The 144,179-nt window shown below is 42.0% G+C and overlaps 5 protein-coding genes across 22 annotated transcripts; 1 reads left to right on the top strand and 4 right to left on the bottom strand.

Moving 5' to 3' along the window:
* Nucleotides 1–188: 188 nt before the first annotated feature.
* LOC110533692 (olfactory receptor 5J3-like) lies at nucleotides 189–2,808 on the bottom strand. The gene is given in 4 exon segments (XM_021618147.3): nucleotides 189–851; nucleotides 853–968; nucleotides 1,659–2,321; nucleotides 2,633–2,808. Coding segments are annotated over 4 exon segments (969 nt in total). The 5' UTR covers nucleotides 2,777–2,808; the 3' UTR covers nucleotides 189–805.
* Nucleotides 2,809–34,696: 31,888 nt separating this feature from the next.
* Nucleotides 34,697–55,556, bottom strand: LOC110533691 (neuronal acetylcholine receptor subunit alpha-10-like). The gene is made up of 6 exons (XM_021618146.3): nucleotides 55,318–55,556; nucleotides 42,809–42,954; nucleotides 42,538–42,692; nucleotides 40,820–41,066; nucleotides 37,268–37,553; nucleotides 34,697–36,366 (listed from the first exon to the last, which is right to left on the bottom strand). Exons 1-6 carry the CDS (start codon nucleotides 55,376–55,378, stop codon nucleotides 35,477–35,479), a joined length of 1,785 nt encoding a protein of 594 aa, XP_021473821.3. The 5' UTR covers nucleotides 55,379–55,556; the 3' UTR covers nucleotides 34,697–35,476.
* A 1,860-nt stretch (nucleotides 55,557–57,416) lies between these two features.
* Nucleotides 57,417–88,055, bottom strand: LOC110533689 (nuclear pore complex protein Nup98-Nup96). 12 transcript variants are annotated; one of them, XR_016483665.1, is made up of 33 exons: nucleotides 87,573–88,038; nucleotides 86,410–86,516; nucleotides 86,134–86,232; nucleotides 83,504–83,551; nucleotides 81,402–81,587; nucleotides 80,660–80,802; nucleotides 78,256–78,363; nucleotides 77,929–78,115; nucleotides 77,655–77,824; nucleotides 77,434–77,577; nucleotides 77,203–77,338; nucleotides 71,950–72,042; nucleotides 71,566–71,700; nucleotides 70,952–71,273; nucleotides 70,556–70,675; nucleotides 70,304–70,460; nucleotides 69,948–70,137; nucleotides 69,720–69,858; nucleotides 69,289–69,466; nucleotides 69,050–69,205; nucleotides 65,792–66,013; nucleotides 65,561–65,690; nucleotides 65,106–65,356; nucleotides 64,516–64,697; nucleotides 63,638–63,870; nucleotides 63,178–63,438; nucleotides 62,832–62,989; nucleotides 62,392–62,675; nucleotides 61,925–62,169; nucleotides 59,714–59,955; nucleotides 59,468–59,622; nucleotides 58,797–58,908; nucleotides 57,417–58,719 (listed from the first exon to the last, which is right to left on the bottom strand). XR_016483665.1 is itself a non-coding variant. In XM_021618138.3 (33 exons), the coding sequence occupies exons 2-33, from the start codon at nucleotides 86,486–86,488 to the stop codon at nucleotides 58,532–58,534; spliced, it is 5,433 nt and encodes a 1,810-aa protein (XP_021473813.3). In that variant the 5' UTR covers nucleotides 86,489–86,516; nucleotides 87,573–88,055; the 3' UTR covers nucleotides 57,417–58,531. The 12 variants fall into 12 exon arrangements, 10 of the variants coding, with proteins under 10 accessions (XP_021473813.3, XP_021473814.3, XP_090042528.1 ...); XR_016483664.1 differs by having other exon boundaries at nucleotides 71,566–71,703; nucleotides 87,573–88,024; XM_021618138.3 differs by having other exon boundaries at nucleotides 61,948–62,169; nucleotides 71,566–71,703; nucleotides 87,573–88,055.
* A 39,959-nt stretch (nucleotides 88,056–128,014) lies between these two features.
* LOC110533688 (uncharacterized) lies at nucleotides 128,015–131,380 on the bottom strand. Its single transcript, XM_021618137.3, has 6 exons — nucleotides 131,056–131,380; nucleotides 129,715–129,741; nucleotides 129,496–129,525; nucleotides 129,371–129,406; nucleotides 129,168–129,272; nucleotides 128,015–128,996 (listed from the first exon to the last, which is right to left on the bottom strand). Exons 1-6 carry the CDS (start codon nucleotides 131,071–131,073, stop codon nucleotides 128,949–128,951), a joined length of 264 nt encoding a protein of 87 aa, XP_021473812.1. The 5' UTR covers nucleotides 131,074–131,380; the 3' UTR covers nucleotides 128,015–128,948.
* Nucleotides 130,158–140,920, top strand: LOC149980000 (uncharacterized). 7 transcript variants are annotated; one of them, XM_090186399.1, is made up of 6 exons: nucleotides 131,736–131,813; nucleotides 132,078–132,126; nucleotides 133,540–133,718; nucleotides 135,725–135,763; nucleotides 136,005–136,120; nucleotides 140,589–140,920. In XM_090186399.1, the coding sequence occupies exons 3-6, from the start codon at nucleotides 133,542–133,544 to the stop codon at nucleotides 140,623–140,625; spliced, it is 369 nt and encodes a 122-aa protein (XP_090042525.1). In that variant the 5' UTR covers nucleotides 131,736–131,813; nucleotides 132,078–132,126; nucleotides 133,540–133,541; the 3' UTR covers nucleotides 140,626–140,920. The 7 variants fall into 7 exon arrangements, 3 of the variants coding, with proteins under 3 accessions (XP_090042524.1, XP_090042525.1, XP_090042526.1); XR_016483661.1 differs by lacking the exon at nucleotides 133,540–133,718 and having other exon boundaries at nucleotides 131,719–131,813; XM_090186398.1 differs by lacking the exon at nucleotides 132,078–132,126 and having other exon boundaries at nucleotides 131,728–131,813.
* The last annotated feature ends 3,259 nt before the right edge of the window (nucleotides 140,921–144,179 follow it).

Here is a 144,179-nt window from a genome sequence, read left to right as displayed (position 1 = left end):
TCTGTTGAATTGGACGCTAACATAAGTTGAGAGCCATTATTTAATTGATGGTATGCATATTCAAAGCATGTTCTAACAATTAAAACATACAGCTGCCCCGGATTTGGCTAGTACTGATGGAAAAAAATCCTAATGCATAATGCAAATCTACTCTAAAATACATAACTAGGAAGAACACTACTACTATGTTTTCAAACTGACATTTATTTTAGGTGGTGCAAAGTTTTGGGTGGTGTTCCATGAATAATTTCTTGATTTAATTTCCAAATGCAAACCATCATAGAATATTTTATTGTGCAAAGTTTTATTTTAATTTGTGACGCTTACAGAGAAGGCAGAGGCACAAAACCAAAATTTGTTGGTACACTTTATTTGACAGGGTGCTATTTCTCTGATATTTAGGAATAATATTGCGAGATTGTAATTACACAATAATCTCCTAACAATTACTGTTGTTTCTTTGGTATTGATTAAAAACAAGTATAATCACATACCATTTAGTACTGTATCTGGTAGTTTGTACAATGCAATTGAACAGGACTTTACAGTTGTTATTTCGTTTTTATCAATAAACTTAAAACTATTAAATCAGATGTATACAGTTGTGCAACCCACACAATAAACCAAATGGTAAACACAAATATTGTTCGGTTTCGTTTATAAGTGCATGATAATGAAACATTTAGCTGTTCTGCTTTCCAAACAACAAACAATAATTGGAATAATTTTGGAATCTTTGAAAATTATCACACTTTGTAGCCCATACTAAACTATTTTAAAGGAGCTTGAATTGAATGTTTTGCTGTCAGGACAGTGTGTTGAGTGTTTTGCGGCTCTGCGGTGAGACGTCTGTGTCGGCAGAAGGCCCTCTTGATGGCCACTCTCAGCTCCTTGTTCCTCAGGCTGTAGATCATCGGGTTCAGGAAAGGAGTCAGAGCCGAGTACAGCACCGACACGATGATACGCACCTACATAAATAACACAACATGAATACAACATTAAGACAACCGCAATGCAACAATGATGCCCACAACCACAATATACTAAACAAAAGGTTACACATTATTAAACAACAATGATACGCACTTACAACATCAACACAATGTTATCTAACCTTATCACAACGTTATTAACAGCATGGCCTTGATCATATTCAACCATAAACATATACATAGCATTATTAGGTGATGGTTGGATTCCATTTAAATTCCAATCAATTCAGGAAGTACTCTGAAATTCCAATTATCCTCAACGCTTTTCAATTAGGAAAATGAAATTACAATTGGAATTTCGTATACTTTCTTAATTGACTGGAATTTAAATGAAATTGACTCCAACCCTGTTATTGGGATTTTCACAGCACTGACAACATGAAACAAATGTACAGTGACTGAAGAGCATCAGTATGTTACACTAAAATAATACAACAGTGCCATCTCCTGGTGATAATGCCTTTTGCGTACCATTAGACATCAACAGTGAATGACAAATCAGAGAGGACATGGGTAACCAGAGTAATGGCACAAATATCAGTCAAACTCTTCAACTGGTGAATGTAAGATCACAGTGTTGACTAAAGGTTATCTGATGGTAGAGTTAAACAGTCATTAGAACAGGGAAAGGAGGAGGGGGAGAAAGAGGATGAAGAGGAGGGTCACCTCTGGAGAGAAGTTTCCCACACGGTAGGAGATATAGACAAATGAGGCAGAGCTGTAAGAAATGGACACAACCGTCAGGTGGGCGGCACAGGTGCTAAACGCCTTCAGTCGCTCTGCGGCGCCCATTTTAGCTATCTTCACACCGATGAGTATGTAGGAAGTGAGGATGAGCACACCCGTGGTGAGCAGCGCTATGAGGGCAAAAGACAGTGACACGATGCTGTCCACCTGAGTGTCCCCACACACCAGCAGCCTCACTGAGGACGGGTCACACCAGCAGTGGCGCACCACGTTGGGTCCACAGTATGAACGCTGTACTGCCATGCTAGTGTTTGGGAAGGTGCAGATGGCACCGAAGGTCCATGCCCCAATGATGAGTAGCAGGCAGACGGGGCGGGTCATCACAGCGGCATAGCGGAGAGGATTACAGATGGCCACATAGCGGTCGTAGGCCATAGCGGTCAGCAGGGCGCGGCCGGTAACAGACATGTGGATGAAACAGTACATCTGGAGGAAGCAGCCGGGGACGGACACAGTCTTGACCTCAGTCAGGAAGCCTGACAACATGTTGGGGATGGTGACCGTTGTGTAAATCATGTCCACGATAGACAGGTTGTGGAGGAAGAAGTACATGGGGGAGCCCAGCTTCGGGTCGGTCCGGACCTTTAGGACGAGATAAAGAAAGCGGTTAGACAGTGATGTCATAGATAGGCCCAGCGGAGAGTTTTTCCTGACAACATGACTCGACCAGGGGAAACTCTGGGCCCAAGCCATAATTCTCAAGAGTTCTAAACTCCTGACTCCTGAGGAGTATAGTGTAGTCTACGGGCCCTTAGAGCAAATTCTAAGTGAGAGGACCTGAACAAAACCCTTTGATTACTTACACTAACTACAACTCATGGTCTCTTATGACATCATCTCTATCTAATGTTATTGTGATCTGGTTCTGGCTGTGCGTGTACAATGTACAGTACCAGGTAGATGATCATGATGTTTCCACCTAGGATGACGGTGTAGGCCAGCAGGAAGATGATAAACAGGACCATCTTCTTCTCCCCCAGACTGGCCAGGCCCTGGATGATGAAGAAGGCGACAGGGCTGGACTGGGTGCTGTTCATACCTCTGGGCCAATGGGCCTGATAGGATCTCAGACAAACCTGGTGCAGACAGAGAGATACATTGATACCTTGTAGACTACAGATAGAAGAAGCTCATTCTTAACAAACATGGCTTAGTACAGTTATCTTCTTGTTCCGAAAGTATCTACAATAGTATATGGTGTAACTATAATTTCTATGAAAAGTGTTGCCTGTAGAAGCAAAAAATATAACTCTTATTATTTCAGATTCTCAACCTTGGTGGTGTCAGAGTGGGGAAATCTATGATATATTCGATGTGATATAACACAAACATGTATACTAATTAATTGGAAGTGGTTCTCAATTATGTTCAGTTACAGGCCCAATGCAGTCAAAATTCTGTTTTCCGGTGTTTTGTATCATATTGTACAACAGCTGATAAAATGCAGACTGTAAACGTGTGAAGAAATTTGATGAGTATTATTTCCTGATAGTTGCTAGTTGAAAATACAATCTACACAGGACCTTCTAATCGGGAGGTTTTGCATGGGTGGAGTTTTGTATGGATCGAGGCAGTATAATGCAGACTGGGAATCATTGTTTTGAAGAGTTATTGTTTTGAAGAGTTAAACTGTCATTTTTCTAGCCCTCCGACTTTGCCACCTGGAGGTCACTGACATCATGATTTTACTTTGTTTTTTTCCAAGTTCTTAGTTGTCCAGAAAGTAACATTATTAATGGTCAGCTTTAATATTGCAGATAGATTGTAACATCCATCAATGTAATTGTCTGCATAATTTATAATCCCCCACATATATTTTTTGTAAATAGTAAATATATATATATATATATATATATATATATATATATATATATATATATATATATATATATACACATACATAGCCACATATGCACAAATATACATACATATACACATTTGTTAATATAGACCACTAAAACATTTCCAAACCTTTTTGCCAAGAACAGATTACTGTTCAGATGACATTTTCATCCCCCTCCCCACTCAGACCACTCCCAGACAGTCCTAGAATTATTTTTGCTTGAGAAATAGTTTTTTGCTGAAAGGCTATTTTTGTTTCTTTTTGACAATTTGTATGGAAAAATATTACAGTAAGGTACTTATTTGTTAGCCAGAAATGATTTGATATTGAAATAAAAATGCCTGCATTCGGCCTTTAACAAATCCAGCCAAAAGATTGAAAGCTGATTTCAAAATGTGTTAGTGAATGCAAATATTGTGCACTAATCTGTTGAAATCTGATTACTATAACATAAAAGTTTGTAGACAAAACACACATTTACACATAACGCTCATTTCCAAATAATATCTCTATGAGTTATCTATACAAATTCACATAGTGTTTCCTACGGAAGTATTTTCAGACAAATCCACAAATCCTACTGTTAAAAAACAAAATCTGTATGATAGTTTTGCAGTATTGGATTGTTAACCTCTTACCTGAGTGAGTGCATATCACACTCAGTGATCTTGAAGCTGAGCAGCTTCTTAAATACAATTATTTTACCAGCATCCCATAGTCCCTGTTTTTCCACAGGATGATGTGAGAGGCCGAAGGGACTTGTTATTTATCTAATTTGTACGTCTACACTACATTCATTAAGAACTTTCCCTGGAATAATTAAACAAGAGAACTCCAATGCAACGTATGTTTACATTAAACTCTAGGTAAATTGCATCATTACAGAATATTAATCATAAAAAGTAATTGAGCTACTGTATTTAACTCTAATTGGTGGTGTTTGTGTGTATACTTCTCTTGTGAGTAATTAGGTATGGCCTCATTAGCTGCAAACAGATGTTAAATTGGAATTTTGTTACTGGTGGAACTGTAAAATCATGTTTAACAACTCTTACTGTGCACTGTCTTCTATTCCTACGGTGGATGAACAAAGTCCAGAATTCAACTGTAACACATGGCATTGTACTTATGACTCTGAGAACATACATTTTTTACTTAGGGAACAGAAACAAATAACTAAACAACTGGACATAAGCAGAAGAAAAAGAGGCCTCAAGGCAAATTGCAAATGACGTCCTCCACATTCAGTGTACACGTTTTGGGCCTCATTTGTTCTCTTGTCAAAAGTTTAAAAAAATAAGGGCTCATTTGAGACACAGACCTTCAGATAAATCAGGTTTTACTCTCCCACAACCTTGTACAATATCAACATTAGAATACCCTGCTGTAAGGTCCTCTTCCTTTATGTTCTCTGGTTTAAATGTACAGTGCCTTTAGAAGGTATTCACCCCCTTGGCATTTTTCCCAGTTTGTTGCCTTACAACCTGGAATTAAAACAGATTTTGGGGGGGTTTGTATCATTTGATTCACACAACATGCCTACCACTTTGGAGATGGAAAATATTTTGAAACAAACAAGAAATAAGACAAAATTATTCACCCCCCGTAAAGTCAATACTTTGTAGAGCCACCGTTTGCAGCAGTTACAGCCGCAAGTCTCTTGGGATATGCCGCTATAAGCTTGGCACATCTAACCACTGATTTTTGCCCATTCTTCAAGGCAAAACTGTTCCAGCTCCTTCAAGTTGGATGGGTTCCTGCTGGTGTACAGCAATCTTTAAGTCATACCACAGACTCTCAATTGGATTGAGGTCTGGGCTTTAACTAGGCCATTCCAAGACATTTAAATGTTTCCCTTAAACCACTCAAGTGTTACTTTAGCAGTATGTTCAAGGTCATTGTCCTAACGGAAGGTGAACCTCCATCCCAGTCTCAAATCTCTGGAAGACTGAAACAGATTTCCCTCAAGATTTTTGATTGTCTTACTACGATTTCCTTACTTCAAATTAGATTTTTGGCTGAGAGCCTTTATACAACAAAACGTGACTTTAAAGAGCGGGACTGTGGGTTTAGGTTTAAGACCACACTCTCACAGACATACTGTGCGAAGAGAACATGTTCTATTTAGGCTTGTACCTCGTTTGGGGAGGTATTGTCTGGGATGGGGGGAGGGGGTGGAGGGGCAGGTTGAATTGTTCAGTTCTAATGTTTGTCATTCTGTCTTTAGTTTTTTTTCTGTTTTTTTTTTCTGTACTTTTTCCAAACATTTACCACCGTACATTATTACTCTGAGACAAGTTATTCTGGGGGTTTTGGGCGCTCATTGCTTTTCCATTCTATGCTCTAATGACAGGGTTGAATAACGGGAATGCCCAGAGGGGCCGAAATAATACGATCAAGTACATTTCTTGGAACACCAAAGGGGTTAACAACCCGGTAAAGCGTAAGAGGGTGTTGACACACTTAAAGGGTTTGAATGCAAATATTGCATTTCTACAAGAGACTCACTTGAGGACTGGTGAGCATTTTAGGATGCGTGAGGACTGGTGAGCATTTTAGGATGCGTAAGGACTGGGTTGGTCAAGTGTTCCATTCGAACTTTCATAGTAAATCAAGAGGTGCTGCTATTCTGGTTGATAAAGCTACTCCCTTTGTAGCTTCTGAGGTTATTGCTGATCCTAAGGGATGATACGTCATAGTAACCGGTGAACTGTTTTCTACCCCTCTTGTTTTGGCTAGTGTTTATGCTCCCAATTGGGATGACACAAGTTTCATTTCTTCCTTTCTGTCTGCTATTCCCAATTTAGATTCTCATTTGATTTTAGGGGGGGATTTCAACTGTAAAATGTCCCCAGTTGTTGACAAGTCCTCACAAACAAATACAGGCCCATCTAAATGTGCCCTACTTATTCAATCCTTTATTCAGAAATATGCTATGTTTGAGGCCTGGCGTTTCCTACATCCTACAGATAGACAGTATTCCTTTTATTCTCATGTTCATCAAACATACTCCCGGATTGATTACTTCTTTTTGGACAAAAAACTTCTGCCTAACCTTCGGCAGTGTACTTACGAGAGTATTGTTATCTCTGACCATTCACCATTAGTGCTTGAACTAGAGTTTCCCCAGCGACCTCCTATGTGTTATCAATGGCGTCTCAACCCCATTTTACTCTCAGATAAGGAGTTTGTCAATTTCATTTCTTATGAAATCACCTTATTCCTAGAAACTAATTCAACACCAGGTATGTCCTGCTCTACCATATGGGAGTCTCTCAAAGCATACCTACTTGGCCAAATTATTTCTTATACAGCCAACCAAAACAGAGTTCGCTCCCAGCGACTTCGGGACCTGAGCGAGTCCATAGCCACATTGGATAAGAAGTATAATACGGATCCTTCCTCTGATCTGCATAAAGAGCGCCAACTACTCCAATCTGAATTTGATGAGCTTTCTACCAGGCAAGCTGAACAGTTACTCTTGCGAGCTCGATACAAAGTCTATGAACAAGGCGACAAGGCCAGTAAACTCCTTGCGCATCAGATCCGTAAATCTGAGGCCTCACGTTTAATCCCACAAATAAGGACCCCGTCTGGTGCCACCACAGTTATACATAAAAAGATCAATGATCAATTTAAAAATTTTACTCTGCGCTATACACCTCTGAATCCCCTCAAGACCCCTTGCTGATTGACTCCTTCTTTAATGGCTTGAATATGCCTTCAATTGATACAGACTCCCATGACTGTCTAGAAGAAGAATTTACGCTTGAGGTGATTGCAACAGCAGTGTCCGCAATGAAAAGGGGTAAATCACCGGGTCCGGACGGTTTTCCAACCGAATTTTACAGGACGTTTTCTGGTCTGCTTTTCCCATTCTTGTCTCGACTATTTGCAGAGTGCCTCAATACTTCAAAGCTACCGCACTGGTCTTTATCAGGCTTCAATTGAATTACTACTAAAGAAAAACAAAGACCCCCTGGAATGTGGATCCTATCGCCCAATCTCGCTTTTAAACTGTGATTACAAAATCCTAGCTAAGCTTTTAGCCATCGTATGGAAGGCTTGCTGCACCAAGTAATACACTCTGACCAGACTGGCTTTGTGAGAAATAGGCATTTATTTTTCAATATTAGGCGCCTTATGAATATACTGTACTCCCCAGCGTCGGAGGACCCGGAGGTGGTGGTCTCACTTGATGCCGAAAAAGCGTTTGACCGCGTTGAGTGGGATTACCTAACAGCTGCCCTTTATAGATTTGGCTTTGGCCCCAAATTCATTGCGTGGATAAAGATTCTTTATTTTTCCCCCATGGCTTCGGTACGGACTAATAACTTGTCCTCTGACTATTTTCCCTTGCACCGCGGATCCAGACAGGGTTGCCCACTCTCCCCCTTGTTGTTTGCTTTGGCAATCGAGCCTCTCGCCATTGCACTACGCTCTAATGATGCCATTCAAGGCATAATCAGGGCGGGCTGGGAGCAGAAAGTCTCGCTATATGCTGACGACCTCCTTTTGTTTATCTCCAACCCCGATACCTCATTGCCACGTGCCCTATCTGTTCTTAAAAAGTTTGGATCAATCTCAGGGTACAAGCTGAATCTAGGCAAGAGTGAGCTTTTTCCGGTAAACAAGCCTGCTTTAAAGTGCTCTTTTACAAGTTCTCAGTTTAGGATTGTCCGGGATCAATTCACTTACTTGGGAGTAAAAGTGACAAGGAAATACTCAAATTTGTTTCAGGAAAACTTTGTTGCTCTAGCAGACAGATTGAAACAATTGTTTACTTTTTGGAATTCGCTACCCCTTTCTCTTATCGGAAGGATTAATGTCATTAAAATGAATGTGTTGCCCAAATTTTTATATTTATTTCAATGTTTACCCATTTTTATTCCAAAATCTTTTTTTTATTTCACTGGATCAAACATTCATGCATTTTATTTGGGATGGCAAGGTACCACGGATTGGTAGAAAACATTTACAGAAGCCTAGGTCATTGGGGGGTTTAGCTCTACCAAATTTTCAGACATACTACTGGGCTGCAAATTTCAGAGCCGTTCTGTACTGGCTGCAGACTGATCCTACTGGCCCTAGACCACTCTGGGTCCAGATGGAGTCTGAATCGTGTAAACCTGCAGCACTTTCCTCTATGCTGTGCTCGTCTCTCCCAGTGTCCCTAGGCAAAAGGTGTGTCAACCCAATTGTAAAGCAGTCTCTTAAAATTTGGAATCAGTTCCGTTTAGCCTTTAGCCTCCGAGGCTTTTCTCTATCAGGCCCAATCAATCAGAACATTTTATTTCCTCCATCTTTGAATGATGGGGCTTTTGGCATTTGACACTCACTAGGCCTCTCCTCGCTAGCCCAATTATTATTTGATGATACATTTGCCTCTTTTTCTCAGCTGCAGGAAAAGTTCAATCTCCCCCAATCCCACTTTTTCCGCTATCTCCAGACTAGAAACTTTGTCAGGGCTAACACACCTGGATTTCCCAATAGGCCTGCGAATACAGCTATAGAGAGCATCTTGGAGCTGAACAAGCTTCCTAGGGGCGCAATTTCAGATGTATATGCAATCATTCATGACTTACAGAACCCTTCTTTGGTGCCTTTAAAGACTCGATGGGAAAAGGATTTGGGGGAGGAACTTGGGGAAGACGCCTGGGAATCTGTGCTGCACAGGGTGCACTCGTCCTCTTTTAGCACTAGACACAGCCTCATTCAATTCAAGGTATCCACTGGTCGGGGGCCAAACTTGGAAGAATATTCTCTGATTTTGATCCTACCTGTGTCAGATGTAAAGTGGAACCAGCCACACTGTTGCATATGTTTTGGGGCTGTCATAAACTGTCAGGTTTCTGGGAATTAAATGTTTTTTTCTGATATATATGATACTGTTATAGATCCGTCTCCCCTTACAGCCCTTTTTGGAGCACTGCCCATGGGTACCCCCTATCAAGAATCCAGCCGGACACTGTTGCTTATACAACTCTTTTAGCTAGACGGCTAATACTACAGAACTGGAAGATGGCAGCTCCCCCATCTTATAAATATTGGGTGAGGGATGTGTTGTGCTCTCTGAAACTAGAAAAAAATCAATTCAATTCACGTGGGAACCCCAAACTGTTTGATGAGGCTTGGGCTCCATTCCGGTCTTACTTTAAACAGTCATCCTCTGATGGCATTCCAATTCATACTAAAATAAGTCTGTGACTTAAGGGTTGGAGGAGCTTCTCTCTGTGTTTTTGCTGGGGGGGGGGGGGCATTAAGGTCCATGTGCTTATTGATTGTGATCCGCAGATGCCTTGTTCATCTTGCCCAGGCAGAGACTGAAGTGTGAGCTTGTTTTTCCCAGTTATTTTTACATTTTGTTCACGCCTACATGAATAATCATTTTATTTTTTTATTTTAAAGCATTGTAAACTTTTTTTTTGTCCAGTGGATGGTCGGTCTGTGGCCATGACTCTCTGTGAGTGGTTGCATTTCTCCACCCTTATCCCTTGACTGTTTACAGGAACAATGGTGAGGTGTTTGCTCTGTCCCTGTACTATAGATTGCCCTTTAACCTCTGTAGCCTTCTGCCCAGTGTGTTTAACTTGTCTAAAGTATGGTATCTTTAAAGCTATTTTTTTATTTGTATTTTTATTTGTATTTTTTTTCTAGTTGAGTATATTATTTATATTGCTTTGTCTTGTCTCTGTGTGTGTGTGTGTGTGTGTGTGTGTGTGTGTGTGTGTGTGTGTGTGTGTGTGTGTGTGTGTGTGTGTGTGTGTGTGTGTGTGTGTGTGTGTAAAACTTAATAAACAGAGTTAAAAAAAAAATAATTGAAGGAATGATGGATGGCACTAAATACAGGGAAATTCTTGAGGGAAACCTGTTTCAGTCTTCCAGAGATTTGAGACTGGGACGGAGGTTCACCTTCCAGCAGGACAATGACCCTAAGTATTCTGCTAAAGTAACACTCAAGTGGTTTAAGGGGAAACATTTAAATGTCTTGGCCTAGTGGCCTAGTCAAAGCCCAGACCTCAATCCAATTGAGAATCTGTGGTATGACTTAAAGAATGCTGAACACCAGTGAAACCCATCCAACTTGAAGGAGCTGGAGCAGTTTTGCCTTGAAGAATGTGCAAAAATCCCAGTGGCTAGATGTGCCAAGCTTAGAGGCATACCCCAAGACACTTGCAACTGTAATTCCTGTTAAAAAAGGTGTCTCTACACAGTATTGACTTTGGGGGTTGTGAATAGTTATGCACAATTTTTTTCCCCTTTTTTTCTTATTTTCTTTATTGAAAATTTTAAACATACAATATACCTGCAGTGAAGCCGCTCAATAACTACGTCATACCAGTCATCCAACAGATTCCCATTCAGAGCGACACACAGAAGCATCCAGGGTCAATGCCCTGCTCAAGGGCATGTTGACCGATCTACCACCAGGCCAAAAAGCGTGAACCCGAACCCTCCAAGACCCCACCACAGTTCCCCAATAGCTGTCCCTGAACGATTCGAGACCCCTCCCACAGTTCCCCCCTAGGAAGAAAAAAAAAGTAAAAGTACAATTAATTCCATTCCCCACCCCCAAGAACCCCCCCAATGCACCAACAACCAAGAGAATGAACTAAAGAGAAAAAAGGAAAAGACAGAAGAAAACAGCAAACAGTCCAAAAATAAATAAATATTAATAATAATAAAAAATATATATATTTTAAAACAAAGGACATCAAGGACAACTAAAATCATAACAGCAATGCCAACTGTATACGTGTGTGTGCATGTCTGGCACTATTACATGTACAATGGGGAGAACAAGTATTTGATAATCTGCTAAATTGGCCGTGTTTCCTACTTACAAAGCATGTAGAGGTCTGTAATTTGTATCATATGTACACTTCAACTGTGAGAGACGGAATCTAAAATAAAAATCCAGAAAATCACATTGTATGATTAAGTAAATAATTTGCATTTTATTGCATGACATAAGTATTTGATACATCAGAAAAGCAGAACTTAATATTTGGTACAGAAACCTTTGTTTGCAATTACAGAGATCATGCGTTTCCTGTAGTTCTTGACCAGGTTTGCACACACTGCAGCAGGGATTTTGGTCCACTCCTCCATAGAGACCGTCTCCAGATTCTTACGGAGCCACTCCTTAGTTGCCCTGGCTGTGTGTTTCGGGTCGTTGTCATGCTGGAAGACCCAGCCACTACCCATCTTCAATGCTCTTACTGAGGGAAGGAGGTTGTTGGCCAAGATCTTGCGATACATGTCCCCATCCATCCTACCCTCAATACGGTGCAGAATGATGTTTCCACCTCCATGCTTCACGGTTGGGATGGTGTTCTTGGGGTTGTACTCATCCTTCTTCTTCCTCGAAGCACGGAGAGTGGAGTTTAGACCAAAAAGCTCTATTTTTGTCTCATCAGACCACATGACCTTCTCCCATTCCTCCTCTGGATCATCCAGATGGTCATTGGCAAACTTCAGACAGGCCTGGACATGTGCTGGCTTGAGCAGGGGGACCTTGCGTGCACTGCAGGATTTTAATCCATGACGGCGTAGTGTGTTACTAATGGTTTTCTTTGAGACTGTGGTTCCAGCTCTCTTCAGGTCATTGACCAGGTCCTGCCATGTAGTTCTGGGCTGATCCCTCACCTTCCTCATGATCATTGATGCCCCACGAGGTGAGATCTTGCATGGAGCCCCAGACCAAGGGTGATTGACCGTCATCTTGAACTTCTTCCATTTTCTAATAATTGCGCCAACAGTTGTTGCCTTCTCACCGACCTGCTTGCCTATTGTCCTGTAGCCCATACCAGCCTTGTGCAGGTCTACAATTTAACCCTGATGTCCGTACACAGCTCTCTGGTCTTGGCCATTGTGGAGAGGTTGGAGTCTGTTTTATTGAGTGTGTGGACAGGTGTCTTTTATACAGGTTACGAGTTCAAACAGGTGCAGTTAATACAGGTAATGAGTGGAGAACAGAAGGGCTTCTTAAAGAACAACTAACAGGTCTGTGAGAGCTGGAATTCTTACTGGTTGGTAGGTGATCGAATACTTATGTCATGCAATAAAATGCAAATTAATTACTTAAAAATCATACAATGTGATTTTCTGGATTTTTGTTTTAGATTCCGTCTCTCACAGTTGAAGTGTACCTATGATAAAAAATGACAGACCTCTACATGCTTTGTAAGTAGGAAAACCTGCAAAATCGTCAGCGTATCGAATACTTGTTCTCCCCACTGTATGTGTGTGTTCTTGTATGTGTTTATTTGAATGAGAGTGTGTGTATATGCATGTGTACTAACAACTGCATGGCATCAGCCTCAGGCAAACCGGCATTAGTTGTAAAAACACTTCAACTTAGTGTCATTCAAATGTACTTTTTATTATGTTTTATTTTGACATTTTATTTGATGTTTTTGTTACTTTTATCTTTGACCATCAATATCTCTCACACAGTAACTCCACTCTCCAATTCCACATCCCAACCCTCAGCTTCCCTCAGCCCATCCTATCTATCTCTTCTACGCAATACATATCTTTCAACTATAACGTACAATTTCAATCTATCTCATAGAATCCACAGATTGCGAGCTGAAGATAAATACTTTTACTAAGAGTATTAGTAATTGACTGACCCAGTCTCACCAGATCTCCTAACAGTGCTATTTCTAGGGTCAATTTTAGATCAATGCTATGCATTTTCAGCCATTCCTGATCCTGAGACAGGCTATCTGAAGGCAATACCAAAATAAATGGTCTATTGATTCTGTATCCTCACAACAAAATCTGCAGAGCTTCGATGATTTTATGCCCCAAATATTCAACATTTTGTTGGTGACAAGAATTCCACATAATAATTTTAGCTGAAAAGCAAGTCTTGAATCTTGCGTTGTTTTATACATCAACTCATACACCCTGTACCATGGAATCGGTACATCAAAAATATCTTCCCAACTATTTTGCAATCTGTATGGCATAGTTATCAACATTCTGGTCCTCAAATTAAACTGGTATTTCCTATTTCTGCTATTTTTATTCCTCCGCCAGTTTTGATCCTTTATATTGGACAGACCAGTTCCCTACCTCCTCCCGCTGCCACCCGCCTCCTCCATTTTTAGTGCAATGCTGTAATCAATTGGTTGTACTCTTGGATTGAGCAGACCTTCCCGTATAATTCTGATAACTCCATGAAGGACATAACTGTACCATTCCAATTTACAATATTTTCAGAACAAAATACCCTTTTCAAACATCTTTCCCATGAATACAGGTATTGTAACTGTGGGTGAGTGATGGGTGTGGAGTCAGACACAGAGAGCAAAAGTAAACGGGAAAAAACGCTTTAATGTCCTCTACAAAGTAACAGGTCCAAACATGGGTGAAGCCCTAAACACAGGTGCAAACAAACCCAAAACCTTAGTTACAAAACCCGGACAGCGAAAACCCAACAGACAACGATACACCACAAACGTAACAATAACAACAAGCCCGCACAAACACCAGCGGGCAAAACAAACTAAATAACACCCATCCCAAAACCCCAACAAGCAACAGGTGAAAACAATTAGACAAAAACAAACGAAAAGGAAAAAGGGATCGGTGGCAGCTAGTAGACCGGCGACGACGAATGGACATGGGAAGACGTTTTGGACGGCAAGGGTTGTTACACTTGGGAGGAAATAGTGGCTGAAAGAGATCGCCTCCCATGGGAACAGGTGGAGGCACTTAGGAGAGCAGAGGCAGTCAGAGAGAGGAGCCGGCGATACGAGGGAACACGGTTGGCAAGGAAGCCCGAGAGTCAGCCCCAAAAATGTATTGCGGGAGGCACACAGGGAGTATGGCAAAGCCAGGTAGGAGACCTGCGCCAACTTCCTGTGCTTACCAGGGGGCAAGAGAGACCAGGCAGGCACCGTGTTATGCTGTAGAGCGCACGGTGTCTCCAGTGCGGGTGCATAGCCCAGTGCGGTACATACCAGCTCCGCGTATCGGCCGGGCTAGAGTAAGCATAGAGCCAAGTGTCATGAAGCCGGCTCTACGCATATGGTTTCCAGTGCGTCTCCTTGGGCCGGCTTACATGGCACCAGCCTTGCGGACGGTGTCTCCGGTTCGCCTGCATAGCCCAGTGCGGGCTATTCCACCTCGCCGCACTGGCAGGGCGACCGGGAGCATTCAACCAGGTAAGGTTGGGCAGGCTCTGTGCTCAAGAGCTCCAGTGCGCCTGCACTTGTCCGGTCTATCCAGTACCTCCTCCACGCACCAGCCCTCCGGTGGCAGCTCCCCGCACCAGGCTTCTTGTGCGTGTCCTCGGCCCAGTATCACCAGTGCCAGCACCACGCATCAGGCCTACAGTGCGCCTCGCCTCTCCAGCGCTGCCGGAGTCTCCCGCCTGTTCAGCGCAGCCAGAGCCTTCCTCCTCTCCAGCGCTGCCAGTGCTGCCAGTCTGCAAGGAGCCGCCAGAGCCGCCAGTCTGCAAGGAGCCGCCAGAGCCGCCAGTCTGCATGGAGCCGCCGGAGCCGCCAGTCAGCATGGAGCTCTGCAATGCTTGTTTGAAAAAGAGAGATACTTTGAAAAAAGTATCATTTTCAATTAATCAAAAATGAGACATGGCAATCTGCACAAAGGCAAAAATACTATTTTTAAACAATAGATGAGCTTTTCTTAGTAAACTACTTGAGAACCATTTAGGGTTCAAATAAAACACTTTTGAATGAGGGAAGCTTTTAGAGAAAGGTTTAGTGCTTTTATATTTAATAATCTCAACCCACCTAATTCATATTCATTATATAGACAGGCACGTTTTATTTTTTCTGGTTTAGCTTCCCAGGTAATCCAAAATATTTTTTGCTCATATGATTTTAAAAACGAATCATCGGGAGTAGGCAGCGCCATAAGTGAGTAAACTGAGATATGACTAAGGAGTTAATCAGTGCAATTTTTCCATAAATATACAGGTATTTACCTCTCCATGGTTGTGGATCTGTCTTATTTCTTGTTTGTTTCACAATAAAAACATATTTAGCATCTTCAAAGTAGTAGGCATGTTGTGTAAATATAATGATACAACTCCCCAATAAATATATTTTAATTCCAGGTTGTAAGGCAAAAAAATTGGAAAATACCAAGGGGGGTGATTACTTTCGCAAGCCACTGAATATCATACATAAACACCTTCCTAACATTGAGTTGCACCAAATCTTTTGCCCTCAGAACAACTTCAATTTGTTTCGGCATGGACTCTACAAGGTGTTGAAAGCATTCCACAGGGATGCTGGCCCATGTTGACTCCAGTGTGTCCCGCAACTGTGTCAAAGTGGCTGGATGTCCTTTTTGTGGTGGACCATTCTTGATACACACAGGAAACTGTTGAGCGTAAAAACCCAGCAGCGTTGCAGTTCTTGACACACTCAAATTGGTGCGCCTGGCACCTACTACCATACCCTGTTCAAATGCACTTAAATATTTTGTCTTGCCCATTCACCCACCCTCTGAATGGCACACATACACAATCCATGTCTCAATTGTCTTAAGGTTTAAAAATCCTTGGAATACTGTTAGTGCTGTAATGACAAAGGGTCCTCTTGAATCTTTATGTCATTACAGCACTCTCTGATTACTTTACAGGTAATAAAGACAATGTAAAGCATGGCTGTTTTTCCTCCTCTGGCACCCTCTGCTATGACTGAATCTTAGCAGAGTTATTAAGGAGTAAGCAATAACTGCTGAGAACCATCTCAGGGTCGAAATCCCTCTTCACAGAGTGGCAGTATGATTTTAAACACCGATTCAATAGAACCATTGAGAGCTAGACAACCTACAGGAGCACTGACCTTCTCAACACAATGACTGACGGATTTAACAAGGTTTATCATTAGAGAGATATAGATTTAAAGATCTTACTGAGGCAGTGACCTGTATCGGAGCTATATGATGAAATGATTTAGAAGGGTTGGTCTTGTTCTGGAAACACTTAGTGAATGGTAAAACCTGTAGACTTCCATTTGGACATGGTGGGGGAATGAACCTGAAGGGAAGTTCACTTGTAGGTACAGATGTAGGATCTTAATATGATCACTCTTTTGTTGCTGAGAATTTTCCTGTGAAACAGGAAATGCAAACTTCTAAAGATTGTCATTTCCACTCTCAAATTTCAGACCTAATTTGCCATAAAGAAAAATGTATCAACCCCTAAATAAAAGTTCCATTAATTATAATCCACATAATAATTCACATTTCCTGTTGCTGCAGTATTATTTTCCTGCTCTAGCAAACTGCCTGAAATTAAGCTCCTACATCTGTAACTATAGCTCTGTACCGAATATTGTATCTGCCTTTGGGAGGGCCAGACACATCAACAGCAGTGGGAACACTCACTGCACACAAAGCACAAGTCGTGTTGTCGTCATGTCCTGATCTATTTCACTTGTCTTGTGATCACCCCTCCAGGTGTCGCTTATTTTCCCCGGTGTATTTATCCCTGTGTTTTCTGTCTCTCTGTGCCAGTTTGTCTTGTCAAGTCAAGTCAACCATCGTGTTTTTTCCGTGCCTCTGCTTTTTTTTTAATCTCTTTTGTTTGTCCTCCCGGTTTTGACCCTTGCCTGCCCTGACTCTGAACCCGCCTGGCTGACTATACTGCCTGCCCTGACCTCGAGCCTGCCTGCCACTCTGTACCTCCTGGACTCTGACCTCTTTTTGCCTGTCCACGACCATTCTCTTGCCTGCCCCTTGGATACTAATAAATATCAGAGACTCAAACCATCTGCCTCCCATGTCTGCATCTGGGTCTCACCCTGTGCCCTTATAGTTTTAGTCAGTTTGTTATATACTGGAATTATAAACTTAAGGCTTAATTTGCATTATTTTCCAAAGAGACAGGTTTAGTGAACAAGAGAAGGAGATACAGAGAGAGGGGAGTTTGCCATTCCCCAATTAACCTGTGGCAGCATGCAAGTGTGTGCGTTCATGTGTTTGCTTTGTGTATGTGATAGTGAGGTCATAAGGGTCCATGATAGTTAGTGGGATTTTAATTAGTAGGTAAAGTGTGTTTATGTTGACACTGCCCTATTAGTCTTCACTTCAGAGAATGTTCAATGCAGACACCTGGGGCCATCACCTCTCTTAATGAGCTATTACATCAAACAGACTCACGCACGTACACACACACACACACGTACACCCTAAGGACTCCACACGCTACATGCGGCCCCAGGTTAACTCTCAAACACTTGTGTAACACTTAAGCTTGATTCCTCTCTGACCTTTGACAGCCACATCAAACAGCTGTGTAAAGTGCCATTCAATAACTGAAGAACATTGCCAAACATCGTCCCACTCTCACTCAGTCTGACTCAGAGGAGCTTGTCCATGCTTTTATCTCCTCAAGGCTGGACTATTGCCTATTCCCGAAAGATTGGAAAGCTGCCTCGGTCATCCCCCTCTTCAAAGGGGGAGACCGTCTAGACCCAAACTGTTATTGACCTATATCTATCCTACCCTGCCTTTCTAAAGTCTTCGAAAGCCAAGTTAACAAAGAGATCACCGACCATTTCGAATCCCACCATACCTTCTCCGCTATGCAATCTGGTTTCCGAGTGGGTCATGGGTGCACCTCAGCCACGCTCAAGGTCCTAAAAGATATCATAACCGCCATCGATAAAAGACAGTACTGTGCAGCCGTCTTCATCGACCTGGCCAATGCTTTCGACTCTGTCAATCACAGCATTCTTATCGGCAGACTCAACAGCCCTGGTTTATCAAATGACTGCATTGCCTGGTTCACCAACTACTTCTTAGGGTGTCTGGATCTCTGGCAGTCTCTATGGTGGTGCCACAGGATTCAATTCTCGGGCCGACTCTTTTCTCTGTATACAACAATGATGTCACTTTTGCTGCTGGTGATTCTCTTGATCCACCTCTACGCAGATGACACCATTCTGTATGCTTCTGGTCCTTCTCTGGACACCATGTTAACAAACCTCCAGACAAGCTTCAATGCCATACAACACTCCTTCCGTGGCCTTCAACTGCTCTTCAATGCAAGTAAAACTAAATGCATGCTCTTCAACTGATCACTGCCCGCACCCGCCTGCCCTTCTAGCATCACTACTCTGGACGGTTCTGACTTAGAATATGAGGACAACTACAAATTCCTAGGTGTCTGGTTAGACTGTAAACTCTCCTTCCAGACTCACATTAACCTCTTATGCAAGGGGGCAGTATTTTCACATCCGGATGAAAAGCGTAACCCAAAGTAAACTGCCTGTTACTCATAACCAGAAGCTAGAATATGCATATAAATAGTAGATTTGGATAGAAAACTCTAAAGTTTCCAAAACTGTTAAGATAATATCTGTGAGTATAACAGAACTCATATGGCAGGCAAAAACTTAAAATTTTAACCAGGAAGTGGGAAATCTGAGGTTTGTAGTTTTTCAAGTGATTTCCTATCCAATATACAGTGTAAATTGGGTCAGATTGCACTTCCTAAGGCTTCCATTAGAAGTCACCAGTCTTTGAACGTTGTTTCAGGCTTCTATTGTGAAAGGGGAGCAAATAAGAGCTGTTTCAACCAGGGGTCTGGCAGAGAGCCTTTAGTTTAGTTACGCACGCGGCCGTGAGCACAAGCTCCGTTCCCTTCAATTTCTAATGACAAAGGAATTGTCCGGTTGGAATATTATTGAAGATTTATGATAAAAACATCCTAAAGATTGATTATATACACATCGTTTGACATGTTTCTACGAACTGTAATGGAATTCTTTTGACTTTTTGTCTGGACTTAGTGCCCGCGCCTTGTGCATTTGGATTACTGGACTAAACGCGCGAACAAAAAGAAGGTATTTGGACATAAATTATGGACATTATGGAACAAAACAAACATTTATTGTGGAAGTGGGATTCCTGGGAGTACATTACGATCATAAAAGATCATAAAAGGTAAATGCATATTTATAATGCTTTTTCTGACTTTTGTATGGCTTGCTTTGGTGGCTGAGCGCTGTACTCAGATTATCGCATGGTGTTTTTCGGCGTAAAGCTTTTTTTAAATCTGACACAGCGGTTGCATTAAGGAGAAGTTTATCTTTAAAAGTATGTTTAACACTTGTATTTTCATCAACATTTATGAGTATTTCTGTAAATTTATGTGGCTCTCTGCAAAATCACCGGATGTTTTGGAGGCAAAACATTACTGAACATAATGCGCTAATGTAAACTGAGATTTTTGTATATAAATATGAACGATATCGAACAAAACATACATGTATTGTGTAACATGAAGTCCTATGAGTGCCATCTGATGAAGATCATCAAAGGTTAGTGATTCATTTTATCTCTATTTCTGCTTTTTGTGACTCCTCTCTTTGGCTGGAAAATGGCTGTGTTTTTCTGTGACTCGGAGCTGACTTAACAATCGCATGGTATGCTTTCGTCGTAAAGCCTTCTTGAAATCGGACACTGTGGTTGGATTAACAACATGTTTATCTTTAAAATTGTTTATAATACTTGTATGTTTGAGGAATTTTAATTATGAGATTTCTGTTGTTTGAATTTCGTGCTCTGCACTTTCACTGGCTGTTGTCAAATCGATCCCATTAACGGGATTTGAGCCATAAGAAGTTTTAAGCATCTCCAATCCAAAATTAAATCTAGAATCGGCTTCCTATTTCACAACAAAGCATCCTTCACTCACGCTGCCAAACATACCCTCGTAAAACTGACCATCCTACCAATCCTCGACTTCGGCAATGTCATTTGCAAAGTAGCCTCCAACACTCTACTCAGCAAGTTGGATGTAGTCTATCACAGTGCCATCCGTTTTGTCACCAAAGCCCCATATACTATCCACCACTGAAACCTGTATGCTCTGGTTGGCTGGCCCTCGCTTCATATTCGTTGCCAAACCCACTGGCTCCAGGTCATCTATAAGTCTTATCTCAGCTCACTGGTCACCATAGCAGCACCCACCCATAGCACGCGCTCCAGCAAGTATATTTCACTGGTCATCCCCAAAGCCAACTCCTTCTTTGGTCGCCTTTCCTTCCAGTTCTCTGCTGCCAATGACTGGAATGAATTGCAAAAATCACTGAACCTCACTAACTTTAAGCATCAGCTGTCAAAGCAGCTTACCGATCATTCCACCTGCACACAGCCCATCTGTAAATAGCCCACCCAACTACCTCATCCCCATATTGTTATTTAAGTGTTTTGCTCGTTTGCACCCCTGGATCTCTACTTGCACATTAATCTTCTGCCCATCTATCACTCCAGTGTTTAATTGCCAAGTTATAAATATTTTGCCACTATGGCCTATTTATCACCCTACCTACCTAATATTACTACATTTGCGCGCTGTTTCGTCTTCCGCCGAAGTCGGTCCCTCTCCTTGTTCGAGCGGCGTTCGACGTCACCGGCTTTCTAGTTACTGCCGATCCACTTTTCATTTTCCATTTGTTTTGTCTTTGTTTCACACACACCTGTTGTCAATCCCACAATCACTTGTTCATTATTTAAGCCTCTGTTCCCCACATGGTTTTTGTGAGTGATTGTTTATCGTATTTCGGTCCGTCTGTGTGTGCTCAAGATGTTCCATTGTATCATTGTCTTTTTTGAGTAAAGCACGTTTATTTACTCGTATCTGCTGTCCTGCGCCTGACTCTCTCACCAGCTACACACAGGACTCTTTACACACACAGGACTCTTTACACACGCAGTGCCATTGACTGTAGGTTTGTTTATTCCATGTGTAACTGTGTTGTTTTTGTCGCACTGCTTTGCTTTATCTTGGCCATGTCGGAGTTGTAAATGAGAACGTGTTCTCAACTGGTCTACCTGGTTAAATAAAGGTGAAATACAAAAATTTAAAATAATAAAATTGCAACTCACTCTTCCTAGGGATCCCTGGCAGGAGTCTCCAGAATCTCCAATACATCCAGAAGAGCCTTGCCAGGATCTTGATGAGAGTGTGGAAACACCATCACATCTCCCCCACCCTGGCATCTCTGCACTGTCTCCCCATCTCATTCATTGCAATGCCCTTCCTTATCTTAAAATAACTGCTCTCCCTCCATAACACCACCCTCAGATCAAGCGATAGCCTGCTCCTCCACGCCTCCCAGGACCAAATGCCTCTCTTTGGGGTATCGACTGCCCCCAGCCTCTGGAATGCCCTCCCAGACCACCTGAAGGCACCACAAACTGTGGGCTCTTTTAAAAACGTCATAAAGACATTTCTCTTTAGGAAGATTTTCTGTTGATAGCTGTGCTCCTTGGTGTGCTTGTACTTTGGGTTGGGTTCTTTGTTTCAGTTGCCCTGTCTGTCTAGTTGTGTCCCCAAATAAAATAAAATGCACTTTTGAGATGATTCTGTACAATGAAAAGTGCTTTACGAATGTAATAAATCATTATAATTCACAGTACATCCACCGACACGAAGACTAACTGTACTTTGAAATAGGCAAACAAACACAACCATGATGTTATTCTGTAATTCCCTGCTACAGAAGAGTGTGTTGTTGGTAACAAGGTTATAATGACTTGATATGAGCTTGGAGGTTATGAGACACCCACAGGACTCATTAGGACCCTATCTGGAGGAGGGAGGGGTGTCAGGAGGGGGCAGTGTGTGTGTGTGGGGGGGGGGAGGGGGGTCATTAAAAAGCGATTGCCCCTATCAACCAACTAATCCCTTTGTGCGACTGCCCCTATAAACCAACTAATCCCTTCGGGGCATTTATATGAGTCAGAAACGTTTATTCTTGTGAAAATTGCCTACAAAGTGTAAATAGGATAATTTGGGTCATAAAGTCAGTCTCATCTAAAATGGAGTTTGGAACCTCAGTGCTTTACAACAAGTAAATGAAGGTTGGGTTTTGGATTACAATTATGTCTACAAATCAAGCCCTCTTTTGCCATCTCTGGCAAAAGTTGTTTCCTACCAATTATTTGCCTACTTTAGTAATGTCAACGTATTTCCATGCCACTCTAAGTTAGTGTAATTCAGAACTAAACGGTCCACAGCCTCTGAGGTTAAACCCATGTCTAGGGCACAAATACAGAAGGTAACCCACTTCATTCATTTGATAACCCAGTTGTGAAACATAATTTATGTAAACTGACATTATTTGATGCTTATTTTCTATTTCCAGGGCGTAAACTAGCCTGGTGGATTCAGCCTGATCGCTGTGTTCACCATTGCAAATAGCCTATTCAATAGACTCCATAAAGATAATTTAAACATACAAGCAAGCATTTGGAAACTAGTGACGTTGACTAGAAAATAATTGGTCTGAGAATTGGCTATATAAAAAGCTAAATATTTAATTAACATTGTGCACAAACAAGACATACAGCTTACGTTACAAGCATTAAAATACATTATTCTGAGAATATAGATCCTAAGGTTAACTTACAGGACAAAGCATGAACAAAGAGCTGCTTACTAGGCCAGAGGCCTATAAGCATAGGTAATGAGAATTGATAATACAACCTTCCTCAATGGACTGGATACAGGATAAGAGGGAGAACAAAGGCAGTTAATTATAACATCTGAAGGTGTAACCTTTCAACCCAAAACCAACAGCCATTGTCCAATCAAACAATACCAAGTTTACAGTGTAATCTGACCACCAAGGCCCACTCTCCACATGGTGTCACAGCATCAAAGAACTTGTGATGGGGATGACACCAATGTAAATAAGACAGAATTCATGAGAAGATAATAAAACCCCTTTCCATAATGTAATTCAGAGTTCACCCTGTACAGATACAAGTAACCACGGAGATCATATATCCACATAGATAGCATCAGAGTTATCCTCAGTGAACAACTTCAGATAGAATAATGCTATATTATCCATGTTTGGTATCTATAACTCATTCAATAGTTAGTCCTCTGAATACTGTAACAGAGATATTTTTGACCCCTCAGAGGGGAAGGGCTTACTAGTCCTTGTGTTCCTGGACCATTTTCCATGCAACTCCAGGTGGCAGAGCACATAAATTAGAGTCTACTGTTTGTCTGTGACCAACCAGTATCTTTGATGAGGGGCCGGGAGCTGAACTATGCCCATCAATGGGGCTCTGGCAAAGACCTCACCTCCAGCCTCACCACTTGTCTGCTCATCAACGATTGTCGATGGGGAGAACAGAACTAGGTAGGTTTAGTCTGACCTGTTCAAACTTCAACATTGTACCTGTTTGTGTGTCAGATATTAACTATCCTAACTGCTATTGGTATAGATCAGTGACTATGTGTGTACGTGTTCATAGAAACATGTATGGAGACTTGCAAGATGATGTGATGAAGTCCAGACTGACAGACAGGCTTGATAGTGATGTCTCTGAATGGAGAGAAACCCGGCATTCGGCATTACAATTTTACTAGACAACTTTTACTTGAAATGTATTTTTTGAATGGTATCAGTCAATATGGGGAGGGAGAAACCCTGTGTATTCTGCACCAGCATCAGGGTATTCCAAACATTACACTGAGTATACATAAATATTAGGAAGGTCTTCCTAATTTATGTTGCACCCCCCCCCCCCCCTTTGCCCTCAGAACAGCCTCAATTTGTCAAGGCGTGGACTCTACGAGGTGCCGTAAGCATTCCACAGTGAAGCTGGATCCATGTTGACTCGAATGCTTCCCACATGTGTCATGTTGTCTGTCTGTCCTTTCGGTGGTGGACCATTGTTGATGCACACGAGAAACTGTTGAGCGTGAAAAACTCAGCAGTGTTGCAGTTATTTACACAAACTGGTGCGCATTGGCACCTACTACCATACCCCGTTCAAAGGCTTTTAAATATTTTGTCTTGACCATTCACCCTCTGAATGGCACACCTACACAATCCATGTCTCAGTTGTCTCAAGGCAATATGCATATCTTATCTTCTGGGGATGAGTAGCAGGCAGTTGAATTTGGGCATGCATTTCATCCGGACGTGAAAATACTGCCCCCTGTCACCAAGAAGTTAAGGAGTTACTATCTCTCGACTTAAACTCTAAAGATATTTATATCTCTTACATCAGTCAGTCAATTATTAATCATTACTTCATCAATCTCATTCTGAAAGTCACAAAATCCTTGGATATCTGCACAAACCCTAACCTAATGTATGAATCAGCAATACACATATTGGCTTAATTATTTATTTACTAACTAACTAAACAATCACACAAAAATACATAAATACACACAGTATAGGTTGAATTGATTACTAACATAATGCAATTAAAAGTCCCTAGTGGACTAACCCGATATGATGACTTGTTACACAATGGAAAGGGGTGGGGAAAGAAAGAACGGGAGAGACAGAGGGGACCCATTGTACATACAGTTGGAAAACTATGCTTGTGGGAATGTGAATACTTTGCACATGAACCACCGCTCATTCAAAAATAATTGCAATGTACATTTTTAAGCTTGGAGGTCTTTGTTGTCTCTCTCTATTGAAATTGCCTGGTCGAGTTTACTAAACTAAAGTACTTAAACAGCTGCAGACTGAATGTTCCGATGTAGTCTTTATCTTCTTCACTCGAGAGCTTCAGAGTCTTACCATTTTCTAGTCTGGTAGTTTTAATTGCAACCATTTCAACGTCTGAATTGTCCTCACATTCTCTGGTCTCAATGATTGATTATTCAGGGTATAGCTAGGACCACTTTACACACCAGCAGCAACCCAGCATGTTTTGGTCTCTAGAGATTTTCTTCTTCACTCGTATTAAGAGTTTCTAACCATTTCATAACATTCAGCTCACGCTGTCGGTCACGCTGGTTTGTAGATATTTAACCATTTGTAACATGTTCAGCTCGCACTGCAAGTGTACAGATCTAATGTAAATTTAGTTAGCAGTCCTTTTATGCACTCAATCTTGGAGGGCGGTTCCATCACGTTGCCACAATGTGCTCACGTGGACGTGGATACTGACTTGGAGTTTATATGAAAAACAATTCTCATTTAGAAGGCTAAAATCACATTTCATCTTCTCACAAATAGTTTCATATTTAATCATATATGTTTTACAACATTTAAATCTGATAACTTGGACATACATTTGTAGAGTTACAGTTATCTTGTTATACCAGCCTTAACTTCTTCGATATAGGGGGCGCTCTTTTAATTTTTGGATGAAAAACGTTCCCGTTTTAAACAAGACATTTTGTCACAAAAAGATGCTCGACTATGCATATAATTGACAGCTTTGGAAAGAAAACACTCTGACGTTTCCAAAACTGCAAAGATATTGTATGTGAGTGCCACAGAACTGATGTTACAGGCGAAACCCAGATAAAAATCCAATCAGGAAGTGCCGCATTTTTTGAAACCGCCTCATTCCAATGACTCCTTATATGGCTGTGGAGGAGCTAGGAGTCAGATTACGTTTTCCCCAAGGTGTCTACAGCATTGTGACGTATTTGTAAGCATATCATTGGAAGATTGACCATAAGAGACTACATCTACCAGGTGGTCGCTTGGTGTCCTCCGTTGCAATTATTGCGTAATCTCCAGCTGCAGTATTTTTTCATTTGTTTCTGATAAGAAGCCAGCTGCCAGCACTGATAGATTATCGAATAGATATGTGAAAAACACCTTGAGGATTGATTCTAAACAACGTTTGTCATGTTTCTGTCGATATTATGGAGCTAATTTGGAAAAAAGTTTGGCGTTGTAAGTGACTGCATTTTCCGGTATTTTTCTTAGCCAAACGTGATGAACAAAACGGAGCTATTTCGTCTACACAAATAATATTTTTGGAAAAAATGAACATTTGCTATCTAACTAAGAGTTTCGTCATTGAAAACATCCGAAGTTCTTCAAAGGTAAATTATTTTATTTGAATGCTTTTCTTGTTTTTGTGAAAATGTTGGCTAAACTTGTGTTTCAATATATTTATTTCATTTCATTTGCGATTTTCATGAATAGGAAACGTTGCGTTATGGTAATGACCTTGAGGCTATGATTACGCTCCCGGATACGGGATTGCTCGTCGCTAGAGATTAATGACCTCACAAAGGAATACACTTTTGATCATTGTTTGGATCCCCACCAAACATTTTCCACATTCTAAATGTTAAAAATATTGTTTCATTATCCACTTTTGGATGTTGGAGTTTTGGCGGCAGATTCTCTCTCTACACACATTAGATTCCTTTGTTAAATACTGCCGATCCAGAGAGAGAAAGTTTACGACCGGACGTTAAAGTCACAATCCCCCCACTTCCTCTCTGGTGGGAGAGAGGGGAGGGGGCTCTCTTTGATCCTCACACAAGAGTGAAAGTCATGACAAGTTATTAAAACACTTAGATATTCTAAACTATCTACATCTAACAATTGCATTCTTCTCATATTACTCTGTAGGCTACTGACCTATTCAAAGCTTCTTCTGGCATCTCACCATACATCTGCTTGTATTTATTGAACTCAACCTGCAGGAGGCTTGTTTGTTGTGATTGAGTGGGCGGGAACAGCTGCAGGTAAGGTTCTGACAGATGGGTGTTGCTTGGTGGTGGCAAGGACACACCCAAGAAACACCCACATCAAATCACAACCCCAAGTCAACTCATGTTTGGCTTCTGTCGTGGCCGCCAGCATTTGAGGAGCAAGCTAAAAAATGAGGCCAAATCAGCAGGTGCAGTTCCCCTTTAAAATAGTTCCGTCTCGGTGAGAATGGATGGGTAAAGGTGGTAAAATAGTTGCGTAGGGCTGGTTCATGATATACCACTATCTCCATTGGCCATGGCGTTTCTCTGTGCTCTGTAAACAACTGTTCCCTCTTAAATAACATATCACTGTAGTAAGTAACTCAAAGTGCTTTTAAAGGCTATGGCCATAAAACTCACTAATCCGATGGATGTCACGCAGGCACGAACGCACACACACACGTCACTATTTGGGATTTTTTTGTGTGGAAGGGATACAAAGGTCACTGCTTTTACATGGATTCAGTTTTAAGGGAATTTTAAAGCTGGCAAAACATCCACTCTCATTATTGTCCCAATGGGTATTTGACATCATCAGCTCAAATACCAGCAGAATTATTCAGGAGTTCAAAATGTCGAGGATACATACAGGTAACTGCCAAAATAATGAAAACACTTGAGTGACTGAAGGATACAAAGTATATTGAAAGCAGGTGCTTCTAAACAGGTGTGGTTTCAGAGTTAATTAAGCAATTAACATCCCATCATGTTTAAGCTCAAATATAAAAATGCTGGGCAGGGCTGTTATTTTGGAAACCATGGCTATGCCCCTATAGAATAACAATGCCCCCATCCACAGGGCATGAGCGGTCACTGAATGGTTTGATGACTATGAAAATGATGTTAACCATATGCCATGGCCATCTCAGTCACCAGATCTAAACCCAATTGAACACTTACGGGAGATTCTGGAATGGTGCCAGCGTTTTCCACCACGATCAACAAAACACAAAATTATGACATTTCTTGTGGAACAATGGTGTTTCATTCCTCCAATAGAGTTTCAGACACTTGTAGAATCTACGCCAAGGTGCATTGAAGCTGTTCTGGCTCATGGTGACCCAAAGCCCTATTGAGACACTTTATGTTCCTCTCTCTATATTCCTCTCTCCCAAGATGGCATAGCAGTTCAGACGTATTTTTAACCTCGTCCTGTCGTGTCCCGTATATATATATATATATATAATTACAACTTTTTTTTTCACATACATTTTTTATTTTCCAAAAACTCATCTTCAGAACACTCTCCTGCAATCCGTTTCACCAATTTATATTTATATAAAAAAAGTATTATTTACCTCAGATCTGTGATCCTCCGACAGGCTAGTCAGAAATTAGCCAGAAGCTATCCGGGAGCTAGCCAGAAGCTGGTCCAGAAGCTACTCTGAAGCTGGTTCAGGGGCTAGTTCAGAAGCTAGTTAGCTTATTTACTGGCTAATCGATGGTACTCAGCTGACCGCAGCTAGCTAGCTGCTATCCGTGTGACTATCGGCTTTCGTCGATTCCGGAGCTAACATCAATTGTTCCGGAGCTAGCCAGCTGAAGAGTTCCATCAATCACTCCTGGGCTGCAGTCACCTATCCGGACCCGTTTTGCTGCCTACGCGGAGCCCCACCGGGCCTTCACGGCTAGACTGCCGACGTTGTCTACCCGAGGGAACTGTCCGGCTGGCTCCTCCGGCGCAACGTTGCCTGGGCGCTCATCTGCGGCCTGCTAGCCGTTGGCTATCTTATCGGCTGCTATCTGAATAGACAATCGGACAATTTTTATTTTATTTTTATTTATTGATTTATTTTTCTTCTTGGGCCTCTATAACTATTTCTATTGTTTTTATTTTTGTTGTTGTTGTGTGATTTGGATTCATCCCCTCTACCACACGGAAACCCACTAATCTACTGACGGAACGCAAGAGTTGGCTAATAACAGACCTCCATCTTATGCTAGCTTGCTCCTATGCTAGCTTGCTACCGATTTAGCTGTCTAAATCGCCGTGACCCCCAACCAACCTCTCCACTCACTGGACCCTTTTGATCACTCGACTGAGCATGCCTCTCCTTCATGTCAATATGCCTTGTCCATTGCTGTTCTGGTTAGTGTTTATTGGCTTATTTCACTGTAGAGCCTCTAGTCCTGCTCATTATACCTTATCCAACCTATTAGTTCCACCACCCACACATGCAATGACATCTCCTGGTTTCAATGATGTTTCTAGAGACAATATCTCTCTCTTCATCACTCAATACCTAGGTTTACCTCCACTGTATTCACATCCTACCTTACCTTTGTCTGTACATTATACCTTGATGCTATTTTATCGCCCCCAGAAACCTCCTTTTACTCTCTGTTCCAGACGTTCCAAACAACCAATTCTTATTGCTTTTAGCCGCACCCTTATTCTACTACTACTCTGTTCATCTGGCGATGTAGAGGTGAATCCAGGCCCTGCAGTGCCTAGCTCCACTCCTATTCCCCAGGCGCTCTCTTTTGACGACTTCTGTAACCGTAATAGCCTTGGTTTCATGCATGTTAACATTAGAAGCCTCCTCCCTAAGTTTGTTCTATTCACTGCTTTAGCACACTCTGCCAACCCGGATGTTCTAGCTGTGTCTGAATCCTGGCTTAGGAATACCACCAAAAATTCAGACATTTTAATTCCAAACTACAACATTTTCAGACAAGATAGAACTGCCAAAGGGGGCGGTGTTGCAATCTACTGCAAAGATAGCCTGCAGAGTTCTGTCCTACTATCCAGGTCTGTACCCAAACAATTTGAACTTTTACTTTTAAAAATCCACCTCTCTAAAAACAAGTCTCTCACCGTTGCCGCCTGCTATAGACCACCCTCTGCCCCCAGCTGTGCTCTGGACACCATATGTGAACTGATTGCCCCCCATCTATCTTCAGAGCTTGTGCTGCTAGGCAACCTAAATTGGAACATGCTTAACACCCCAGCCATCCTACAATCTAAACTTGATGCCCTCAACCTCACACAAATCAATGAACCTACCAGGTACCTCCCCAAAGCCTTAAACACGGGCACCCTCATAGATATCATCCTAACCAACTTGCCCTCTAAATACACCTCTGCTGTTTTCAACCAAGATCTCAGCGATCACTGCCTCATTGCCTGCATCCGTAATGGGTCAGCGGTCAAACGACCTCCACTCATCACTGTAAAACGCTCCCTGAAACACTTCAGCGAGCAGGCCTTTCTAATCTCATCCCGTCAGTAGAGGATGCCTGGATATTTTTTTTAAATGCCTTCCTAACCATCTTAAAAAAACATGCCCCATTCAAGAAATTTAGAACCAGGAATAGATATAGCCCTTGGTTCTCCCCAGACCTGACTGCCCTTAACCAACAAAAAAACATCCTATGGCGTTCTGCATTAGCATCGAACAGCCCCCGTGATATGCAGCTGTTCAGGGAAGCTAGAAACCATTATACACAGGCAGTTAGAAAAGCCAAGGCTAGCTTTTTCAAGCAGAAATTTGTTTCCTGCAACACTAACTCAAAAAAGTTCTGGGACACTGTAAAATCCATGGAGAATAAGAACCCCTCCTCCCAGCTGCCCACTGCACTGAAGATAGGAAACACTGTCACCACTGATAAATCCACTATAATTGAGAATTTCAATAAGCATTTTTCTACGGCTGGCCATGCTTTCCACCTGGCTACTCCTACCCCGGTCAACAGCACTGCACCCCCCACAACAACTCGCCCAAGCCTTCCCCATTTCTCCTTCTCCCAAATCTGCTCAGCTGATGTTCTGAATGAGCTGCAAAATCTGGACCCCTACAAATCAGCCGGGCTAGACAATCTGGACCCTTTCTTTCTAAAATTATCTGCCAAAATTGTTGCCACCCCTATTACTAGCCCGTTCAACCTCTCTTTCGTGTCGTCTGAGATTCCCAAAGATTGGAAAGCAGCTGCGGTCATCCCTCTCTTCAAAGGGGGTGACACTCTTGACCCAAACTGCTACAGACCTATATCTATCCTACCATGCCTTTCTAAGGTCTTCGAAAGCCAAGTCAACAAACAGATTACCGACCATTTCGAATCTCACCATACCTTCTCTGCTATGCAATCTGGTTTCAGAGCTGGTCATGGGTGCACCTCAGCCATGCTCAAGGTCCTAAACGATATCTTAACCGCCATCGATAAGAAACATTACTGTGCAGCCGTATTCATTGATCTGGCCAAGGCTTTCGACTCTGTCAATCACCACATCCTCATCGGCAGACTCGACAGCCTTGGTTTCTCAAATGATTGCCTCGCTTGGTTCACCAACTACTTCTCTGATAGAGTTCAGTGTGTCAAATCGGAGGGTATGCTGTCCGGACCTCTGGCAGTCTCTATGGGGGTGCCACAGGGTTCAATTCTTGGACCGACTCTCTTCTCTGTATACATCAATGAGGTCGCTCTTGCTGCTGGTGAGTCTCTGATCCACCTCTATGCAGACGACACCATTCTGTATACTTCTGGCCCTTCTTTGGATACTGTGTTAACAACCCTCCAGGCAAGCTTCAATGCCATACAACTCTCCTTCCGTGGCCTCCAATTGCTCTTAAATACAAGTAAAACTAAATGCATGCTCTTCAACCGATCGCTACCTGTACCTACCCGCCTGTCCAACATTACTACTCTGGACGGCTCCGACTTAGAATACGTGGACAACTACAAATACTTAGGTGTCTGGTTAGACTGTAAACTCTCCTTCCAGACCCATATCAAACATCTCCAATCCAAAGTTAAATCTAGAATTGGCTTCCTATTTCGCAACAAAGCATCCTTCACTCATGCTGCCAAACATACCCTTGTAAAACTGACCATCCTACCAATCCTCAACTTTGGCGATGTCATTTACAAAATAGCCTCCAATACCCTACTCAACAAATTGGATGCAGTCTATCACAGTGCAATCCGTTTTGTCACCAAAGCCCCATATACTACCCACCATTGCGACCTGTACGCTCTCGTTGGCTGGCCCTCGCTTCATACTCGTCGCCAAACCCACTGGCTCCATGTCATCTACAAGACCCTGCTAGGTAAAGTCCCCCCTTATCTCAGCTCGCTGGTCACCATTGCATCTCCCACCTGTAGCACACGCTCCAGCAGGTATATCTCTCTAGTCACCCCCAAAACCAATTATTTCTTTGGCCGCCTCTCCTTCCAGTTCTCTGCTGCCAATGACTGGAACGAACTACAAAAATCTCTGAAACTGGAAACACTTATCTCCCTCACTAGCTTTAAGCACCAACTGTCAGAGCAGCTCACAGATTACTGCACCTGTACATAGCCCACCTATAATTTAGCCCAAACAACTACCTCTTTCCCTACTGTATTTTATTTATTTATTTATTTTGCTCCTTTGCACCCCCATTATTTGTATTTCTACTTTGCACATTCTCCCATTGCAAATCTACCATTCCAGTGTTTTACTTGCTATATTGTCTCTACTTTGCCACCATGGCCTTTTTGCCTTTACCTCCCTTATCTCACCTCATTTGCTCACATCGTATATAGACTTGTTTATACTGTATTATTGACTGTATGTTTGTTTTACTCCATGTGTAACTCTGTGTCGTTGTATGTGTCGAACTGCTTTGCTTTATCTTGGCCAGGTCGCAATTGTAAATGAGAACTTGTTCTCAACTTGCCTACCTGGTTAAATAAAGGTGAAATAAATAAAATAAAAAATGTTGGTGTTTCCTTTATTTTGGCAGTTACAGTGAGCTCCAAAATGGTTGAGACAGTAACGTATACACCGGGAGTCAGGTGCAGAAGGTGAGTCAAATCAAATGTTATTGGTCACATACGCATGGTTAGCAGATGTTAATGTGAGTGTACCGAAATGCTTGTGCTTCTAGTTCCGACCATGCAGTAATATCTAACAAGTAATCTAACAATTTTACAACAACTACCTTATACACACAAGTGAAAAGGAATGAATAAGAATATGTACATATAAATATATGGATGAGCGATGGCCAAACGGTATAGGCAGGATGCAGTAGATGGTATAGAGTACAGTATATACATATGAGATGAGTAATGTAGGGTATGTAAACATTATATAAAGTGGCATTGTTTATTAAAGTGACTAGTGATACATTTATTACATACCATTTTTAATGATTAAAGTGGCTAGAGATTTAAGTCAGTATGTTGGCAGCTGCCACTCAATGTTAGTGATGGCTGTTTAACAGTCTGATGGCCTTGAGATAGAAGCGGTTTTCAGTCTCTCGCTCCTTGCTTTGATGCACCTGTACTGACCTCGCCTTCTGGATGATAACGGGGTGAACAGGCAGTGACTCGGGTGGTTGTTGTCCTTGATGATCTTTTTGGCCTTCCTGTGACATCGGGTGGTGTAGGTGTCTTGGAGGGCAGGTTGTTTGACCCCGGTGATGCGTTGTGCAGACCTCACTCTCCGATAAACTGAACAAACATGAGCGATGGGCGAACTCAACACTACCTAATGACTGACACTACTGAGGGCTAAATAAAGGAAGAGTAATCAGGGTGATGATGAAGTCCAGGTGTACGTAACGATGGGGAGCAGGTATGAGCAATGATGGTTGCCAGGTGTGTGTAATGTGGGTTGCCAGGACTGGTGTCATCGTGAGCAGGACCGTTGATGTTGAGCACCGGTAGGAAGGAGCAGGAGTAGGTGTGACAGACAGTGACATTTACTTTTGTTTTTTTGACTCTGTACTCCAGCACTTTGGATTTAAAATTATACAATGACTATGAGGTTAAACTGCAGACCGTCAGCTTTAATTTGAGAGTATTTTCATCGATATTAGGTGAAACGTTTAGAAATTATAACACTTTTTGTACATAGTCCCACCAAATGTATTGGGACAAATTCATTTGTGCATTAAAATAGTAATAAGTTTAGTATTTGGTCCCATATTGCTAGCACGCAATGATTGCATCAAGCTTCTACAAACTTAGATGTATTTGCTGTTTGGGTTGTTTCAGATTATTTTGTGCCCAATAGGAATGAATGGTACATTTTTATAATTTAATATAATAATATTAATAATTTAATATAATTATATAATGTAATTTTTTTCTAAGCACTGCTACATTAATGTGGATGCTACCGTGATTACAGATAGTCCTGAATGAATCGTGAATAATGATCAGTGTCTCATGAAGTCCACAATCAGCTCCTTCATTTTTTTTTACGTTGAGGGAGAGGTTATTTTCCTGGCACCACTCCACTAAGCAAGTTTAAGCGGTCCGGTTCAAAGCCTATGAAAATCCTGTTATCTACAGTGTGTGTAGTTTGGGAGTGTATATGAATGGTTGTCATCGTGAGCAGAATTAGTGTCTGGCAGTGGATGAGGGAGATTACCCTTGTACCGTCACAACAGAACTCTCCAATGGGTTTTAAAGTTAAGGTTAAATGGCTTTTCTAATTCATTCACAAAGCTCTAATGATGTTAAAGGGTTATTGGATTACATTACTACATGTCCTATTGTACCGTCCCCCTCATTCTCTTCCATGTATCCTGTCCTATTCCTCACAACTGGAATGGATGAGTGTATAACAGTATTCCTTTCCCTTTCCTGACTCACTCTGAAATGTTTTCCTGGGGTTACAAAGTGAAAAAGTCAGAGGGATTTGGATATTATGAAATATTTAATACATTTAATGGCGTACTTGTACATATGTAATATTGTTTATGGTACAAGACAAGTGATAAGCATTGGATACATTAGTCTTCTTAAGCATGGACCACTACTATTATTTTAGCATTGTCATTCTATACTATATCTACACATCAAATCTTCAACAGCGTCAAGTGCACTCAAAGAAAGTGTGCACTTCTCAGGTGTGCACTCATAAAGTACTGTCGTTCTCATATAGTGACAGGCAGGCCTGAGAAGTACACTTAAAAATACAATTGTCTAATGGATTATTCACATACAGTAAATCAGTAAAAGGATGAAGAGCGTTAAAAGTTATAGTAATATAAAAATGTGGACTTGTTAAACTGTGTGTTTATAATAGTCGCCAGGTGGCAGAAGAATTACTTTGGCTCCATTTCACAGATGAAGTTTGTTCCTGTCTCCCCTACAAACACTTTAGACTCACAGAAAACTACTTCTGTATGAAATGAGATCAATTAAGTCTACCTCACATTGCTGAATATTAACAGCTAGTATACAGTACGTACAAAACCCCACACACAGTATCTCCAGTGGTAAACACTGAATGGTTTAGTTGGCCTAATGCCCCTCGGAGTAGGATAAAGTTACCATTAGACACTGATCTAAGGTCAGTTTGGGATCCTCCTTAATGGTTAAGGTCAGCATTTGGGAAGGGTAGGATCTGATCTTAGATCTGTGCCTGAGGGTCACTTGTACCTGGAGTCTTCTCCCTCTGCTCTCTGCACGTGCTCAGACGGCCTTGCCCATAATGAGGAGGCTCATGAGGAAGACCATGATAAAGAAGAGCCACATGAAGAGTCGGTCCATGACCTTGGCCACCTTCCTCCACTCACCCGTACGTCTCTGAGTGGAACGCTGGTCATGATAGCAGCTGGCGATGTACTCTATGTTCCTGCGGAGCGCCTGGTGCTGACACACACACTGGACGCTCACCACCACCTCCCTCCTACCCCTATCCTCTGCACCTCCTAATGATCCTTTCCTTCTTTCACCTCCTCCTTCCACACAGCCTCTCTCTCCTCCTCCTCTTGCACCTCCTCTCTCTCCTCCTCCTCCACCTTTGCCTTTTTTTTCCTCTGCCCCTCCCATGCACCCAATTTTTCCTCTGAAACAATTCTCTCTTTCTGCCTCTCCTCCTTCTCCCTTCTCCCTTCCTGCTGCTCCCTCCTCCTCCTCTTCTGCATCTATACTTACAAACAGGTCGTCTTTCCACCTACTGGGCTCAAACATTTGGTATGACCCTTTCTTCACATCCAGTCTATTCCCCTCCTCTTTCTCTTCCGGAGTCTTTATGCCCACCCCTCCCACTTCCTCTTCACCCCTCCCTTCCATGCCCCCCCAGGCCTGCCCGTTCACATCCCAGTTAGTACCTCTAGTTAGGGGGTTGATATTGTGGTCGGGTGGGGGCTCAGGCGGGGCCTGTTTCTTGGGGGTTCCAGTGAAGCAGTTCTCTCCCACCTCGAAGACGAAGCAGATCCGTGCCAGGTAGTGCAGGATGAAGCGGCGGGCCCATTCAGGGACGGGACGCGCCTCCGGACCACAGTGATGGATATTCATGATGAAGATAGTCAGGGCGGTCGATGCGGTGATCATCGTCATGGTAGCAATGTAGTACTTCCCTGTGGAGAAATAGTGATCAGCAATACAGTCTATTTCATGTATAACAACTCAAATATTCAAACATAATCATTCAATGTAATGGTGTACATTGGCTAACATAACATCACTGCCTTGCAGGATTCTGGACCGTGTTAAATAGACAGACAAGTACAATTGCTCCAGAGAGAGAAGGCAGGGTATAGGTTATCAAGCTGTGGTTGCAGCACATTAAATGATCTGGACAGCCAATATCGACTTGCCTGGCCTCTGTACCATTGCATCAACATTATCCTACATACACCAACACAATTTAGTACAGCAGCTCTCTAAGCCAAGCACACACAAATACTACAACTCACACACAAATACTACAACTCAAATCATGGCTATATTGAAATACAAATGCAAAAATGCCTACACTCTTGTTTAACTCTGCATGCATTTCAAAGTTGATTCAAAAGTGCTTTTTGCTCATCCCAATACTATCACAATAAAATATGGAATAGTATAGTGAATGTACATAGAAAATATGCTTATTCAGTATTCATAAAGGTCTCCCTGCTGTGTATCACATATCTACTATTCCAGGCAGTTAAATGGAGCAGCAGAGAGAGGCTGTATGAGGACATTGTGCTGAGCAAGACCCCTTCAATATTCACTAAACATTTCTGCCCGAGTTTATGGGAGAAGAAGATCTATAAACGTCTCTGAGGCAAGCTGGTCAGTCTCTGTTAGTGTTGGAGAAGGAGATAAAATGACCTCAAAAGCCCAGAGAAAAGCATATATTCTAATGTGTCTCTTTCTCTCTGATTGCTGTACTCATGGCAAGCTGTTTCTCTCTCCCTTTCTCATTCTCTTTTTCTCCCTCCCTCCTCCATATCTCTCCCCCCTCTCTCTTTCTAACACCCCCAAGCCCCTCACCTATGAGTGGTACGTTCTCCGAGGGTGGCATGCTCTCTGCCACCAGCAGCTGGAACACGGTCAGGGCCAGCAGCACAGTGACCCCCAGGGACACTTTCTCCCCAGAGTCAGCCGGCAGGTAGAAGCCCAGCGGGGCCAGGAAGGAGATCATCATGCAGGGGATGAGTAGGTTGAAGATGTAGAAGGAGGCCCTGCGTTTCAGGTGCAGGGTGTAGGTGATGTCTGGGTAGGGGTCTGAGCAACAGCCATACAGGATCACGTTCTTCTTGGCTGGCATACCCAGAACCTGTTGTTAGGATAGCATGGAAAATAATATAAATGTGTGGCCTGGGGTAGTCTAGTGGTATAAGAACACACGTACACTGTATACACCAAAGTATGTGGATTCAGCTACTTCAGAAACACCCATTGCTGACATGTATATAAAATCGAGCACATGCGATCTCCATAGACAAACAATGGCAGTCCTTACTGATAGCTCAGTTACAGTGCCTTGCGAAAGTATTCGGCCCCCTTGAACTTTGCGACCTTTTGCCACATTTCAGGCTTCAAACATAAAGATATAAAACTGTATTTTTTTGTGAAGAATCAACAACAAGTGGGACAATCATGAAGTGGAACGACATTTATTGGATATTTCAAACTTTTTTAACAAATCAAAAACTGAAAAATTGGGCGTGCAAAATTATTCAGCCCCTTTACTTTCAGTGCAGCAAACTCTCTCCAGAAGTTCAGCGAGGATCTCTGAATGATCCAATGTTGACCTAAATGACTAATGATGATAAATACAATCCACCTGTGTGTAATCAAGTCTCCGTATAAATGCACCTGCACTGTGAGTGTCTCAGAGGTCCGTTAAAAGCGCAGAGAGCATCATGAAGAACAAGGAACACACCAGGCAGGTCCGAGATACTGTTGTGAAGAAGTTTAAAGCCGGATTTGGATACAAAAAGATTTCCCAAGCTTTAAACATGCCAAGGAGCACTGTGCAAGCGATAATATTGAAATGGAAGGAGTATCAGACCACTGCAAATCTACCAAGACCTGGCCGTCCCTCTAAACTTTCAGCTCATACAAGGAGAAGACTGATCAGAGATGCAGCCAAGAGGCCCATGATCACTCTGGATGAACTGCAGAGATCTACAGCTGAGGTGGGAGACTATGTCCATAGGACAACAATCAGTCGTATATTGCACAAATCTGGCCTTTATGGAAGAGTGGCAAGAAGAAAGCCATTTCTTAAAGATATCCATAAAAAGGTTTGTTTAAAGTTTGCCACAAGCCACCTGGGAGACACACCAAACATGTGGAAGAAGGTGCTCTGGTCAGATGAAACCAAAATTGAACTTTTTGGCAACAATGCAAAACGTTATGTTTGGCGTAAAAGCAACACAGCTGAACACACCATCCCCACTGTCAAACATGGTGGTGGCAGCATCATGGTTTGGGCCTGCTTTTCTTCAGCAGGGACAGGGAAGATGGTTAAAATTGATGGGAAGATGGATGGAGCCAAATACAGGACCATTCTGGAGGAAAACCTGATGGAGTCTGCAAAAGACCTGAGACTGGGACGGAGATTTGTCTTCCAACAAGACAATGATCCAAAACATAAAGCAAAATCTACAATGGAATGGTTCAAAAATAAACATATCCAGGTGTTAGAATGGCCAAGTCAAAGTCCAGACCTGAATCCAATCCAGAATCTGTGGAAAGAACTGAAAACTGCTGTTCACAAATGCTCTCCATCCAACCTCACTGAGCTCGAGCTGTTTTGCAAGGAGGAATGGGAAAAAATGTCTGTCTCTCGATGTGCAAAACTGATAGAGACATACCCCAAGCGACTTACAGCTGTAATCGCAGCAAAAGATGGCGCTACAAAGTATTAACTTAAGGGGGCTGAATAATTTTGCACGCCCAATTTTTCAGTTTTTGATTTGTTAAAAAAGTTTGAAATATCCAATAAATGTCGTTCCACTTCATGATTGTGTCCCACTTGTTGTTGATTCTTCACAAATAAATACAGTTTTATATCTTTATGTTTGAAGCCTGAAATGGGGCAAAAGGTCGCAAAGTTCAAGGGGGCCGAATACTTTCGCAAGGCACTGTACTTTCAACATGGCAGACCTTTCCAACAAGTCAGTTTGTCACATTTCTGCTTTGCTGGAGCTGCCCCAGTCAACTGTAAGTGCTGTTATTGGGAAGTGGAAAGGTCTAGGAGAAACAGTGGTAGGCAACACAAGCTCACAGAACGGGACTGCCGAGTGCTAAAGCGTGTAGCTCATAATAAAAACATTTCTGGCCTCGGTTGCAACACTCACTACCAAGTTCCAAACTGCTTCTGGAAACTGTTTGTCGGGAGCTTCATGAAATTAGTTTCCATGGCTAAGCAGCCACATACAAGCCCAAGATCACCATGCGCAATGCCAAGCGTCTGCTGGAGTGGTGTAAAGTTCACCACCATTGGACTTTGGAGCAGTGGAAACACTGGAGTTATGAATCACGCTTCAACATCTGGCAGTCCGGTGAATGAATCTGGGTTTGGCGCCAACTGTAAAGTTCAGTGGAGGAGGAATAATGGTCTGGTGCTGTTTTTCATGGTATAGGCTCCTTAGCTCCAGTGAAGGGAAATCTTGACACTACAGCATAAAATTACATTTTAGACCATTCTTTTCTTCCAGCTTTGTGGTAACAGTTTGGTGAAGGCCCTTTCCTGTTTCAGCATGACAATGCCACCGTGTACAAAGCTAGGTCCATACAAAAAATGGTTTGCTGAGGACGTTGTGGAATAACTTGACTGGCATCTACATACTCTTGGATCTCGTCACGGTATCTCTGTGCATTCAAATTGCTATCAATAAAATGCAATTGTGTTCATTGTCCGTAGCTTATGCCTGCCACTATGGGACACTCTGTTCACAATGTTGATGTCAGAAAACCGCTCGCCCATATGACGCCATACACATGGTCTATGTTTGTGAGGCCGGTTGGACGTACTGCCACATAGTCTAAAATGACATTGGAGGCGGCTTATGGTAGAGAAATTAACATTAAATACTCTGGCAACAGCTCTGGTGGACATTCCTGCAGTCAGCATGGCAATTGTATGATCCCTAAAAACTTGAGACATCTGTGGCATTGTGTTGTGTGACAAAATGTTTTAGAGCGGCCTTTTATTGTCCCCAGGACAAGGTGCACATGTGTAATGATCATTACATTTAATCTGCTTCTTGATATGCCACACCTGTCAGGTGGATGGATTATCTTGGCAAAGAATACATGCTTACTAACAGGGATGTAAACAAATTTGTGCACAAAATTAAACATAATTAGTGCAGAGATAAAAGCTTTTTGTATGCATGGAAAATGTTTTATTTCAGCTCATGAAACCTGGGACCAACACTTTACATGTTGCAATTATAGTTTTGTAAATGACATCAAGATAAGACAGTCTTACAAATGCAAAAGTGTTTTCAATCAATAAAGTGCAAAAAGGGAATAAAGATCAGGCTTAGCCTGTATAGAAAAGTGGCAAAATAAACAAATCAATCTGACCTCCCACTCTACGTTGGCCACAAAGTCGGCCAGGTCAGCGCTGTCTAGGGCGTTGACCAGGTCCATCTGGTTGCCGTTGTGTGTCCAGGAGCCGAAGGTTAGGCGACACTGCTGGGCATCAAATGGGAAGAAGGACACATCCACGGAGCACGAGCTCTTACTGATGGCCGGCTGGTCCCACATGATCTGTCCGTCGTTACGGATCACCACGTTGGTCTCCATAGAGCTGGAGAACTGGTCATCAGCACTGGGGGGGGGGGGGGGTGCGAGGAAGGGAGAGTGTACGGGTAAGAGGTGAGAGGGAGGGGAGGGTGAAGGGGGAGTAGGGAGTTTGGAAAGAGGGGGGAGTGTATGGGGGAGAAATAGCAAAAGGATGATGGGAGGAGGAGAGACGGAGGGAGGGAGAAGAGCCAGGGGAATGAGTATGTGAGGAATTAATTCGCGAACAAAGAAGGCAATTAAAACCATTTTTTTTTTTTCTTATCTACAATTGATATTAAAGAAAAAGAGAAAAGATATACTTACTGTCAATAGACTAAAGACTCTTTAGAGGTGTGACTGGGAAAAGACAGAGGGCAGAAATGTAGGGAAGGACGATGGGCATGGAGTGTCTAATACCTTAATGACAGACAGACAGACAGACAGACAGACAGACAGACAGACTTAAAGACAGACAGAAAGACTTAAAGACAGACAGACAGACTTAAAGACAGATGGAGTGGTTGAAGAGGCAGATGAGAGGGTTAATGACAGTTAACGACAGGAAACCTGAATGACTCACAGAGAGATAAAGGATGTCATGATGGTCAGGCAGGATGACAGGATGGTCGAGGCACAAAGAGATTGGGGAGGGCAGGAGTGGAGCCCTCCTCTCATAGCCAACTCCTACACTCAGCACTCTCACTACATTTCTGACCTTGATCACGGGGACTGGACTGAACATAGAACTTTAATAGTCACCACCCTCAAATGAATCTTTTCAGAAGCCATATTTTAGGAACTTAATCTGCATTCTGTGGCATCCCCCTGCTACGAACCATCCTCCAACAGGGATTCAGGAAGGGGATTATTTTGAGTTTCATGTAACACACATCCCTCACACCTGTCAAGATATAATCTCTGGAAAAAACGATATAGAACATGTTCAAGTCAAGCCCATCCTAAAGGGTTTACTGATTCAGTTGTGTGTTGTAATTACAACAAATAGAGATTAAAACATAACAAAATAAAGGGAGAAAAAGATACTGTGAAATAATAAATAGAAGGACTATTCCACTTATACTGTATTTCCCAATAGAAAACCCAGTGCATAGCAGTACGTCAAGATCCAGGTGCTAGTTTTGGCAAGAACAACTAGTATCCAAAAACAAGCGTAAAAACCGCATACTGGAAAAGACAGGCGACCAACCTTGTCTTTAGTTCTATTTACTTTTCATTTCAGGTTGACATTGCCATAGATTATAACTAGTGCCAGGAAACCGTTCTGTCTACGTAACCTAACCAGGAAGAACCCCTGACACTAGTGAAAAAACTACTGCTCCAATACACTGTGATGAGCATCAGAAGCACACCTGTGGCCTTGACACTCCCTGAGTGATAGCATCTAGGGTGTCCAGGTTGTGTCCATAGCAGAGGAGGGTGAGGAAAATGAATGTGAGGAAGAGGATAACAAACCCCTGCAGGAAGAACCGATGTGTCTCAATACCAGCCAGACCTACTTGTTATATAGGACAATATCAGGCCTCCATACATAACTACTAGGTATGCGGATGGTATCGAGACCATCGTAGTCCTCCTTCTTCCAAGTGAGGTAGGCGTCCGTCCACACCATCCGGATCCACAGGTACGTGGTCAGGATCTGGTTCCGCTCATCCTGCAGGGAAAACAGTATCAGATGAGGCCTATACAGAGGATAAGTAGTGCATGTGGGGTCATTGTGGTGACCTTGTGTATGTATGCATTTGTGTATATGTTTTTGTGTGTGTTTACCATGTCAATTATCTGTGAGAGGGTGATCTGCAGTGTGACGTTGATGATGTGGTCTGTGTCCTCTACCGGTCTCAGAGCGTTGGTGTAGTTAGCGAACAAATCAGTCAACAACTTCTGAGCATATCTCCCATGAGCACCCAGACACACTGCCAGAGAGAGAGAGAGTGAGTGAGTTGTAAGCACAGTAAGTAAAGCCTAGCAGAGCTTAAGGAATCACGTTAAATCCACATCACTCACAACCTTCATTATTATTCTAATTCAAGCCTCAGTTCCTCAAAGGAATGGGGCAAATTGACTCAACAGCATCCCAGCTTGATTAACCTAAGTCGTACCTTGTAATCCACTAAATGACTCCAAAGCTAGCCTACATGTATGTCTGGTCCTCCGTGCATGACTCACTACAACCATTACATTTGATAATGTTACAGTAACTTTGGTTAGCCTCCTTCCAATACTGAACAAGACATTTTCCATACACTCAAAAAGCTTACTTCTCTCAAATGTTGTGCACAAATTTGTTTACATCCCTGTTAGTGAACATTTCTCCTTTGCCAGCATGTTCCATCCAGCTGACAGGCGTGGCATACCAACAAGCTTATTAAACAGCATGGTCATTACACAGGTGCACCTTGTGCTGGGGACAATAAAAGGCCACTCTAAAATGTGCAGGTCTGTCACACAACAGAATGCCACAGATGTCAAGAATTTTGAGGGAGTGTGCAAGGAACTGCAGGAATGTCCACCAGAGCTGTTGCAAGATAATTGAATGTTAATTTCTCTACCATAAGCCACCTCCAACGTCATTTTAGAGAATTTGTCAGTACGTTCAACCGGCCTCACAACCGCAGACCCCACCCCTACCTTTTGTTAAGGTATATGTGACCAACAGATGCATATCTGTATTCCCAGTCATGTGAAATCCATTGATTAGGCCCTAATGAATTTATTTTAATTGACTGATTTCCTTATATGAACTGTAACTCAGTAAAATCTTTGAAATCGTTTCATGTTGCATTGATATTTTTGTTCAGTGTATATGTAGGAACGTTAATTATTAATTCATTGATGAAGTGGTGGGAGAATCCTGCAGTCTCTCAAGCCTTTGTTGGAAGAGTTGCTGTTGGGTTTGGGACAGCTTATTGAGGCCCAGTTATATTTGGAATTGGTTTGGCAACAAACAAACAAATAAACAATACAATTCCAATCTCATGTGAATTTAATTAGAAATACAATTTGACAGACAGACACAGAGACAGACAGGCAGAGAGAGAGCGATAGAATGAGAAAGAAAGAGACAGAGACAGACAGACAAACAGAGGATGAGAGAGAGAGTATTGAGGGAGATGAATGGAAACAGAAATGGGAAATATTGGAGTGATAAACATGGAGTAGTAAATTAGGAGTGACTTTAGGGTAAGATGAGGAAAGACAGAGAGAAAGGTATGGAGGGAAGGAGGTAATTACTGAACGCTCTGGACAGAAATGATGGAGAGACGTTAGAGAACGGAGAAGGGAGGAGAGGGGAGGAGATAAGCAGGTAGGTAATTATAAACAGTAAATGAGATAACGTGTCCATCTAGAGCTGCTAAATGCCTGTCCATTCACTTCCTACTGCAGACAGCAAAGTGCAGCACAGCCACGCTCTATCTGGCACTACACCACCGATAGCAAAACATTTGACACACTCATTGTCTCTACACAACGGGGAACCCAGCCAAGATCTGCCCAGTGACATGGGCCTACCAGACGAGCTAAATGCCTTCTATGCCCGCTTCAAGGCAAGCAACACTGAACCATGTGTGAGAGCACCAGCTGTTCCAGACGACTGTGTGATCACGCTCTCTGTAGCCGATGTGAGTAAGATCTTTAAACAGGTTAGCATTCACAAGGCCACAGGGCCAGATGGATTACCAGGACGTGTACTCAGAGCATGCGCTGACCAGCTGGCAAGTGTCTTCACTGACATTTTCAACCTCTCTCTGACCAAGTCTGTAATACCTACATATTTCAAGCAAACCACCATAGTCCCTGTGCCTAAGAACAACAAGGTAACCTGTCTAAATGACTACCGCCCCGTAGCACTCACATTTGTAGCCATGAGATGCCTTGAAAGGCTGGTCATGGCTCACATCAACACCATCATCCCAAAAATACTGGACCCACTCCAATTCGCGTACTGCCCTAACATATCCACAGATGACGCAATCTCTATTGCACTCCGCACTGCCCTTTCCCACCTGGACAAAAGGAACACCTACGCGAGAATGCTGTTCATTGACAAACGCTCAGCATTCAACACCATAGTGCCCTCCAAGCTCATCACTAAGCCAAGGAACCTGGGACTGAACACCTCCCTCTGCAAATAGATCCTGGATGTCCTGATGGACCGCCGCCAGGTGGTGAGGGTAGACAACAACACATCCGCCACGCTGACCCTCAACAGGGGGGCCCCTCAGGGGTACATGCTCAGTCCCATCCTGTACTCGCTGTTCACCCACGACTGCGTGGCCGCTCACAACTCCAACACCATCCTTACGTTTGCCGATGACACACAGACACACTTTACGTATGCTGCTGCTACTCCATTTATATATTCTGACTGCCTTGTCACTTTTACCCCTACCCACATACTGCATTACCTCAACTACCTCGTACCCCTGCCCATTGACTTGGTACTGGTACTCCTTGTATATAGCCTCATTGTTTTTGTGTTAATATTTTCTTTATCAAATTTGTCTTACTTTTTAACCTTGCACTGTTGGGAATGGGCTCGTAAGTTAGCATTTCACTGTTGTATTCGGCGAATGTAACCAATAATATTTTATTTGAGACACCTACTACTGCCAAAGATTGTACAGGCACTAATTCTCAAACAACGCATGCATGTGTTTGTGTGGGAGAGAGAAATTCGAAAAACAGGCAAATCCCAGCTAGCACATAACATTGAGAACTATGTTTCTTGGTACTTGGTGAGTGTGGTTGTCCTATGGTTATTTTGCATACAACCCTCCCACAATTGTATGGGAATGGTGCTGGATAGCTGCTTGACTTTGGAACAGTATCCGCACATAAGGAACTTGGAAGAAAAAAAAAAAGATCTTGGTATTTCATCACTTTACATTGACTTGAGTAGTTCAGAGAACGTTAGTAACATTCCCCTGTGGGAATTTTAATACCTCAGCATAACATTTCCTAATGGTTCTATTTAAAGTTATGTTCTCAAACTGGTCAGAGAACGGTAAGAAAACTTTTCATAAAATCTTTAGTAACGTTCAGAGACCATTAAGAAGTGTGTAACGTGTACTTAAGAATCGGGAAGCAAGTACAGGGAGTGAATTTAATAAATTAACAAACAGAACAAGAAACACGTAGCATACAGACATGAAACAAACAATCAATAACGCCTCGGGAAAGAACCAAAGGGAGTGACAGATACAGTATAGGGGGAGGTAATAAGGAAGGTGATGGAGTCCAGGTGGATATCATGGCAACAACGAGTGCCAGAGAGGAGGAGCGAGAGTAGACGAGACAGTACCCTGTCCCTGATGCGCAGCTCCAGCCACCGACCAAAGGGACAGTCCCGAGAACCAAGAACCTGCAGAGCCAGCTGAGGCGCGGGAACCTGCAGAGCCAACTGAGGCGCGGGAACCCCAGTAGCGTCTGCAATGGAAGCCTGACAAGCCAACCGAGGTTTGTGAACCTATCAAGCCAGCTGAGGCATGGAAGCTTGACTAGCCAGCTGGAGCATCCCCGGTTGTGTTGGCAGCCGCCCTTGGACCCGACGTCACCAGTTGAATTGTATTTATTTTTCAAATATGAAAAAAAAAGCCCTGTTGCTTCCCTTTGGGGGAGACGTTATTCTGTAATATGTACACTAATAATCAAGAAGCAAGTACAGGGATTGAATTTGATAAATAAACAAAACAAGAAACACGAGTAGTGAACAGGCATGAAACAGAGTCAATAACACCTGGGGAAAGAATCAAAGGGAGTGACAGATAAACGGGAGGTAATCAGGAAGGTGATAGAGTCCAGATGAGTCTCATGAAGCGCATGTGCGCTTAACGATGGTGGCAGGTGTGCATAATAATGAGTAAACTGGCGACAATGAGCGCCAGAGGAGGAGCGGGAGTTTGTTGGCAGCAACCGGCTGTGATTGGGAGTACCATAGGGTGACGCACAATTGGTCCGGGTTTGGCCGGTGTAGGAAAAGCAATGTTGTAACTAATAATTTTTCTTCACTGACTTGCCTAGTTGCCTAGTTAAATAAAAATAGAAATGGCAGCTATAAAGATCAACAAAAATTGTATCTGTTAGTCGGGGGTAGATTTTTCTTTTGTCAAACTTTCTTTATTGATGGAAACAGTGTTTTTCGATTAAATTATGATTGCAGAGTAATTTTGAAGGTACCTCAGGGAACGTGATGTCATTGTGTAATATTAACGCTCCACTCCACAATTCTAAACGCCTTGGCTAAATAAATAAAAAATACTGTTTCTTTACAGGAAAAGGATTGTGCTGACTTTAAAGAATGCCTGAAATGCTTCGCCTTGCTTTTCTGGTTGGCTGGATGCAAGTTTCACCATCCAATTATTACAGATCTACAGGAGTGCATGTTTTACCATGGCACGATTAATTATGGCTTGAATCCCGCTAACGGGATCGATATGACTACAGTCAGTGAAAGTGCAGGGTGCCAAATTCAAAACAACAGAAATCTCATAATTAAAATTCCTCAAATATATAATTATTTTACACCATTTTAAAGATACACTTGTTGTTAATCCCACCACAGGGTCTGATTTCAAAAAGGCTTTACAGCGAAAGCACAACATATGATTATGTTAGGTCAGAGCCTAGTCACAAAAACACACACAGCCATTTTCCAGCCAAAGAGAGGAGTCACAAAAAGCAGAAATAGAGATAAAATGAATCACTAACCTTAGATGATCTTCATCAGATGACACTCATAGGACTTCATGTTACACAATACATGTATGTTTTGTTCGATAAAATTCATATTTATACACAAAAATCTGAGTTTACATTGGCGCGTTATGTTCAGTAGTTCCAAAATATCCGGTGATTTTGCAGAGAGCCACATTAATTTACAAAAATACTCATAATAAACATTGATAAAAGATACTATTATTCATGGAATTATAGATACACTTCTCCTTAATGCAACCGCTGTGTCAGATTTCAAAAAAGCTTTACCAAAAAAGCACACCATGCAATAATCTGAGTACAGCTCTTAGACAACAAATCAAGCCATACAGATATCCGCCATGTTGTGGAGTCAACAGAAGTCAGAAATAATGTTATAAATATTCACTTACCTTTGATGATCTTCATCAGAATGCAGTCCCAGGAATCCCAGTTCCACAATAAATGTTTGATTTGTTCGATAAAGTCCATAATTTTTGTCCAAATACCTCCTTTTTGTTTGCGCGTTTAGCCCAATAATCCACCTTCATGACGCGCAAGCAGACGAAAAGTCAAAAAGTTCCATTACAGTCCGTAGAAACATGTCAAACGAAGTATAGAATCAATCTTTAGGATGTTTTTTTATCATAAATCTTCAATAATGTTCCAACCGGAGAATCCTTTGTCTTCAGGAACTCAAGCTAACTCTTACATGAACGCGCGTGGTCAGCTCATGCCACTCTGCCAGACCACTGACTCATTCAGCTCCCATTGCCCCCTCCTTCACAGTAGAAGCATCAAACAAGGTTCTAAAGACTGTTGACATCTAGTGGAAGCCTTAGGAAGTGCAATTTGACCCCATAGATACTGTATATTCCATAAGCAAAGAGTTGAAAAACTACAAACATCAGATTTCCCACTTCCTGGATTGTTTCTCAGGTTTTTGCCTGCCATGTGAGTTCTGTTATACTCACAGACATCATTCAAACCGTTTTAGAAACTTCAGAGTGTTTTCTATCCAAATCTACTAATATTCTAGCTTTTGGGCCTGAGTAGCAGGCAGTTTACTCTGGGCATCTTATTCATGCAAGATACTCAATACTGCCCCCAGCCATAAGACGTTAAAGCATCAAACAATCTCACTGCATATGTAGTTGATTTTATTCTAACACATATGGTGGTCTGTCTATATATGGAAAAATAGGTTTAAACATTTTGATATACTAATAATATGCATATATTAGCAACTGGGCCTGAGTAGCAGGCAGTTTACTCTGGGCACCTTATTCATCCAAGCTACTCAATACTGCCCCCAGCCATAAGAAGTTAATCCTGCTCATGCCCTCCACTCAACTCGCTCTCCTCTAGCAACTGGACACACACACACACACACTCACACAGAGACACAAACACATGCACACACACACACAAGAACTTTGGGATCAACTCTAATGGTCGTTTCAGAAGCCAGGACCTCATTTACTATGGCTCTGGGTCATCACTATCTGGACATAATTAGCAAGCTTTCTAATCACAAATCATTTTTTATATCACTATCACTAACCATACATTTAAATGTTACCCCTAACCATAGTATGTAACATACACTATATGACCTAAAGTATGTGGAAACCTGCTCATTGAACATCTCATTCCAAAATCATGGGCATTAATATGGAGATGGTCCCCCATTTGCTGCTATAACAGCCTCCACTCTTCTGGGAAGGCTTTCCACTAGATGTTGAAACATTGCTGTGAGGACTTGCTTACATTCAACCACAAGAACATCAGTGAGGTCGGGCACTGGTGTTGGGCGATTAGGCCTGGCTCGCAGTCGGCGTTCCAATTCATCCCAAAGGTGTCCGATGGAGTTGAGGTCAGGGCTCTGTGCAGGCCAGTCAAGTTCTTTCACACTGATCTAGACAAACCATTTATGTATGGACCTTGCTTTGTACACAGGGGCATTGTCATGCTGAGACAGCAAAGGGCCTTCCCCAAACTGTTGCCACAAAGTTGGAAGCACAGAAATGTCTAGAATGTCATTGTATGCTGTAGCATTAAGCTTTCCCTTCACTGGAACTAAGGGGCCTAGCCCGAACCATGAAAAATAGCCTCAGCCCAATATTCTTCCTCCACCAAACTTTACAGTTGGCACAGTGTATTGGGGCAAGCAGTGTTCCCTTGGAATTGCACATGGTGATCTTAGGCGTGTGAGCGACTGCTTGGCAATGGAAACCTAACAAACAGTTATTGGGCTGACGTTGCTTCCAGTGTCCGTTTGGAACTCGGTAGTGAGTTTTGCAACCGAGGGCAGGCAATTTCTTTATGAGCTACACGCTTCAGCACTCAGCGGTCCCGTTCTGTGAGCTTGTGTTGCCTACCACTTCATGACTGAGCCGTTGCTGCTCCTAGATGTTTCCACTTCACAATAACAGCACTAACAGTTGACCAGGGCAACCCTAGCAGGGCAGAAATTTGATGAACTGACTTGTTGGAAAGGTAGCATCCTATTTCAGTGCCACGTTGAAAGTCACTGAGCTCTTCAGTAAGGCCATTCTAATGCCAATGTATATGAAGATTGCTTGGCTGTGTGCTCCATTTTAAACACCTGGCAGCAACGAGTGTGGCTGAAATAGCCGAATCCACTAATTTTAAGGGGTGTCCACATACTTTTGTACATACAGTGGATTTGGAAAGTCATCATGCCCCTTGACTTTTTCCACTTTGTTACGTTACAGCCTTAATCTAAAATTGATGAGGAAAAAAAATATTTAATCAATCTACACACAATACCTCATGGGGATGTTTTTCAGCGGCAGGAACTTGGAGACTAGTCCGGATCGAGAAAAAGATGAACGGAGCAAAGTACAGAGAGATCCTTGATGAAAACCTACTCCTGAGCACTCAGCACCTCAGACCGGGCTGGAGGTTCACATTCCAACAGGACAATGACCCTAAGCACACAGCCAAGGTAACGCAGGAGTGGCTTCGGGACAAGTCTCTGAATGTCCTTGAGTGGCCCAGCCAGAGCCCAGACTTGAACCCGATTGAACATCTCTGGAAAGACCTGAAAATAGCTGTGCAGCGACTCTCCCCATCCAACCTGACAGAGCTTGAGAGGATCTGCAGAGAAGAATGTGAGAAACTCCCCAAATACAGGTGGGCCAAGCTTGTAGCGTCATACCCCCAAAAAACTTGAGGCTGCAATCGCTGCCAAAGGTGTTTCAACAAAGTACTGAGTAAATGTCATACTTCCGTTTTTTACTTTTAACAAGTTTGTAACAATTTCTAAAAACGTTTTTTTGCTTTGTCATTATGGGGTATTGTGTGTAGATTGCTGAGGGAAAACATTTATTTAATACATTTTAGAATAAGGCTGTAATGTATCAAAATGTGGAAAAGGTCAAGGGCTCTGAATACTTTCTGAATGCACTCTGTCCTACACCAAATCCTCTTATTTATTATCAGTGATATGATCATTTGTACTACCATTATGGTTACCACTATTTATTATGATTATTATAATTTATTATTATTACTATTACTTTCATTGATGTTATTACTACAATTAAAATGATCCTCATTATTGATATTATCATGATTCATATTATGGTTACTAACACTATTAATATTAATTTCATTACTTCTGATACTACTTATCATTATTATTGGTACGAGGTATGACCAGAAACATGGACTACATTGAATCTCATGCTATAACATAAAATGATATCTATTTGCTTAAATGCTTAATTTCAACTGAATGCTGCCCCTGGTTAAAGGTAATTCGATTTTTGTATGTAGTGCCTATATTAGTACGTGTATTATCTGTCTAATTCGAAAGGAATTCATGCATTCAGTCATTTTTTTTCTATAATTGTACAGAAGTGATATATTACAACTGAGGTGAAAGGGTAGGAAATGCTTACTGCTGCTAACCTGATTTTGTGCTGTAAGTGTCACACCACAAGGGAAGGGTTCCAATTTATTATGGGCCCTTGAATCCATGTGACGAAACAATGCTACCCAAGGAAAGTGGTAGCACCGTTGGAGGTCATTTTATTCATGATTTTAAATAGCCGTTGGTTTGGGCTTGGTAATAATGTCTTAATGTACAGTTCGAACAAAAACAATTTCTAAAGACAGTGCTGGAAAAAAAATATATGCAACGGATCACATACAACTAAAATAAATACAATATTATGTGGAAATGGGAGGAGACCAATGCATTTGGGGTTCTACAAGAAACAAAGATAATAACCCCAGTTAGGAAGAGTTCTCAATACTTACAGTATACATTTAAATGGCTGGCGGAATAAAAATGTAAATGGCCATAAGAAGGAAAACAATATTGTTAAAACTGGATGTGATATCACCTTTCTCCACGAAACACATGTATCTAAAGAGGAACATAGAAAACTAGAATGACTGGCAACAGGACAGGTGTTTTCCTCGTCCTACTGTTCAGCAAGAAGAGGGTAGCAATAATGATAACACAAAAAAAATATATATCCTCTTTCACTCAGAACGAACCCTTGCAAAGACAGAAGATACATACTAGTAAAGAGAAGGATTGAGGGCACGGAAATAACATTATTAAATGTATACAGTGCCTTGCGAAAGTATTCGTCCCCTTGAACTTTGCGACCTTTTGCCACATTTCAGGCTTCAAACATAAAGATATAAAACTGTATTTTTTTGTGAAGAATCAACAACAAGTGGGACACAATCATGAAGTGGAACGACATTTATTGGATATTTCAAACTTTTTTAACAAATCAAAAACTGAAAAATTGGGTGTGCAAAATTATTCAGCCCCCTTAAGTTAATACTTTGTAGCGCCACCTTTTGCTGCGATTACAGCTGTAAGTCGCTTGGGGTATGTCTCTATCAGTTTTGCACATCGAGACACTGACATTTTTTCCCATTCCTCCTTGCAAAACAGCTCGAGCTCAGTGAGGTTGGATGGAGAGCATTTGTGAACAGCAGTTTTCAGTTCTTTCCACAGATTCTCGATTGGATTCAGGTATGGACTTTGACTTGGCCATTCTAACACCTGGATATGTTTATTTTTGAACCATTCCATTGTAGATTTTGCTTTATGTTTTGGATCATTGTCTTGTTGGAAGACAAATCTCCGTCCCAGTCTCAGGTCTTTTGCAGACTCCATCAGGTTTTCTTCCAGAATGGTCCTGTATTTGGCTCCATCCATCTTCCCATCAATTTTAACCATCTTCCCTGTCCCTGCTGAAGAAAAGCAGGCCCAAACCATGATGCTGCCACCACCATGTTTGACAGTGGGCATGGTGTGTTCAGGGTGATGAGCTGTGTTGCTTTTACGCCAAACATAACGTTTTGCATTGTTGCCAAAAAGTTTAATCTGACCAGAGCACCTTCTTCCACATGTTTGGTGTGTCTCCCAGGTGGCTTGTGGCAAACTTTAAACAACACTTTTTATGGATATCTTTAAGAAATGGCTTTCTTCTTGCCACTCTTCCATAAAGGCCAGATTTGTGCAATATACGACTGATTGTTGTCCTATGGACAGAGTCTCCCACCTCAGCTGTAGATCTCTGCAGTTCATCCAGAGTGATCATGGGCCTCTTGGCTGCATCTCTGATCAGTCTTCTCCTTGTATGAGCTGAAAGTTTAGAGGGACGGCCAGGTCTTGGTAGATTTGCAGTGGTCTGATACTCCTTCCATTTCAATATTATCGCTTGCACAGTGCTCCTTGGGATGTTTAAAGCTTGGGAAATCTTTTTGTATCCAAATCCGGCTTAAAACTTCTTCACAACAGTATCTCGGACCTGCCTGGTGTGTTCCTTGTTCTTCATGATGCTCTCTGCGCTTTTAACGGACCTCTGAGACTATCACAGTGCAGGTGCATTTATACGGAGACTTGATTACACACAGGTGGATTGTATTTATCATCATTAGTCATTTAGGTCAACATTGGATCATTCAGAGATCCTCACTGAACTTCTGGAGAGAGTTTGCTGCACTGAAAGTAAAGGGGCTGAATAATTTTGCACGCCCAATTTTTCAGTTTTTGATTTGTTAAAAAAGTTTGAAATATCCAATAAATGTCGTTCCACTTCATGATTGTGTCCCACTTGTTGTTGATTCTTCACAAAAAAATACAGTTTTATATCTTTATGTTTGAAGCCTGAAATGTGGCAAAGGGTCGCAAAGTTCAAGGGGGCCGAATACTTTCGCAAGGCACTGTATATGAAATAATATTTATTTGTACAGCTGTGGACAGGTCGAGGATATTGAGACAGTAGCATATCTGTCTTAAATATAGGCTGTAATAATGTGTAAAACTATTGACTATAAAAGTGTGCTGTTTTCTGTTGATTTACTGTATACAGCTTGTATCATAAGGAAGGACCAAGGCAGGTGGATTAATTTGCATACAGGGAAGGACCAGGGAATCTGGTCACAATACGGACACTATTGGGAATATAAGAGACATTTTATTACCATACTTATCGGATCATCTTGATCGGATGACCACAACCACATGTTAATGCAAGGTGTAACCACGGCTCCTGTTTCCCCTTTATTCATCTGCTATCTTTTGTCTCCTGTCAGTATCTGCAGGACCAGGCATGAGTCTGGGTTAGAGGTCACAGGGATGACAGCATTAACCCGTTGACTGCTGGCAGATATCACGTGTCCAGACAACAGAGTTTGTAGGTGTAATGGTGTAATCTGTCATTCTCTCATCTGCTCTGATCTCTTTTGTGTGTGTGTGTGTGTGTGTGTGTGTGTGTGTGTGTGTGTGTGTGTGTGTGTGTGTGTGTGTGTGTGTGTGTGTGTGTGTGTGTGTGTGTGTGTGTGTGTGTATTTGCTCTTTCAGCTCAGTGGTCACGTCAGAACACACGAGCTGTTGGTTTGAGACCCAGATGGTGGGGATTATCAAGGGATGATATGGAGAGCAAGAGAGAGGAATTATGAGAGGAACAGCTTGCCATGAGTGCAATCAATCAAATGTATAAAGCCCTTTTTATATCAGCAGTTGTCCCAGTGTTTATAAAGAAACCCAGCCTAAACCCTCAACGAGCAACCAATGCAGATGTAGAAGCATGGGCACATCAATCAGGTATTAATGTACAAACACATAATCTCCACAGTTGTGTGAAGAGTGACACCAGCAATAACATTAATAATAGGGTCAAGCACTATGACATGGTAGACCATCAAGTACATCACATCACATCACCTAAGTTTTCATCCTGAAATCACCAACCCAGAGTACATAGTGACAGTTCATGGATGCATGCATGTCATATCCACAGTCCACCTTTGCACCTTAATACATCGTTGAGGGGTTGTTCATTCATTCAGCATCCAATGTGAATGTATAATCTGCCACATTTTCAATGTTAGGTCAGTTAGGTCACTATATTGTAGTGGGCATTTTAGAACACTCGGGGAATAAAACGAAATGGCCTACTGTTAGGCTACGGACTGTTAAGTGAGAAAAATTGCCCTCAAATTCTTCCATCGATAAGCAATCAGAACCTTGTCTCTAATGCAATACATGTTGTAAAATTGTTAAGCAAAAAATGAGCACGTACCTGGAAGAAAACTAAAACAGAGGAAGAATAGCCACGTAGAAAAGACTCTCCATAGATGCATGGTGCTGAACTGGCACAATATGCCGAGTTGTTTGACACAGCGGGCAGAAGAGCAAAATAGCCCCCTACAGCTGAGAGAATTTACCGTATTTGGGGAGTTCAGCGTAGGCCTGAAACGCGCTGCGAAGAGACAGCTGCGCACAGAGCTGGTTTTGGATGGACTGCCGCTGTATCCAGTAACCTAGTCTTCTTACCGCGCTGTGGTGCGCGCCCCACATGGTGCAAGAGGAGGCATGGCGCGCCGTGCGATGTTATATACACTGCCATTAAAGGATTCACACCCCAGAACTTTATCCACATTTTGATTAAAGCCTGAATTTAAAATTGATTCATTTGAGAGAAAAAATAAAATAGTCACCGGCCTACACAGAATACCCGATAATGTCAAACTGGAATGATGTTTTTCGAATTTTTTACAAATTCATAAGAGTTAATGAGTATTCAACTCCTTTGTTATACGAACCTAAATAATTACAGGAGTAAAAATGTGCTTAAGTCACAAGTTCCAGTGCCCTTCTTTGAGTCATCTATTGGTAGATGTAAAAAAATAAAGTAGACATTGAATATTCCTTTGAGCATGGTGAAGTTTTTACACTTGGATGGTGTATCAATACACCCAGTCACTACAAAATTACAGGCCTCCTTCCTAACACAGTCACCAGTCGAAGGAAACTGCTCAGGGATTTCCCCATGAGGCCAATGGTGACTTAATCAGTTAAGAGTTGAATGGGTGTGATAGGTGAAAACTGCAGATGGATGAACACCATTGTAGTTACTACGCAATACTAACATAATTGACAGAGTGAAAGGAAAGAAGCCTGTAGAACATGTCAATCCACGGAGGGCTGAATGTATGCGGGTTTTCACTCTTCCCTTGTACTTGATGAATTAAGGTCACTAATTAGTAAGGAACTCTCCTCACCTGGTTGTTTAGGCCTTAATTGAAAGGAAAACACAAAAGCTAGGCCCTCCCTGGAATTAGTTTGAGACCCCTGATGGAGAGAATAAAAATATTCCAAAACATGCATCCTGTTTGCAACAAGGCACTACAGTAATACTGCAAAAAATGCAGCAAAGCAATATACTTTTTGTCCTGAATACAAAAGTGTTACGTTTGGGGCAAATACAATACATTAAAGTTCAATTTTTTTCAAGAATAGTGGTGGCTGCATCATGTTGTGTATATACTTGTAGTTGTTAAGGACTGGGGAGTTTTTCCCAGGATGAAAAGTAATGGAGCTAAGCACAGGCAAAATCCTAGAGGAAAACCTTGTTCCATCTGCTTTTCATCACACACCTTTCAGCAGGACAATAACCTAAAACACAAGGCCATATCTAGTTCTCACTGTCATTATGGGATATTGTGTGTAATGGGTGAGAAACAAAACCTATTTCATCCATTTTGAACTCCGGCTTTAACAATAAATTGTGGAATAAGTAATCGGGTACAAATACTTTCTGAAGGCACTGTAATAATGTGCAGAATGAATGAATGGTAGGTTACATGCAATACTGTAAATCCATTTGAAACAAACTTTAAAGCTATAACACGGGGCACCAGAGAAGAGTCCAACTGGCACGGACTCCATAACTACTGTAACATAGGAGGGAAAACCCACCATTAGTTGTTTAAAGAAACATCTGCAAGGAAGGGCAGGCGATGTGAATAATTGAACAGAGAAGGTAGGCCACTTGTCCGAGTTCAATGTAATGGTACTGCTTGTCCCGTTTACACGTCAGGTGTCAGGAACTTAACGCAGCCGTCCATCCATCGACACGCATGGTCCCACTCAGCAACCCTCTTCATTGTAACACAATGTAAGCAAGGAACTTCATCTGGAGAAAGGAAAGCCCTTTAAAATGCATTAGGCCTTTTAAAAACAGAAAGTAAATGCAGATTCTGTCAGATACAGAAGATGAACAGCCTAGAGAAGAATCGCTGCATTACAATGACTAAAAATAAACCTAGTGAGGGATTCAAGATCTGACAGGGAGTGCATGAGTAAAGGTATATTATTGCGCATAATTGTTGAATACAATTCAGGAGAAAATAGAATGCATTTTATTCAAGACTAATAAAAATGTTATCACCATCACAATCGTGCACAAAGCAACGGCAGCAACAGAAGTCCGGAGACCCTCCTCGTAAAAGGCACTGTGCACGAGGGGAGCGGTCTCCCACCCAAAATATACTGCGGCAGCAGCACAACAATCAATAAGTACATTTCTCTTAAAATCTAAATTCAGAAAACTAGAGAGAAAGGGGAACAAAGAATGAGAATGGAGGGTGGTAACACCAAGGACTTGTAAATAATATTTAAAATATCTTTCAAACTCCTTGCAAAGACCAGAGAAAATGGATTGGCTCATTAAAAACAAACTATTGTTAGATCACTGATTACAAAAACCAGCTCTGGTAGTCTCCCATAAAATAGAAATCTGAAACATATGTGATTAAGTGCTAGTTAGATTCCATTCCAATACACTACACACATACTCTGGGTTTCAGACAATATACAACAAAAAACTACAAAAATATAAGTTTAACCATTCTCATTTTACATTCTCTGTCTTTTGGTATCCAAAAACAAGAATTGTTCATTTCAAGCCTGCTATTTGTACAATTTACATGAGTATTGTCCATTTTCAGCTATAGATCTTCCCTATGTATACACATTTTGACAGTTCATCCCTGACAGCTCCCGAACCAATATTACTATAATGACCTTTAAGTTTCCACGTTGATGTAAAACAAGTCAAACAGTTTGCAGAAAGCATTTATACTGGCGGTACACACACCAGCCAATGAGATTGTCCCTTTAAACAGGGTCAAACGCTGGGAAAGGTGAGTATTAGGAGGGTTCAGCAGTTCAATTTATAAACACATCTTACACAAACTAAGTACAACAGAGCTATACAAAAACTTGCAAGTCATTCATTTCCACACACTGAGGAATGCTTCATCCAATAATCTTGTGCCATTTTCTTCAGGAGAAACCAAAGTCCCAAAGGAGCACACATCAAGTCCATCGCTGCATTCATACCAAACCCCAGTAGTTCTACTAAACTGTCCCAGATAGTCCCCCCCTACCCCCACTGTTCTCATTGGCTTCCAACAAACTACCTCAGTTGCTATTGGGCAGGGGGCAGATCATTAGCTGACAATGAGCTGTCTCAGATATGATTGGGTGAGACTGCGGAGCTCCTCGAGAGCATAGTCCTCGGGCATGGGCAGACGGCCGATGTTGGACGCAAGCTGGGACAAGGGGATCTCGCCACCCTCACCACCCTGCTGCAGACTCAACACCACACGCAGGATGTTAGCCACACGCTTGGCCATCTCTGGAGACAGGAGAGAGAACAGGGTTAGATAGATATAGGAACACACAACACTAAAGCAGCCAGCTCGATCTCCTCACCTGATTGGGAGAGGCGGTCCTTGGCGGTGGAGCAAGGGAGGAGCTCTATCCTGCTGCAGAGTGACCTCACCTCAGTGTGTAGACACTCCAGCTCATAACCAGTAATGTCCATCTGAACACACAAACAGAGAGAGAAAGTGACTCATTAATATACCATTCCAGCTGATAAACAGCCATGTTAATCTGAGTACACAGTAGAAACACCCTCCCATTAACATGCCCAAAGACACCTAAATGTGCGAGTGCTCCAGCTCATAGCCACTATTGTCCATCTGTATATGACAGAGACAAATAATCAGGAGATTAGCAGTATAAATAATTGGCTAACATAATTAACAGTAATTGAGTGAACATAATGAAGACGACAGACAAGTGGAGCTAGCTGATGCGCTGTGGGACTAGCTTTCAAATGTCTGGACGTGCTGATTATTTTGCAAATTTCAAGGCGAATTTTAGGTTAATTGAGCTGGGATATTGTGGTGACGACTTTTTCCTGCGTCTTTTGGGAATCATGACGGCACATGGCTACAGCTAGCTCAACTGATTTAGGAGAGCATAACTGACAAATTCCGATTTTGGGGTTAGAAATCTTTAGCGCGCAGACAAAATCCCCAAAACTCACAGTATGGTATGCATATATGTTGTAGTGTAGTCCAGACAGACACACGTACCTGTTGTATGGCGTGTAGGGTCTGTACGACTCTGATGTAGTCCAGGTAGACTCTGCCTGCCGTGTCCCAGTCCTGGATCACAGCACTGCGCTCAGGAACTGCAAGCCCCTCCAGGAACTTCAAGAGGTACTCATGATTATCATTAATGATGCAATCTACAGGAGCAATCGCACAGAGACAGGGAAACAGGGTTAGATGTTGTCTGGGTGTGTGTGCGTGCGCGCGCGTGCATGTTTACATGCACACCTGAGGCAAGGTGCTGTATGACCAGACTGTGGCAGAGGTTCCAGTGTCCTGCTCTGTACAGGTGAAGGGCCTCTCCGTGGCTGTCTGTGTCTCTTCTGGCTCTGGTAGCTTTGGCCTGGTGGAGCCACTGTTCTGGGACCAGTAGTCTCTCTGTGAGAAAGTGCTCTTTCTTGGCAGACTCCTCCGTCTCCAGCAGGGGGCAGTGCAGCTGCAGCATCTCCCTCACCGCCCGCTCACGCAGCCTGGACAGAGGACAAAGACATGTAAAGTCGTATGAAGTTAACAAGCTAACATGTTTTAAGTTTTCCAACAGTGCTTGCTCAAGGAATGTGTAAGCTTTCCTGAGACATGATTACTTCCTTTAGCTCACCGAGCACAGAGGGCTAACACATTGCGCAGACTAGTCGTGTTTGAACTTTGAACCCAGCTGGTCACAGTAGCACTTGTGAGATTATGATGAATCCTTGTCAGCCCATCCAGGTTATCTGCTGAGAGCACTAACCCTCAAACTCTCCTCTCACTCATCAACTTAACCTTCCTCATGACTAGGCGTCAGGTAGCCTGGCGGGTAGGATTATTTGGCCAACAACCCGAAAGGTTGCTTGATCAAACCCCTGAGCTGACAAGGTAAAAATGTGTCATTCTGCCCCCGAGCAAGGCAGTTAACCCACTGTTCCCTGGGCACCGAAGATGTGGATGTCGATTAAGGCAGCCCCCAGCACCTCTGATTCAGAGGGGTTGGGTTAAATGCAGAAGACATATTTCAGTGTCAGTACAACTAACTAGGTATAAGCAAACCACGTGTGTATGTATGTGTATATATATATATACACATACATACATATATATATATATATATACACACACACATACATATGTATATACACATACATATATATATACACATATATATACATACATATATATATATACACATATATATATGTATGTATATATATATATATATATATATATATATATATATATATATACACACACACACACACACACACACACATATACACATATATATATGTATGTATATATATATATACATACATACATATACACACACACAGGTGTATAAAATTGAGCACACAGCACACATGCAATCTCCATAGAGAAACATTGGTAGTAGAATGGCCTTACTGAAAAACTCTGATGTTCAACGTGGCACCGTCATAGGATTGCCACCTTTCCAACAAGTCAGTTTGTCAAATTTCTGCACTGGTCAACTAAGCTGTTATTGTGAAGTGGAAACATCTAGGAGCAACAACAGCACAGCTGCGAAGTGGTAGGCCAAACAACCTCCAAACGGGACCGCTGAAGCGCATAAAAATCATCCGTCCCTGGTTGCAACACTCACTACAAACTGACTCTGGAACTGACTCTGGAAGCAAAGTCAGCACAAGAACTGTTAGTCGGGAGCTTTATGAAATGGGTTTCCATGGGAACTTGTACTCAACTAGCTTACCTGGTTAAATAAAGGTCAAATAAAAATAAAATGGACGATCAGCCTGACACAAGCCTAAGATTACCATGAGTAATGCCAAGGGTCGGCTGGAGTGGTGTAAAGCTCGCCACCATTGGACTGGAGCAGTGGAAAATGTGCTCTCTGGAGTGATAAATCACGCTTCACCATTTGGAAGTCCGACAGACAAATCTGGGTCTGGCAGATGCCAGGAGAACGCTACCTGCCCCAATGCATAGCGCCAACTGTAAAGTTTAGCGGAGGAGGAATAATTGTCTGGGGCTGTTTTTCAAGGTTTTAGCTAGGCCTCTTAGTTCCAGTGAAGGGAAAGCTTAATGCTACAGCATAAAATAGATTCAAGAAGATTCTATAGCTTCGGACTTTGTTTGGGGAAGGCCCTTTCCTGTTTCAGCATGACAATGCCCAAATGCACAAAGCGAGGTCCATAAAGAAATGAGATCGGTGTGGAAGAACTTGACTGGCCTGCACAGAGCTCTGAACTCAACCTCATTGAACACCTTTGGGATGAATTGGAATGCAGACTGTGAGCAAGGCCTAATCGCCTAACATCAGTGCCCGACCTCACTAATGCTCGTGGCTGAATGGAAGCAAGTCCCCAACATCTAGTGGAAAGTCTTCCCAGAAGAGTGGAGGCTGTTATAGCAGCAAAGGGGGGACCAACTCCATATTAATTCCCATGATTTTAGAATGAAATGTTCGACGAGCAGGTGTCCACATACTTTTGGTCATGTAGTGTACGTACGCGTTGTCAGGTATGTGCAGCAGTACGTAGATGGCCATGTCCCAGAGACCAGCACTCTCCAGTTGGGCAGCATAGCTGGTGTGTATGAGGCCCTGTCGGGCCGGGCTGAGGTGTGTGTAGTGCAGCGCCTGCAGGACCGACCACAGGTGCCAGCTCAGACGGTAGTCAAGACGATCCCACGTCACCGCCAGGGGGTCCAACAACTGCTGCAGGCTGTAGTGCCTGGGAGGGAGAGAGAACCATCACTTAAAACCGACTCTAGAGGTAGTTTACTGTTATTCTGTTAAATCTGCTTGATAATGATAATGTAGGATTAGTTATAGTCAGAGAAACCTACAGCCCCACTCCACCCCTTAGTAAAGCAAAATAATTTATTTTGAGAAACATATACAGTGCATTGTGAGAAGTGTATGTAGGCGCAGTGTGTTGTGGGTAGTGTAGTACCTGTCGCTGTAGAGTTTGAGCAGGTGGAAGCAGATATCGTAAAGCGGCCGTTTAGACTCTTCCTCCTCCATGTCCGGCTGGTCTGATTGGTCGAGGTAGGGGGGAAGGGGGGCGCAGGCATACTTCTGACCCTCAGCAGAGCCCTGGAAGGCAGCCTCGTACTTCACCAGGGCTTCAGCAATGGAGGCGGTGGGAGGCAGCATGTACCACAGGTGGACCGCCATACAACGCTTCCAGTCCAGTTCTGAACACACATTCACCACACAGTCTGTAGACTGCCACACCTAGAGAGACCAGTACATACAGCTCAGAAAACATTTATCATTCATGTATTTTCCAACAAATTATGTGGATTGCAAAACCTACACACACGACAATCCAGTTAATGGCGGTCTGAACACAACGAACGGAAAGAGCTGGACACGCACACAGTTACTTACAGGTTTCCCAGCGAGAAGGGCAAAGATCCGTAGCCTCTCCTCCGGCAGGAAAGAGTCTGTCTGCATCCTGTTCCAGTCTCCAAGCTGCAGTGCCAGCAGCTCCCGGCCGTACTGAGAGCCCACCGCCTGGGACAGCAGCAGGGAGAGACGGTGGTCCCCTACACAGGTTTAAGACAACTTAATGAGATCCTACAACCTGTCCCAACGGTTTCGTAAGACACCACTTGTATGCAGCAGGGTTTAGCTTCCTATCCATTCCCTCGTCTTCCTGATCTCCCTTCCTCAACATCCCCTCAATTTCCAATCCCCCCACCTCTGTCACCCCTCCAATCCCCCCTCTCCTCACCACTCTTCTGAGCCAGCCTGCAGGCGTCACTGATCCGGTGTCCAGTCAGGTAGCTAAAGATGGCCTCCACGTTTCCTCCCCCCTGGTTCAGGCCCACTTCCTGCTCGATCCTCTGGGTGGCACTGTGGGACAGCCAGGCTGAGAAGATCCTTCTCCTCTCCATCTGCTGCAGGTAGCCACTGGTACCAGGCCCTGCCAAACACCGTCGGCCCCACAGGGCCTCACACAGAGTCCACACCTGAGCCCAGTGACCCAGGACTGCTACAGGGAGATGGACATAAAGAGGATAGCACTAGCAAGCATTTTTTTTTATATATATCTGAACACATCGAGATCACCATGGGAGAGAGGATTAAAACAGAAATATACAGGGGTGATGTCAGAATAATAGGGAAGTTTTGGAATTGGACCAATAATGAATGTGCACCATCTACCATTGTGTGTGTGTTGCATCTCTTACCATCTCCAGCACCAGCCTCCTGGTTGAGGTCAGTAATCCACTCTGCGTACTCATGCAGGGCGGCCACACCGCTCTGGGGCTGGATGAAGGGGCAGGCCCCCTCTGTACTGATGCTGCTGTGCTTCAGGCTGATCTCCAGGGGCCGCTGGTACACCGCTTGGCTCTCCTCACTGTTCCGCAGCTCCAGACCAACCACCTGCTCAATCACCACCTTGAATGGACTGTCTGACAGTCTGTACAGTGAAACACAGAAGGATGGGGAGAAAGATGGATATAGAGGAGAGGAACGAGGAATGTTTAGGCTTTAGTTTTGATCTCTCTAAACAAACCTCAAACAGTCCTTTCATACAAGTCTGGATCCCATTCCCACACTCCTGTGTAGATTTTCTATTTATTTTATTTAACCCTTATTTTACTAGAAAGTTGACAGACCAAATTCTCATTTACAGCAACAACCTGGGTAATGGTTACAGGGGAGAGAAGAGCCAAATTGTAAGCTGGGGATGATTAGGTGACCATGATGGTATGAGGGCCAGATTGGGAATTTAGCTAGGAAACCCAGGTTAACAATACTCTTACAATAAGTGCCATGGGATCTTTAGTGACCACAGAGTCAGGACACCCGTTTTAACGTCCCATCTGAAAGACGTCACCATACACAGGTCAATGTCCCCTATCACTGCCCTGGGGCATTAGGATATTTTTTTTTAAGACCAGAGGAAATAGTGCCTCCTATTGGTCCTCCAACACCTCTTCCAGCATCTGGTCACAGTCAGGAACCGACCAGGACCAACCCTGCTTAGCTTCAGAGGCAAGCCAGCAGTGGGGTGCAGGGAGGTATGCTGCTGGTCAAGTGGTCTGATGTGTGTGTTGCTTACAGTCTACTCTTGGCAGGTTTGGGCAGGAATCCAAAGCCTGCAGCTCCTGTGTCTCCGTGGTCCTGCTCCTTGTCCCCGGCCACACTTAGCCCATCTCCACAATGGACCAGAGTCCAGCCAGGACCCCAGCCCACCCGAAATGACCGGCCCGTGAACAAAGCCGCATCCATCAGAAGACGGCCCTGGATGGATCGGAATGGATTGATTACAACAACCCATACTTTACAGCCCTATTCACACATAATAAACAGTGGAATCATTAAAATTATCCAGCAAAACTCAATGTTCTTGATGTAAAGTTGCATTGCTTTGCCCCATGTACATCTGAATGTATCCTTGTGTAAATCAGTCGAATGTACCTGATATTTCAACTCTTAACTATTACAATTGTATCATGAAGTGTCTAGCAAAAATTCCAGTAACTTTCCCCAAATTCCCAGGTTTTCCAGAAATCCTGGTTGGAGGATTCCAGATTTCCTACTTAGTCCCTCTTAATTCTGTTAATCTTCCAACCAGGAGTTTTAGAAAAACCTGGGAATTTGGGGAAAGTTCCAGGAAATGTAACGCATTAGAAGTATAGCTATCAATACCTTCCCCAGTGTGACTGAGTTCTCTGGGTCCACAGGTCCCCCCAGGCGCCGAGCCCCTACTGTCCGTACAGTGGCCTCGGCCGGTGGGGCTAGCAAAAGAAAAGAGGGCCAGGGGGAGACCCGCGATGGCTCAGGCACCGCCAGCGACACCCGAGACATGGACAGCCTGCCGGGAAGGCCCCCACCGAAGGGCACGTCAGGGAGCTGAAAGAGACCAGCACCGCCGAAACGAGTCTGCAGGAGACCACCTACTGGAGAGAGAGAAAGCAAGGGCGGGAGGGGGAGAACTCGATGAACACAATCCAAGAAAACCACCTTTAATTCATCCAACTGTAAAGCTTCATTCAGTAGGACTGCTATATTAGCATTTTAGGCCTATTAGGATCTGTAAGTAAAGGATGGTGACTGTTTGTGAGGGTATAAATCAGTGTTTGGGCTGTGTGTGTAACACTTACTGGAGGGCCTACCCTGCGTGCCAGGCAGGTTGATGCGAGGAGAGGCCACATCTAGAGAACTTGTCATCCCTCCCTGCTCCTGGAACATGTCACCATCATCGGCCTCAGCAAACAGGGATGCCTTCATAATCTGAGAAAAGGGAAGCACACGCTACCGTCATGAAGCGAGTCAGGGAAAACACACCACCCATCCACATCATTAAACAAGTGGCACATGAGGGTGTATGTTACCTGTAGTGTGTGAGGGTTGATCCCCAGCGAGGAGGCGATCTGACTGGACGCTGAGACAGAGTCGTGTTCCGAAGGGGTCACATTCCCCAGCCGACTTCCCTTCTCCCACATGCCACTCTCCCCTTCCTCCAATATGCTCTCCCCTGGGGCATCCTGGGTAATGTCGGCCATATCACTGTCCACCTCCGACATGCGATTCAGCAGCTCCAGCACTGCTGTCGACTGTACACGCAGCGGGTCGACAAACAACACAGCAGGGACAGTGCCGCCAAACACCAAGAAGAGAGACACACAGACAAAATCAGTTTAGTGTTATCAGATTACGTAAGTAAATGTAAAATGTCAGTATTTGTATTCAGAGCAGTTGGTTCCAGGTCAGTGAGCTCCACTGGTCAGAGCAGATGGTACAGGTGTGTGGACTAGAAGACCACATATGGTGGACATCACTCGCAATAAGCATTCTTTTCTTCTCTACATACACAAGTCTGACAGACCAGCAGAATGTGTCATCTTTAATGAGTTTATTTCATAGCAATATCAGATACCACAGATGTTTATAGGAGCAGGTTTTACATAATAAGATAAGTCGTAGCTTGAGTCAATAATACCTCAAGACTAGTAGTTTCTTAAACCTTCAACCTTGACAGAAGACCGAATCCTGAATATATTCTGCAGGACTGGCAGAGTTGCCCAAGAACCACAGGTTATCGCACATCACTCATCTTTGGTAAATTTTTTAAAGCTTGTTTGACAAAAAATATAAAACATAAGCAACTATGAATCTGTGAAGAGATTTTTTTCAGGTTTAACATCTCTGCATTAATACTGGATTTTAATGAGGTACAACCTTGGTAATGTGATGTTTTCTGAAGTTACCATAATCAGTATGAATCAGTATGTACATTGACTTTAATAAACACCTAGCAGATAAGACTAACAGTTGGTAAAAAAAAAAATTTTACAATACAGATTTAATTTAACCTGTTAGATCTCTAGGGGCGCTATTTCATTTTTGGATAAAAAACGTTCCCGTTTTAAGCGCGATATTTTGTCACGAAAAGATGCTCGACTATGCATATTCTTGACAGTTTTGGAAAGAAAACACTCTGAAGTTTCAGAATCTGCAAAGATTTTGTCTGTAAGTGCCCCAGAACTCATTCTACAGGCGAAACCAAGATGATGCATCAACCAGGAATTAGCAGAATTTCTGAAGCTCTGTTTTCCATTGTCTCCTTATATGGCTGTGATTGCGCAAGGAATGAGCCTACACTTTCTGTCGTTCGCCCAAGGTCTTAGCAGCATTGTGACGTATTTGTAGGCATATCATTGGAAGATTGACCATAAGAGACTACATTTTCCAAGTGTCCGCCTGGTGTCCTGCGTGGAATTCGGTGCGCAATTGCCAGCTGCTCGTACTTTTCCATTTGATATAGGGGAGAAACCATGTGTCCAAGAACGATGTATCAATGAAGAGATATGTGAAAAACACCTTGATGATTGATTCTAAACAACGTTTGCCATGTTTTCAGTCGATATTATGGAGTTAATTTGGAAAAAAGTTCGCGTTTTGAGGACTGAATTTTCGGATTTTTTTTGGTAGCCAAATGTGATGTATAAAACGGAGCTATTTCTAATACACAAAGAATCTTTTTGGAAAAACTGAGCATCTGCTATCTAACTGAGAGTATCCTCATTGAAAACATCAGAAGTTCTTCAAAGGTAAATTATTTTATTTGAAGGCTTTTATGTTTTTGTTGAAATGTTGCGTGCTGGATGCTAACGCTAATGCTAACGCTAAATGCTAACGCTAAATGCTAACGCTAAATGCTAACGCTAAATGCTAACGCTAAATGCTAACGCTAAATGCTAACGCTAAATGCTAACGCTAAATGCTAACGCTAAATGCTAACGCTAAATGCTAACGCTAAATGCTAACGCTAAATGCTAACGCTAGCTAGCTACTTTTACACAAATGATTGTTTTCCTATGGTTGAGAAGCATATTTTGAAAATCTGAGATGACAGTGTTGTTTACAAAAGGCTAAGCTTGAGAGATGGCATATTTATTTCATTTGCGATTTTCATGAATAGTTAACGTTGTGTTATGCTAATGAGCTTGCTGATAGATTTACACAATCCTGGATACAGGGGTTTTTTCATAGCTAAACGTGACGCAGAAAACGGAGCGATTTGTCCTAAACAAATAATCTTTCAGGAAAAACTGAACATTTGCTATCTGAGAGTCTCCTCATTGAAAACATCTGAAGTTCTTCAAAGGTAAATGATTTTATTTGAATGCTTTTCTGTTTTTTTGTGTAAATGTTGCCAGCTGAATGCTAATGCTAAATGCTACGTTAGCCATCAATACTGTTACACAAATGCTTGTTTTGCAATGGTTGAGAAGCATATTTTGAAAATCTGAGATGACAGTGTTGTTAACAAAAGGCTAAGCTTGAGAGCTAGCATATTTATTTCGTTTCATTTGCGATTTTCATGAATAGTTAACGTTGCGTTATGGTAATGAGCTTGAGTCTGTATTCACGATCCCGGATCCGGGATGGGGAGATCAGAAAGGTTAAGAAACATTTCCTCAAGTCAGTATGATTTATTTTTATCCAGAAACCTCATTCAACACTTAGCCCTTAAAACATTTTATTTTCAATCCACTAATTACTTAATGCCTTTGCTAGTGTTCCAGGCTGATGTTAAGCTCAGGATATTTAAGATTTAGAGCACAGATGAAGGTGTGCATTCTGAATCGGTTGTGAGGGGCAGAACTTAACCACTAACCAGGACTGACAGACTTGTGCAATCCACCCTGCCCACCTCCTGTCTGTGATTGGTGAGTTGCGGCACCTCAGGTACCGGTGAACCTGGGCGGAGAGGAAAACTCAGACCTCCCCACACCACTGATATTTTGAACATGTGGATGTTTCCCATCTCATCATGTGATGTCAGATTGATGTTTAAGAGCCTTATTGGGGTGCAGAGACAACCATCATCCAGGGCTACCAAACGTAAAACCTTTTTTCATAGAAACCTATTGAATACAACCCATAATAGGAGTGGTGAAACAGAGATATAGACAGAAGACCCAACACACTGCATGTGGTAGTAACGGTAGTGGAAAGGAAACACTGCTTCTTTTCAGATCATCGGGGATATTTAGGTTGTATATTGACTAAGGCCATCCAGGTGATGTAGAGAGCAGTGAGTATGACTGTCAGTGTGGGTGGGCGCACTGTGCTGCTCAGTCTACCTGAGCCTGTGGTGCCACCTGCTGCTGGGAGGGAGGCAGCTGCAGCAGCCCTGGTGGAAGTCTTGTTGCCGTCTTCAGCTTCTTGGGGTCCAATTTGAGAGGGACTTCCTCATCCTCGTCAGAGTCCTGCAGGCCGTACTTAGAGAAATGGGCCACCTACAGACACAGGGAGAAAAGAGTTAGACATGGAAGGGAGAAATTGATTCACACAGACGCTGTGTGTGTCAAGGCATGCTTACCTCAAACACCCAGGACCCCGTCTCGGAGCGGTACTCGAGGAAGCGGGCGCCCTGTTTGCGTGAGGCATTCTCCAGGCGGCCCTCGTAGTTCATCTCAGACAGACGCTCAGGGCTCTTTATTTGAGTACAGGTGGTCTTATCATTAGGCCACACCCCATCCAGAGTCACCTCTGCTCGCCTGGGAGAGGGGACGAGTAAGGGAGAAAGAGGGGAGAGGGAGAAAGAAAAGAATATGGGGTTAGTAAAGAGATGCAGTCAAGGATGAGAGAAAGGGAGAGGAAATAAGGAGAATATTAACTTGAGTTATGCCTCAGCTGTGATCACTATCAGAATATATGTCAAATCAGTTTATGACATCTGTGATGATGGCAGGGGAGAAAGAGTCCATCTGTGAAGGGGAGAAAGAGTCCCTGTCCCATCCTATCACTGACCTGTTGAGCCCCTCCCCCTCAGCAGGCTTGTTCTTGTCGTCGAGGTAGACGATAACCTCTTTACGTCTGAAGTGGACAATCTCATCCAGGTTCAGCCCAGTCACGTTCACCTCACCATGGAAGAACACGGAGCCGTAACCTGAGAGCCAATCAGAGAGCAGAGCAGTGAGCTACCACCCAATATTTTTTAAAGAGCAGTGTCCACCCGACCACTCCAGAGAGGCTTACCTTTTCTGCCCACGGTGAAGTTTTCCACCACACACACCCCGTTTTCGTCCACCATTTTGGCCAGCTCGTCCATGGCAGGGATGGTGTAGTAGCCCACACGGCCCAGAACGATACCTGCAGGATGGGGGGGGCCCTCCACTCGCTCCTCCTGTATGGAGTCATCTCCCAGCGATATGTCCTCGCTGCTCACCTGAAATCAGAGGAGGCAGGTTCAGAATAGTCATGTTAAAAATGTCTAAAGTAGTGCACTATCTGAGGAGCGTGGCCCAAAAAAGAAGTGCCCTTTATGGGGAATCAGGTGTCATTTGAGACAACCATATTCACTGTCTGTCTACTCCTTTTTACTATCAGCTCACCTCAAGCCCGTTCCTGCCCCCAGCCCCCATCCTATGGGCATTGAGCTCTGAGATGGTGTCCTGTAGGTTGGGCTTGGCGTAGAACTTGATCTCCAGGTTGTTCTCTGCTCCTCCCTCCACCACCTCCCTCACATCATCATCCTCGTCCACACTGGCACTGTAGGAGAGAGACATGGTCAGCAACCAACACTCCACAGATAAATATTTGAAATGTTAACTCTGTGTGTGTGTGTGTGTGTGTGTCTCTCTGACCCGAGTCCGTTGAGGGGGTACTCTGGTGGAGAAGACAGGTCGTCGGAGTCTCTGTTGATTGGGCTGCTGTACAGGCTGCTGCCATTCAGGTTCTTCAGCACCAGCTTCTTGATGCTCTTCCTAGTTTATAACATCACAGAGAAACACAGATCAGACAACATACACAGATCAACTAACACACACATCAGGTACCATACACCAACATCACAGTCAGCAGACAGACAGAAGCATATAGATGCAGCTCATACAAGACGTTACATGCAAGAGGTGAAAAGCAATTGAAAACCAAGTTCTAGTATCCGCTTAGAAAAACATAACAGAAAACAGCCTGAATTCAGTAAATCAGTAGAAACATGTGAACTAGTTAGAAGCAAATTTCCACAGACAGACACCTACCTGGGCATGAAGGCACCGTTGGTGAGAGAAGGCTCTTCGTCATCCAACCCATCAAACAGCTGGGACTTGGAGGAGCCCGATGATGTCAGAGCTTTGGGCCGCACACGTGTCGCAGGTCGCGGTGTCAGTTTGTAGTGAGTTGGTGTGGTCAATGCCTTCTGGGCCACTGGATTGGTGGGCTTCAGACGCTCCTCCTTCTTCTTGGGATCAGAGAGGGGGTTTCTGAAGAGGGGGGAGTCTCCGAAGGGGGAGTAGGCCAGAGCATTGATCTGCTGCTGCAGCACTGCCTGCTGGGCCGCCACCGCGTTAGGGTCCGTCACCGCTGAGTAGAGAGACAAGTGAAACAGGCATAAGAATTGGGAAGTTCACAGCACATTGTGTAATGTTATCCAGACAGTTTCTTCAGTACACTAAAAGAGTAATACAACTAGGTACTAGAGCAGTGGTTTTCAAAATCTAAATTAACAGATTTTAAGGTTGTGTTATTAGATTTGGGGTGTGGTGGGGTGAAATAGTTTGAATACCACTGTACTAGAGGAAAGGGCGAGGGATGTGCTTTCACATTCAGCTTCAGACTGGATAGAGAGGTGGTGATAGACAGAAGTGGTATTTACCAACGGGCTGTTGTGGCGCTCCGAAGCCCAGAGTGCTGTTTCCTGTGCTGAATCCCTGCACTCCAAAACCTCCCATTGTTCCCAGAGTGGAACCCAACGTCTTGTTATTCCCAAACAGAGACATCTGGCCAGAACCTACTGTTGACAAACACAGAACATACACACTCAGAGAAACACACAGACTAATGACTGACATAATGAAGGTAAAACACATCCAAAAAGGCAGGTCTTTGATTATGCTATTTTTTATGTGATGGATATTTGATGCATTGGTGGTTTATTTATTATCTTCCATATGATACATGAGAAGTTAACATTATATTTCACTACCAAATGTATGCCAGGCCTATTGTGCTCTGGAAGTGTCATCCGTTCTGTTCATACCTGCTCCAAAGCTGGCTCCCAGCCCAGTCCCTAGTCCTCCTGCTGCAGTCTTGTTCCCAAAAAGGCTTCCGCCAGCAGCAGTGGGTCCAAAACCTTCACACAACACAGAGAGAAGAACAACATGGTCACTGACATAGCCAATACTATCATCTATAAGTAGGGCTGGGCGTAATGGCCAAAATATCATATCACAATATTTTTCATGTTGTTACTGTTAACGAACGGTCTCTTATATTTTTTAACAATGAAAGTTCTAAAAATGCTTTATGAGTAGTAATTAGAAGGGGATTTCAATGGCTCTCTCCAGTCTGGTTGTTTTATAAAGTTCAATCCAACTTCAAACATGTTCATGAATTTCTGCATTTTTGTTATTTCCACACTGTGCCACGCAGAGCAGCGTGATGTGCAAAACATCCAGGCCTAGTAAAATTGGTGAACTGTTGGAAATAAAATGTTTAATCGAATTCTTGTTGGAATATAGTGGGGAGCACCTTGAATACATTGTTGTTTGACATGACAATGAATGAATAAGCCAGGGAGGAATTATTGACAGGGGAGGAACCAAAGCGTTGGTCAGTGTTTCCAGGGGATCCTAATTACATGTTATATCAGATTTTAAAGATACCATTGCAAAAACATGCTCATTTATGCCTACACCAGTACCGGTACCAGGCTGTATTAGTTAGCTACATTTGCTCTGACATTTCACAAGCTAGCTAGCCAGCTTATTGGCAATTAGTGGCTAACAATTTATTTTTGGCCAGAACTTGCTAAGAAAAGACAAACAAGCAGTAGTTTGCAGACAAGATACAAAAACTAATAGGGATGGGAATGAGTAATTGAGTTGATGTCTGTTCGAGTACCATCTTTAACCATAGATAAAAAAATATATATTGTAAAATTACTTGGTGGAATGTGCTTTGTGGCTGCCCAAATAGGCCAGTGAAATTGTGTCCCAAAAAATATTTTAAAAAATTTCTTGATGACATTAATTTGTACATGTGCATTTACAGGGTAAAAAAATGAAAAGATAAGTAACAGTCCTTCTCCTCAAATTCCCTTTCCCCTCTAAGGCTTACTCAATTGCATTCCAATCGCTCCCCACAAGCTTCCGTTAGGGCTACAGAAATAAATGCCTATAAAAACATAACTGACAAGATATTCTTTGCCAAATGATGCTAGTTTTATTACAAATTCAAAATGAAATAGTTGATTGAAGTAGGGAAATACTGTAAGTGTGTTCCAACAACGAGCTACAGTTTTAGAATAATTGCATCCCATCTTTTCTCCGCTTAGGCTACTTTGCGAACTTCTAGTGCCATTTAGCCTAAGCTAACCAATTCCATCACCCCTAAACATAGGTTCCACACTGAAAATATGTAAAATAAAGTGAAATTCACAAGAGCGGAATGCAGGCCAGAGAGACTAGATAATAATTCCACCAAAGCAGTGTAAAATATCCAGTCAGAAAATATTGTATAGCATTCACTCTGCTGGCTGGATGGCCATTAGGCTTATAGCATACACCTATTGTTTTTATAAAACGTACACTCCTTAACTACTGTATCTTGTAGCTGTTAAAAAAAAATTTAAACACCTAGTGGGGCAAAAAGTATTGTCAGCCACCAATTGTGCAAGTTCTCCCACTTAAAAAGATGAGGCCTGTAATTTTCATCATAGGTACACTTATTATTATGAATTATGAAAAATCCAGAAAATCACATTGTAGGATTTTTAATGAATTTATTTGCAAATTATGGTGGAAAATAAGTATTTGGTCACCTACAAACAAGCAAGATTTCTGGCTCTCACAGACCTGTAACTTCTTATTTAAGAGGCTCCTCTGTCCTCCACTCATTACCTGTATTAATGGCACCTGTTTGAACTTGTTATCAGTATAAAAGACACCTGTCCACAACCTCAAACAGTCACACTCCAAACTCCACTATGGCCAAGACCAAAGAGCTGTAAAAGACTCCATGCGAGGTTGAACTTCAAAAATAACAATGAAAGTATAAGCTATAATCACAGCTTATGAGATATGGCATAAACAATACATTTGTATTGATGTAGGCCTATAATCGGGCTCACTACGTTAAGACTCCCGAGTGGTGCAGTGGTCTAAGACACTACATATCACTGCAGTACCTGGTTCGAATCCAGGCTGCATCACATCCGGCTGTGATTGGGAATCCCATAGTGCAGTGCACAATTGGCCAAGTGTCGTCCGGGTTTGTAAATAAGAATTTGTTCGTAACTGACTTGCCAAGTTAAATAAAAAATAATTTTAAAAAGACAGCCCGTTCATCAGATAGTCACTGCTCCATCATGTGCCTGCCACACAGATAGAAACAGACATGTACACAAACCTGTCCTGCTCCTCCACCCGAAAGGAAAATAAAAAAGATTTGCCATTACCTCATGGTTGTCATGATTGCTCCAGTTGAATTTGATTTTGCGCTATAGCTAAACTGTCGTAGTGGGGTTATTAAATATATATTATTACTTTTAAATAATTTGGAGGGGGGGGGGGTATAAAAGTTATGGGAAGATCACAACAGGTAAAAATGTTGACCACACCCAACCCTAATGCCATAGGCTTCCACAAGCAGTTACTGCCTTTTTGAAGATTGTGTTCCACGATATAACCAGTTGATATTATGGTTCAATACATTTTAAAATGCACTTGTTTTTTTTGACACTATATTAAAAGAAATGGTGAAATTTAGCCATTAGGATTTGTTATCTGTAATGGTTATGATAAATTAGTCATTGTTGGCATATAGATTGTGTATACTTTCTGAAGGCACTCCCATTAGCCTTTTCCACATTTTGTTCTGTTACTGCCAGAATTTAAAATAGATTACATTTAGATTTTGTTTGGCACTGACCTACACACAAAAGCCCATAAAGTCAAAGTGGAATTGTGTTTCATTTTTTTCATACAAATGATTATTTGTATTTTTAATGAATAGCTGAAGTACTCAACCCCTTTGTTATGGCAAGCCTAAATAAGTTGAGAAAACTAATTTGCTTACAAGTCACATAAGTTGCATGGACTCATTTTCTGCAATAATAGTGTTTAATGTAATTTTCTTTAGGACTACCTCATCTATGTACCCCACACATACAGATAATTGTAAGGTCCCTCAGTTTATTAGTGAATGTCAAACACAGATTCAACCAAAGATCAGGGAGGTTTTCCAATGCCTCGCAAAGGGCACCTATTGGTAGATGGATACAAATAAAAAAGGCAGACATTGATTATCCCTTTGACCATGGTGAAGTTATTAATTACACTTCATTAATTACACCCAGTCACAACAAAGATCTGTGTCCTTCCTAACTCGGTTGCCGGAGAAGGAAACCAGCAGGGATTTCACAATGGCCAATGGTGACTTTAAAATGGTTACAGAGTCTAGTCTAATGGCTGTGATAGGAGAAAACTGATGATGGGTGAACATTGTAGTTACTCTACAATACTACCCTAATTGACAGAGGGAAAAGGAAGCCTGTACAGATAAAAAAATATTCCAAAATATGCATTGTTTGTAACAAGGAATTAAAGTAATATTACAAAAAATGTGGCAAAGCAATTCACTTTCATTCTTAACTTCTTAGGGGTAGACGTCCTGCTAGCGAGTCAACTTCCAATGAAACTGGAGGGGGCGCAAATCAAATAAATAATCGTACAAATTTTGGATATTAAACATTTAGGTACATACAAGTGTCTTATATCGGTTGAAAGGTTAAATTATTGTTAATCCAACTGCACTGTCCGATTTACAGTAGCCATTACAGCGAAAGCATGCCATGCGATTGTTTGAGGACAGCAGCCCACATCAATATTTTTCCACCGGCACAGGTTTCATAAATAGCGATTAAATATTCACTTACTTTTTTGAAATCTTCCTCTGATTTGTCATCCAAAAGGGTCCCAGCTATAACATGTTGTTTGGTTAGATAAAATCCTTCTTTATATCCCAAAAAATCTATTTAGTTGGCGCCATCGATTTGAGAAATCCACTTGATCAACATGCAGATAAAGGAATCCGAAAGTCCACCGCTAAACTTTATTAAAACAAGTCAAAATATGTTTCTATTGACTCCTCAGATACCCTAAAAAAGGTAATCAAACTATAAATATTTATTCCGGAAAGAAGTACATTCAATAGGAAACCGATATTAGCAGGTGCGTCTTGTCTTCATCGCGCGCCCAAACACGAATTTACAAGTGTGTCCTTCTACTAAAACTCATATTTCTTACTTGTTTTGGAAGTTACAAGCCTGAAACCTTGAACATAGACTGCTGACAACCCGGAATTGCATCCTGTGAGCTAGAATTCATTATGCCCCTATACTTTCCATTGTAAGAGCATGGGATCTCAAAATTCCGGGTTGGTGTTCTTTGTATTTTCTCCTACCATATCTATTGTGTTATAGTCTCCTACATCATTTTAACATTTATACAAACAGTGTGTTCTTTCCAATGGTACCAATTATATGAATATCCTGGCTTCTGGGCCTGAGCAACAAGCAGTTTACTTTGGGCACGCCAGTCAGGTGGAAATTGAGAAAAAAGGATCCAAGCCCTGACAAGTTTTAAAACATTTCAAATCCCCATCCCGATAACGGAAGTGAAATTATAGAACACTTGTAGAAAGCAGAGTCTTTGTCACCAACATCTTTCTGCATCTCCAGTGCTGTGAAAAGGTATTTTACCCCCTTTCTAATTCTCTACTTATGCATATTTTGAATACTGAATGTTATCTGATCTTCAACCAAAACCTAATATCAGATAAAAAAAAATGTAAAAAAATAAACTTGAGTGAACAAATAACATTAAACTTATTTCATAATCAAAGTTTTTTTTTTTTTTTTACTGTGGAATGCAGTGTTTGGTTCCCCCAGGCATAATGGGACTCACGTCGTCCAAAAAGTTACACTTTTGACTCATCTGTCCATAGAACGTGGTGTGGGAAACGGCATGCAGTAGCAGGAAGGAGAAAGACGACATGTAGCAAACAGAGTAAACTATAGAAATGGACATTACACGTGCCGGTGTTGCCGATCACATTTGACAAACCAAACATTTAAATACCGTTAAAAGAATTTAAAAACCCAAACCGATCAATGCATCATACCTGTACATCGTAAAACACGGTATACCACTAAGCCCTACAGACGGTTTATAAGCATGTACTAGCCTTCGTCACACAGGTGCATACAAATAAGGGCAGATTATCAACTCACCAAAGTTGGATGTGTTGGTAGCTGTTCCGAGAGAGAGGGCAGCTTTGTTGCCGAAGAGGCCAGTGCCCGTGCCAAACGACGGGGTGCTGGTGGTGGTAACACCAAACCCTGCCGTTTTATTACCAAACAAGCCCTGCTAGGGAGAGGAGCACAAACAGACACCATATTAATATACATCCATCATACTGTACCGAACTTTGTGAAGGCATGAGCAGTTGAGTCAATTAATACCTGTGTGCCGACGTTGCCGAAAGCGGTGTTGGTTTGTCCAAAGAGTCCGGTGCCTGTCCCAAAGCCCGTAGCTGGTGTGGTCTGAGCTGTGTTTCCAAACAACCCCCCTGCCTGGGACACTGCCGTGGCCCCAAACAGACCCCCCTGGGATGGAGAAAGAGTTACTCTACTGGAATGGTACTATGTTAGGCATGTATTAACATGTGTGTGTAGGCTCTCACCATGGTGCTGGTTTGTTGGGGCTGGCCCATGGTGCTGCCGAAGGAGAAGCCTGTGTTGGGGGTGGTTGTAGCCTGGCCGAAGGGCTTGAACAGGCTGACTGCCTGCTGGACCTGCTGGGGCTGCTGCTGCCCAAACAGACTGCCTGTGGCTGCACCAAACCCACCCGCACCTGAGGACAGAGGGAAGGAGGTGAGAGGGAGTTACAACATTCTGATAGAAGTTATGGTATTTATATTTTCTATAGGGCTCGGTCTCTGGGCCTGTGTGACTTACTAGTTCCGAATGAGGTTTTGGCCTGGCCGAAGGAGAAGCCTGTGTTAGTGGCTGAGGAGCCAAACAGCCCTGTAGCCCCCGTACTGGGGGTGGCTGCGGCTGCAGCCCCAAAGAGACCCCCTGTTGGTGCAGCCATAGGGTTAGTGGGTCCCTTCCTCCCTGCCTGGTAGTCCTCAAACCTCAGCTCCTACACAGAGGCAACACACCACAAAGGAGAGAGGGGGGTGAGAGGCCTGGCTCTATCCCTCTCCTCATCTCTTTCCCTTCCATTTTCACTGATCTGAAAGATAGAGGACAGGTGAAAGTAAATGCCTAACAATGACCCACCTCCAGTGATTTGTTCTCATACTCCTTCATGGCCGTGATGCACTGGTGCTTGGTGTTGATGCTTGTCGTCACACCCCCTTTCACCATGGTGTCACTTCCTGTTGGAGGCTGGACGACAACAGAGGAGATTCATTGGGATACAAACTCTACTGTATTAGAGCAGGTTGAACTGATTACTTGTACACATAGCAGAGAAAACTGACCTCGGAATTAGGATCACAGTAAACATAGACATACAGCATTAAGTACAGTACATTCCATATGAAATAACATTTGGTACACGACACATGGCAAAGAGTCCTAGTACAGTAGTTCGGCCCAGGTGTAGTTGGCTAGCCTAGGTCGCAGGGATGCAAACAAGTGAGGGCAGAAAAAGGTGAGAATAATTATTTTCGCACAGAAACACTGGAAAAATCTGTAAACTGCAAAACATTTAGCCTATTTTCAGAATGAGGTTGTCATAATATCAACGATGTGATTGATACCAGGCCACGTATCACGATACCGAGTGGTAGTGGCTGTGGCCAATGGAGCGGTCTCCGACCACAAATTATAGAGGCCCTCCTCTTGGCCGCAGACTGTTGCCGTTTTAAAACTAACTTCCTACAATGCTACACATTTTGCCATGGCTTTGCAGTGTTCTTATGCTAGGTGAGTGACTCAAAACAAAAAGGACATTTTTTGAATTTTTGATTCTCCCAGACTGTCCATTTTCATTTTGGTGATTGTAAGTTCTCAAAGATTATCTTTATTTTAAGAACTATGTATAAAAACACTGAAAACTTTACACCGTCATATTTTTGAGAGGCAGAAACACTGCACCTTTCACTGCATAATAGAAAAGGCTACTGCAGAAAATACCTGATTTGCATATATCCAAAGGCCTACCATGTGCAGGATGAATGTTATAAAAAAATATATTTTTAAAAAGAGTGCCTTTATTTAACTAGGCACGCCAGTTAAGAACAAATGTGTATTTTCAATGACGGCCTAGGAACAGTGGGTTAACTGCCTGCTCAGGAGCAGAACGACAATTGTACCTGTTCAGCTCAGGGATTTGCAAACTTTTGGTGACTAGTCCAACGCTCTAACCACTAGGCTACCCTACCGCCCCGTAATGAATATACACACAGAGTACAAAATATTAGAAACATCTTCCAAATATTGAGTTGCACCCTCTTTTGCCCTCAGAACAGCCTCAATTCATTGGGACAGACTCTACAAGGTGTGAAAAGCATTCCACAAGGTTTCCGGCCCACGTTAACTCCAATGCTTCCCACAGTTCTATCAAGTTGGCTGGATGTCCTTTGGGTGGTGGACCATTCTTGATGCACACGGGAAAAAGGTTGAGTGTGGAAAAACCCAGCAGAGTAGCAGTTTTTAGCAGAAACCGGTGCGCCTGGCACCTACTACCATAGTAGTAAGTAGGTGCTACATTCAAAGGCAGTTAAATCTTTTGTCTTGCCCATTCACCCTCTGAATGGCATACATACACAATCCATGACTCAAGCTTAAAAATCCTTCCTCAACCCATCGCCTCCCTTCATCTACACTGATTGAAGTGGACTTAACAAGTGACATCAATAAGGGATCATAGCTTTCACCTGGTCAGTCTGTCATGGAAAGAGCAGGTGATCTTAATGTTTCCTGTAGTCAGTGTAAATGCATAAATTATCTGCATTGTCATTGTGGCAGTTAAGGGGAACCATCTTTAGCCAACTCTTCAGACAACTTTACAGCCAACACAAGCTCCCTCCCACACAAGCTTACTCCCTCCCTCTCACACGGGAGTAAGTTAAGCAGAAACCAGAATTTTATGAACACCAGAAAAAAATATTTGATTCAGATTTAACTTACAATTACATTGATTAGGTATATGCATCCTACCTTTAAAGCATCTCTTTGAGAAGGCTATACATCCCTTTTTTTCCTGTGCCATCCAAATGTGTGCATAGTCAAGGGTGTTAGCTAGCTAGCCATGACTAAACAAGGCTGTTTGTTATCAAACCAAAAACTTGTGGCCCGTGACATGGTTTATAAAATGATATAACACGCGCGCCCAGTCGCGGTAGAATGGGGTTTGGGCTACAAACTTGAGGATTTCAGTTACGTAAAGGCACAAGGTTGACTGTGTTCTGTTTTTCCTCTATTAACACAAACCCCATCACTGTCTGCACACCCCAGCATCACAGGGTGATAACATTTTAAAACTGATGGAGATGCAGACAGAACAGACAGAGAGAAGCAGCAGAGGCTAATTAATGGCTGGTTAGGGGATGCGGCTGGCTGCCCACAGCTGTCACACGTGAATTTGCATAAAGCAAGCATCACTGAATGGGGGACACATTCTGCATCTGCGCACCTTGTCAGCCCCCTCCACCAACCAAACTCAGGCCAAACTCACGTTGAACTTGACAGTGGTGCCCGGCTGGGCAGCCTGCTGGGTAAACCCTGATGCTCCGAACAGGGAGGTAGACGCCCCTCCGAAAGGGTTGGAGTTGGTTGCCCCAAACAGCCCCCCACTGCTGGCCGTGCTCGTACCGAACGCTAAAAAAATTAAATACACATCATCACGATCTAGTTAGACATCGATGATGTCGACGTGACCCGACTAAGAAAACACATGCCCCTCATGAGTGATCTAAAATCCTTCTGAAATATTATAATTTATTTCTATAGCGCTTTTCATAATCTCAAAGCACTTAAAAAGCATTACACAAACAAGCAATACATCATGAGTAGCCTAGCTATAAAAATACATTCATATATTAAAGGAAAATAAAGGTATTACACATCATGATCTCATTATACACCAGCAGAGAATCACAATTACTAGAATAGACCAGAGCCCTCTATTTACTACTATTTGGTAGGCTAAATAGAAGGCTCTGGAGTGGCCATCGGAGTGCTAGCACAAAATAATCAAAATCCAAAACAAGTTCTATTTTCCATTGTTGCACGCATGGAACTATGAGAAAGGCACAGAACTCTAAACTCACACTCCATATAGAACACCTAATATGACCATTGTCTCACCGGCCACAGATCATTTACTTGAATGGGAACGCCTATTGGTACTACTGATTCTAATTATATTGTAAACCGGTTTTAAAGACCAATGCTAGACAATAAAAAAAAAGACTGACTGCCAAAAGAGGCTGGCTTGGCGGCGCCGAAGGCATTGCTCTGCTGGGAGAAGAGTCCTCCGCCGCCGCCCGTGCTGGTGCTGCCGAACAGGCTGGTGGAAGTGCCGCTGGGCGCGCCAAAGCCAAAGCCGCTACTGGTAGATGATGTCACAGGCTGGCTGAAGGTACTGGAACCAAATAGGCCACCTGGGGAGGGACACACACACCAAACTAGCTCACACATAGGTCCCTTTGGCTTATTGTGGGAGTGCACAACTCAAATTCTTGTAGGACCCCGGGCCAATGGTTTGGTATCATGCTCACCAAGGATCCGCTAGAATTGTAGTTGTGCATTGGTGATCAAAACCAGTACAGACCTTTGGGTTCAGCTCAACTACTTTATAGGAGACCCGATCATTTCATTCATCACAAGGAGACGTCGTCACAAAACATGCATCCCTTCATCCCGCTCTCCACAGCTCCATTTTCTTCCTCTCACTCAGCACAAACAGGCCACTCACTCACATACAGTTGAAGTTTACATACACATAGGTTGGAGTCATTAAAACTTGTTTTTCAACCACTCCACAAACTTCTTGTTCACAAACTATAGTTTTGGCAAGTCGGTTAGGACATCTACTTTGTGCATAACAAGTCATTTTTCCAACAACTGTTTACAGACAGATTATTTAACTTTTCACCGTATCAAAATTCCAGTGGGTCAGAAGTTTACATACACTAAGTTGACTGTGCCTTTAAACAGATCAGAAAATTCCAGAAAAGGATGTCATGGCTTTAGAAACTTCGCATAAGCTAATTGACATCCTTTCAGTCAATTGGAGGTGTACCTGTGGATTCATTTCAAGGCCTACCTTCAAACTCAGAGCCTCTTTGCTTGACATCATAGGGAAATCAAAAGAAATCAACCAAGACCTCAGGAAAAAAAATGTAGACCTCCACAAATCTGATTCATCCTTGGGAGTAAATTCCAAATGCCTGAAGGTACCACGTTCATCTGTACTAACAATAGTACGCAAGTATAAACACCATGGGACCACGCAGCCATCATACCGCTTAGGAAGGAGACGTGTTCTGTCTCCTAGAGATTAATGTTTTTTGGTGCGAAAAGTGCAAAACAATCCCAGAACAGCAGCAAAGGACCATGTGAAGATGCTAGAGGAAACAGGTACAAAAGTACCTATATCCACAGTAAAACGAGTCCTATATCGGCATAACCTGAAAGGCCGCTCAGCAAGGAAGAAGCCACTCCTCCAAAACCGCCATAAAAAAAGCCAGACTACGGTTTACAACTGCACATGGGGACAAAGACCTTACTTTTTGGAGAAATGTCCTCTGGTCTGATGGGTCTTCCAAATGGACAATGACCGCAAGCATACTTCCAAAGTTGTAGCAAAATGGCTTAAGGACATCAAAGTCAAGGTATTGAAGAGGCCATCACAAAGCCCTGACCACAATCCTATAGAAAATGTGTGGGCAGAACTGAAAAAGTGTGTGTGAGCAAGGAGGCCTACAAACCTGACTCAGTTACACCAGCTCTGTCAGGAGAAATGGGCCAAAATTCACCCAACTTATTGTGGGAAGCTTGTGGAAGGCTATCCGAAACGTTTGACCCAAGTTAAACAATTTAAAGGCAATGTTACCAAATACTAATTGAGTGTATGTAAACTTCTGACCCATTGGAATGTGATGAAAGAAATAAAAGCTGAAATAAATAATTCTCTCAACTATTATTGACATTTCACATTCTTAAAATAAAGTGGTGATCCTAACTGACCTAAGAGAGGGAATTTTTACTAGGATTAAATGTCAAGAATTGTGAAAAACTGAGTTTAAATGTATTTGGCTACGGTGTATGGAAACTTACGACTTCAACTGTATGACAATAGGGCCATACACAGTGCCACCTGTCTACATGATCACTCCCTTTAAGAGAAGAATACAGACTGTGGCTTTGCGCCAAATACTACATATCGCATATACTTTTGTATGCACGGAAGCCCCTTTTCAAGAGTATAACACAGACTGAGTGTCCAGCCTTTTCGTGTGCACAGCCGCCTGTTTAAGAGCAGGTTGTGTGTGTGTGCGCGGCAGCCAATGCTTACCTCCTCTACCTGCACCAGTGTGGATTTGCTGAGGATTGGCTGTCACCACTTTTGAGAGAGTAGAGCATTACAGGGTGGGGTTAGACACACACACACACACACACACACACACATATATATATATATACACAGTGCCTTGCGAAAGTATTCGGCCCCCTTGAACTTTGCGACCTTTTGCCACATTTCAGGCTGCAAACATAAAGATAAAACTATTTTTTTGTGAAGAATCAACAACAAGTGGGACACAATCATGAAGTGGAACGACATTTATTGGATATTTCAAACCTTTTTAACAAATCAAAAACTGAAAAATTGGGCGTGCAAAATTATTCAGCCCCCTTAACTTAATACTTTGTAGCGCCACCTTTTGCTGCGATTACAGCTGTAAGTCGCTTGGGGTATGTCTATCAGTTTCTCACATCGAGAGACTGAAATTTTTTCCCATTCCTCCTTGCAAAACAGCTCGAGCTCAGTGAGGTTGGATGGAGAGCATTTGTGAACAGCAGTTTTCAGTTCTTTCCACAGATTCTCGATTGGATTCAGGTCTGGACTTTGACTTGGCCATTCTAACACCTGGATATGTTTATTTTTGAACCATTCCATTGTAGATTTTGCTTTATGTTTTGGATCATTGTCTTATTGGAAGACAAATCTCCGTCCCAGTCTTAGGTCTTTTGCAGACTCCATCAGGTTTTCTTCCAGAATGGTCCTGTATTTGGCTCCATCCATCTTCCCATCAATTTTAACCATCTTCCCTGTCCCTGCTGAAGAAAAGCAGGCCCAAACCATGATGCTGCCACCACCATGTTTGACAGTGGGGATGGTGTGTTCAGCTGTGTTGCTTTTACGCCAAACATAACATTTTGCATTGAAACCAAAATTGAACTTTTTGGCAACATCTGACCAGAGCACCTTCTTCCACATGTTTGGTGTGTCTCCCAGGTGGCTTGTGGCAAACTTTAAACGACACTTTTTATGGATATCTTTAAGAAATGGCTTTCTTCTTGCCACTCTTCCATAAAGGCCAGATTTGTGCAATATACGACTGATGGTTGTCCTATGGACAGTCTCCCACCTCAGCTGTAGATCTCTGCAGTTCATCCAGAGTGATCATGGGCCTCTTGGCTGCATCTCTGATCAGTCTTCTCCTTGTATGAGCTGAAAGTTTAGAGGGACGGCCAGGTCTTGGTAGATTTGCAGTGGTCTGATACTCCTTCCATTTCAATATTATCGCTTGCACAGTGCTCCTTGGGATGTTTAAAGCTTGGGAAATCTTTTTGTATCCAAATCCGGCTTTAAACTTCTTCACAACAGTATATCGGACCTGCCTGGTGTGTTCCTTGTTCTTCATGATGCTCTCTGCGCTTTTAACGGACCTCTGAGACTATCACAGTGCAGGTGCATTTATACAGAGACTTGATTACACACAGGTGGATTGTATTTATCATCATTAGTCATTTAGGTCAACATTGGATCATTCAGAGATCCTCACTGAACTTCTGGAGAGAGTTTGCTGCACTGAAAGTAAAGGGGCTGAATAATTTTGCACGCCCAATTTTTCAGTTTTTGATTTGTTAAAAAAGTTTGAAATATCCAATAAATGTCATTCCACTTCATGATTGTGTCCCACTTGTTGTTGATTCTTCACAAAAAAATACAGTTTTATATCTTTATGTTTGAAGCCTGAAATGTGGCAAAAGGTTGCGAAGTTCAAGGGGGCCGAATACTTTCGCAAGGCACTGAGATATATATATATATATATATATATATATATATATTCAACCACCACGTCAGTAGCAGCATCACGGCGGGCACAGATAACATTCACCATCGTATATTGAATAATGGAAAAATGTATAGAGCACATAGTCAGCTCTCGGTCTACTGTGAGTGGCAGTGTGATCATGCAGGTTCACGGTTCAGGTAGACGTCACAGTACAAAAGCTAGTTTAAAACATGCCCAACATCGTACTTTATCAGTGCCATCACATCAAAACATATAAAACCTCCTGAATATTTTATTAATACACCAGTGGGAAATGTAACAGAATCTGTAACTTTGCTGTGGTTATGCAAGTTATACAATTAAGCAATAATGCATGAGGGGGTGCGGTATACGGTAAATATATGACGGCTCAGGGCTGTTCTTAGGAACGCCCTTAGCAGTGGTTTATTGGCCATATTCCACAAACCCCCTAAGGTGCCTTATTGCTATTATAAACGTAATTAGAAATGTTTTGTCATACCCGTGGTATACCACAGCTTTCAGCCAATCAGCATTCAGGGCTCCAACCACCCAGTTTATAAAATACCTTATACCACAGACACCTTTCTTCTGTGGCTTTTCATTCAAATGAAGAACATGGTCACCCTAAACACTCAGATGTCAGCCATGTTAAACCCTAAACCACTGCAATGGAGAACAACGGCCTGCTCCTAAACCCAGAATGTTGTGACAGAAACCACACTGTTATTGGGCCTAAGCTGAGATTGTAATGAAACAAAGTCTAAAAGGAAAGCAGATATGGCTCCTGTACTACAGGATGTTAAGCAGAAATTATATTTGCCAGGCCTAGGTGGGTACTGAGGGATTAACGTGTTAAAGTCAGGCTCAGGGAGATGTGGCAAACCTGGTTTATTCTGCGTTGCCCCAAAGAGTCCTCCAGTGTTGTTGGTTGCCCCAAACGCTGAGGCTCCGAAGCCACCTGTTGCCGCCCCAAAGCTAGTGTCTGCAAACACAGGGTCAACACCACCCCTCTTATAATCCACAACAAGTTAACTAGACTTGAGAGTGAATCCCAAGGCGAAGACATTGATGAGACAAGCGTGAAACCATAAGGGTACTCAAGTTGCCATGACATACATTAAAGCTAACTGTACACCCTGCACCCACTGTTGTTACTTACTTTGTTGCCCAAATGTGGATGACGTCCCAAATCCTCCAGTCCCTCCCCCAAAGGGAGCACCAAACGACTTGTTGAACATCTTCCCCTGCTAGTAGGACTGCATATGTCTGCTCAGCATGACAGATAGAACAACTTAAGTTTACATCCCCAGACACACAGAATTGACAAACGTTGATAGTTAGAGAGCATTTACAGTAATCACACATGTTCTAAGTTACCAATACCTAGATCGATATAGCTAGCTTTCTATGTATGATTTTTGGGCATGGGGGAAAAAAATGATGGGTCACAGTCCATATATTTTAGGTATTCTCGAAGCCATGCAAGCAGTTGATAACTCTGGCGGGAACGCAGTAACTTGTTTACTTCAGGGTGTTAATGACGTTCACATTCCAAAAGAGGCTTCAGGCTATGAGACAGCTGATTGGGCTCAGCAACAGGTGTTTAACCTGTCTTCTATTGCATTTATGACACGTTTGCCAACAACAACAAAATATCAACTTTAGCTAGTTGCTATTTGGAACTTAGAGAAGCAGTTTAACTTAGTTAATTCGTTCTGGTGTGAGGTTAACTAACCACCGTCCATACATGTTCAATTCATACCACCTGCCAGTCTCCCTTCTATATTTTCCAGAGGCAAGATCAAAAGTCAATTTCGAAAGCTTTATAACAATTTAGTTAACTAACGTCAGATATCGCTAACATAGCGTCTACCAATCGGTTGGTTTGCTAACTAACGACTGACTGAAAGCCAGTTAGGGGACAGAAGAATATGCTATCATGTGGTGGCCTGCCTGGCAGACGTCGTTAGGTAACGTTAGCTATCTAAGCTACCTAGCTAGCAACACATACTGATATTATTAGTAACAGTCGACGTTAGTCAGTTAGCTAACTACAGTAGCTAAATTAACAACACTCCAATGTTCAAACATTGCACGAAATGAAATTATAGATCACACTAACAGCGTACCCGTCGCACAAGATAAAAACAGATATGACCAGTTTAGCCTGCTAACGTTATTTGTAAACATCCGCAAATGTCCCCGGTGAGTCAGAACCACAACACTGCTAACACGGCTAGTTGTGATGCTAATTGTGATGTTGTGCTAACGCGTTAGCTTACATGGTTGAAAAAGGGACGGCAGGACAATGTTAAAACTCACCGTAAATAAGACTATGGTCTATCCAGTCACAATATGGGTGAAAATAAGGTCGAAGTCTCTAAACGGGGAGAGCTACCTAGCAATGCTAGTTTCCGTAACTAATCTCGTCGCACTAGGAGGCAATCTGCGGTAAGGAGGCCAAAATGCGTCAGGCGTTTGAAAATGTCGATGTGCGCCAAAGTTTTTTTTCCTTCTTCTTCTTATTATTATATTTTTTTCTCTTTATTGGCAGACTACGGTGTATTACCGCCACCTACGGTACGGGGTTGTAAACAATATCACCAAAACAAAACATGTTTTGGATGAACAAATCATACGAATTACCAAAAACAAAAAACACTAACCAAATTCAACCTACTACCCTGAATTTCCAACAAAAACTGTACTATTCAGATCTCTACACAGGCTCGGGAACCTGGTAGGAGGGAATTTCTTCATTCAGTAGTACCTGTAACCTTTCGGCTGTAAAGTTCCGCCACCTACAGTGGGGGAAAGAAACATGATTCCCAAAAATGGAGAAAAAAAAACACCCCTCAAAATAAAAAAATAACTACCAAAAAGTAAATAAAGAAACTAAACTAAATCAAACAAGTTTTAAGTTAAAAAATATATAACAGATTTAATCCCTACACAGACTCAAGTGGAACCTGGGAGGGCGGGTCTTCCGGCGCCAGTACCCCTTGCAAATCTTCAGATTTAAAATCCTTAAATCCCAAAAACGTTTCTGCCGTAGCCACAATAATGTCCCGTTTCTTAGACTTCTTCGAGACTTGTGCTGTACAGTTTATAACTGTGGCAATGAACGCCACAAAATCCAACTTTTTTAACACACGGTATCTTTTGACTGGCAGTAAACATTTACTACACACTAGCGTTTTTCATGGCGAAGAGGGAGGGAGAGGGAGGATCGGGGCAGGCAGGCAGGCAGAGAGACCGTTAGAACCGTGCGCATATACTGTAGGCTATACCTTTTTTAGCAATGCCTCGTAAATTCACCAAAAGTATATTAAAGTATATATTAAGCTATCAATTAGTATGGCAAAGCTATTCTTCATAGTGTCAGTGAATTGGAGTTGAACATCGCCAAATGCATCAGTTTAATTAAGCCCAAATGTGCAATAAAAAGTACTGCCTATAGTTTAGGCTATTCAGTGAAACACAGGGTGGCTGTTGATGTCCTAGGTCAGGGCTCTCCAACCCTGTTCCTGGAGAGGCACCAACCTTCCTGTAAGTTTTCGCTCCAACCACAGTTGTAACTAACCTGATTCAGTTAATCAACCAGCTAATTATCGAAGCAGATGCGCTAGATTAGGGTCGGAGTGAAAACCTACAGGATGGTAGTTCTCCAAGACAGGGTTGGAGAGCCTGTCCTAGGCAATAGATCGCAAAGCTGCATCCCCGCTAAACTTTTTGGAAATGGCAAGTTCGGTTTCTCACCGAGGTAAAATTATCGGACGTTCGCCTGTAGTTTTCCTTACGTCCACCAACAGCAGTTAGGGACCATCAACATTGTGACAAATCTAATTTTTAAAATTTCAATAGTTCTTTAACCATTACTCATAACACGTTAAAAACTGGTTGTAGCTAACCCGATGGCGTAGACATATATTGCGCATACCTTTAAAAAAAAAATCAATATACATCTGGCACTATTTTTAATTATTTATTTACATTTTGAATTTCAATAGCTCTTTGGTCATATGACCTACTGACTTCAAACACGGTTCCGAATGTACAGTCATTGGGCCTACACATTGCACAATCTTTAGTTTGTCCATTTTCATCTCACACGTTTTTACATTAATTTTTCAAACTTTCAGAATTCAATAGCTCCTTGGTCATGTGACCTACTGACTTCAAACAAGGTTCAGAATGTCCACTGACTACCCATCTATATTGCACACCCTTTAGTTTGTCCATTTTCATCTCACTCGATTTTATTTTTCAAACATTAAAATAGCTCCTTGGTCATGTGACCTACTGGACTCAAACAAACTTTAGAATGTCCACGGACTAGCCTTATATATAGCACACTCTTGTTTATGTACTGTAAAATCACGCGGTGTAACATACATTTTTCATAGCTTTACATTTCAATAGCTCCTTGGTCATGTCAATTACACACCTAAGAAGTGTGCAGGGGATATACACCCAAATTGCATAGCCTCTAGTCATGTATCTTCTATATTGTTGTACATTAATATTAGTTTGACAATTAGGGGTTCAGTCCAGTGTTATGTGTACCCCTTTCTTTAATATTCATCTATAATAATTGGTAGTTCTAAGTATTTATTTTCCCTGTTTTTTATTTTTCCACAGAGGTACAAAATAGGAGAGAGACATATAATATCTCCTTTCATCGTTAATATCAACCATAAAGGAAAAGGGCGAAGTACGAGAGTCGTGTTATTATGGTATGGATCAAGGACAGGAAAGGTGTTCTAACAGAGGTGCTTGAAGGAAGGTGTACAGGTAGGCCTCATGAAAAACAATGTTTCATGTGCTCTTTTTAATCACAGTAATAGGCAATGATTTGTAAGTCAGAGTGAGCTTGATAATGTGAAAGAATCCTTTTCATAGCATCACTTTCATGTACTGTACATTAAGACAAATCTTTCTACTGTGAGTATTAGCACGCAGTTTACATGACTTGATATTTGAGTGCATTCACAACAAGCCACCTGCAGACAACTTACAAAATGCAATAGTGCATTTGAGGGTTCCTGTTTCTGATGAAAATAGTTATGATGCATGGCCTACTATTTCTAACTGGAAAAATAAATTCCTACGTCTTTTGTGTAACACCAAAATGTATTGTCACGCCCTGACCTTAGAGAGCCTTTTTATTTCTCTATTTGGTTAGGTCAGGGTGTGATTAGGGTGGGCATTCTAGTTTTTCGTTTTCTATGTTGGCCTGGTATGGTTCGCAATCAGAGGCAGCTGTCTATCGTTGTCTCTGATTGGGGATCATATTTAGGCAGCCTTTTCCCACCTGTTGTTTGTGGGATCTTGTTTTTGTATAGTTGCCTTGAGCACTGCAATACTGCACGTTTGTTATATTTTTTGTTGTAAGGTTCACTATTAAATATAATGTGGAACTCTACGCACACTGCGCCTTGGTCCACTCATTTCAACGAACCTGACATGTGTAACATTCACATCACTACATGTTGAAACTACAGTTTTTTTTTCCTGTGCAGTGATCAACTTACATTCTGATAGCTTTTTGTATTTCTGAGTGACGTAAAGGTATTCACATAGTGATTAATTCACTTTTAATGTCATTACAGAAAACATACAACAAAATGATTGAGTTAACAACACATTAGAAACAGAGCATGTCATGAAACTGGCAAATAAAGATGACCATTGGAAAGGGAAATATTGATGATGACCAGAAATTCAGTCAACACCAAATGGATCATTATTCCAGAGACAGAGGGATAGAAAGTGAGGCAGAGGCTCTAGAGGAAAGATGACATACAAGCACAAAGTGACGAAGAGTACTCCGGAGACAGAGGGACAGAACAAGTGATGCTAAAAGAATGACCAGACCAGGGGGCAAAGTCGTTTTCCATTTCTATTAAGATGGGCAGGTGGAATAAAATAAAGCCCTTACCAGGTACCTCAAATCTACAACAGCCATGGACAGATGTGCTTTATTCTGAATTTAATAAGGTCAATCCATGCTGCACCTTGGCATTCAAATATCAAATTATCAAAGCTAGTCACAGCCGGATAAAAGCCTCACCTTACTTCTGTACCTCGGCCACCTGCACCTTTCAGTCGTGTAAAGCGAAATACATGTTTAGACGACAAAAAAGGCCTAGCAAATATAGCAAATATGTCAACATCATGGTATTCAGATTTGGTGAGGTGACACACCAACGAAGTGAGCGAAGATGTTGGCCCATAAGATATAATTGCAGAGGTGAAGTAGCAAAGGCAGCACAAAAAGTTGTCAGCAACTACCACTACAGCCAGTTAAAAAACACACGTACAGAAGAGATTTTGTCAGGCAACATAAGAAGCCTTTCAAAAAATATTCTCAAAGTGATTGTGGCTGAAATTAGAAAGAGCAGAAGGATGTATGATGGATGACATGATGCTAGAGCTCAGTGCTTGCACAAAAGGTTTTGAAGGAGTGTGCCACAACTTCAGCTACTACATCTGGATAAATGCTGCACCTCCAAGTCGAGCCGTTTGGCATTAACTTGTACACAGAAGAGGGTTTGAAGATCCTAGTTGAACATCTGAGAAAGGGCAGTTCTGTACTATGCTCTGGTCCTGCCCGGAAAGGGCAAGGATAAAGGACAACACCCCCCCCCCGTATATGAAATATACTAGTCTTAACATGACAATAAGCATTTTTTCAATCACAATTCTAAACATATCTTGAGGGGGGGAAATCATGCAGTATGAAGGATGAACATAGAAGTACATTAGATGTGCACCTAACCAAGTCTAAGGACATGTAATATCATTATGTAGTTAACTGGAATTGGAGTTGAATGTTTCTGATGACTTACACTTGAATATTTATGGCCCTTATTCTGTCACTTTAAAGTAAATAGTGAAGATGTGTCATCACGTAAACACAGTATTGTCAGCAATAAAACACTTTGACTACATAACACCTTCTGTATGACACTTAATCTCCCTAACAAGGCATATGTACTGTATGTGACAATGACCCATTAAATTGCACGTAGACAGAATATAAATGTTATTACGTTTGTTTTAAATCTCGATAAACAATCCTTCTAACTAACCAATATTCTCTGAAATGTCTATGTATTTCAGTTTATGCTTAATTATTTGTATGATGTTCTTCACATTCAAAGCATTTGTGGTTTTACTTTCTCTTCTACAGACAATCGAATGGTACATTCAAGCAACCACAAAAAGCTGCGGTCACGGGACACTGATTTACATCTTAAATCATTACCCAGCCCAAGTCATTCTAAATGGAGAAAGAAGTTTAGTGCGCAAGCAAAGTCTGCCCAAGGTACTAATACAATCTGTTAGTGTAATTTTAAAGGATTAACTATTGATACATTTTTTGGGGCTTAGTGGCAAGCATGTGAAATTATTTATTTCAGGTGAACAAGTGATATGGGTGATTTAATAGTAAAATCATTTCACGGATCAATACATTTCTATATTTGCTTCCCCAGTATCTCCATGAACCATCAGGCCAAGTGTTTTTGGTTGACCCTGCTGGACAGAAAGAGGAGGAATCGGAACACGCTGCATTCAAATTCAGGTCTTAGTTATTGTACTGGATCTAATACATATTAGCATTTTACATACATTCATAAGTGTAATATTTTTTTATGACATACTGTGAAAAACTCTTGGCTGCTGGCTCTGTCAGACATGCGCAGAGCAGACTGAAAGGGGAAGGGTAGCTCTTGACTACCCGGCCTGACATTGACATTGCCGGCCTGATCATAAAGTTTTTACACAGTCTGGCAGTCTGATTAAAGTGCCAGAGGTATGAGGAGAGACATCATCCTTTGTATTTACGGGAACAAATATTTCCAAACACTTTGGATCCTATTCTTGGACAGTTAGAAGACACAAATATGTAAATGCAAAAATAATAATTACTCATTACTGTCCATGAGTAACCTCAACCTTGTGGGTCTGTGGGTATTTGGGCCAATAAAGTGCCAACTCAATTCTACCACTGACTAGTCTCTCATGCCCCTATGAACGGGGACACAGGACAATAGTATTTCACCTAAACCAGCCTTTTTTTTACTGTAGTACACTAACCCCTAATCAGGGCTCTTTTCTTGGCACACAGTAGCAGTTTACCAGATAAGAAGTCAAGAAGTGTAACGGCTGTCGTTGGAAGGATGAGACCAAGGCGCAGCGTTCCCTTGAGTTCCACATAATATTTATTACTGAAGTGAAACTTTAGACAAAACAATAAAGAAAACAGCATCCGAACCACTTCCTTGTGCAAACTAACTGCACACAAACGAAGAACAAGATCCCACACAGAAGGAGGGAACAAATCTACCTAAGTATGATTCCCAATCAGAGACAACGATAGACAGCTGTCCCTGATTGAGAACCATACCTGGCCAAACACAAAGAAATAGAAAACATAGAAACATGAACATAGAATCCCAACCCAAATCACACCCTGACCAAACCAAAAATAGAGACATAAAAAGCTCTCTACGGTCAGGGCGTGACAGTACCCCCCAAAGGTGCAGACTCCGGCCACAAAACCTGAACCCATAGGGGAGGGTCTGGTGGGCTTTACTCCGCGGTGGCGGCTCTGGTGAGGGACGTGGACCCCGCTCCACCTCTGGCTTGGCCCACTTAGGTGACGCCTTTAGAGCGGGGACCCTCACCGCCGACCCCGGACTGAAGGCCCTCATAGAGAGCCCCGGATTGGAGGGCGCCACTGGACTGAGGGGAGCCGCTGCACTGGCAGCTCCGGACAGGAGGGCGACTCTGGCAGCTCCGGACAGGAGCGCGACTCTGGCAGCTCCGGACAGGAGGGCGACTCTGGCGGACAGGAGGGCGACTCTGGCAGCTCCTGACAGGAGGGCGACTCTGGCAGCTCCGGACAGGAGCTCCACTCTGGCAGCTCCGGACAGGAGCGTGACTCTGGCAGCTCCGGACAGGAGCGCGACTCTGGCAGCTCCGGACAGGAGCGCGACTCTACAGGAGCGCGACTCTGGCAGCTCCGGACAGGAGCGCGACTCTGGCAGCTCCGGACAGGAGCGCGACTCTGGCAGCTCCGGACAGGAGGGGGACTCTGGCGGACAGGAGGGCGACTCTGCCAGCTCCGGACAGGAGGGCGACTCTGGCAGCTCCGGACAGGAGGGCGACTCTGGAGGGAGGAGACTGAGAGACAGCCTGGTGCGTGGGGCTGCCACAGGGAGACCTACAGGAGACCTACAGGAGGCCTGGTGCGTGGAGGAGGCACCGGATGAACCGGGCTGTGGGGGAGCACTGGAGCTCTGGTGCGCAGCCTTGGCACCACTCCTCCAGGCTGGATGACCACTTTAGCCCGGCCCCACCAGAGTGCAGGCACAGGTCGAACCGGGCTGTGGGGGAGCACTGGAGATCTGGTGCTTAACAATCGCACCTCTCCCTTAGGCTCAATGCCCACATTCGCCCGTCACGGGCGGAGCGCAGGCATAGGGCGAACTGAACCCTGCCAACGCCCCGGAGACACAGTAAGCTGAGCAGGCGCAGGATACCCTGGACTGAAAAGGCGCACCTGGAGACCAAACGCACTGAGCTGGCACAATCTGCCCTGGCTGGATGCCCACTCTCGCATGGCACTTGCGGGGGGCTGGCCTATATCACTCCGGGCTATGAGTGCGCACTGGAGACACTGTGCGCTTCACCGCATAACACGGTGCCTGACCAGTACCCTGCTGCTTCCGATAAGTACAGGGAGTTGGCTCAGGTCTCTCGCCTGACTCCGCCAATCTCCCCTTGTGCCCCCAAAACATTTTTGTTTGGGGGGGGGGGGGGGCCCTCGTGCCTGCTGCGCTGCCTTGCTTCATATCGCCACCTCTCCGCTTTAGCTGCCTCCAGCTCTTCCTTGGGGCGGCGATATTCCTCAGCCTGTCTCCAGGGTCCCTGTCCGTCTAAAATCTCCTCCCATGTCCAGGAGTCCAGGAAACGCTGCTTGGTCTCTTTGTGGTGGGATCTTCTGTAACGGCTGTCGTCGGAAGGATGAGACCAAGGCGCAACGTTCCTTGAGTTCCACATAATATTTATTACTGAAGTGAAACTTTAGACAAAACAAAACAATAACGAAAACGAAAACAACGCCCGAACCACTTCCTTGTGCAAACTAACTGCACACAAACGAAGAACAAGATCCCACTCAGAAGGAGGGAAAAAAAGCTACCTAAGTATGATTCCCAATCAGAGACAACGATAGACAGCTGTCCCTGATTGAGAACCATACCTGGCCAAACACAAAGAAATAGAAAACATAGAAACATGAACATAGAATGCCCACCCAAATCACACCCTGACCAAACCAAAAATAGAGACATCAAAAGCTCTCTATGTTCAGGGCGTGACAAGAAGATCAAAAAGTAGATTGTTGTAAGAGTGTATTACGTCCTGTGCTGGCCCCATTGTCATATCCATTATGGATTCTGAGTGGTAAAATCATAGCTGAAAAATTACTAACACACAAAGTGAGTTTGTCCAAATAATATCTGAAAATGTCAGTTGTTGACCATAATACTTCTACTTGCAATAGCAATTTATGAGGAATATTCCATGTATCAACACTACATGTAGGACAGACATAAGACATTCCCACATACAGTATGTATGATACATGACGAGAGGTTATGCAATATGGCTGTATATCAACTGCACGCTTCTTAGGTGTGTAATTGACATGACCAAGGAGCTATTCAAATGTAAAACTATGAAAAACGTATGTTACACCACGTGATTTTACAGTACACAAACAAGAGTGTGCTATATATAAGGCTACTCCGTGGACATTCTAAAAAAAAATTGAGTCCAGTAGGTCACATGACCAAGGAGTTATTGAAATTTGAACGTTTGAAAAATGTATGTAAAATCGAATGAGATGAAAATGGACAAACTAAGGGTGTGCAATGTGTAGGCGCACTGAGAGGACATTCTGAACCTTGTTTGAGGTCAGTAGGTCACATGACCAAGGAGCTATTGAATTTTGAAAGTTGAAAAATTCATGTAAAAACGTGTGAGATGAAAATGAACAAACCAAAGGGTGTGCAACATAGAGGGGTAGTCAGTGGACATTCTGAACCTTGTTTGAGTCAAGTAGGTCACATGACCAAGGAGCTATTGAAATTTGAATGTAGAAAGAGTTTGTACTTTGTTTACACTTCCTAACTAATTCAACTAGGAATACAAAATGCTGCTCACATTTACACATGCTTATTCACTTTGGAAAGCGAATTAATGTCCAAATCATGAAAATAAGACCTGTGCAATGTTGTGTGCAATTTTTCCAACATCATGACACTTATTTGGAGTCTGTGGCTCAAGTGGTTTGAAAGCTGTTTAGGTTTGAAAGCGCGAATATCCTTTGAATATCCAACTGGAAACTGTCTTTACCTCGGTCACTTACCGATCCATAAACACAAGTGCAAATAGGTTCAATAGCTCGAATCAGCAGGATGTGGGGCGTTGTTATTAGGAGGACGTCCAACATGGACGGATCGCAAAAATAATTATTATGATCACACTTATTCGATTTAAATATTATGTGGAGACCTATACATTTGGCCGCCAAGCACGATTTCAATGCCTATTGTCGTCTAGACATGACGTTGAAATATCTTCAAGCATACAAAAACTTCCTGGGTTCCGTCATAAATCAATTCTATTTGAAAAAATTAAGAATTACAGGGGGCTGTTTGGAAAAACGAATCCTGTGTGATACCAACGTCTCTTGTAATACCCGTTCCGAATAGGGCTATAAAATGCCCAAGAATAGGTTTATCAGCATAGAGTGCGCCGCATCGTCCCATGGGATCCGGTAAGGCTGCACACAGTAGAACTATCACTAAAATATTCTAGTTCCCACATATTACCCTCTTTCTATATTCAAACAAAACAAGCATTTTTTTGGCAAATGTGCAGCATTATGCTCATGTCAGTCCTCAAGAATGCAAATGTAGTCTTCCTAGTAGGACTGCAATAATGCGACGGTGTGTATGGGCCCTCGAGTGGCTCAGCGGTCTAAGGCACTGCATCTCAGTGCTAGAGGTGTCACTGCAGACACCCTGGTTCAAATCCAGGTTGTATCACAACTGGCTGTGATTGGGCACCCAATACCTTGCCTAGTTAAATAAAGTTTCAATAAAAAAAAAATGGTAGCCTAACATCAGTCATTGTTTAGTACTCTGAAAATAAAAAAACATTAACTTGATTTACCATGCTGTAGGTCATGTAACTATTTGTTACAGGCACTATGCTTTGTGGACTTGACAGATGTTGTTCTCCGGGTTTGTGATGAAACAGGTGTGGTTGAATTTATTCTGCCAAAGTCTTCTTATTGTCTAGGCCTTTATATCATGGTGGCAAGGCATATGAACTAACAGGTTAAAGAGCAAACGCAATTATTACAAGACAGGTTGTAATATGGCTATTTTTTTCCCTGGCATGGCTTCCCCAGTGATTTTACTCATAAACTGCTACTGGTTGTTCATCCTTGTACCAATCATAATCTGAGCAGCACTTGCACCACTGCAAAAAAAAAGACTAGGTCTACCTGGAACACCACCCATGGGGATTTTAATGGTAAAACATTGTAACTTTACCTATAGCCTGGACATTTGTCTAGGATTATGGCTAAATCCAAACAATGTTAATTAATGCATGTACATGGTCTTCAAGTGCCTCATTAAAATGTATGTATGCTGAGCGAACGGCTGTGCAAACCACATTCCAAAATGTATTTAAAGTTATGAATTAATGATGTGTGCCTACGGCTGTGGCCGTCATGACATTTTGTCCACAGGTGTATTGTCATGCAAAAGCCTGCCAGTCTCACTCAATTTACCGTTAATGAACATAAACACATCTCCAGGCGTCCACACATACAAACCGCATACAAGCAAGTGATGAGCGCCTTTGGAACCTTTACGTTTTTAAAAAAGTCTAAAAAAGCTATTTAATATACACCATCACAATAATCCACTTTTTATTTTAGGCAGGTCAAAATAAACATTATGAAATTAAGAAAATGTACTTAAGAAGAACAGAATATGAGGTGGCCTACTGTATGTTATTTGGCTATGCGCCATGCTGTAGGTTTGTTAATTTAGCAGACAAGATCTGTGCCATTGTTTCATATTATTTTATAGTAAGAAGAATATCATTTTTCTCAGGTGAATAAAATAGAAAGGATATTTTTCCCATTGCAGTGCGCGCTCATATGAAGTAGCTATGTTGAGCATAAAGGGGATCATTTGAAACAGGGCCTATACGCTAGATTTAGTTATTTGGCAACTTTAGTTGTGAATTCTAAGATACAAATCTTAGAATTTCTTAGAAATCAAAACATATATGGGCTGCATGATGCCACAGGTTATTGACGATTTGAGAAAGTCAAAAAAAAAAGTGATGATTCGAGAAAGTCAACAAAAAAAAAGCTTGCCTCAGGCTGGCTGATCATATTTTGACTCAGACTATTCTCAAATTAATCTTGTCTTTACTAATATGTAAAATTGGTTTAGATTTAGAATGGTCCATTTATCAAATGGGCAGGAACAGGGGCAGGGGAAAAAAGACATGTCATCTGTATGCACTCGAATAGCTGATGGAGGCCACTTTCCCGCCAGTTCCTTTTTTCTCACTCATGCCAGGTAGGCTACTCCTGTTATTTCACTCCACACATCAACCATTATTTGAGGAGCATGCAGCCTCTTGCTGCACCACAGATCATATTCCGCCATTGGCTCTCCTTCCGTGTTCCTGCAGCTACCCAGAGCTTAACTTGGGATACCAAATGAGAACATCGATAGTAACATGTTTTCACAACTAAACATATTCAATTATTGACCGACCATCTCTCTGCGCACTTGAGAAAGGAATGAAGGAGAGAGGGGAGGAGACAGAAACGCAAGGTGGTGAGATATTCTGTAGCAAATACAGTATACAGTATGTGGGTATGTCATCACTTTTTTGTCACTGTCATGTTCAGACTAGTGTGAGTGAATCCATTTATCAGGTAGTAGAGATTTCTTTAAAGTCAAATAGCAGAGACTTCACATGGCAGACCAGACATATAAGACCTTTGAGAAAATAGAACATCTGCTTTTACAACATGGACAGGTGAATTTCTCTCACCTGTTGAAAGGGTCTTTTTGGAAGCACTCCCTCCACACCATGGATGCTACAGCACGCGATATGAGGTAGGAGTAGTACGTCACACTGTAGCCAATGAGGTGAATGAATCTCAGCTGCCAGGCCTTGAGACAGAGTACCAGTTACAGCTAAAGACACTTATTTTCACTATACTGGAAAATGTAGATTTTTTTAACTCTCCTAGGCACCTTCTCAAATATGGCTTACACAAAGGAAAGTATTTCACCCAAAATTGGCTACAGAACATACAGTGCATTCGGAAAGTATTCAGACCCCTTCCCCTTTTCCACATTTTGTTACGTTACAGCCTTATTTTAAAATGTATTAAATACATATTTTTCCTAAACAATCTACACACAATACTCTATAATGACAAATCGAAAGCAGGTTTTAGAATGTTTGCAAATGTATTAAAAATGTTAAAAAACAGACATACCTTATTTACATAAGTATTCAGACCTTTTGCTATGAGACTCGAAATGAAGCTCAGGTGCATCCTGTTTCCATTGATCATCCTTGAGATGTTTTTACAACATGATTGGATTCCACCTGTGGTGAATTCAATTGATTGGACAGGCACACACCAGTTTATGTAAGGTCCCACAGTTGACAGTGCATGCCAGAGCAAGAACAAAGCCATGAGGTCGAACGAAATGTCCGTAGAGCTCAGAGACAGGATTGTGTCGAGGCACAGTGAGTGAGGGTACCAAAAATGTCTGCAGCATTGAAGGTCCCCATGAACACAGTGGACTCCATCATTCTTAAATGGAAGAAGTTTAGAACCACCAAGACTCTTCCTAGAGCTGGCCATCTGGCCAAACTGAGCAATCGGGGGAGAAGGGCCTTAGTCAAGGAGGTGACCAAGAACCTAATGGTCACTCTGACAGAGCTCTAGAGTTGCTCTGTGGAGATGGGATAACCTTCCAGAAGGACAACCATCTCTGCAGCACTCCACCAATCAGTGCTTTATGGTAGAGTGGCCAGGGGAGGGTTTGGCCGGGGTAGGCCAAAACTGTTCGGTTCTAATTTTGAGTAAATACTGTAACTCACGGACACTAGAGAAGCATAACCAAGTATAATTATTCCCAAGGGTCGATACAGCTGTAATTCAGACAAAAAAAAAATTCACACAAGCACTAATATTTAACCCTTTCTCCTAGGCTGAGTCTCCTCCTCCACAACTGAGCAGATAAAGCATGTTGCTCTGTTGCTAGACAGAACCTTAGTGATATCTGTTCTTCATCACTTCATCTAACCTGACCTCTACCCCAAAGTGCTCACTCCTCCCCAACTCAAGGCTGTCATAGTTATTGATAGCAGACTGTGTCTCTTCTCCTCCCAGAGTATCCCTGATGGCTAACAATAACATATCCTGACATAATGTAAACGTTATACATTACCCTCTCTCCTTCAGTGACAACGTTAGGTTCTAAGATCTCCACCCGTCTCCCCTTATCAATGCCTGCCACATGTACTCGCTTCCCTGCACTCAACACATTCCAAGCTTAGTTGCACCCACTATATACAGTGCATTGCGAAAGTATTCGGCCCCCTTGAACTTTGCGACGTTTTGCCACATTTCAGGCTTCAAACATAAAGATATAAAACTGTATTTTTTTGTGAAGAATCAGCAACAAGTGGGACACAATCATGAAGTGGAACGACATTTATTGGATATTTCAAACTTTTTTAACAAATCAAAAACTGAAAAATTGGGCGTGCAAAATTATTCAGCCCCTTTACTTTCAGTGCAGCAAACTCTCTCCAGAAGTTCAGTGAGGATCTCTGAATGATCCAATGTTGACCTAAATGACTAATGATGATAAATACAATCCACCTGTGTGTAATCAAGTCTCCGTATAAATGCACCTGCACTGTGATAGTCTCAGAGGTCCGTTAAAAGCGCAGAGAGCATCATGAAGAACAAGGAACACACCAGGCAGGTCCGAGATACTGTTGTGAAGAAGTTTAAAGCCGGATTTGGATACAAAAAGATTTCCCAAGCTTTAAACATCCCAAGGAGCACTGTGCAAGCGATAATATTGAAATGGAAGGAGTATCAGACCACTGCAAATCTACCAAGACCTGGCCGTCCCTCTAAACTTTCAGCTCATACAAGGAGAAGACTGATCAGAGATGCAGCCAAGAGGCCCATGATCACTCTGGATGAACTGCAGAGATCTACAGCTGAGGTGGGAGACTCTGTCCATAGGACAACAATCAGTCGTATATTGCACAAATCTGGCCTTTATGGAAGAGTGGCAAGAAGAAAGCCATTTCTTAAAGATATCCATAAAAATTGTTGGTTAAAGTTTGCCACAAGCCACCTGGGAGACACACCAAATATGTGGAAGAAGGTGCTCTGGTCAGATGAAACCAAAATTTAACTTTTTGGCAACAATGCAAAACGTTATGTTTGGCGTAAAAGCAACACAGCTGAACACACCATCCCCACTGTCAAACATGGTGGTGGCAGCATCATGGTTTGGGCCTGCTTTTCTTCAGCAGGGACAGGGAAGATGGTTAAAATTGATGGGAAGATGGATGGAGCCAAATACAGGACCATTCTGGAAGAAAACCTGATGGAGTCTGCAAAAGACCTGAGACTGGGACGGAGATTTGTCTTCCAACAAGACAATGATCCAAAACATAAAGCAAAATCTACAATGGAATGGTTCAAAAATAAACATATCCAGGTGTTAGAATGGCCAAGTCAAAGTCCAGACCTGAATCCAATCGAGAATCTGTGGAAAGAACTGAAAACTGCTGTTCACAAATGCTCTCCATCCAACCTCACTGAGCTCGAGCTGTTTTGCAAGGAGGAATGGGAAAAAATGTCTGTCTCTCGATGTGCAAAACTGATAGAGACATACCCCAAGCGACTTACAGCTGTAATCGCAGCAAAAGGTGGCGCTACAAAGTATTAACTTAAGGGGGCTGAATAATTTTGCACGCCCAATTTTTCAGTTTTTGATTTGTTAAAAAAGTTTGAAATATCCAATAAATGTCATTCCACTTCATGATTGTGTCCCACTTGTTGTTGATTCTTCACAAAAAAATACAGTTTTATATCTTTATGTTTGAAGCCTGAAATGTGGCAAAAGGTCGCAAAGTTCAAGGGGGCCGAATACTTTCGCAAGGCACTGTACCTTCCTCCTGTAACCCTTAACTTCTGTTGTAGACCCTCAACCTTGGCACTCCATCAGTGACATGAATAAGTATATTTTCATATTCTCAGAACCGAACAATACTTATGTAAATGTGATATTTCAGTTGTTGTTTGTTTATAAATGTGCAAGAAAATCTAAAAACCTGGTTTTTCTTTGTCATTATGGGGTATTGTGTATGTATATTGAGGGGAAAAAAACAATTTAATCAATTTTAGGATAAGGCTATAACGTAACGAAATGTGGAAAAGGTGAAGGGGCCTGAATACTTCCCGGATGCACTGTAAATGAGACATGCAGTGCTTATCATCTCTTGGAGAATGATTTTGTGTAGTCTTTCTCTGGCCAGTTATTTCTAACTCCTACACAATCTCATTTTGATGATGATAGGCTGTCTGTGTGGCTGTCTGTGTGGGGGCTTGCTATAAGCCAAACCCAGTGGGAACCCTCCCTTTTGCTTCTCACAGTCAATGACAGGTAAGGACCTACCAAAAGGCTGGCTGAATGTTACAGTTCCAAACAAAGACCGGAGTGAAAGTGATTCCATATGGTCACTGCAACGATCTGTAGTTTTGCCTGTGTGGACCAGGCACAGATTTGAAAACTCTATAAACTTAAATAAACCTGAAATTAAACACTACATTTTCGAACTGTAAATAAAAAGTTTTAACAGTACCAGTCAAAATGGCTTTTCTTTATTTTTCCCATTTTCTACATTGTAGAATAATAGTGAAGACATCAAAACTATTATAACACATAATCATGTAGTAACCAAAAAAAGTCTTAAACAAATCAAAATATATTTTATATTTGAGATTCTTCAAAGTACCCACCCTTTGCCTTGATGACAGCTTTGCACACATTCTCTCAAGAGTGTGTGCAAATGCTATTCCAACAGTCTCGAAGGAGTTACCAAATATGCTGAGCACTTGTTGGCTGCTTTTCCTTCACTCTGTGGTCCAACTCATCCCAAACCATCTCAATTGGGTTGAGGTCGGGTGATTGCGGAGGCCAGGTCATCTGATGTGTCATGACGTTGGCCTGGGGATAGGTTTATGACCGTCATAAATACCTCTTCCCCCCTTTTTCCTCTCTTTACCCTACTGATGTGAAATTTGAAAACCCCTTGGTTAACATAGAGATTCTGGGAACATCAGAAGGTGGGGGGAAATGAACTATATTCTGGTAATCCGACCAATTGAACATATGCGGTGGTACTTAATGAATATGATGTCAGGTCGGTTGTCATTTGAGACATTCTCATCAACGATAAGATGACATAGACTCTACAGTGGAAAGTCTGCACATTGTAGTTATCGGATTCACATTTGTTGTTATTCAATTTAAATGTTTGAATATAAAATTATTGGTGAAGAGATGAAATGTAATTTTAGCTTCCAAATGAGAGATTTGGGTTTTCATGAGGTTAGGGCTCTGCTCAATCAGTGGCTCGCCCCTGTGAAGAGACATGGGTTATAAAACTTTTCAAACACACCCTCCTCTCCCTTCCTATAAGCCTTGACGACAATATAACCTCCTGTTCCAAGTACGTGAGGTCTGCAGCCTCTGCATTAAAAGGACTAACATGTCAACTACAGAACTAAGCCAACCTCAGCGTGAGCTTTGGTTGTGAATGGTATGAACTTTGAACTCTTATTCACTACAGAAGTGATACCTCCTAGCCGTTGAGTTAGCAACAGCAGCTGCAAACGCGGACTAGGAAAGAAAAGACAGAGTATTCCGTCTATCACACAACGACTTTACTACAACGTATGCAATTGACCACCAGAGACATTCTTCAAAGGACAAAGGACTCGGTTTGGCAACACGACCTTCCATCTACCACCAACCTACCGAAGCGCAGCTCAGAGTAAATATTTATTGCATTTTCCAAATGGGCGGTAATTTAGAATGCATAGGATACTGTATACCAGCTGTCATATCTGTTCCGCCCACTAGGGACTTTTTCCTTTATGACGTAATTTGTTATAAAGGTATAATTAATTCTGTGTATATGTAATTCTGTGTGATTAGTTAGGTATTTAGTAAATAAATAATTAAACCCAATTTTGTATTGCTGATTCAACTTGTTAGCCAGGGTTCGTGAAGATAACCAATAATTTACAACTTTCAGATGAGACTGAATTAAGGTGACGATTAATATTGACTGCTATTGATGTAAAATATTACTAGGTCTTTAAGAGTTTATTTGGAAGATAACAGCTCTATAAATGTTATTTCGTGGTGCCCCGATTCTCTAGTTAATTACATTTACATGATTAGCTCAATCAGGTAATATTAATTACGCAGAACGGATTTTATAGAATAGCATGTCATATTACTTAATCCGGCATAGTCAAAGACACGACAGATGCAACACTCCATCACTCTCCTTCTTGTTCAAATAGCCCTTACACAGCCTGGAGGTGTGTTGGGTCATTGTCCTGTTGAAAAACAAATGACAGTCCCACTAAGCTCAAACCAGATGGGATGGCGTATCGCTGCAGAAAGCTGTGGTAGCCATGTTGGTTAAGTGTGCCTTGAATTCTAAATGAATCACCTACAGTGTCGCAAGCAAAGCACCCCAACACCATCACACCTCCTCCTCCTGCGTCACGGTGGGAACCATACATGCAGAGATCATCTGTTCACCTACTGTGCATCTCACAAAGACACGGCAGTTGGAATCAAAAATCAGACCAAAGGACACATTTTCCCCGGTCTAATGTCCATTGCTCGTGTTTCTTGGCCCAAGCAAGTCTCTTCTTATTGGTGTCCTTTAGTAGTGGTTTCTTTGTAGCAATTCGACTATGTAGGCCTGATTCACGCAGACTCCTCTGAACAGTTTATGTTTAGATGTGTCTGTTACTTGAACTCTGTGAAGCATTTATTTGGGCTACAATTTCTGAGGCTGGTAACTCTGATGAACTTATCCTCTGCAGCAGAGGAAACTCTGGGTCTTCCTTTAATGTGGCGGTCCTTATGAGAGACAGTTTCATCATAGTGTTATTTCACAGTTTTGATGTGTTCCCTATTATTCTACAATGCAGAAAATAGTACAAATACAGTTGAAGTCGGAAGCAAGTCGGTGTGCATGACAAGTAATTTTTCCAACAATTGTTTACAGACAGATTATTTCATTTATACTTCAGTGTATCACAATTCCAGTGGGTCAGAAGTTTAGGCTAATTGACATAATTTGAATAAATTGAAGGTGTACCTGTGGATGTATTTCAAGGCCTACCTTCAAACTCTGTGCCTCTTTGCTTGACATCATGGGAAAATCAAAAGAAATCAGCCAAGACCTCAGAAAAAAAGAATTGTAGACCTCCACAAGTCTGGTTCATCCTTGGAAGCAATTTCTAAATGCCTCAAGGTACAAACAATAGTACGCAAGTATAAACACCATGGGACCACACAGCCGTCATACCGCTCAGGAAGGAGACGCGTTCTGTCTCCTAGACATGAACATACTTTGGTGTGAAAAGTGCAAATCAATCCCAGAACAACAGCAAAGGACCTTGTGAAGATGCTGGAGGAAACAGGTACAAAAGTATCTATATCCACAGTAAAACAAGTCCTATATCGACATAACCTGAGGGGCCGCTCAGCAAGGAAGAAGCCACTGCTCCAAAACTGCTATAAAAAAAGCCAGACTATGGTTTGCAACTGCACATGGGGACAAAGATCGTACTTTTTGGAGAAATATCGTCTGGTCTGATGAAACAAAAATAGAACGGTTTGGCCATAATGACCATCGTTATGTTTAGAGGGAAAAGGGGGAGGCAAAATAAGTGGTGATCCTAACTGACCTAAAACAGGGAATTTTTACTAGGATTAAATGTCAGGAATTGTGAAAAACTGAGTTTGACTGTATTTGGCTAAGGTGTATGCAAACTTCTGACTTCAACTGTAAATAAAAACCCTTGAATGAGTAGATGTTTCCAAACTTTTTACTGTTACTGTACATTGTCAGTAGAGCAGCATCACTTTGTGGTCCAACCTACATTTTTGAGTTTCGCTATTATATGTCTTTTCGCATTTGGGAAACTACTTTTATCTTAAATATACCCCAAGGAAGACTTGAGCTCTGCTATTTAATAACAAAACAGATGGAATGAATATTGAAAATGTTCTCTTGGAGTAAAAATTGGTTAGCTGTGTTTTTCAGCCATTTCAGGGAGCACAATCATTCTTATCGGCATTTCCCCCCCACAACTGTGATTACGGTTGTGAAGAAATAGCCTCTGGAGGTCTCTGGGTTATTCTATTCTATGTTTTATGTTCCTCTCTGGATAATAACTCTCTCACACACACTAGGAGTGCAGGGGTACAGAGCGGATGGTTTATATCAGGGAGAGAATAGTTGATCTGACATTCACAGTTCACTATATCATCCACAGTTTCCGTAATGAGACTCACTCTCAGATATCTATGCACGTACAGTATTTGGAATGTAAGGTAGTCCATTGAATTTGTCTTGCAACTCTTTTAGAATGTCTGTCGTTGAGCAATTTTTTTGGCTTGCCATGATACACTTGATCCAAAACAGCATAAAAAACCTGTGAAAAAATAAACATGACAATTATTTAGTGAGTAAAGTGATAGTTTTCCCATTGGTTGTGGTACAACCAACAAAACTGCTAGACACAAACACTCCCACTGTGGCTACTTGAAGCTGAGTGTCTGCAGCCCGTCAGATTCTCTTGGATTCACAAAGGAGACCATGCTCTTGGGCAGGGGCTGAAATAGAAAGAAATCATGCTGAGACAAACAAAAAACACCCATCTATCGACTTCTTCTGTTTGGTGAACCTCTGCGTGCCTTCAAGATTTTAGCATCGCTGGAGGTCATGCAAATACATGACGACTAAGCCTATTAGTCATTTACGGTAGTTCACTGGATAAATGTGTCTATTAAGCAAATATACACAAAGAGCTCTATTTTAGCAAATATAACTTAACGGTACATTTTTGCTCTGGTGGTAGTGTTATAGGTTCGGGACGGTTTCACAAATATTTTTGCTATTTTCACAATTGAAATTACGGGCGCAAATATGTTGAACGTTTGCAGTCCATATTGTTCTAATTGCTTTGATATGGAAATACATTGTTAAACATAGGCTATAGCATTCGTATTAACATAGGGGCTAGGCCTACTGTAAATTGCAGTCTGGACATCGACATGCCAAACTTAGTCAAAAAGCTCAATTGTATTCACTAGGCAAAAGATAAGGCCTAAAAAGACTGTGTATAATTCTAATCAAATATCGAATAAAAAGAAAACAACTTGTTTTAAATAGGCTCTGTCTGAATACAGTTACAGGCACCATAATTGCTCCCCGTGGGCATATAACACAGACAAGGCAATTAACACAGACAGCATTCACAGACTATGGAGGGTTTTACATCCATTCAAACTTTTCGCAGGAGCTGGATAAAGAGCCAATATAAAGAGAAAGCGGGAATGTCCACTCACCGTTATAGTGCTCGCAAATGTAATGTTTTATAAACATCATGGAACCATCTTTTAGATCATATTTGCCCTGCTTCAGAATTAGCAGACATTGCATACGAGCCATGTACGTTCTCATCATAAACTCATGGACAGGGATTATTTCTGATAACGAAAACCAATCAATCTGTTTTTTAAACCAACAACAATCTTTCTAAATAGGATCAGATCAGAAGCATGATATCATAAACCACTTCTCTCGTTCCATGGCACTGTGTGCAAACGTTGGCTTAAATGTTTTTTCGCATAGCATTTGCATATCTATACAAAATACTGGGCTCCTGTCAATTATATCGTTACCTATGTGCGAGGCAGATTCTCAAAAAAAACTACAGTAGAAAATAAAGCTCAGGTACTCCTGTCAATCCTTCAATTGTTTATTTAGGATATTCCCTACAATTCCTTGTCCTTATATTCTGTCCACTGAGAATATACACATAGGTTTATTACAGTACTATATAGACCTTTGTATAGGTATCTTACCTATCTGCCAGCACAGCACCGCTGAAGTAGGGGTAGTCCCATGGCATGAGTTCCTGAGATAAAAAACGATTGAAAGAATTGTCTTAATCTCCTAAACATGAACGTCAGAACAGAGCTGATTAAAGAAGATGACTCACGATACTAGGGACATTATTGTGTGAGCATGTGCCACATGTGCAACACATTTATTTGTTGTACAGAGTGGTCATGCCAGTGTCTGGGTCTCTGACTCCGGAGAGTTTGTCTGTCCGCAATTCAAGGAATTTCATGACAGTTTCTGCCAAACAAAACATACACAACACACTGGTCAACACAGTACACACATTTCTGTTTGTAGAATCAAAGTCAATGAAATAGTTTATACAAGCAGCGGCACACTAAGAAATTAGGCTAATGGCCAGAGTGCTTTACCTGGGGTCTTGGCCATGGTTCCCTTTAAAGCCCTGTGTGCAAAAGATTCATAGCCCACTAAGTTGGCTAGGTTATTCCTACAAGCCAGCAGTTCATCCACACAAAGCAGCAGACTTGAATTCGGGAAGAGGAAGATTTTATAAGCAGCCTCCAGCACCTCAGAGAAAAGGACAAGTATATAATAACTATAGGATACTGCACAGCAAACCATCATGCCCAATACCATTTCCTACTTTGGGATGGTAGATGGAAGACCACTAATTATGTACAGAGATAAACCTGTGGGTTGCACCTGCAAACACAAAAACACACCAGTTCATCAGGAGAGTCTGCATTGAGGCCTATCTGGATGGAGCTGCCGTCTATGGAGAAGCAGTGTCGGATGTGTTCTGGTAGGGCCATCATCTTGTGGACAGATTCCACAAACATACTGATGTGGCTGCAGTCGGAGTTCTGCCACTTTAAAGTTTTTGTTGGCACCAGAGTGGCCAACATTCAAGAGCTAACAGATCTCTGTGCATGGTGTTATGTGGATTCGGCGAGGAATCCCGTATACGACATCATGAGAGGCAAGACTCTGAAATACCTTGCAGAGTCTTGCTCAACAGATGGAGCCAAGGACCACCATTCCTCCTTCAAAGTCCAGATGAGTGGTCAGTTAAGCCAAACGTTCATCCTGCGGAGGACGCATCAGACCTCGGGAAGCCCACCTACAATGATGTCAATGCAGTTGCTGGTTCCCAATACCCAGATGTGAGCCAGTGTACTACCTGGAAGAAGTTTCTAGAAGTTACTATGGAAGTGCTACATGGGGTGGCAGGTCAGGGTGTTGACCCTTCCACAGAAGACTACCAAGAAGCTGAGACAGTCATCTTCAAAAGAGCCCAGGGAGAGAGTTTCTCAGATGAGCTGCATCTCCTGAAAGCTGGTAAGCCTTCCCTAACGGAAATATTCAAATAAATGCTAGAATGGCCAATAGGATCTCACTAGCTCGTGCTTGGCTCTGCCCACCTCCTTAGTTGTTCTGCCCACTATGACTAACTTGCTCCCATTGAAAATGACAGGCTCTGGTCTATCTTGGGTTAGTTTAAAAAATCTTTTGTATAATGTCCCCCAGTGCCTTTGTTATATGCCCTGAAACTATAGATATGTGTGCAGTATAGTTTATGTGGGTATTTGATTGTGGAGATGCATTCAAGTTCATGCAGTTGTGTGAGGATAATGGTGCTGCATTGTAGTGCTGTGTGGCTGCATCCCTCTGATCTTTCATTATTGACGTCACAGCCATGTTAGGTGGTATTGTCCTGTGCAGCACATAACCTATGGTAGCCATATTAATGTTTATAGCCAGTGTGTCATTTGACCTGGATTCTCCTGGAACAGGACCTGGCACCTCTCAATTTTAGACTGTTTCGATGCAGAACCTATTTGGCTGGATCTGGTACCTCTCATGACAAAATTATTTTCACTTTTTGCAATGCTAAAAAAAAAATGTTGATTTGGGTTGTGCTGGCCCGGGTTTATGGTTTGCGCAACATAGGTTACAATGTTTGAGACTAACACATGGCTGTGTGAGAAGCGCTCCTGTATCTCAAAAAGAACTAGAGTGAGATTCACTTTCTCTCTCTGCTCTGATATACATGAGCCTGCAACTCTCATTCTTCTGGTGTTGCGCTTCATCCTTTATTTCCCTATATAATCATAGCCGTGCAAAGGGTTCTGGAATATCTGTTAAATTAAAAATTACATTTACCAAAGTTATAGAATTACTGCTGTCTCTTCAGAAAGAAGTTAAATAATTCAGAATAGTCGACTACACCATGAGAATGCCTATAATTTAGCCACAAAGGATCAATAGCTTCTTCTTTTTTTAAATGCATAGCTATGGTTGTAGCCCAATAACAAGACATAGCCTAAAGTCAAGAACTCTGTCAAATCTGTCAGTGAACAAACAGCATGTAGACAAAACAGGCCTTTGGCAATATTTCAAATGCAATCATGGTAAAACACAGGTTGGAAAGCAAATGGCTCCTGCTGAAAAGAGAAGACTAAGAGAAGACTAATCTGTCTGTTGTAGACTATCAAAATCAACTTCCAAATATTGTTTTACAAAGTTTTACAAAGTAAAACGAGAGAGAGAGGCTTTTGGCACGAGCACATATGCCATTACCAGTGAGTGAGCTGCACATCATTGGTTGAGTCAGTGAAACTGGAAAGCATTTTTAGGACTATAGTTCCCTCCTCATATTGTACCCTACAATATGTGTCTGCACCCACCTAGGCCTAGGCTATTGATGGGTTCAAGACAAGGTCGTTTTATTGATCTGAGCTTCTCAGTTTGTCAGTGTCAAAGTAGTCTGTCATTTTGATAATTTGTGTGGTATAAAATAATATTCTGCCAAAGTCTCCAGTTATTTAAAATGAAGTAGAATTGCATGAAATGCATTTATAAAATTGTCAATTTTATCCCAGGCCCCAGGCTACTAAAAATGTTCCCTAGGTGTGCAACTTCACTAAGTGCCTCTACTCTACTGATCTATGCCACAACGCAAATGGGATGATATGCATGCAATGATTTACGATAATTATTTTTTAGATTGTATTATTAGAAAAAATATATACAGTTGAAGTCGGAGGTTTACATACACCTTAGCTAAATACATTTAAACTCAGTTTTTCACAATTCCTGACATTTAATCCTAGTAACAATTCCCTGTCTTAGGTCATTTAGGATCACCACTTATTTTAAGAATGTGAAATGTTAGAATAATAGTAGAGAGAATGATTTATTTCAGCTTTTCTTTCATTACATTCCCAGTGGGTCAGAAGTTTACATCACTCAATTGGTATTTGGTAGCATAGTCTTTAAATTGTTTAACTTGGGTCAAATGTTTCAGGTAGCCTTCCACAAGTTTCCCACAATAAGTTGGGTGAATTTTGGCCCATTCCTCCTGACAGAGCTGTAACTGGTGTAACTGAGTCAGGTTTGTAGACCTCCTTGCTCGCACACACTTTTTCGGTTCTGCCAACAAATTTTCTATGTGATTGAGGTCAGGGCTTTGTGATTGCCACTCCAATACCTTGACTTTGTTGTCCTTAAGCCATTTTGCCACAACTTTGGAAGTATGCTTGGGGTCATTGTCCATTTGGAAGACCCATTTGCAACCAAGCTTTAACTTCCTGACTGATGTCTTGAGATGTTGCTTCAAAATACCCACATAATTTTCCTGCCTCATGATGCCATCTATTTTGTGAAGTGCACCAGTCCCTCCTGCAGGAAAGCACCCCCACAACATGATGCTGCCACCCCCGTGTTTCATGGTTGGGATGGTGTTCTTCAGCTTGCAAGCCTGCCCCTTTTCCCTCCAAACATAACGATGGTCATTATGGCCAAACCGTTCTATTTTTGTTTCCTCAGACCAGAGGATATTTCTCCAAAAAGTATGATCTTGGTCCCCATGTGCAGTTGCAAACCGTAGTCTGGATTTCTTTATGGCGTTTTTGGAGCAGTGGCTTCTTCCTTGCTAAGCGGCCTTCAGATTATGTCGATATAGCACTCGATTTACTATGGATATAGATACTTTTGTACCTGTTTCCTCCAGCATCTTCAAAAGGTCCTTTGCTGTTGTTCTGGGATTGATTTTCACTTTTCGCACCAAAGTATGTTAATGTCTAGGAGACAGAACGCATCTCCTTTCTGAGCAGTATGACGGCTGTGTGGTCCCATGGTGTTCATACTTGCGTACTATTGTTTGTACAGATGAACATGGCGTTCGGAAATTGCTCCCAAGGATGAACCAGACTTGTGGAGGTCTACAATTATTTTTCTGAGGTCTTGGCTGATATTTTTTGATTTTCCCATGATGTCAAGCAAATAGGCACTGAGTTTGAAAGTAGGCCTTGAACTACATCCACAGGTACACCTCCAATTGACTCAAATTATGTCAATTAGCCTATTAGAAGCTTCTAAAGCCATGATATCATTTTCTGGAATTTCCAAGCTGTTTAAAGGCACAGTCAACTTAGTGTATGTAAACTTCTGACCGACTGGAATTGTGATACAGTGAATTATAAGTGAAATAATCTGTCTGTAAACAATTGTTGGAAAAATGACTTGTGTCATGCACAAAGTTGATGTCCTAACCGACTTGCTATAGTTTGTTAACAAGATATTTTTAGAGTGGTTTCCGACTTCAACTGTATATTCCTATATATATATATATATATATATATATATATATATATATGCGTTCTGGTACCTCAGAGCTCCCAAGGTCACTATATATATGCGTTCTGGTACCTCAGAGCTCCAAAGGTCACCCACCCCACCTCACTTTTTGTTCTGGCCTCTTACAATTTACAAATTAACCTTTTTTCAGCAGTAGGCTGAATCAGCTAAATCAGGGTCACACAGTGTTTCTTAGTAACAAAAGTATACACCTCACACACATGGTTATGGTCTTTAAACAAATAGAACACCTGTACCTTGTCAGATATAGAGTTGAAACGTATTCAATTTTGAGTTTTCATCCCAATATTACACTTTGATAAATCACAGATGACTGAAATATAACAAAATCGTTTGACAAAGAAACACTGGCTTTTTGGCTGTTTAAAAAAATAAAAAAATAAAGTTGTTTTATTTATGAAAAATATGAATAGCATTCCAGAAAAGGGTTTTAAGCACTCTTAATAGCCTATGTATTAAGGTTGTATTAAGATTATACCTGCCATTTACTGTTGTATTTATTTTCTCATTTTACTTTCTGAACCACACGCATGCACTTAAAATGCATTAGCCCATACACTGTGCTGTGTTGTTCCTGCTCTATGTGAATCAGCATCATTAAACCACTTCAACTAGAATTGTACCTGTCGGTCATCTGTGCCGTTACAAGCACCTGGGAAAGAACACATTAAGTGCTAATAAAACCCTAAGAATATACAGTCCAACAGGTCCTCCACTTCACCTGTAGCTCTGATATAATTGGATGGTAAGACTTGCATCCAGCCAACCAGAAAAAGCATTTCAAGCACTCTTGAAAGTAAGGACAATCCTTGTCCTGCAAAGAAACATTATACAAATAATGTCCAAAATTAAACAGTTAAATGTTTTTCTTTTGCAAGCAGTAGGCAATGAAATGTAGAGTGGAGTTGTATAGGTACGGAATGACATCACCTGCCCTGCATACCTTCAAAATTATTTGCCGATCATTTATTTGAAAAACACTGTTTCATAATCTGTCGCAATAAACAAAGTTTGACGAAATCCACCCCCGTTGAACAGATACAATTGTTGTTGGGGGCGGGGTTGCAATCTACTGCAGAGATAGCCTGCAGAGTTCTGTCTTCCTATCCAGGTCTGTATCAAAACAATTCAAGCTTCTACTTTTAAAAATCCACCTTTCCAGAAACAAGTCTCTCACCGTTGCCACTTGCTATAGACCACCCTCTGCCCCCAGTTATGCCCTGGACACCATATGTGAATTGATTGCCACCTATCTATTCAGAGCTCGTGCTGCTAGGTGACCTAAACTGTGACATGCTTAACAATCCGGCCATCCTACAATCTAAGCCTGATGCCTTCAATCTCACACAAATTATCAATGGACCCACCAGGTACAACCCCAAATCCATAAACACAGGCACCCTCATAGATATCATCCTAACCAACTTGCCCTCCAAATACAGCTCTGCTGTCTTCAACCAAGATCTCAGCGATCACTGCCTCATTGCCTGCATCCGTAATGGGTCTTCGGTCAAACGACCACCCCTCATCACTGTCAAACGCTCCCTAAAACAATTCAGCGAGCAGGCCTTTCTTATCGACCTGGCCCGGGTATCCTGGAAGGATATTGACCTCATCCCGTCAGTAGAGGATGCCTGGTTATTCTTTAAAAGTGCCTTCCTCACCATCTTAAATAAGCCACACCCGTTCAAAAAATGTAGAACCAGGAACAGATATAGCCCTTGGTTCTCTCCAGACCTGACTGCCCTTGACCAGCACACAAACATCCTGTGGCGTTCTGCCTTAGCATCGAATAGCCCCCGTGATATGCAACTTTTCAGGGAAGTCAGGAACAAATATACACAGTCAGTTAGGAAAGCTAAGCTTTTTCAATCAGAAATTTGCATCCTGCAGCACAAACTCAAAAAAGTTCTGGGACACTGTAAAGTCCATGGAGAATAAGAGCACCTCCTCCCAGCTGCCAACTGCACTGAGGCTAGGAAACACTGTCACCACCGACAAACGCACTATAATTGAGAATTTCAATAAGCATTTTTCTACGGCTGGCCATGCTTTCCACCAGGCTACCCCTACCCCGATCAACAGCCTTCCACCCCCCACAGCAACTCACCCAAGCCTTCCCAATTACTCCTTCACCCAAATACAGATAGCTGATGTTCTGAAAGAGCTGCAAAATCTGGACCCCTACAAATCAGCTGGGCTAGACATTCTGGACCCTCTCTTTCTAAAATGATCTGCCGAAATTGTTGCAACCCCTATCACTAGCCTGTTCAACCTCTCTTTTGTATCGTATGAGATTCCCATAGATTGGAAAGCTGCCGCGGTCATCCCCCTCTTCAAAGGGGGAGACACTCTAGACCCAAACTGCTACAGACCCATATCTATTCTACCCTGCCTTTCTAAGGTCTTTGAAAGTCAAGTCAACAAACAGATTACCGACCATTTCGAATCCCACTGTACTTTCTCAGCTATGCAATCTGGTTTCAGAGCTGGTCATGGGTGCACCTCAGCCACACTCAAGGTCCTAAATGATATCATAACCACCATTGATAAGAAACATTACTGTGCAGCCGTATTCATCGACCTGGCTAAGGCTTTCGACTCTGTAAATCACAACATTCTTATCGGCAGACTCAACAGCCTTGGTTTCTCAAATGATTGCCTCGTCTGGTTCACCAACTACTTCTCTGATAGAGTTCAGTGTGTCAAATCGGATGGCCTGTTGTCTGGACCTCTGGCAGGGCCTGTTGTCTGGATCTCTATGGGGGTGCCACAGGGTTCAGTTCTCGGGCCGACTCTCTTCTCTGTGTACATCAATGATGTCGCTCTTGCTGCTGGTGATTCTTTGATCCACCTCCACAGTTCCTCTGTGAAGATGGAAGAACATTCTAGAAGGACAACCATCTCTGCAGCACTCCACCAATCAGGCCTTCATGGTAGATTGACCAGACTGAAGCCACTCCTCAGTAAAAGGCACACGACAGCCCGCTTGGAGTTTGCCAAAAGTCACCTAAAGGACTCTCAGACCATGTGGTCAAGATTATCTGGTCTGATGAAACCAAGATGGAACTCTTTGGCCTGAATGACAAGCGTCATGGAGGAAACCTGGCACCATCCCTACGGTGAAGCGTGGTGGTGGAAGCATCGTGCTGTGGGGATGTTTTCAGCTGCAAGGACTGGGAGACTAGACAGGATCGAGGGAAAGATGAACGGAGCAAAGTACAGAGAGTGATCCTTGATGAAAACCTGCTACAGAGCGGACTGGGGTGAAGTTTCACCTTCCAACAGGACAACGACACTAAACACGCAGCCAAGACAACGCAGGAGTGGCTTCGGGACAAGTCTCTGAATGTCCTTGAGTGGCCCAGCCAGAGCCCGGGCTTGAACCTGATCTAACATCTTTGGATGGTAGCTGTGCAGCGACACTCCCCATCATACCTGACAGAGCTTGAGAGGATCTGCAAAGAAGAATGGGAGAAACTCCTCAAATACATGTGTGCCAAGCTTGTAGTGTCATACCCAAGAGACTTGAGGCTGTTATCGCTGCCATAGGTGCTTCAACAAAGTACTGAATAAAGGATCTGAATACTTATATATTATATATATATAAGTATATAATATTTCAGTTTTAGATTTTGAATGCATTTGCAAAATGTTCTAAAAACCTGTTTTTGCTTTGTCATTATGGGGTATTGTGTGTAGATTGATGATGAACAAAAAAAACAACTTAATCAATCAAAAGGCTGTAACATAACAATGTGAAAAAAGTCAAGGGGTCTGAATACTTTCCGAATGCACTGTAAATACAGTGCCTTGCGAAAGTATTCGGCCCCCTTGAACTTTGCGACCTTTTGCCACATTTCAGGCTTCAAACATAAAGATATAAAACTGTATTTTTTTGTGAAGAATCAACAACAAGTGGGACACAATCATGAAGTGGAACGACATTTATTGGATATTTCAAACTTTTTTAACAAATCAAAAACTGAAAAATTGGGCGTGCAAAATTATTCAGCCCCCTTAAGTTAATACTTTGTAGCGCCACCTTTTGCTGCGATTACAGCTGTAAGTCGCTTGGGGTATGTCTCTATCAGTTTTGCACATCGAGAGACTGAAATTTTTTCCCATTCCTCCTTGCAAAACAGCTCGAGCTCAGTGAGGTTGGATGGAGAGCATTTGTGAACAGCAGTTTTCAGTTCTTTCCACAGATTCTCGATTGGATTCAGGTCTGGACTTTGACTTGGCCATTCTAACACCTGGATATGTTTATTTTTGAACCATTCCATTGTAGATTTTGCTTTATGTTTTGGATCATTGTCTTGTTGGAAGACAAATCTCCGTCCCAGTCTCAGGTCTTTTGCAGACTCCATCAGGTTTTCTTCCAGAATGGTCCTGTATTTGGCTCCATCCATCTTCCCATCAATTTTAACTATCTTCCCTGTCCCTGCTGAAGAAAAGCAGGCCCAAACCATGATGCTGCCACCACCATGTTTGACAGTGGGGATGGTGTGTTCAGCTGTGTTGCTTTTACGCCAAACATAACGTTTTGCATTGTTGCCAAAAAGTTCAATTTTGGTTTCATCTGACCAGAGCACCTTCTTCCACATGTTTGGTGTGTCTCCCAGGTGGCTTGTGGCAAACTTTAAACGGCACTTTTTATGGATATCTTTAAGAAATGGCTTTCTTCTTGCCACTCTTCCATAAAGGCCAGATTTGTGCAATATACGGACAGAGTCTCCCACCTCAGCTGTAGATCTCTGCAGTTCATCCAGAGTGATCATGGGCCTCTTGGCTGCATCTCTGATCAGTCTTCTCCTTGTATGAGCTGAAAGTTTAGAGGGACGGCCAGGTCTTGGTAGATTTGCAGTGGTCTGATACTCCTTCCATTTCAATATTATCGCTTGCACAGTGCTCCTTGGGATGTTTAAAGCTTGGGAAATCTTTTTGTATCCAAATCCGGCTTTAAACTTCTTCACAACAGTATCTCGGACCTGCCTGGTGTGTTCCTTGTTCTTCATGATGCTCTCTGCGCTTTTAACGGACCTCTGAGACTATCACAGTGCAGGTGCATTTATACGGAGACTTGATTACACACAGGTGGATTGTATTTATCATCATTAGTCATTTAGGTCAACATTGGATCATTCAGAGATCCTCACTGAACTTCTGGAGAGAGTTTGCTGCACTGAAAGTAAAGGGGCTGAATAATTTTGCACGCCCAATTTTTCAGTTTTTGATTTGTTAAAAAAGTTTGAAATATCCAATAAATGTCGTTCCACTTCATGATTGTGTCCCACTTGTTGTTGATTCTTCACAAAAAAATACAGTTTTATATCTTTATGTTTGAAGCCTGAAATGTGGCAAAAGGTCGCAAAGTTCAAGGTGGCCGAATACTTTCGCAAGGCACTGTATTTACGGATATCTGACAATTCATTAGATATAAGATACACATACCCTTAATTTCATATACAGAGCTCCGATATTCTCCATAATGGGACAGTTTCTACATGCATCCAATCCGGGCCTCAGAAATCTCTCTGCTACCGTGAGTCAAGGCACGCACCTGATGTGTGTACCCCGTCTACATATTTTTAGAATATTTTAAGTCCAGAAAGGGTATGTGTCAGCATACTGACATATCTAAACCTATTCTTTATTCCAAAGTGGTAGGCCACGCAAACTCACAGAACAGGACTGCCGAGTGCTGAATCGCGTATCGCGTAGCACTACTGTCCTCAGATGCAACACCCCAATGGACTCGACCCCAATGGACTCTGGAGCAGTGGAAACAAATTATCTGGAGTGATGAATCACTCTACACCATCTGGCAGTCTGACGGACAAATCTGGGATTGCAGATGCCGGGAAAACGCTATTTGCCCGAATGCATAATACCAACTGTAGTTTGGTGGAGGAGAAATAATGGTCTGGGGCTGTTTTTTATGGTTCGGGCTAAGCCCCTTAGTTCCAGTGAAGGGAAATCTTAACGCTACAGTATAAAATTACATTTTAGACACTTCTGTGCTTCCAACTTTGTGGCAACAGTTTTGGGAAGGTCCTTTCCTGTTTCACCATGACAATGCCCCCGTGCACAAAGCGAGTTCCATGCAGAAATGGTTTGTCAAAATCGGTGTGGAAGAACTTGACTGACCTCTACCCCATCGAACACCTTTGTTATGAATTGGAATGCAGACTGAGAGCCAGGCATAATCGCCCAACATCAGCGCCCTACCTCACTAATGCTTTTGCGGCTGAATGGAAGCACGTTCCCACAGATATGTTCCAACAAAAAAGCTTTCACTAGGCTTTCCACTAGGAAAGCCTAATGGAAAGCCTAACAAGAAGACTGGAGATTGTTATAGCAGCAAAGGGGGACCATGATTTTGGAATGAGATGTTCGACAAGCAGGTGTCCACATACTTTTAGGCATGTAGTTCATTTTCCGAAATGTATCACATCTGTAATTATTCCCTGATCATTTATGTATTCGTATTTCTAAAAAAAGTCGTAATTTCAATATATATCCTTAGATGATATGTAATGTTAATTCTTGGACAGTACCAGTGAAAAGTTTGGACACCTACTCATTCAAGGATTTTTCCTTATTTTTCCAATTTTCTACATTTTATGAAACAACACATATGGATTCATGTAGTAACCAAAAGAGTGTTAAAGAAACAATTATACTATATAAATAATATATAAATATATTTAATATGTTATTCTTTAAAGTAGCCACCCTTTGCCTTGATGATAGCTCTTGGCATTCTCTCAACCAGCTTCACCTGGAATGCTTTTCCAAAAGTCTTGAAGGTGTTCCCACCTGAGCACTTGTTGGCTGCTTTTCCTTCACTCTGCGGTCTAACTCATCCCAATCCATCTCAATTGGGTTGAGGTAGGATGATTGTGGAGGCCAGGTCATCTGATGCAGCTCTCAATCACTCTCCTTCTTGGTCAAATAGCCTTTACACTGCCTGGAGGTGTGTTGGGTCATTGTCCTGTTGAAAAACTAATTATAGTCCCACTAATCGCAAACCAGATGGGATGGTGTATTGCTGCAGAATACTGTGGTACGTAGCCATGCTGGTTAAGTGTGCCTTGAATTCTAAGTGAATCACAGATAGTGTCACCAGCAAAGCACCCCCACACCATCACACCTCCTCCTCCATGTGTCACGGTGGGAACCACACAAGCATAGATCATCCGTTCACCTACTCTGCGTCTCACAAAGACACGCCGGTTGATACTAAAAATTGCACATTTGGACTCATCAGACCAAAGGACAGATTCCCACCGGTCTAATGTCCTTTGATGGTGTTTCTTGGCCCAAACAAGTCTCTTCTTCTTATTGGTGTACTTTAGTAGTGGTTTCTTTGCAGCAATTCGATCATGATGGCCTGATTCACGCGGTCTCCACAGTTGATGTTGAGATGTGTCTGTTACTTGAACTCTGTGAAATATTTTTGGGGGTCGTCACTAGTTACCACTTGCCTGGCTACCCAGACTCCTTGCTCCGGCCAAAAGCTACACCATGCCCAAGGACATTAGTTTCTTCTCTGCAATGAGTCTGGATCAAACACATTCGGGGCCATCTGATAGGTTCAGAAACCGATGGGTTGGGCCAGAGCCAGAAGACAAGTGGGTAACACAGCGATTTGAAAATTCATCATTGGCTTTTATACTCTGACTGGTGAGAGACGATCCAATCGCTGATTACTTTGTTTTGTACAATGGCCCTCGTGGCAGTCTCTGACTAAGGTATGTAGCGAACGATAGAGATGCTAAATAATTCAGTGAGTTAACACAGCCACAAAGTCATAATGATGGCTGCACCCCACCTTAAAATGTTTTCTTCTTAAAATCAGATTTTACAACTAACTCTAAACTTAACACGTTAAACTTTGAGTGGTTGTTTAAAGGCATCTGCATATTCGGTTTGCTCCTAGCAGATCTTGGCTAGGCGAACGTCTGTGCTGGCATACTCCCTTAAAATACCTTTACTTGGAAATATGGAAAAAAGCTTCAATATTACCGTTTGTCCCTCTTGAGACGACGTAGCAACATAGCCAGTACACACTTCCTCAAAATAGTCAGAATTAATCTAAGATAAATCAAGAAGTCCTTAATTAATTTTGACGTTTTTGCTGATGTGGTCTTAGTTGTACAATTTTACATCTAACTAAGATGTTTGGTGCAGTTTTTCTCAAGTAAAATATTTAGCATGAAATCTCTCATTGAATGAAAACAAACACTTAATTGAAGAATTCCATCCATAGTTCCCACTCCTACTAGTAGTACTGTTGACCAATCACCGACAAAAGGGTGACTTTAGCTACCGAAATTCGATTTTGAACAACTGAAGACCAAAACAAAAAACATACCAACATTTTGTCGTAATATATGCGCAAACTGTTTTGACTGGGAAGCATGTGACACGCTTCAATTTTCGTCCGGAAATAGAAGTGACATATCATTCAAAAGCTACAGCACTTGTCTTTTTGGAAATCGAGGTCAAATCATACCGCTGGCGATGTCATAAGAATGCCCCCGCCACAGCAAGGGTCATTTTAAGAAGAAATTAGGGTAATTTTAAGATGTAAGGCTTGAAAATCCATTCAGTCATTTTCGCACATTGTAGTACAACCCAAACCAGATTTTGCAGTGGTGGCGCTCTAAACATTTTCAAATTCCCATAGGATCAAAACCATTTGAAATGCAGAGGGCATGTGCAATGTGCCATGCCCTCATTTTTTGTCTTGCGGGAATGATATACATATGAGGAGAAAGCTGGAGTTGTTAGTTTGGTATGTCGTTGGTCTGTTGGTCCTTAAAATATATATGCTGTATATATTTTATTTCGCCTTTATTTAACCAGGTAGGCAAGTTGAGAACAAGTTCTCATTTACAATTGCGACCTGGCCAAGATAAAGTGAAGCAGTTCGACACATACAACAACACAGAGTTACACATGGAGTAAAACTAACATACAGTCAATAATACAGTAGCAAAATAAGTCTATATACGATGTGAGCAAATTAGTTGAGATAAGGGAGGTAAAGGCAAAAAAAAGGCCATGGTGGCGAAGTAAATAGAATATAGCAAGTAAAACACTGGAGTGGTAGATTTGGAAGAATTTGCAAAGTAGAAATAAAAAAAATGGAGTGCAAAGGAGCTAAATAAATAAATAAATACCGTAGGGGAAGAGGTAGTTGTTTGGGCTAAATTATAGATGGGCTATGTACAGGTGCAGTAATCTTTGAGCTGCTCTGACAGCTGGTGCTTAAAGCTAGTGAGGGAGATAAGTGTTTCCAGTTTCAGAGATTTTCATAGTTCGTTCCAGTCATTGGCAGCAGAGAACTTGAAGGCGAGGTGGCCAAAGGAAGAATTGGTTTTGGGGGTGACCAGAGAGATATACTTGCTGGAGCGGGGGACTTTACCTAGCAGGGTCTTGTAGATGACCTGGAGCCAGTGGGTTTGGCGACGAGTATGAAGCGAGGGCCAGCCAACGAGAGCGTACAGGTCGCAATGGTGGTTGAATATGGGGCTTTGGTGACAAAACGGATGTCACTGTGAAAGACTGCATCCAATTTATTGAGTAGGGAATTGGAGGCTATTTTGTAAATGACATCGCCGAAGTCGAGGATCGGTAGGATGGTCAGTTTTAAGAGGGTATGTTTGGCAGCATGAGTGAAGGATGCTTTGTTGCGAAATAGGAAGCCAATTCTAGATTTAATTTTGGATAGGAGGTGTTTATCGTGAATCTAGAAGGAGAATGTACAGTCTAACCAGACACCTAGGTATTTGTAGTTGTCCACATATTCTAAGTCAGAACCGTCCAGAGTAGTGATGCTGGACGGGTGGGCAGGTGCAGGCAGCGATCGGTTGAAGAGCATGCATTTAGTTTTACTTGTATTTTAGAGCAGTTGGAGGCCACGGAAGGAGAGTTATATGGCATTGAAGCTCGTCTGGAGGGTTGTTAACACAGTGTCCAATGAAGGGCCAGAAGTATACAGAATGGTGTCGTCTGCGTAGAGGTGGATCAGAGACTCACCAGCAGCAAGAGCGATATCATTGATGTATACCGAGATGAGAGAATTGAACCCTGTGGCACCCCCATAGAGACTGCCAGAGGCCCGGAGGCCCGGATAACAGGCTTTGACACACTGAAATCTATCAGAGAAGTAGTTGGTGAATCAGGCGAGACAATCATTTGAGAAACCAAGGCTATCGAGTCTGTCGATGAGGATGTGGTGATTGACAGAGTCGAAAGCCTTGGTCAGGTCAATGAATACGGCTGCACAGTACTGTTTCTTATCGATGGCGGTTAAGATATCGTTTAGGACCTTGAGCGTGGCTGAGGTGCACCCATGACCAGCTCTGAAACCAGATTGCATAGCGGAGACAGTGCGGTGGGATTCAAAATGGTCGGTAATCTGTTTGTTGACCTGGCTTTCGAAGACCTTAGAAAGGCAGTGTAAGATAGATATAGGTCTGTATCAGTTTGGGTCAAGAGTGTCCTCCCCTTTGAAGAGGGGGGTGACCGCAGCTGCTTTCCAATCTTTGGGAATCTCAGACGACACGAAAGAGCGGTTGAACAGGCTAGTAATAGGGGTTGCAACAATTTCGGCAGATCATTTAAAAAAGAGAGGGTCCAGATTGTCTAGCCCGGCTAATTTGTAGAGGTCCAGATTTTGTAGTTCTTTCAGAACATCAGCTGACTGGATTTGGGAAAAGGAGAAATGGGGAAGGCTTGGGCAAGTTGCTGTGGGGGGTACAGTGCAGTTGACCGGGTAGGGGTAGCCAGGTGGAAAGCATGGCCAGCCGTAGAAAAATGCTTATTGAAATTCTCAATTATAGTGGATTCATCGGTGGTGACAGAGTTTCCTATCCTCAGTGCAGTGGGCAGCTGGGAGGAGGTGTTCTTATTCTCCATGGACTTTACAGTGTCCCAGAACTTTTTTGAGTTTGTGTTGCAGGAAGCAAATTTCTGCTTGAAAAAGCTAGCCTTGGCTTTTCTAACTGCCTGTGTATATTGGTTTCTAACGTCCCTGAAAAGTTGCTGTTCGATGCTAATGCAGAACGCCATAGGATGTTTTTGTGTTGGTTAAGAGCAGTCAGGTCTGGAGAGAACCAAGGGCTATATCTGTTCCTGGTTCTAAATTTCTTGAATAGGGCATGCTTATTTAAGATGGTGAGTGAGGCATTTAAAAAAAATAACCAGGCATCCTCTACTGACGGGATGAGGTCAATATCCTTCCAGGATACCCGGGTCAGGTCGATTAGAAAGGCCTGCTCGATGAAGTGTTTCAGGGAGCGTTTGACAGTGATGAGTGGAGGTCGCTTGACCGCTGACCCATTACGGATGAAGGCAATGAGGCAGTGATCACTGACATCTTGGTTGAAAAGAGCAGAGGTGTATTTAGAGGGCAAGTTGGTTAGGATGATATCTATGAGGGTGCCCGTGTTTACGGCTTTGGGGTTGTACCTGGTGGGTTCATTGATCATTTGTGTGAGATTGAGGGCATCAAGCTTAGATTGTAGGATGGCTGGGGTGTTAAGCATGTTCTAGTTTAGGTCACCTAGCAGCACGAGCTCTGAAGATAGATGGGGGGCAATCAGTTCACATATGGTGTCCAGAGCACAGCTGGAGGTAGAGGGTGGTCTATAGCAGGAGGCAACGGTGAGAGATTTGTTCTTAGAAAGGTGGATTTTTAAAAGTAGAAGTTCAAATTGTTTGGGTACAGAACCGGATAGTAAGACAGAACTCTGCAGGTTATCTCTGCAGTAGATTGCAACACCGCCCACGTTCTATCTTGTCTGAAAATGTTGTAGTTGGTGATGGAGATTTCAGAGTTTTTGGTGGTCTTCCTAAGCCAGGATTCAGACACAGCTAGAACATCCGGGTTGGCAGAGTGTGCTAAAGCAGTGAATAAAGCAATCTTAAGGAGGAGGCTTCTAATGTTAACATGCATGAAACCAAGGCTATTACGGTTACAGAAGTCATCAAAAGAGAGCACCTGGGCTATAGGAGTGGAGCTAGGCACTGCAGGGCCTGGATTCACCTCTACATCACCAGAGGAACAGAGGAGGAGTAGGATAAGGGTACGGCTAAAAGCTATGAGAATTAAAATGAGGTTTCTGGGGGCGATAAAATAGCTTCAAGGTATAATGTACAGACAAAGGTATGGTAGGATGTGAATACAGTAATACAATATAATACAATATAATATAAATCATATAAAGTAATACAATAGTAATACAATATCAACAGTAAAGTATCATTAAACTGACTTTTCAGAACTCTGGTACTGCCAGATTGAGATTTCTATCACCTGGCACATGCGCAAAACCATGTAAACTCCTACAAGATTTAAGGTTTGAAAGTGTGAATCGCGTGCATGTGCGTACGTCTTGTGCACGTGCCATTGGTTATTAACAAAAAAAATTATGAGCCACACACAGAGACTCGTGTTTTGAAATCGGTTTAATAATACATTCCTGTGGATATTTTGTCAAAAGGACCAACCGCACAGATAACCAGTAGAATGAGTTCAAATGTCATTTTATTCAACATTCTGGCTTAAGAGGAAACAGTCGCATTTTTTGCAGTGCTTTGTTTCAGACTGATTATCAAGAATTGGAATCACCGTCTGATTTATTAAGCCATGCACAGTGATCAGAGCAGGATGGGCTCCTCTTCTCTGAGTCGGAGACTCATGCTTCAGCATGCTAAATGCAGTGGGTCCCTCTGTAAAACTATACCCCTATGTTTACTGGGGTCCTATACACATAACGGCATGGTACAGAGGGAAATCTTCCCTAAATGTTAATCAAAGATAAGTTTTGTTTTTTTATCTTGCTGTTTAGGTCAGGAACGGTGAAAAGTCAAATCCATATCAACTCCTATTTGCAACCGCTGGGAGTATCTAGCTAGATCAGGGTTTCACAAACTTGGTCCTGTGGCCCCCCTGGGTGCACGTTTTGGTTTTTGCCCTAGCACTACAAACCTGATTCAAATGACCCACTCATCATCAAACTTTGATTATTTGAATCAGCTGTGATGTGCTGGGGCAAAAACGAAAACATGCACCTAGGGAAGGCCCCAGGACCGAGTTTGGGAAACCCTGAACTAGATCAACATGATTTTATACAAAAATATAAATGCAACATGCAACAATTTCAACAATTTTACTGAGTTACAGTTCATATAAGGAAATCAGTCAATTTATCCACTGGGGAGACAGGCCCAGCCAATCAGAATTAGTTTTTCACCACAAAAGGGCTTTATTACAGACATAAATACTCCTCAGTTTCATCAGCTGTCCAGGTGGCTGGTCTCAGACAATGCCCACAGGTGAAGAAGCCAGATTTGGAGGTCCTGGGCTAGCGTGGTTACACGTGGTCTGTGGTTGTGAGGCTGGTTGGACGTACTGCCAAATTCTCTAAAACTATGTTGGAGGTGGCTTATGGTAGAGAAATTAACATTTAATTCTCTGGCAACAGCCCCTGCAGTCAGCATACCAATTTCACACTCCCTCAAAATTTGAGACATATGTGGCATTGTGTTGTGTGACAAAACTGCACATTTTAGAGTGGCCTTTAATTGTTCCCAGCACAAGGTGCACCTGTGTAATGATCATGCTGTTTAGTCAGCTTATTGATATGCCACACCCGTCAGGTGGATGAATTATCTTGGCAAATGAGAAATGCTCACTAACAGGGATGTAAACTAATTTGTGCACAACATTTGAGAGAAATAAGATTTTTCTGCATATGGAACATTTCTGGGATCTTTTATTTCAGCTCATGAGACATGGGACCAACATTTTACATGGTGCGTTCATATTTTTGTTTAGTATATGTGCCAGCCTTTGTTCTAGGTGTGATACACACTTCTAATGTACTGAATGTACTGAATCTATGGTGAGTTTCTTTCTTGCAGCCCTACGGTACTTAAATGAGCTATATGTTTACATTGTAATTTCAGAAAATGTCCTTAATATACAGTATCTACAGTAATAGTGGAAAGATAGTTTCACACTATTTTTCCCCCAAAAAACATATTGGAGCCACACAAAATTGCATTCTAATGGTGCAGCCTTCTTATTGGCCAATAAAAGATGGACCATCTCTTGTTGTCAGATTGACTGGGGCCAGCAATGGGCAAACTTCTAACATCTCTCAGCCCCAGTCCATTTGACAAGAAACTTGCTAGTCCCCGTTAATTTTACAATCTTCTTTTTTTACCAAAAAGAAGGCTGCACCATTAGAATGCACTTTTAGTTGGGCCCAATAACATTTTTGGGGATAAAATGTTGTGAAACACAAATGTTCCACTATTTCTGTAGATATGACATTTGACATTACAATGCAAAATATTACATACAGCTCCTTTAATGTATTTGTGTCTTAGCTCCCTCACAGTGTCTTCTGATCTTTATTTTAGTTCAAATTGTGTCCAATTAAGACCTAAACAATGAGGCGAGTTATTAATCAGCCACCTCAATTGATCAATCAAGTAAACGGGTGGAGTGAAAACAATGTGCCCACAGAATGAGTCTGACAGGAGTCTAACCAAGTAACGTTTTTCATGTCAAGGAGATACTAGCTGTTTCCATGTCAGTCTCAGAACTGGTATTATTTAGCTACTGCATTACATATGTGGTCAGAACTGGCATCCAAAATAATTTAGTTTTTACATGATTATTTGGATACAGACATTGTCCATTTCCATCACACAAAGAACAAAACAAGTACAACCAAATTTTTATTGGTTTGTTTATACCAATCATTACACAGATACATCTATAAACAAAGGATAAAAGAACTGTACACTTGTACTTGATACCTAAACCCCACATGAATATTGCTACTGCTGGTTTGTGTATTTGACAGCTCAAATGGATGTACAGTTTCTCAGCATCCAAGGAACCATAATAGTCAGTATATTTAACTTATGTACTTCTTTAGCTTGGCTAAGAACACAATTCCATTTTTACCATACTCACAATGTACCATTACACACTGCATATAGAAAGTTGAAAACCCCTTTTAATAGCAGCTATACAAATTTATTGCAATGCTATCACAGAACAGAGACAACCAATTACACCCAATGCACAGGCCTGATAGGGAGGAACTCCAGTACTAGGGAATAGGTTTATTAAGCAGAATGGTAAAGAAAAACATAATGAGTACAAGAGTTAACATATGGAACACAGTTTAAACATCTTAAAATGTTTTCCTCATTATAAACAATAAAACAATGTGTTCCCCCTTGAGTTAATTCATCCCCACCACACAATGCAGGTTACGTATACCTTCCCTCATATAGCCTATGGAATGTTAGTCTCTCAGACAAGCTCTCTGTTGTTTTGACCGGATCCTGTAAACGACGTGCTTGCATGTTCTTGGTGTAGTAACCTGTCCCGTTCCCACCCCTCCCCCATATCGAAAATAAAAACCGTTGACATTTACAATGACCGTAATTGTTCCAGAGATGTAAAAACATGGGATGCAATGAAATCCCCATCTCAAATTGTATTTTTTATTTCATAAAAAAATGTGTTTCTACAATCAAACTACTAAAAAACCTGCATTTAGAAAATAGTCGATAAAAATATACCCCTGAATTGTACAAGAAAAAGAGGTACAGGGAGCACTGATAAAAGATGTGGTTTGAGAGATGTTATTCTGCCGCCTCTTCCTCCTCTTTCTGTTCAGGTTCTTCTGGTGCCTAAATTTAAAACATAACGGAATAAAACTGTTGCAATAGTTGAGAGAACTTATTTATAACTTACATTCAATATCTTATGTTTAAAACAGTATAAGATCATAAACTATCAATTTGGTGTGTTTTCCTTGTCCTTATAGGACAAAATGCCTACATATCCCAGCAGCCCCTTACCTCTTCCTCAGCTTTGGCTTCTCCATTCTCTGCGGGCACCTCCTTCTCAGGCTCGGTCTTTTTCACCTCTTTAGCCTTCTTGGGCTTAGGTGCTGCCTTCTCCTTCTGTAAATAAATATGTTTAATGGGATAAGACACCGTAAGTCTTTAATTGCAATTAATTTACTATTAAATTTACATTTGTAATGTCTGCACTTCCTCACCTTTGGCTTGGGCTCTGCCTTTGCAATTGCAGGTTTCTGCAATGAAAGATTTGTGATTCTTTGCTGAAATTCTGTTTTTGGGTGCATCTTTAATTAAAGTGTTGATAATGGTGTGTAATACTCACATTTACCAATCTCTCAGATCTCCTCTTAGGCTGAAATATTTCAAAAGAAAATACCAATTATTTACTCATATAATGGGAACAACGTTTGACATGGGTTGCTGCTGACCCCTGGTGGCAGAACAATGGAATTGTATTTTGAACATTTAAATTCTTACAACCAGCGATCACCTTGATTAAATACAACTCACATTATATTTCAGTAAGATGTGTATGACTCACCTCTGCTGCCTCAACATCAGCGTTTGCCTATAATAATAATAATAAAATGTTAGTGACAGCTCAGCAGGGCAACCGTGTTAAGTGGGTTTTACTGGGTGAGGGACAGTTTAAATGCCAAGAGTATTAGGGCAATTATGTAATCCCCAAAAAGGCGTAGGGAGGTAAGGAAAAGCATTGCAGCGTGTTATGGTCACAGTCTCGATATAACTGCTTATTTTTCCTTTTTTTTTTACATCACCCACGAACTACATAATAAACGGATAATAATGTCAACTTGCTCAGATCATGTTCCCATTTCCTATGACTATACCATGTTGCCTGTAATCTCTACGGAGAGGGGGGAATACCGACTCCGCCTACTCCCGACGCATTCATTCAATCGTGATGAATGGGATTTGCCAGACAACATGACTGTGCTCGCTACTCCGACCAGACAGTCTACTATGCGTTCCCGCCATTCATTCGAATTTCAAACTCCGAGATCCTCAGCGATTCTCCAAATGGTTACAGAATCTACTAGAATCCCCAGCAACAAGAGCGCCTCTGTGATGTCGACGAATCGCCATTGCATAACCCAGAATTGGCTCGAGCCAACAAAAGGGCACACGGAAATGTAATTAAACCAAATATTTTAACGATGCATCATGTTACATTAGCGCACTTAAACGCATTTTACGTAGTTTAACTATGAACTTTTATATTGCAAAATAAGAAAAACGTCGTCAGTGTTCCCCTTGCCCACAAGGGCAGCCATGACACAAGTCTTCGTGCCCTTTTCAAAGCGCCCTAGAAGCAGTCTTCTGCATGTGCATACCGCCCACCGTGCGTTGAGCATTATGCTACCAACAATTAAGTTATATTTTAATGATGCAGTGTTTCAATAAGTGTAAATGCAATGTAATCTAAATGTTATTTACAATACTTTGCCTAGTAAAAAAAAATCGGTCACCAACTTTATTTCTGCAGAATCGCCATCTTACGACGTAGCTAGCGACCTACACCTCTTTGTCCTTTTATAGGTTAATGTATTTGTAAACAACCACCACGAAGACGTGACAAAACCAATTTGAAATTGATCTGATAGAGTAAATATTAAACACCAAACATGAAACCAGTCCTAATTTTCGAAGACTAAAATCACAGCGTGAAAAGGTAGAAAACCCGCCACTTCCCAAATCAAAACAGACCGATACATTTTAAACTCCTGATTGAACACAGCAGTGCAACAATGTTGGAGCGGAACAAAACATGGATATGCGGCTACATTTTACATGCAAAAATAAATGCATTTGTTTTATCTATCAAAGGATATATACAACCAATAAAACATGGTCCACTTACTTTGCTCCTTTTAGGCATGGCTGTTTTGCGTATAACTTCAAATAAAGAGGGAACTGTTCCAAAACGGAGCAAGAAAAATACTGTATGTTGGTATAAGATTCAAACACTACGTTCTATTACAGCGTAGCAAACCTTAATGTTCCATTGGAACAAAAACTAGCTCAAACCGGATTGGATTCTCCCCCTCCCTCCCTATTGAATTCATTATAGCATCAATCTGACGGACAAGCTACTCTCCGCCCCTGGTAGCCATTGATTGGCTTTGGGAGCCGTCAACACATTTTCAAATCATAGCGAGATACCTGTGTGGATAATTTTACATGGCAATCAGATCTATATGTATTTGTCTTTAGATGAGCACTCATCAGTGGGTAACTATGACACATTTGTGTTTTTATCTCCATATCGTTTTGCCCATATACCTTCTATTTTTTTTTTGCAAAAGGTTAAAACTGCAAGCTCCACATACGGATATTCCCTAAACTTACACACAATACCCCTTATTATCAGAATATTAGGCTACCAACAATGCATTATCTTAATACATATATTTGAGAAAAATAAAGACAACAGTCCAACTTCACTAGGCAAAAATACAAAGTATTCGGTAAAAATACCCTGCACCCTGGGTAGAAAGAGAGAGGCGTGTGCTTCCCTAGCGACGGCTATTGTAAATAATCAAAGGAAAATGGCGACCGGGTAGGTCTGGTTGCTATTGCAACATTGTCAAAAGGTTGTTACCGTCAATGTCCTCCTATGTGAGTATATAATTCAAGCGGTAACGTTTACAAATTGTAGCCCTATTTTACCGGTAAAGCTGTGTTCAAACTCTGAAGTTGTGTTGACATGTTTCTCTGTAATAGTCTAGCACAGGGACATGATGTTCGTTCTCCTACTGGGAGAGATTGACAAAGACCCGCAAACATTTAATGGCTGGTGATGGTGACTCAGAGTTTATCTCCCTCTCCAAAACTTGTCATCTGCTCTTCAACCTTATGACTATCCTTCCTTGCTCATTTTAGCACCATAAGCGTTGCAGGCTGAAGAGTAAGACATCTCCGTGATATAAGGGTAAATGCCACATTTGGGAATATATAAAAACAAAAATGTCATTGATTTTACCGAGTTACAGCTCATATGAGAAAATCTGTCAATTTAATTAAATTCATTAGGCCCAAATCTATGGATTTCACGAGTGGGAATACAGATATGTCACAGATATACCCTGCCCCCCCAAAAAAAACAATGGGCCTCAGGAGCTTGTTAGGGGTATTTTTGTGCATTCAAATTGCCATTGATAAAATGCAATTGTGTTCATTGTCTGTAATTTATGCCTGCCCATACCATAACCCCACCATGGGGCACTCTGTTCAAAACGTTGACATCAGCAAACTGCTCGCCCACACAGCGCCGTACTTATGGTCTGCGGTTGTGAGGCCGGTTGGACAAAATGCCAAATTCTCTAAAACGATGTTTGAGGTGGCTTATGGTAGAGAAATTAACATTCAATTTTCCCTGATTTCCAATGCTTTCTCAATGGGAGTCATACGTTGACAGTCGGCAGAGATGACACGTTCATATCCATACAATTTCCACGGACAGAAAGTTCAGATGTGTTGAACTTTTGAAGGGCCGATGGATACGCAACCATCCATTTAGAAAAGAGAGCATTTTACACAGCTAGGACAGTATACCAAATACCAGGGTATTTGGAAATAGCTACTGGATAAACATTTTTTAATACCGTTAACTATTTATTTTAAGTTCAACTACTTATTAATTAAATACCTGCATTCAACTTGAGCAATAGGTTAGAATATAAAGCAGATTGCGTTTTTCATTTTGAGTTTACCATAGTTCCCTAGAACAGTTGAGCCAGTCATGTTTGTTTGTAAATAGCACAAAGCGGGAGCAGGTCCAACTGTGTATTTACAGGGTTCCTGTTTTATACTGAAAGTCACCTGTGTTATTTTTGCTTCAATAGAGTGATCAGGGACCAACTATAGTTTTCCTTCACAGAAAATACATTCATTTTCATCAGATGACAACAGAAGTGCAACTCTATTTGGCTGGTATCCACACAAGGCTAAATTAGCTTACAATGAAAAAGCAAGATATATTTTTTGCAAAAACTATACATGGGCATACTTCTGTTTTATAATAGGAAATGTAGCTGGCTACATTCTAACTTTTTTCTCAAAGTTAATCTGGCATTTTACCAGAGAAAAGTAGGCTGGCTACACAGAAAAGTACCATAGAAAATTAGCTACACATAAGTCAGAGTGCTGTCTGTCTGCTGATAGAATGCTGTTTGTGAATTCTGGAGAGGTGCAACTGAAACACCAAATGAGTCTGATGCTGAGTAGAAATTTAAATTAGAAGCATTTCAGATCTGTGTTGACAAAACACAGCAAGATATTTCTTATGCATTTTCTTTTTTTTTCTGCGTGAAAACTAATTGTTCTCCCCATCTTCTCTGAGCAGGCATGCCCGTTGCCCCAGCGACTCCAGACTCCACACAGACACAGCGTGTACACATGCTGCTCCAGAGCCAGTACTCTTCATGTGCACAATGTCTCTCATTCGCTTCTAAATGTCCAAACTCACCAAAAATTATATTTGGTTGCTCCTACTTCCTACCTACAGTACATTCGGAAATTATGGTAAATTCAATTGATTGGACATGATTTGGAAAGGCACAGATCTGTCTATATAAGGTCCCACAGTTGAGGGTGCATGTCAGACCAAAAACCAAGCCATGAGGTTGAAGGAATTGTCCATAGAGCTCCCAGACATGATTATGTTGAGGCACAGATCTGGGGAAGGGTACCAAAACATTTCTGCAGCTTTAAAGATCCCCAAGAACACAGTGGCCTCCATCATTCTTAAATAGAAGAAGTTTGGAACCACCAAAACACTTCATAGAGCTGGCTGCCCTTCCAAACTGAGCAATCGGAGGGCCTTATCAGGGGGTTGACCAAGAACCCGATGGTCACTCTGACAGAGCTCCAGAGTTCCTCTGTGGAGATGGGAGAACCTTCCAGAAGGACAACCATCTCTGCATCATTCCACCAATCAGGCCAGATGGAAGCCACTCCTCAGTAAAAGGCACATGACAGCCTGCTTGGAGTTTGCCAAAAGGCACCTAAAGGAGAAACAAGATTCTCTGGTCTGATGAAACTAAGATTGAACTCTTTAGCCTGAGTTCCAAGGGTCACATCCGGAGGAAACCTGGCACCATCCCTACGGTGAAGCATGGTGGTGGCAGCATTGTGCTGTGGGGATGTTTTTCAGCAGCATGGGGCTGGGAGACGAGTCAGGATTGAGGGAAAGATGAAAACCTGCTCCAGAGCGCTCAGTAGTGCATTCGAAAGTATTTAGACCCCTTGATTTTGTTCAATTACAGCCTCATTCTAAAATTGATTAAATTGTTTTTTTTCCGCTCATCAGTCTACACACAATACCCAATAATGACAAAGCAAGACCAGGTTTTTTATTTTAGATAGCTGGCCGCTAGATTAATTTACCAATCAAAAAATGTTTTGCTGACATGGGCTAATTGAGTGACTCAGTGAATGACATAATGAGGAAAAACTGTTGATGTGTAAAAGTCTTGCTTGCTTCTCTCTCCTCATTGTATTGTATTATTATTTTTTCATTTTGGTTAATTGATCTGCGGGCCACCAGTTGCCCATCTCTGTTCTAAAGAGATATTTGTTTTATCTCATGTCCACACATACAAGTATGCATTGTTCCCTTAACTTCTAGAGATTTTTGTCAAATGAAATATAGCCTATAGAATATTTACCATTAAAAACACTATTAGTATAATGAGACATGGTGGAGGTATGGCCTTGTTAATATCACCAATTTTTCCTTCCTTTCACTTAGCTGGTTTAGTAGGTGGGTTTCAGATAACCGCTCTGAGTGTTCACTTAGGAGGCCTCTGTCACAGCTGCAGCCTGTTGCCATCGGCCTTCTCTGGCCCTCTCTGTTTTCTCATTTTCCCGCTCGATCTCTTGAGTCCCTGACCGTAACAGAGGAAGGAAAAGGGCTCCCTTTCAAGAATGTGCCATTTAGCAGCACACCACTTCCACAGACCAGTGGTGACCCAATACAGGACCATTATTTTGTCCGAATGGAACTAAAATATACTTGTAGATACTATACCCCATGCAGATTTATTTTAAGGGAAGAATGTGCTGAAAATTTCTGTTTTCACTGGAGTCAAAGATAATTCTACCACTCCTCTATCATTTCAAATGTGAAACCAAAGCACAATGACACAGTGAAATAATTTAATGGAGAAGTTTTCAAATCTTTAGGGTGTTAGCGCCCTTAAATTAATTGTGGTGCAGTAAATGCAGCGATCAGTATGAATACATGGAGGGTTTCAAATTAGAAATCTCCCATAATCCTCAGGATAGAGCTTGAGGTGGATGAAGGAAGGTAAAGGTGACCTTGACGTGAGACACTTCCTGTGGCTTGACCAAAGCTTCTTTGAGGAGGGGCAACACTTCTGCTGACATCTCCACCCCTTCTAACCAGCTGCCGTACAGTCTCACCTGTTGGCCTTACAGTTCCACTGTGATACTGTCTCTCTGTGTCAGAAACCACACTCTATTATCAGTTTGTTGCCTGAAGTTTGTATTTTTCTCTCTTCCCCCAGTTAATTCCAGAAATGGTCAGCAGGCCACAGTCAAGTAAGGTAAGCGATGTAAACCTGAGATGTACGGAGTATAAACTCCTAAAAAAAAAAATATATATATATATATATATAATTAAAATTCATTGGTATATTTTCATAGTAGCTAGGCTTAATTCACAATCTTGCAATAGGAAACTATACAAATATTTAATAGATGTGGGACTATGGATGATGACTGACAGATGCACAGTCCAATGGGAGCAAGTGGCAGAGAGTAACGTCCTCTCTCTGTCTCTCCCAGGCCGTGCTGATGATGTCTCTGATCTGGAAGTACTATGCTGACCCAGTGACGGTTCTGCCCAGTAAGTGGCTTTTCTCCTCTAGAGCGAATGGTGGCCTTCCCATCTGGAGTAGCAGGTAAGCCAGATTACAGTGCCTGCCCTGAGAGGGGCTCTTAACACCAGGTGGGGTTGCGTCTTCAATGGCTCCCTATGTAGTGCGCTATTGTATTAATGCTCTTCCAGGGCTCCAGACTAGTATAGTTGTATTTTGTTACCCTTTGACTTGGCTTTGCAAGTTTTGTTGGTCACACTGGTGCGAGCTGTACATTCTACCTGGTCACCTCACTCAAAACGTCTTGTTTTTTTTGCGCATAAAACCATTATTTGGTCTAACAGTGAAGTGCATGATTCCTGTAATGAAAGTGTCTGCCCTGCTGCTGTGCCTGGTTCACACTTTTACAATCGAGATATATGATATGGCTTTGAAATACAGAGCTGTGCGTCGGCCATTACGAGTGCACTAGGCCTCATTGGGTAGTAGGTTTGAACTTGGTAGGAAATCAATTGTGTTCAATGCATTGAACTCGTTAAAACATTTATACATTTTCCCAAGTGTATAATAAAACATTTTTATTTCACCTTTATTTAACCAGGTAGGCCAGATGAGAACAAGTTCTCATTTACAACTGTGACCTGGCCAAGACAAAGCAAAGGAGTGCGACAAAAACAACAACACAGAGTTACACATAAACAAACGTACAGTCAATAACACAATAGAAACATCTATTTACAGTGTGTGCAAATGTAGTAAGATTAGGGAGCTAAGGAAATAAATAGGCCATAGTGGCAAAATCATTACAATTTAGCATTAACACTGCAGTGATAGATGTTCAGATGATGATATGCAAGCAGAGCTACTGAGATGCAAAAGAGCAAAAATAAATAACAATATGGGGATGAGGTAGTTGGGTGGGCTATTTAGATGGGCTATGTACAGGTGCAGTGATCGGTAAGCTGCTCTGACAGCTGATGCTTAAAGTTAGTGAGGGAGATGTAAGTCTCCAACTTCAGTGATTTTTGCAATTTGTTCCAGTCATTGGCAGCAGAGAACTGGAAGAAAAGGTGGCCAAAGGGGGAGTTGGCTTTGGAGATGACCAGTAAAATATACCTGCTGGAGCAGGTGCTACGGGTGGGTGTTGCTATGGTGACCAGTGAGCTGAGATAAGGCGGGGCTTTACCTAGCAAAGACTTATAGATGACCTGGAGCCAGTGGGTTTGACGACGAATATGAAGCAAGGGCCAGCCAACGAGAGCATACAGGTCGCAGTGGTGGATAGTATATGGGGCTTTGGTGACAAAACGGATGGCACTGTGATAGACTACATCCAATTTGCTGAGTAGAGTGTTGGAGGCTATTTTGTAAATGACATCGCCGAAGTCAAGGATCGGTAGGATAGTCAGTTTTACGAGAGTATGTTTAGCAGCATGAGTCAAGAGGCTTTGTTGCGAAATAGGAAGCCAATTCTAGATTTAATCTTGGATTGGAGATGCTTAATGTGAGTCTGAAAGGAGAGTTTACAGTCTAACCAGACACCTAGGTATTTGTAGTTGTCCACATAGTCAGAACCGTCCAGAGTAGTGATGCTAGTTGGGCGGGCGGGGGCAGGCAGCGAACGGTTGAAAGCATTGGCCATGTTGCTGCCTACATACAGACTTTATATAATTGGCCACTTTAATAAATGGATCAATAGTCACTTTAATAATGCTACTTTAAGAATGTTTACATATCTTGCATTACTTCTCAAGGTAGCCTAGTGGTTAGAGCGTTGGACTAGTAACCGGAAGGTTGCAAGTTCAAAACCCAGAGCTGACAGGGTACAAATCTGTTGTTCTGCCTCTGAACAGGCATGTAACCCACTGTTCCTAGGCCGTCATTGAAAATAAGAATTTGTTCTTAACTGACTTGCCTAGTTAAATAAAAGGTTAAATATATATATATATATCACACACACACACAGTGGGGGAAAAAAGTATTTAGTCAGCCACCAATTGTGCAAGTTCTCCCACTTAAAAAGACGAGAGGCCTGTAATTTTCATCATAGGTACACTTCAACTATGACAGACAAAATGAGAAAAGAAATCCAGAAAATCACAATGTAGAATTTTTTTATGAATTTATTTGCAAATTATGGTGGAAAATAAGTATTTGGTCAATAACAAAAGTTTCTCAATACTTTGTTATATACCCTTTGTTGGCAATGACAGAGGTCAAACGTTTTCTGTAAGTCTTCACAAGGTTTTCACACACTGTTGCTGGTATTTTGGCCCATTCCTTCATGCAGATCTCCTCTAGAGCAGTGATGTTTTGGGGCTGTTGCTGGGCAACACGGACTTTCAACTCCCTCCAAAGATTTTCTATGGGGTTGAGATCTGGAGACTGGCTAGGCCCCTCCAGGACCTTGAAATGCTTCTTACGAAGCCACATTTCTTCAAACCAAGCTGCTTACCTATTGCAGATTCAGTCTTACTAGCCTGGTGCAGGTCTACAATTTTGTTTCTGGTGTCCTTTGACAGCTCTTTGGTCTTGGCCATAGTGGAGTTTGAGGTTGTGGACAGGTGTTCAAACAGGTGCCATTAATACAGGTAACGAGTGGAGGACAGAGGAGCCTGTTAAAGAAGAAGTTACAGGTCTGTGAGAGCCAGAAATCTTGCTTGTTTGTAGGTGACCAAATACTTATTTTCCACCATAATTTGAAAATAAATTCATTAAAAATCGTACAATGTGATTTTCTGGATTTTTTTTCTTCATTTTGTCTGTCATAGTTGAAGTGTACCTATGATGAAAATTACAGGCCTCTCGTCTTTTTAAGTGGGAGAACTTGCACAATTGGTGGCTGACTAAATACTTTTTTGCCCCACTGTGTGTGTGTGTGTGTATGTGTATATATATATATATATATATATATATACTGTATCCCACACTATCTATTGAATCTTACCCACTCTGTCACTGCTCATCCATATATTTTATATATTCTTATCCCATTCCTTTACTAGATTGTGTGTATTAGGTTTTGTTGTGGAATTGTTAGATATTACCTGTTAGATACTGCTGCACTGTCGGATCAAGAAGCCTAAGCATTTCGCTACACTCTCAATAACATCTGCTAACCATGTGTATGTGACCAATAAAATGTGATTTGATTTGATGAAACTTGCTCTCATGAAGACCGCTACAGGAAAAGACACAGAGTTGCCTCTGCTGCAGAAGTTCATTAGAGTTACCATCCTCAGAAATTGCAGCCCAAATAGTGCACATAAAGATGAAGGCAAATTGAAAATAAAAAACATCTGTGTCTTCTGGCTACCCTAATTTTGACGTTCAAATCTAAAGAATTATAGCCTATTTGTTAACCTAACAATCATGACAATCACTAGATTAGGTTGCAAATTAAAATATTTTCGATCATGCATTCCTGCTTGGACATGTTAGATGTAACAACTTATTTATTGAATACCAGTAGTTTATTACACATCTTATAAAGCATTATGAATGACTTGATAATATAATTACAAATATTTATATTGTGTGACGCTGTAATTCATTTTTGTTGGGGTGCGACCAAATCATGGTCTGGTGCCATCAACTGAAAAAGTGAAAACCGTAGTCTGGAGCGCTGTATTCAATCCATTCAACTCAATGTCTGTTTTGTTTTAAAAGTCTGACTAGAACCGAGCAAGGATTTTACCTTCATAGGTAGAGGTTTACATGGGCTCAATGTGAACAGAATTAATACCAGTTCCCCAAGCTTTAAAGTCATACACTGAGTATACAAAACATTTTAAGAACACCTTCCTAATATTGAGTGCCCCCCCAACTCTACAAGGTGTCAAAAGCGTTCCACAGGGATGCTGGCCCATGTTGACGCCAATGCTTCCCACAGTTGTGTCAAGTTGGCTTTATGTCCTTTTGGGTCACCACCACTTGATACACACAGGAAACTGTTGAATGTGGAAAAACCCAGCAGTGTTGCAGTTCTTGACACAAACCAGTGGGCCTGTCAGCTACTACCATACCCCGTTCAAAGGCACTTAAATATTTTGTCTTGCAAATTCACCCTCTGAATGGCACACATACACAATCCAAGACTTTAAAATCATTCCTTAACCTGTATCCTCCCCTTCATCTACACTGATTTGAAGTGTATTTAGCAAGTGATATCAATAAGAGATCATAGATTTCACCTGGATTCCCCTGGTCAATCTACAGGGGTCTGAATACTTTCCAAATGCACTGTATGTCATGGAAATGTTCTTGTTTTGTACACTCAGTGTATTTTGGAGAACTTTTCCTCAGCTCTGTTTAAAGCCTAAAGTCTCTGTTTCTCTGAGAACAGTAATACCTACGGATCTTCATAAGTCCCTGCCTGTAAATTTGTCACATTTTCATGGTTTGCATTTTTTTAGCTTGATCTGTGACTTTCAGAATTTTGAACGCTTACGTTTAGAAATCAGGTTAGATGACATGGATCTGGTCTCTGGGACTGTATCTAACTGGTAGTATAATGATTCTTCATTAACCAGCTCTTGTGCCTGTGTTTCAGATGGCGTTGGAATCCCATGGCGGCTCGTTGTTTGTAACAAGGCTGTTACATTTTGATTAACCATCAGGATTGTTTTGTAGCATTTTCTTTCTTTACCAATCCATTCCTCGTCATGAAACTACATCAGACTTTTCAAAGTTGTCTTATGAACTAAGTCTGGCTTAATAATGGTTACAATTTGTTCCTTTTCTAAATTATTCAAGCCATATCACTCTTTTACCTACATGCAACAGTGTTCTGCTGTGCATCTTTGTTTGTCGGTTGCCTACTTTATAACCCTCTTCCAGAATTATTATTATTTTGACTTATCAATAAAAACCTGCAAAACATTATTTGTGCTTGTCATTGTAAGTTAAAGGGGGGCTGAATTTCCTAATTTGGCTTTATTTTGGGGCTTTGCTCATTAGAAATGCCATGACAGAAGCGAAACGAGAGTTGTGTTGGGGGTGTGGTTTGATGTGGATGTTTCGTGGGTGTTTCTTTGCCATTCATTAACAACAAACAATGGCGGTAACGTTAATGTAGTGACAGGTCATCCCTTGCATCTTTAACCCGAAATCATAAACCCTGCCCATTTCTACAAATGAGATTTTAAACCTAACCTTAACCATACTGCTAACCTTATGCTTACCGCTAAATTTAATTGAAGCCTGTGGAATCTGCCTTTGTGGCAATAATAATAATAATTTATTGAACTGGTGTAGCGCTTTTCATTACAGAAAATTATCTCAAAGCGCATAAAAAGCAAAACGAACAACAAATGTAAATTGAGATGGTAGAGATCAGTGTTGTAGTACACGATTTGTCGCAGTGTTGGATACATCTGTACTCTGTCTTGTTTTGGACAGTGAAACCAGCAGATTAAAAAACTAATTATCAGCTTCCATTCAGTCAACATAAAAAACCTCTTCGCCAGGCCAAAGTTATTTACTTCCTTCTTGAAACATGAATATCTTAACAGCCTTAATATCTAATATAGACATGTTTGCGCAGTGGCAAACCTATAAACCTTCAGTGTGTGTGACAGTTTCATGATTCTGAAAGGACAACAACTGTAATACCAGCGCACTTGTGTAGTAGTGCATTTTTTTTGTAAAACACAAAGGGCCAGTGACGTAGTGGAGGGATATACGCAGGTATTGCTTACTTTTTTCAGTGGGCATTGCTTATAATCACGTTTTAACCCGTACTGATGCGTATCAAAGTAGTGTAGTGGAGAAATCCTGCACAAAGTAGCCAACACAACCGCAAAGCACGTGATATCAATTCACACACCCTAGTTTCAACGGAATATTATCTGCAGGCAGCAAGTGTGCAGCTCTCAACTGGTCTTGACATGGAGCAGCTCACAGAAGAATGACATTGGTAGCCGGAGAGGAAAGACGTTTAAATGTATGATATCTACCAGTAAATGCTGACAAAGGCAACAATCGGTATGCAAACCAGGTATTTAAAAAGTTAGCCTACTAACACTTCGGATTATCTGTGATGCGCAATTTTCATCATAAACTGTTTGCATCAGGGGCGTAGACATGGATGGGCCTGGGTGGACAGAGGCCCACCCACTGTGGAGCCAGGTCCTGACAGGCCCACCCAATCAGATATAAGCATTGTCGTGGATTTAGACCTTAACATTTTTTTTTTTTTAAATAAAAAGTGTTGATGTTGAGAGTGAAAAAAAAAAAAATCTATAGGAAAACTCATAAAAACATAGGGTCCACAGGGTGCCTTTCCTTCGCTGGGTGGGCCGTTTGGGGACTTTTTGGCAAAATTAGAGTATACCCACTTCTCCAGGCACCACTGCATAAGGCTGATGGAAAGACAGCAGTCACACACAGCATGATGTTAAAGGATAAGCAGTCCATAAACTCTGACATAATAAGCCAGTAGGTCCCAATCATAAGAATACAAAAACGCAACCATTAAGCATTTCACAGTCAAAATGTAGAACTATTACTTCCCATTGCAAAAAACATTTAACTTTTAGCACACACGATAACCTACAGTTTAAAGTGGAAGTGCCAGCGTTTTAACTACTTTGCAAATATGAAATAAACAGACAATCATATCAGTTAAAAATATCAAATTCCTAGCTAATCAAATTCTCCTCATATTGTTTTTCGGTGGCTATACACAGGTAGAGATTTGGGTGTCATTTGGTTAGCTAGCAAGAACTTGAAAGACTGTTATCCAGTTAGCATATCTATTGCGTTCGCAAATACACTCTGGCTATGTACTTCGATTTAAGAGCACTCTCGTTTGAGTGTACCAGAGCGCAGAACAACTGATGAATTTATGAACGCGCAACACCAACTGAATATGACCAGTGTCAGTAGACGTAGGCAAAAAAAAATCCTAATTAGTCAAAAATGCTCAAGATAACATGTAAACAGCCTAACCAGCTCTGCTACAGCGAGTAAAAAGGTCGGGCTGAGATGTTCTCTCATTTGTGTCTGGAAGTAGCAAGCTAGCCAACTTTAGCTAGTTAGCTTGGGTGCTTCGTTGGGACAAGAATGCATTGGCAGGCAAGATGCAGAAGGATGAGGAGGCTACAATTCCCCATCGTTTATCAGTGCAATTTTGACAGCCAACTAGATTCAAAAGTTTGTGACTGTTTATCTAATGTTCCTTCGTTTGATTTTAGCTCTTCTTGCTCTGGCTAGCATTAGTTGTTGATCTTGTTGTTGATGTGCATAACTGAAGAAGAGAGAGCCTACCTTTTTCATGTTTTTTTGATCAAGACTGATGTTTTTATTCAGTTTTATTTGCTGCAGTGTCTATTAATGGTCCAAACGCATGGCCACGTTCCCACTCTATATTGCTATAGGGTTTTCACAAATTCCTTAGTATATGTAATTTCTAAACATTGTAATATGTAATAATGAAAATGTCTAAGTGGTTGCTTGTCAGAACATTTAAAAAATAAAGTGTAATTCTTCCTGGGGGTGTATATGAACAGATTTTAATAAGATTTCATGTTGCTAAAATGCTGTCAGTTCCACTTTAAATGCATCAATGTTTCACACACATACAGTATTTTCGGAAAGTAATCAGACTAGGGATGCACTATATATCGGTGAGCATATCGGAATCGGCCGATATTAGCTAAAAATGCTAACATCGGCATCGGCCAGATGTCTAGTTTAACACCGATGTTAAAAACGGACGTCAAAGCTACCGTGCATACCTATATAACCTAGGTACATAGCGTAATGACTCAACGTAAAATTTTGCGCTGCATGTGCAACACAGCATTCCTAACCTAGCCCACAATATCTGCTGTGTGGATCGAGCAGTCAAGTTGAGCAGTCATTTGAAAGAGTAAGAACATTTCAGCGAGGCAAGTCAAAGGCGAAATCCATTAAAGCCAAGATAACGGAATTCATTGCCCTTGACAATCAACCTTTCTCTGTCGTGGATGATGTTGGCTTTCGCTGACTGGTCGGGCACCGGTACACACTACCAAATCAGCTATTTTTCAGATGCTTCACTACCGGAGTTGCACAGTAATAGCGTCACAACATGCACACAATGGAACGCTATTTGGGTCTTTATGTGGCAAAAAATATATAGTGGCACTGTCTAAGCTGT

This window comes from Oncorhynchus mykiss, chromosome 10 (assembly GCF_057628025.1).
Source record: "Oncorhynchus mykiss isolate SJ-2025 chromosome 10, ASM5762802v1, whole genome shotgun sequence".
Classification (NCBI taxonomy): Eukaryota; Metazoa; Chordata; class Actinopteri; order Salmoniformes; family Salmonidae; genus Oncorhynchus; species Oncorhynchus mykiss.
The sequence above is the reverse complement of the archived record's forward strand: the minus strand, read 5'-3'. Positions and strand labels throughout refer to the sequence as shown.

Excerpts from the sequence above, each read along its gene's own strand:
- LOC110533691 (XM_021618146.3), bottom strand. The coding sequence starts at position 55,378 with ATGCATCTATGGAGAGTCTTTTCTACGTGGCTATTCTTCCTCTGTTTT. Across the intron at positions 42,955-55,317 it reads CTGTTTTAGTTTTCTTCCAG|TGTGTCTGGGTGCTCATGGG; the intron begins GTACGTGCTCAT and ends TCTCTCTGGCAG. Across the intron at positions 42,693-42,808 it reads TCTCACAGATAATTGACATG|GATGAGCGGAACCAGATCCT; the intron begins GTAAACACACAC and ends TTTTCCCTGCAG.
- LOC110533689 (XM_021618138.3), bottom strand. The coding sequence starts at position 86,488 with ATGTTCAACAAGTCGTTTGGTGCTCCCTTTGGGGGAGGGACTGGAGGA. Across the intron at positions 63,439-63,637 it reads GGAGGCTGGTGCTGGAGATG|CAGTCCTGGGTCACTGGGCT; the intron begins GTAAGAGATGCA and ends ATCTCCCTGTAG. Across the intron at positions 58,909-59,467 it reads CCCTACACGCCATACAACAG|ATGGACATTACTGGTTATGA; the intron begins GTACGTGTGTCT and ends TTGTGTGTTCAG.
- LOC110533688 (XM_021618137.3), bottom strand. Across the intron at positions 129,526-129,714 it reads CTGATGTTGAGGCAGCAGAG|CCTAAGAGGAGATCTGAGAG; the intron begins GTGAGTCATACA and ends GAAATATTTCAG. Across the intron at positions 129,407-129,495 it reads GATCTGAGAGATTGGTAAAT|AAACCTGCAATTGCAAAGGC; the intron begins GTGAGTATTACA and ends CTTTCATTGCAG.
- LOC149980000 (XM_090186398.1), top strand. The coding sequence starts at position 133,542 with ATGCCCGTTGCCCCAGCGACTCCAGACTCCACACAGACACAGCGTGTA. Across the intron at positions 135,764-136,004 it reads GCAGGCCACAGTCAAGTAAG|GCCGTGCTGATGATGTCTCT; the intron begins GTAAGCGATGTA and ends TGTCTCTCCCAG. Across the intron at positions 136,121-140,588 it reads CTTCCCATCTGGAGTAGCAG|ATGGCGTTGGAATCCCATGG; the intron begins GTAAGCCAGATT and ends CCTGTGTTTCAG.